This window comes from Glandiceps talaboti, chromosome 7 (genome assembly GCF_964340395.1).
Source record: "Glandiceps talaboti chromosome 7, keGlaTala1.1, whole genome shotgun sequence".
In the NCBI taxonomy this organism is placed as follows: domain Eukaryota; kingdom Metazoa; phylum Hemichordata; class Enteropneusta; family Spengelidae; genus Glandiceps; species Glandiceps talaboti.
This window is the reverse complement of record NC_135555.1, coordinates 15,604,659-15,743,456: the sequence shown is the minus strand read 5'-3', so window position 1 is coordinate 15,743,456 and position 138,798 is coordinate 15,604,659. Positions and strand designations below refer to the sequence as shown.

General features: G+C 35.0%; 5 protein-coding genes and 1 long non-coding RNA gene across 6 annotated transcripts; 3 read left to right on the top strand and 3 right to left on the bottom strand.

The window, feature by feature from the left end:
- Positions 1-4,304: 4,304 nt before the first annotated feature.
- LOC144438008 (toll-like receptor 4) lies at positions 4,305-6,845 on the bottom strand. Its single transcript, XM_078127039.1, has one exon. The coding sequence runs from the start codon at positions 6,843-6,845 to the stop codon at positions 4,305-4,307; it is 2,541 nt and encodes an 846-aa protein (XP_077983165.1).
- A 6,472-nt stretch (positions 6,846-13,317) lies between these two features.
- LOC144438006 (toll-like receptor 4) lies at positions 13,318-15,852 on the bottom strand. Its single transcript, XM_078127038.1, has one exon. The coding sequence runs from the start codon at positions 15,850-15,852 to the stop codon at positions 13,318-13,320; it is 2,535 nt and encodes an 844-aa protein (XP_077983164.1).
- Positions 15,853-23,913: 8,061 nt separating this feature from the next.
- Positions 23,914-25,093, top strand: LOC144437507 (uncharacterized). Its single transcript, XR_013481015.1, has 3 exons — positions 23,914-23,947; positions 24,498-24,558; positions 25,050-25,093. It is a non-coding gene; the product is annotated as an uncharacterized LOC144437507 (long non-coding RNA).
- Positions 25,094-33,386: 8,293 nt separating this feature from the next.
- On the top strand, positions 33,387-36,748 carry LOC144437126 (uncharacterized). Its single transcript, XM_078125983.1, has 6 exons — positions 33,387-33,419; positions 34,122-34,368; positions 34,790-34,925; positions 35,439-35,514; positions 36,004-36,169; positions 36,561-36,748. Exons 2-6 carry the CDS (start codon positions 34,255-34,257, stop codon positions 36,711-36,713), a joined length of 645 nt encoding a protein of 214 aa, XP_077982109.1. The 5' UTR covers positions 33,387-33,419; positions 34,122-34,254; the 3' UTR covers positions 36,714-36,748.
- Positions 36,749-54,099: 17,351 nt separating this feature from the next.
- Positions 54,100-55,200, bottom strand: LOC144438005 (3 beta-hydroxysteroid dehydrogenase type 7-like). The gene has a single exon (XM_078127037.1). It carries the CDS (start codon positions 55,198-55,200, stop codon positions 54,100-54,102), a length of 1,101 nt encoding a protein of 366 aa, XP_077983163.1.
- A 311-nt stretch (positions 55,201-55,511) lies between these two features.
- LOC144437694 (importin-4-like) lies at positions 55,512-110,503 on the top strand. The gene is made up of 23 exons (XM_078126698.1): positions 55,512-55,574; positions 59,488-59,574; positions 60,078-60,199; positions 61,393-61,525; positions 61,713-61,849; positions 63,156-63,198; positions 63,777-63,944; positions 64,766-64,849; positions 65,231-65,380; positions 65,705-65,868; positions 66,896-67,149; positions 70,630-70,863; positions 71,689-71,812; positions 72,524-72,635; positions 73,599-73,708; positions 74,244-74,321; positions 76,143-76,306; positions 87,773-87,966; positions 99,064-99,243; positions 103,501-103,709; positions 106,052-106,184; positions 108,908-109,082; positions 109,491-110,503. The coding sequence occupies exons 5-23, from the start codon at positions 61,719-61,721 to the stop codon at positions 109,616-109,618; spliced, it is 2,835 nt and encodes a 944-aa protein (XP_077982824.1). The 5' UTR covers positions 55,512-55,574; positions 59,488-59,574; positions 60,078-60,199; positions 61,393-61,525; positions 61,713-61,718; the 3' UTR covers positions 109,619-110,503.
- Positions 110,504-138,798: the final 28,295 nt, after the last annotated feature.

The window sequence follows — 138,798 nt, the reverse complement described above, 5'->3', positions numbered from 1 at the left end:
TTAAAGTGACAGTGACAGTAAAATATTAGAGACCCACTTTGGATTAGGATTAACATTTAGGTGTGAAAAATAGTTGTCTAGTAGAGATATAGAAAAAAGTTGGTCCAGAACAAAAGAATGATCCCACGTAATCATTATGGTTTCACTGAAAGTACAGATGTGAGAACTGAAATTGAAACCTGGGTAAGTCTGGATGCACATGAGTGACAGTCACATAATTAAAAGAGGAACTTGATTGATTTTGATAAAAAATGTGCTAAGAGTAAGACCTACCTGATTTACAGATAGAGTAAAATTATGTAGATTCCTGTGTATTCAACTTTTTGCCCAGCGTGATTGGTATGTCATGAACCAACAATATAACTTGGAAATCCAGTAAATTTAAGTAATACAACCAGTGATATTCTGTCAGTATCATGTAGCTGTAATGTTCGTGTAGACTGTTTACAGACTATCATGATTGCTTCCTCCTCCTGTAGCATATCTGTGCAAAGTATATTTTCGTCTTTTGTTATGGAAAGTGTCCCTCTCCTTCTTTTACAGGTAGAGGGCAGTGATCCTTTCAGGAAATATATTTCTACACTACAAATTAAATATCTTCCTTGTATTTCTGTCCTTCAGCGCAAATGATATCAAAACATTTGTTCAGTATTTTTTCTTCCTTTTGAAGTTATTATACATGACTTTCTGAGGGTTAGTCAATAATTATTACTGATAGATTAAAAAAAAGAAAAACATTTTACCCATGTACCAGTTGTAGACCAAGAAGGCACTGTTGTATAGGATATTGTCATATGGTATTGGTTATAGTAAGCAGTATTTTACATTTCTAGACACATCATGTGTAAATGTTTGCCAATATACTGACCAGGTCCAAATAGGATGAAATTAATGAAATCAATGATGGAATACATTTTAAAAAAAAAATCTTGCTTTAGTAAAATATGGAGAGAAACTTCGGAAACCAATATACCACTAATCTCAATATCTTTGTAAACGGTCTCACTCCTTCTTTTGAAAAGACTACCATATAGCTTAGAATTGTGTTGTGTGGAAAAATGCAAACACTATGGTGCAGATAATTCACACCAGCAGATAGCCTGGAATCCATGTGAATAGGAGTTTTGAATTCATTATTTCCCCATCACAAAATACCCATTTGCCTGGATTCTAGTCTTATCAGCAAAAGGACAAATATCATAAGCAACCTTGTTTAGAACATTGGATTTCTCATATACATACCTGATGTAGTACAGTTCGTCAAACTTGCAGAAATGTAGCAGAAATTAATTATTGCAGTGACTGTGGATATCTCAGTGACAACAATCCTGTTATACAGGACTGGTATGTCGGTCCTACCTCTACAACTTTCCATTTTTTTTCCATACCTTGATGATCAAGAGTTCAAAATATACAGACTTAGGACTTGTATAATGTACAAAATGTATTGAGCTTTTCAGATGTAAATCCATCTCTTTTTTCCCAAAATTGAAAAGCATATTGTGAAGCCCAGTTACTTCCTTATTTGTATAGCACACCTTTAAGTTTAAGGAAATGAAAGCAGTTAAAATTTCTGCATCACAGATTTTAAATTTCCCCATGTATTCTTCCTTACTAACATTTCAATACAACATTTTTAGTTGCTTGCAAGGGATTCAAATCACAATTTGGTTTCACATGAAATGGAAATTAATGAAGGTCTGAAACCCTGGTGGAGTGTGACCCAAATATGGAAATATTTATAAGTTAAACTCAACAGTGTATGTTGGCGAAGTTTCTGTCATTTCTTCATGACAAGAAAGATACCGCAGTGTAGAGTTTGATCAGTCCTATGTGCTTTATAAAGACTACTTGTATTATGGAAGTTTGAATTCGATATTGATTAAAGGACAGGCAACACGGGCAACTCAACAAGCAGCGCACTAGGTACGATCATCACTGTCGGATTATCTCCCGGGATTATCTGCAATAATGTTGCGCCTCACGATACTTGTATCACGTCGCAGGCAGTAACCCACTGATTATAGTCTGTAAAATCTGATGTGTGTGACAGCGGTTAGATGTCTGTATTTACATGTATCTCCATTTTGTCGTTTGTTTTGTTGCAATGAGTGATTTCAATGATTTTATTCCAAACACGAATACAAATACTGTCGTCAGAAAGATAAACATCGCCGTAAATGAACTTTGAATTCAATATAGTTTTACTATCGATACGTCTACAAGTTTTCAGTCATTGTATTGGTAAAAAATCAATTCGATTTTCTAACTTTTCTTGTAAATTCCCACTGATAGAATTCGTGAAGACCTGGCCTTTATTCTTGATTTGTAACTTTTTATGTAACTTTATATGTCTATACATGCGCAACAATATTTGGCCTTGTCACTCTCCGATTGCTTCTATTTATTACGCAACAAGGTAATGGTCCGATACGAAGTACAAAAGCCTAGCCTCTTTACGATATAGGCGGTGCTTTTTACAGACTACAGTCAAAATAAAAAATACCCTAACAACTGAATTACGATTTTACCGGCTTTACAAAATCCCTTGCCCACCATCATTTTACACAAAATTAGTTATAAACGATAACATAGTGACAAAACCAGTCGGGTAATGATATAATTTCAGTCTGGGATTTAGGAATACTATAATAGCAATCACACAGTGCATGTACAGTGTGTGTGTGTGTGTGTGTGTGTGTGTGCATGATTGAGGTGGAGTAGGATGGAAGTATGTAGAGGACTTGAAATTAACTTTGAAATTCTCCTTTCGTAGTTCCAGTGTACCAGTAGCACATTGTCAAGGATAATGACCAGCAGTCCATTCATACATGAATTTCTGAACTGACAAAAGAATCCCCATTGGAAATATAAGTGTGTGTGTGTCAACACGGTAAATGCTATAAATTGTCACACAATCAGTGGTAGCCTCTGTATGCTAGCCTCATAAGTAGCCCCATGACAAGCATTGGGATGTGGGACTACCATTAATTTCAAGCCTGCAGGGTTGAGGTTGGGGGTTGAATGGGGGCAATGGTAGAGTGGAGTGATCATACCTTTTAATATGCATTTTGATAGAATCTGACATTTTCTATATTATAAACAACATTTTACCATTAACTGTTAAGATTGTAATAAGATCTTTATTGCAGGAGAATATTAAACAGTGAACACAGCATGCAAACAACTCATCACTGGTATATTTCAATGTGCTCTCAATCATGAAAACAAATAATGATTTCTGAAGAGTCCAAATGCTGAGGTGCAGTGTGCCCTCTAAGCCAAATTGACGCACCACTGACGCACACAATTTCTAGTGATGCACCAAAATTTGGTGTTCCATATCTCTTACTATGTGGTGACTCACAAGAAATACCAGTTTTTCTCATTTTGACTTAACACAACAAAATTTGGCTATCATTAGAGGACACACTGCTGAGGTGTTATAGTTAAATTTTAAGAATGTATCATAAACTGGTGATAATTATTGTATTCAGTACATCACATAACTAACTATATAGTGTGTTTTGATAATGAACAAGACACAGGTTTCATGTAGGATTAAGTAGTATCTTTTAGTCAACGTTTCGGCTTTACACTGAAAGCCTTCTTCAGGAATCTAAAAATGGACAGAAAATTATTGGACAAAAATGACATACAGTTTAAAAAGGAACCGTAATGGTATTTGTGGTGGGTAAAGGCTGAAAAAACCACATAGTAAACTAGAACTAGGAAGACTAAATACTATAGGGGGTAAAAGACATATTCTACTAGATTAAAAACGAAACAGAAAATAAGCAAAACATGATATAACTAATATACATCATAACATCACAATTTCATTTTAAATTTGAAACAGAAATGTTTCAATCAATGATATGAACAATTGAAGATAAAAAGTAGCTGTTTATTTGAATACATTATGCAATTTCATCTTTCACAGTAATTTTTCTGTACTACTGAAATGTTTCAATTTATTTGTAGGAACAGTAATTTCAATATCGTTTTTTTAGCCTTTTTTAGATTAAAATCCCTGGCCTTTAACAGTACAAAAAGTTTACTTTCAATTGTCATTATATGAACTAGTACTTGCTATGAACTTTTAACTTCTTTGTTGCTGAGTATTCTATGTCTAAGAACACAACAAGTTTAGCTAGACATTGGCTACTCTATTGACTCTGTTGTCAGATCTTAATTCAACTTTTAATTTCTCCCAGAAAAGTCTCCTACCCATTGCATTGTTTGTCCACTTAATGTATGTTTTAGTCAGGAAGAGTGTACGTAAAACTCTAGGCATCACATCATCAGGGATTTAAAACTAAAACAAGAACATCTCTGTTGCCTGTAAATAGATGATCTTGAGCCATTCTCATTTCAAAGTAACACCACTCACTTTCTGCAAAGTTAGGTGACAGTATCAACATAGTTTTATGACTGTTCTTGATACTATCTAGAATATTTTCAAAAATATCAACACCTGGCATGAAATCACGATCATGTAAACAGAGTTTGAAATTAGGTGGATCAATATTTTCTAAGTTCGGAACTAATTGTTCCATGACCCAAGGTCTGTCATGTTCATTAAAACAAACAAAAGCATCGTATTTCTTGTTTAGTGGTTCTTCTTCTTCATCATCGTTGACTTGAAGTTGATATCTTCCACATTTCAGTTTTATCAAGAAGATAGCATGTCGGATGTACCAGCGAAATTTAACACAAAGGGTTATACAGATTGTAAAAAAGGCAAAAATACATGCGATTGTCACACCAACAATCAGTAACACATTACATTCCCACCCAAACTCTAATTCATAAAGACGTGTTCCTGCTCTTTTTTTTGGTGTTGCACAGGACAATAAGTAAGGTTTTTTCAAACTTACAACTTTATCAGTTTTCATCCAATTAACAAATGTTTCCATATTGCATTTTGAGCAGTCAAATGGGCTGTTCTGTATATTTAAATATTGCAGGTTTGGGATCAATTGTGGATTTATATTTGATACTTTATTGCCTGCCAATTCAAGTGTACGGAGGTGAGTCAGCTCACCGTGATGAATGTCAAAATTTTGTAAGTTTCCATCGAGGACAGAAAGCTCTTCTAAATTTGGAAAAAAACTGAGAAATTGAGAATCTCTCAATTTGTCTTGAAAATACAATGAGATTCGAAACATTCCTATGAATGTAATGTTAAGAAAGGTCACATCTGTGATGTCAAAATCAACACAATGAAAGAAAAAAGCAAGTTTGGTCAGTGAGGGTGGATGACGTTCTACTAACTGACTCATTTCAAGGCACAGAAAGTTGCCATCTCCAATTATATATAATTCCTGTAGAGATGGTAATTCATCTCTATGTAAATAGGTCATACCACTTAAGGGCAAATTCAGTGTCTTAAGGTTGTTTAGGTTACTCAGAAGATGTGTATTTTCAATTTCAGATGAGTAGACATCAGAACCACTTAGTTCGAGGAACTCTAATGACACTAAATCTGAAAATACATTTTGTGGAAACGACCGAATAGAATTATAAGAAATATCTAAATGTTGAAGCTGAGACAGGTTACAGAAACTGTCAGAATTCAAACTAAGTCTGTTTCTTGCAAGATCCAAATATTTCAGAGAACTAAGCTTAGCAAATGCATGCGAAGGAATTTCACCTGTAAGTTTGATTTTCCAAAGAGTGAGATTCTCTAAAGCTGATAAGCCACTTATGGCTTCTAAGAGGTTAGCAACATCAACGGACTCGGTCTCCCAATTATACCTTATATTCAAAGTGACTAAGTTGTGAAGGCCTTCAAAAGCTTTCATTGAAAGACTGACTAGTTTGTTTTCACTAATGTCCAGTAACTTCAAGTGTGGTAACCATCGGAATCCTCCATCAGGCAGACTTGTCAAGTTATTCTTACTAAGATATAGTTCTTCCAATGAAGTGTTCCTAAAACCTCTGAAAGTGTTGTTAGTTATGAAGTTGAGTGGTAGGTGTTGGTCGTGTAACTTTAGGGTTTTGATGCTAGAATTTTTGAAGACATAAAAAACACCAAGACTCTCAATCAATCTAGTTGTAAGTAAATTATTTGAGAGATCGAGCAACAAAACATGATTTAGATTTGTGAAAACCTCTGGTCTGAGAGCCACTATGCTGTTTGAATTTAAATTGAGTGTGGCGAGTTCTGTATCACCAAATTGAATTCTGCTTAAAATGTAATCATCAATACCACAATTATGAAGTGACAAACTTTGGAGTTTCCTGAAACTTTGGAAGTTGATATCAGTACAGTTTCCAGATATTTTGTTGGAATCAAAGTAAATAACCTCAACGTTGATGAGCTGTTGAAGAGGTACAAGTGTGAAACATAAGAATTTGTTACTTGATAAGCTAATCTTTCGTAACTTTGTGAGATCTACTAATATATCATTTGGTAGTTCAGATAAGTTATTTTCAAACAAATACAGTTCTTGTAAATTGTGTAGTCCAGAGAAAGTTGACGATGATAATGTTGTCAGTTGATTTGAAGATAAATCCAGTACTTCTAACTTCACCAGAGAAGAGAAAACATGTTCAGCAAGAGTTGAAATGCTGCTATGGTTGAGTCTCAGATCTACCAAATTTCCAAGGCCCTGGAAACTGTCTGGTGATAGATTTGAGATGGTGTTGTAGGATAGTTCCAAGTGAGTTGTAGATGGTGGTAGATCATTAGGTAGATGGTACAGCTCCCTGTGTGTACAGTCAATGTATGTATAGTTGTAGATTTTACATGGTAATGATCCTGATGTAGACACTATGAATCCAGATACCAGGAATACATACAGCATGGATAGGTAACAGAATTCCATTTGTGCAGGCATAATCCTGGTCAGAATAAATATATTTTACTGTTATTTTTTGCAGTCATATCAATAAATTAACATTTGAAAAACAAGGCCAGTGCCTTTAATTTCTCATGTATGTGTGCATGTGTGTGCAAGTGTGTGTGTGTGTATGTATGTATGTATGTATGTATGTATGTATGTATGTATGTATTTGAAAAATGATGGCGATTTTTGTTAAGAATGTTAAGAATGTCCTAAAAAATTGTAATTTGGTAAAAAAAAATACTGTCAATGACGTTGTAGCACAACTGTACAGTTTTTTAAAAATGTTTATCATATGCTAGTCCATGCTAACAATAGGTGTTCATTTGCTGAATGACTATCCAGTTGCCTATCCAACCATGTTGCTATCTTTGCGATATATGCAATCATTTGGCTGTTGGTATATATTTGCATACATTTTTGAATGTTTTTGTTCACTTGTGTATGAATTCCTGATGATATCTTTGCAATATATATTTGGCTGTTGCTATGGGCTTGATCTTGTTGCTAGGCTTATTTGCATACATTTTAAAATGTCTATTCATTTGTCTATTAATCCTCTTGTTATCTTTGTGATATACATGATTTTTTTTTCTCTTTCTTTTTTAAAATAATTTTTTGTGCTGGGAATTCCTCCCAGCGATTTTCTGTTACAATACACTGTCAAATACACAAACAAACAAACACAAATGCTACAGAGATCCATTCGGGTTTGGGACTACGTGACAGGGCTATGTAGCACGCTCTATATCACGTTGCTGTGGAACTGTCAAGGCTTTCCCAGTCAGTCCACAGGCTATCCCAGAGTCACCCAGGCCCGGCAAACATAGCACCTGCGGGCTCTTTGTGAGTAATCATCCCCGACTTTTCGAGTCATTACTCCAGGAGTCCCCCCAAATTCGCACTTGTCTTGTGAGTGAGACACGGCTGAGTGATACAGCCTACCCATTGAGTCTGTAGAACACTCACCCTGGGTTTGGGTCGGTCAGAGAAAAATCCTCTGTTTCTAGTGGGATTCGAACATGTGACCTCCCGACTGCTAATCCTGTGCGCTAACCACTACGCTACAGGGAGCCGGTTAATATACATGATGATTTGGCTGTTGCAATGGGCGTGGTGTTGTTGCTAGGCACATTTGCATACATTTTTTTGAATGTTTATTCATTTGTCTTTCAATTCCAATTATCTTTGCAGTATATGTGACTATTTGGCTGTTGCTATGGGCGTGGTCTTGTTGCTAGGCAAATTTACATACATTTTTAAAATATTTATTCAATTGTGTATTAATCCCTGCTGTTATCATGGTTATCTTTGTAAAATACACGAACGTTTGGCTGTTGCTATGGGCGTGGTCATGGTTGCTAGGGATATTTGCATACATTTTTTGAATGTTTACTCACTTGCCTACCAGATGATGTTATTTGACTAAAATATACTGCCATTTGGCTGTTGCTAAGGGCGTGGTCATGGTTGCTAGGGCCAGTTGTGTGAAAATATTTTGAACATCTGCAGAATAACACTTCTAGAAACATCTCTCCAAGTTTCAGTCTTATTGACCGAGAATTTTTTGAGATATAAATTTTGGGCCAAAATTCACATTTGTACACTTAATTTGCATATTGCTGATGAGATCATTATATGCTTAATATTTCTTCATCTATACACCCACAGATGCATACCTGTTAAATTTCAGCCCAATCTGCTAAGTAGTTTTGGAATTTTAGGTTTTTGACCAAAAAGACACATTTTTAGCCATAATTTGCATATTACTAAGGTAATCATGTCATGAACAAATCTTAATTTACTCACCCCTAAGAACGTTCCCACCAAAATTCATGCCAATCTGCCCAGTACTTTTGGAGTTTAAGTTTTTTGACCCAAATGATGCAATCATTTTCATTTGAACAGTTTCTCAACAAGACACGAAAAGTAACATGACCACTAAATATCAAAGCAATCGGTCCAGCAGTTTTTGACTTTAAGTAGTTTATGCACACACACACACACACACACACACACACACACTTATACATACACATCCAGACAGACACTGAGCGATCCCTGTAGCACTACTGAACCTCAGTTCAATTGTGCTAAAAACGGCCTGCAAAGATGTACATGTACATGTATATACACTAATTCTTGTAATGTGTGCTTCTGAATAAACACCCTACGGATGGATTCAACGTTAATGGAATGTAAAGGTAAAAGTTGTATTGATATTCAAATCAGGCGTAAAAACCCACTTTGAAGGTTAGATGTCATACAATAGACCCAGTGTATAGTGTTTCTGTAATGTATCTGACCATGTAGTACAATGGTATAATAGTGGTCTGAGGTGACATGGAAGTCAAAAAGCAGAGTACAAAGTTACAATTTTTTCACCTTCTTGTGATATTATACAATTGTATCTTGATTAAGTTCATGGATATAAAGTGTTCGGTGGAAGTTAAAGTGACAGTGACAGTAAAATATTAGAGACCCACTTTGGATAAGGAGTAACAGTTAGGTGTGAAAAACAGCTGTTTGGTAGAGATATAGAAAAAACTTGGTCCAGAACAAAAGAATGATCCCATGTAATAATTATGGTTTCACTAAAAGTACAGATGTGAGAACTGGAATTGAAACCTGGATGGTGCACATGAGTGACAGTCACATAATTAAAAGAGGGACTTGATTGATTTTGATAAAAAATGAACTAAGAGTAAGATGTAAAACCTACCTTTACAGATGTAATAAAATTATGTAGATTCCTGAGTATTCAACTTTTTACCCCGCGGATTGGTATATCATGCATATACCATGGAAGTCCAGTAAATTTAAGTGATATTCTGTCAGTGTCATGTAGCTGTAATGTTTGTGTAGACTGAATCGTGATTGCTTCCTCCTCCTGTAGCATATCTGTACACGTGATTGCTTCCTCCTCCTGTAGCATATCTGTGCAAAGTATATTTTCGTCTTTTGTTATGGAAAGTGTCCCTCTCCTTCTTTTACAGGTAGAGGGCAGTGAACCTTTCAGGAAATATATTTCTACACTACAAATTAAATATCTTCCTTGTATTTCTGTCCTTCAGTGCAAATGATATCAAAACATTTGTTCAGTATTTTTTCTTCCTTTTGAAGTTATTATACATGACTTTCTGAGGGTTAGTCAATAATTATTACTGATAGATTAAAAAAAAGAAAAACATTTTACCCATGTACCAGTTGTAGACCAAGAAGGCACTGTTGTATAAGATATTGTCATATGGTATTGATAGTAAGCAGCATTTTACATTTCTAGACACGTCATGTGTAAATGTTTGCCAATATACTGACCAGGTCCAAATAGGATGAAATTAATGAAATCAATGAAGGAATACAATTAGAAACAATCTTGCTTTAGTAAAATATGGAGAGAAACTTTGGAAACCAATATACCACTAATCTATCAATATCTTTGTAAACAGTCTCACTCCTTCTTTTGAAAAGATTACCATATAACTTAGGATTGTGTTGTGTGGAAAAATGCAAACACTGTGGTGCAGATAATTCACACCAGCAGATAGCCTGGAATCCATGTGAATAGGAGTTTTGAATTCATTATTTCCCCATCACAAAATACCCATTTGCCTGGTTTCTAGTCTTATCAGCAAAAGGACAAATATCATAAGCAACCTTGTTTAGAACATTGGATTTCTCATATACATACCTGATGTAGTACAGTTCGTCAAACTTGCAGAAATGTAGCAGAAATTAATTATTGCAGTGGATATCTCAGTGACAACAATCCTGTTATACAGGACTGGTATGTCGGTCCTACCTCTACAACTTTCCATTTTTTTTCCATACCTTGATGATCAAGAGTTCAAAATATACAGACTTAGGACTTGTATAATGTACAAAATGTATTGAGCTTTTCAGATGTAAATCCATCTCTTTTTTCCCAAAATTGAAAAGCATATTGTGAAGCCCAGTTACTTCCTTATTTGTATAGCACACCTTTATAAGTTTAAGGAAATGAAAGCAGTTAAATTTCTGCATGACAGATTTTAAATTTCCTCATGTATTCTTCTGTACTAACATTTCAATACAACATTTTTAGTTGCTTGCAAGGGATTCAAATCACAGTTTGGTTTCACATGAAATGGAAATCTATGAAGGTCTGAAACCCTGGTGGAGTGTGACCCAAATATGGAAATATTTATAAGTTAAACTGAACACTCGTTTAGGAATACTATTATAGCAATCACACAGTGCATGTACAGTGTGTGTGTGTGTGTGTGTGTGTGTGTGCATGATTGAGGTGGAGTAGGATGGAAGTATGTAGAGGGCTTGAAATTAACTTTGAAATTCTCCTTTCATAGTTCCAGTGTACCAGCAGCACATTGTCAAGGATAATGACCAGCAGTCCATTCATACATGAATTTCTGAACTGACAAAAGAATCCCCATTGGAAATATAAGTGTGTGTGTCAACACGGTAAATGCTATAAATTGTCACACAATCAGTGGTAGCCTCTGTATGCTAGCCTCATAAGTAGCCCCATGACAAGCATTGGGATGTGGGACTACCATTAATTTCAAGCCTGCAGGGTTGAGGTTGGGGGTTGAATGGGGGCAATGGTAGAGTGGAGTGATCACACCTTTTAATATGCATTTTGATAGAATCTGACATTTTCTATATTATAAACAACATTTTACCATTAACTGTTAAGATTGTAATAAGATCTTTATTGCAGGAGACTATTAAACAGTGAACACAGCATGCAAACAACTAATCATTGGTATATTTCAATGTGCTCTCAATCATGAAAACAAATTATGATTTCTGAGTAAACAAATCTGAAAAGTCCAAATGCTGAAGTGTTATAGTTAATGATAAGAAAGTATCATAAACTGGTGATAAGTTATTGTATTCAGTACATCACATAACTATAACTATATAGTGTGTTTGATAATGAACATGACACAGGTTTCATGTAGGATTTAGTATCATTTATTCAACGTTTCGGCTTTACACAGAAAGCCTTCTTCAGGAATCTAAAAATGAACAGAAAATTATGGACAAAAATGACATACAGTTTTAAAAGGAACCGTAATGGCATGTGATTTGGATAAAGGCTAAAAAAACACATAGTAAACTAAAACTGGGAAAACTAAATACTATAGTAGGTAAAAGACATATTCTACTAGATTAAAAAACGTAACAGAAAATAAGCAAAACATGATATAACTATAATTATACATCATAACATCACAATTTCATTTTAAATTTGAAACAGAAATGTTTCAATGATATGAACAAGTGAAAACAAAAAGAAGCTGTTTAATGAATACATTATGTAATTTTATAATTCACAGTAATTTTTCTGTACATAGTGAATTGTTTCAATTTATTTGTAGGAACAGCAATTTCAATATCTTTTTTAGCCTTAAGAAGAGTATAATAAGTTGTAAAAAAAAAATGTGTGGTTTCGATTACATTCAATTTTAAGATAGGTGGGGCAGGTAGATTTTTTATTTTATTTTATTATATATTTTTTTTTCATGTTTGAGTGTCTAGAGTTCATGTTTTCCATTGTTTTCCAAATGGTCTCTGTGTTTTTTTTTTCTTCCTATCAGATGTACAGCCATTACAGATTGGAAGAATAGTTTTATATTGTCTTTTTAAGTTGATGTCAGTTTCACTATTTCTTGTGAGACTTCACAATTTTTGCGATTTTATTATTATTTTCTCGAATATGTAAAAAAAAGTTTAGGGTCTGCGTTAAATATTAGGTGGGGTTGGGTAACCGGAACCAAACAACTTTTTTTATTTGGCCTTAAGTTAGAATGTGGGAGCAATTTTAAAAATCAAAGGTCTTAAAGGTCTTGCCATATGAAAACTAGTTCCTGTACCTTTAAAAATATTAAAGAAATAATAAAAGAACGTTCTACGTAAGGAAGAAAATTGTGAATCATGAAATCATATTTAATGTCTTGATTTGAATAATGTTGTCAATTTTATTGCATCTCAGTTGACCAATTTGCTGATACTACAGTCACAAAATTAAAAACCCAACTTGATTAAGTTGAGGCAAGAGAAACATTTGTGTGGTAGAACTTTAGAAAAAGTTGGTCCTGACTAAAATAATGATCCTATATGGTTCCTCTGATAAGATAGCATTAATGTGAGAACCTGGGATTAAATCCCTGGCCTTTAACAGTACAAAAAGTTTAATTTCAATTGTCATTATATGAACTTGAACTTGCTATGAACTTTTAACTTCTCTGTTGCTGAGTATTCTGTGTCTAAGAACACAACAAGTTTAGCTAAACATTGGCTACTCTGTTGACTCTGTTGTCAGATCTTAATTCAACTTTTAATTTCTCCCAGAAAAGTCTCCTACCCATTGCATCGTTTGTCCACTTAATGTATTTTTTAGTCAGGAAGAGTGTACGTAAAACTCTAGGCATCACATCATCAGGGATTTCTTTCAATAAAACTAAAACAAGAACATCTCTGTTGCCGTAAATAGATGATCTTGAGCCATTCTCATTTCAAAGTAACACCACTCACTTTCTGCAAAGTTAGGTGACAGTATCAACATAGTTTTGTGACTGTTCTCGATACTATCTAGAATATTTTCAAAAATATCAACACCTGGCATGAAATCCCGATCATGTAAACAGAGTTTGAAATTAGGTGGATCAATATTTTCTAAGTTCGGAACTAATTGTTCCATGACCCAGGGTCTGTCATGTTCATTAAAACAAACAAAAGCATCGTATTTCTTATTCTTGTTCAGTGGTTCTTCTGCTTCATCATCGTTGACTTGATGTTGATAACCTCCACATTTCAGTTTTATCAAGAATATAACATGTCGGATGTACCAGCGAAATTTAACACAAAGGGATATACAGATTGATAAAAAGGTAAAAATGCAAGTGAATATCACACCAACAGTCAGTAACACATTACAAGCCCATCCAAAATCTAAATCGTAAAGACGTGTTCCTGCTTTGTCTTTTGGTGTTGCACAGGCAAATAAGTAAGGATATTTCAAACTTACAACTTTATCAGTTTTCATCCAGTTAACAAATGTTTCCATGTTGCATTTTGAGCAGTCAAATGGGCTCTCCTGTATATTCAAATATTGCAGGTTTGGAATCAGTTGTGGATTTATATTTGATACTTTGATACCTGTCAATTCAAGTGTACGAAGGTGAGTCAGCTCACTGGGGTGAAAGTCAAAATGTTGTAAGTTTCCCCAGAGGATAGAAAGCTCTTCTAAATTTGGGAAAAAACTTAGAAATTGAGAATCTCTCAATTTGTCTTGAAAATACAATGAGGTTTGAAACATTCCTATGAATGTAATGTTAAGAAAGGTCACATCTGTGATGTCAAAATCAACACAGTGAGAGAAAAAAGCAAGTTTGGTCAGTGAGGGTGGATGACGTTCTACTAACTGACTCATTTCAAGGCACAGTAAGGTGTCATCTCCAATTATATATAATTCCTGTAGAGAAGGTAATTCATCTGTATGTAAATAGGTCATACAACTTAAGGGCAAATTCAAAGTCTTAAGGTTTTTTAGGTTACTCAGAAGATGTGTATTTTCAATTTCAAATGGGTCTACATCAGAACCACTTAGTTCGAGGAACTCTAATGACACTAAATCTGAAAATACATTTTGTGGAAACGACCGAATAGAGTTATAAGAAATATCTAAATGTTGAAGCTGAGACAGGTTACTGAAGCTGTCGGTATTCAAACTAAGTCTGTTACTTGCAAGATCCAAATATTTCAGAGAGCTAAATTTAGCAAATGCATGTGAAGGAATTTCACCTGTAAGTTTGATGTCCCGAAGAGAGAGATTCTCTAAAGCTGACAATCCACTTATGGCTTCTAAGAGGAGAGCAACATCAACTGACTCAGCCTCGCGATTGTTGAACTTCATATTCAAAGTGTCTAAGTTGTGAAGGCCTTCAAACGCTTTCATTGAAAGACTGACTAGTTTGTTTGCACCGATGTCCAGTAACTTCAGGTGTGGTAACCATTGGAAACCTCCATCAGGAAGACTCGTCAAGTTATTCTTATTAAGATATAGTTCTTCCAATGAAGTGTCCCTAAGACCTCTGAAGGTGTTGTTAGTTATGAAGTTGAGTGGTGGGCGTTGGTTGTTTAACTTTAAGGTTTTGATGCTAGAATTTTTGAAGACATAAAGAACATCAAGACTCTCAATCAATCTAGTTGTAAGTAAATTATTTGAGAGATCGAGCGACATAACATGATTTAGATTTGTGAAAACTTCTGGTCTGAGAGCCACTATGCCGTTTGAATTTAAATTGAGTGTGGTGAGTTCTATATCACCAAATTGAATTCTGCTTAAAATATCATCATCAACACCACAATTATGAAGTGACACACTTTGGAGTTTCCTGAAACTTTGGAAGTTGATATCAGTACAGTTTCCAGATATTATGTTGGAATCAAAGTAAATAACCTCAACGTTGATGAGCTGTTGAAGAGGTACAAGTGGGAAGCATAAGAATTTGTTACTTGATAAGCTAATCTTTTGTAACTTTGTGAGATCTACTAATATATCATTTGGTAGTTCAGATAAGTTATTTTGAAACAAATACAGTTCTTTTAAGTTGTGTAGTCCAGTGAAAGTTGACGATGATAACGTTGTCAGTTGATTTGAAGATAAATCCAGTACTTCTAACTTCACCAGAGAAGAGAAAACATGTTCAGCAAGAGTTGAAATACTGCTATGGTTGAGTCTCAGATCTACCAAATTTCCAAGGCCTCGGAAACTGTCTGGTGGTAGATTTGAGATGGTGTTGTAGGATAGTTCCAAGTGAGTTGTAGATGGTGGCAGATCATTGGGTAGATGGTACAGCTCCCTATGTGTACAGTCAATGTATGTGTAATTGTAGATTTTACATGGTAATGATCCTGATGTAGACACTATGAATACAGATACCAGGAATACATACAGCACGGATAGGTACCGCAACTCCTCTTGTGCAGGCATAATCCTATTGTCAGAATTAAAATACACATTATTTCACTGTTATTTTTTGGTATGAGTAATTTATTATAATCCACAGCTGAAAACATGATCTAACAGTTTCCTGATATGTATTACCTGGAAGTTGATTAAGGTGTGTGTATGTGTGTGTGTGTGCATATGTTGGTCTGCAGATTAGTAATGAATATTTGTGAGAAATGACATAATGACAAACCATATGTTCTGGAGTGCAAGCATGCATGTTCACCATAACACTGATTATTCATATAGTCTGACTTATACGTGACTAGTCACTGTGAACGGATGTCAATGTGACTAAATATGCCTGCCTGTAGGGCCATTCCCACGAAGCAACTGTATTTTCTGACCGCATCAAGTGAGTCCAACAGGCAGACATAGCTTGAACAGCAAGCATTAAACAGATGCATATACTGTGTGAATGTGAATGAGTGATTCAAAAGACCCGTGTAAAAGTTACTAATTTCATTTGAAACCACTTTTTGGATAGCCAACATTTGAAGGAGTTAAACATTATAGAGTAAAAATTGGGACAGATACATTGAAAATTAACATTTAGGGCTGATAAATGGGCAACTGCACTGAGTACTAGTACAATAAGGGTTGCCATGAAGGCAGTCTCAGAGTTCCGGAATCCTGCACCCGGAGAACACTGTGCTAAAAAGTCATACCTACCGTACATGTATATTGTGTTCAGCCCAGGTTCAGTTCCTTGTATTTTACAAGTTGCAAAATCAAGAAAAGTATCGTAAACAACACTTCATTAACTACAGGTCGTCAATGAAATTATGTTTATCTCGAGTGAAGTCTGGATGCACATGGTTGACAGTCACAATGTATATTAAAAGAGGAAGTTGATTGATTTTGATAAAAAATGTACTAAGAGTAAGATGTAAATTTTAGCCTACCTTTACAGATAGAGTAATATTATGTCGATTCCTGTGTATTCAACTGTTTGCCAAGTATGATTGATAATGATATATCATGTACCGAAGATATTACTTGGAAGTCCAGTAACAATCAGTGCTATGTTGTCATCAGTTTGCTGTAGTTGAATTTTTTTGCGGCCTGTTTACAGACTATCATGATAGCATTTGTGTACAAAGTATTACGTGTATGTATTTTGTTATGTAATAATGTGTACCTCTTCTCTTACTGCTAGAGGGCAGTGAACCTTTCAGGAAACATATTTCTACACTGCAAATGCATCTTCCTTGTATTTCAGTCCTTCCATGCAAATATCAAAACTTTTTTGTATATTTTTCTTGCTTTTGAAGTTCTTTTACAATTATTTTCTGAGGGTTAGTGTCAACAAATACTAAATTGATAGTTTAAAAAAAAATATTTTTAGCACAACTGAACTGATAAGGGTTAATAGTGCTATAGTCATGGCAAAGTGTGTGTGTGTGATGTGGACAACTTAAACTCAAAAACACAAGACTGATTGCCTTGGTATCTGGTGGGGACATTACTTGTGGTGTCTAGGTGGGAACTTGTTGAAATCAAAATGATTGCTTAAAGTAATGCTAATTTATAGTTATCATGTTTAGCCTGGCAGGGGGATCCTTATCATCCACACAGTGGAAGCCGTTAGTGGGCACCCAGCCAGGCTGCAATCTGTCTTTGTATTATATCAGTCACGTGTATTTGATCTTGAGGCAGACGTTGGACTTTGAAGGACATGACACCATGTGTGTATGGGTGTAGATCCAGATAATTAGCACAACTGAACTGATATCTTAGGTTCAATAGTGCTTTAGGCATATGGCAAAGTGTGTGTGTGTGTGTGTGTGTGTGTGTGTGCGTGTGCGTGCATGTGGATATGTGTGTGTATGTAAACAAATTAAAGTGATATGCAAATTAGGGCTAAAAATGTGTCTTTTTGGTCAAAAATCTGTAACTCCAAAAGTAATTGTATGGTTTCCCATACAATAATCTACCATAATTTTGTTTGGTAACCCTGGTAAAATGACTGGGGAACCCCGGTAGATTTTACCTGCCTACCGCCCTTAACAAAAACACTGTATCGTGAATTTGCTTGCACTTGTAAATGTCAATGCTAGCATAATTCTATGAAATTTTATTCATTTAATTATCAATTTAGTTACAAGTTTTTCACTGCATTTAGCCTCATGACTACATCACATGATATGTGACTCTGCTACACTTGTTCATGAGGGTGAGTGAGTGCAGTGCAGTCACAGATCCAGTCATAGCAGATAGGCTGTATACTCTGCAGTGAAATATTTATAATTCATTTAATATCTATTACATTTTTTGTAGGCCTGCTCTGTTATCCTTGATTCAGCTGTGAACAGTAAGTCTGACAGACAAATCTTTTGTTTTTCCCTCCAAGAAATTACTGTAAACGGTTATTATTGACTTGATGATGGTATTGCGAACTGTAAAGTGGCCATATGGATAACATTTAAGTAATATAATAAGTCCTTGTTTGTAACTCAAGAAAATGTAAAAGATTGATAAATGTGTAAACTGTTGTTTGTTGTGTGTACAATACATTGTTTTTTGTTTTTTTTTAATAGCTCTTACTAGAGTCTTAGCACTATTAGATTTGCACTTGGTCAGTGTTGCTCCACAATGATTTTGCAAGTAGGAAGTCATGATAAAATTGTTTTATAAATGAAAAATCCAAAATAAATACTCACTCCTCATCCATATGGCCACTTTAAATAAAGTAAGGTTTGCAACAGAACAAGGTAGTCATACTTGCTTCTTGTAATGATAGTATAACTGGCGGGGGTGGGGGTAGGGGGGATGGGGGGGGGGTGTGAGAGCATGATGTGTGTGTACATGATTTCTTTGTAAATAAAAAGAATACTTTCTTCAGCAAATGATTTTAGTGGTGTTAAAAAAATTGCCGACCATTGCTGACTATGCTCTAAACACTTTATTCTCATTTAGAGATTGTCAACAAGTATCAGAAGCAGTTAGCCATTGATGGAGCTCCACACAGTTTCATAGATTTGTTTCAAGTAACAAGATTACATACTGGTATATCACAGTCTGTCTTACACAGATTCATCAATCATCAAATTACTCAGATTCTGACCAGTAATTCTACAATTAAAGGTTTGTGTTTTTAACGATTAAACAAATCATCGATATATGTTTGTATGAAAGTGTTTTTTTTATGTTTCCTGTTTAAGATGTGTTTTTGTCAAACAATCCAGATACCCACTTTGAGCTCCCAAAGTAAGAGAGATCTTTAAGAGATACCATTAATTGAAAACATTTTGATTTATCAGCAAAAATAGTGTATTTGAGCTTGATTGGTATTTAGTGAGTAAATGAATGTATACATACTAATATCAAATTGTAAATTTTTCAGTAACATGTTGTTTTTTGACGTTTTGTTAATGCTTGCGAGCCTTAAAAAACAGGTTTTTTTTAAATGTACACTATTTACTGATATAATCCTGTTAGACCTAAAGTAAGCCTTATATTTAGAAACAAACTGAAGGGAGCACTTTCAGTTTACAGCTGTTTCACTATTGATGTAGTAGGATAAACTGGCCGCAAATATTATTTGGTTCCTTCATTCAATTGAAATTATATGTACATGTAAGTCTCATGCCAATGATCAGGCAGCGGTTTCATCTTTACTTCAGTTGAGGGAAGGTGTACGCAATAGAAATGTTTTAAAAATCATTATTCTAAGGACACAAAATTTGAATACCCCCTTGGGGCCCCCTCAAAAAAAAAAAAAAAAAAAATTCATGAATATATATTTATTATTTAATGTTGTTTTGTTTCCTAGCCATAGATGCAATTAGTATGCAGTGTAAATGGACATATGCACAGACACCACAGAGAGTGACGTCTATGTACAGAGAAATTCTCCTTGTCATGGACTCTGAAGATACAGTTATGCAGATACTACAAAGAGTTGTAGATAGACCAGATGTGAGTCAATCTTGACAAGTGATGATTTAGCATAGAGTAGTAAAAATGACAACATTACAATCATGGCACTGAGCATATGTTAAAGAAGATCAAAGTGAGGCTAGTTTCATCCTGGCTATGTTTCTTATGATACGAAAGCTGACACCTCAAAAAAACCCAACAAACTTACAAACAAACAGGCAGACAGACAGACAGACAGACAGACAAACAAACAAACAGACAGACAGACAGACAGACAGACAGTCAGACACAAACACCCCAAAAAATAAACGAAAAATGAAGACTGAAATAAAACATTTCAGAACCACAGACACTACCACATTCTAGTTACTTTCTCTCTGAAATTGGATTTGTTCTATATAAAAATTATCAATTGAAATCTTTCTCAACAGAGCTGTGCATTACATTTAATAATCTTTCTGTTGGTTTCTTTCCTAGGTAAATTGGCAGTCCATGTTATCATTTACAGCTACTTTCCTTGTCTACTTCAAGGAGGCGGCAAGTAAACTTAAAGGTGAGACATAATTTGTGAGTTGTTGCATTTGATAGTTACATTTATGGTCAGACATATAACATTTGAAATGTCACAGGTTCTGAGACACAAATGTGTTGGTATCTAACATGTATATAAATTAATCTGTCTCATTGTCATATTCCTTGCGAGGGTTTTGTTGTTGTTTTTAGGTGCGTGTAAAATGTTCAGTGGTCACTGTAGGGTTCTTCGTAAAACACCAGTGTGACTTGATATTAAAACTTGAGTTATGCCACTTTTATGCCCAGCAAAATTGTATTTTTTTAAATCCAATCTTGTATTCATTAATTAATTAATTAATTATTATTAATTAATTAATTCATTCATTCATTCATTCATTCATTCATTCATTCATTCAGCTAGCTCTTCATCAGTCCACCCAACTTGTGTGTGTGTGTTTGTGTATGTATGTATGTATGTATGTATGTATGTATGTATGTATGTATGTATATATGTATGTATGTATGTATGTATGTGTGTATGTATGTATGTATGTGTGTGTGTATGTATGTGTATGTGTGTCTGTCTGTCTGTCTAGTATAGAAGTGTAGTCAACTTTGATACAATACAAAGGCAATGACAGTTGACTGCCTATGAAAGTAAATTGATTCAATTTTCAGCTATTAAGAAATATAAAATAAGTCTAATGAATTCAGATGTTGATATGTTACAATTTTATTTATAGATTGGATCCAGTGTCTCCTACAGGAAGCCTTTGAAGACAATGACCAGGAGAAGTTTACCACAGCTTTCCTTCTAGTCAGACAAGCATCTCTAGAGGGCGCTCATGTCTTTCAATCATACAGCCAATGGTTTCAGGTTAGCTTAGATTTCATAATTATTATCTTTCCCTTAGGATAAATTATGTAACTTTGTTTTTACAAATTGATTTCATCAGTTTGTTTTCTGTAAGGAAATTGATGGGTTATCTTGTGGCAGGTCTAATTATGCTAATTAGTCAGATTTGAAAAGCTCAAAGTTGACATGTTGGCATCTCTTCTTTCTCACCCTCCTTCTCATCCCAGGTACTCTAGATGCTCTTGATCCTGACCATCACATAGACTAAATTATAGAGTGTACATTAGGATGACTCTGTTTTTTTTATGTTTCTCATTACATTTTCATGGCAACTATGGGTCGGTCAGGCGATTTAAATAAAAAGTAAAAAAATATAAAATCATCATCTTCATGTTTCTCTGCATCACCTTTTCCTCCTCTCTATCTTCTTTTTATTGGATTCCAAACCCTTTTCCAGCTTCTCAACACAAATTGTCATGTTCTCAGCCCCCTAATTGAATAACTTCCATCATGAAAGAAATGCTCTGTTCATGAACAAATGTCATCGTCGCCACCATGACTGTAGATGATGAACAGTCCTGACACTTACTTGCTTATTCTTGTCAGAGAAGGCACTGTTCTGCAAAATGTTAACAAGGGAGGGCAAATATGATAATACTTTTGTATTTTGATGTTGGAGCTGAAAATTTGGGTCGGTCATGTAACTTGAGGAACAGAAAAGGAGTTTCAAACATGCAGAATAAATTCATGAAGGTGGGCATGGATCTCAGGACTCACCAGGACCAATCAGTGCATGTTGTAATCCAGAGAGTTCAGAATGTGTTGTGTTCATAGAGATGTCAAATCCTAGTATTGAAAACAATGACATATTTTTTGTTTTTACACAGACATGTTTCAAGGACAGTACTTCAAGTCTTGCCAATAATAAGAAGAGTTTTACGTTTTTCATCAAATGTTTAACTGACATGGTACCCTATGAATCAGCTCAGTGGATAAAGGTATACACATTACATGTATATTTATTTAAAACATTATTTTTATTTAATACCACAGTCAAATTATTTCATTACGACAACACTTTGCATGTGATAATTTTATGAGATTCTGAATGCAATTTTTATAAACTAATTGGAAAAAATATTGAAAATGACTGTTAACCTAAAGAATTGTTCTCAATGAACATTTTATGTTAAATATTTTATTTTATAAGTTTAATGTGCAATTTGAAGAATTGTGCAGAAAATTGTCATGTCAAACACATAGTGGAACAAATGTTGTTACATTATTAGCAATACCTTGGTTAATATACACTCAATGTACAATGTACTTTGAATCAATGAAGATACTTGCATGTGGGTTTATGCATAGATCCTGGGCCCATGGTTTAAAGTATACACAATAGAAATGTCATCAGATTCTTAAGCTTGTGTCACTGTCATTGTCTAAGCTTCTCTCTACAGTACTGTTAGTAACAGTGTATTTTCTATTTCACCCTGTAGACACATATTGTGAATCCACCTTATATTTTACCAAAGTGCAGATCTTTGTATGTGGACTACATAGCACTGGCAAAGACTAGACTTGCAGACCTTAAGGTGAGTCCCACCATCATTGCAGAAGCTTCAGATGTACTCTTTACTTGCTCCTACACTTCATGTTAAGTAAAACATGTTTTTTTTAGAGTGGGTCCTCATTTAAGCAAAAGTGACTTTTAACTAAGAATTGGCCACATAGAGTTGGTGTCTTGTAGACTTGCGGTAAAAGAGCTAAAAAAATTGACTGCATTTTGCACCTAAGAAGGATTTTTAAATAAATAAATAAATGTCTTATTAATTTATCCTCATATATATTCAGATTTGTTTTAGTAACATTTTACAGAATGTATTTTGTTACCATGGGAACATCCTCTTTTTAAGTCAGTGTATTTTTTAAAATAAATTTGTCAATTGATTCTGTAGCCATCAGCAAGAACTTTTCTAGGCAAAATTTACTGTACAAAAATATAACACTTAGTGCAATCTCTTGATGACTACGGTACCAAAAGTTGTTAAAGGTACACTAAACCATCAGAGTCTTGATAAAAAAGTCATGCCCTGTGAATAAACTGATATCAAATGATAATATTATATACTTACTAATTAATGATTCAGAATTTATCGTAATGTCCTCTTTGTTAACAGGAACCAGAAAGTGAAGTGTTTACTGATGACAGTCATGGCACAGAGAAGCAAAATAAAAGACTGGTAAGTTGTACATTTACAGGACTGGTAAGTTATACCATACATATATTGTTACAAGATAGTCTGTAACAGTGTAAGAGATGTAACAACACTTTGGCCATGAACAGAGTACGTAAGATATGCACTCATTGTGTCATTCCGCCCTCAATTGCCTACCCCTATTAAGAAAAGAACCAGCTAGCGGTGGCTTACTCTCAAAGTTACAAACATAAAGGTGTAAGTCTTGTTCACTCTAAGATAGATGGCGCTGTTTACATGTATTATATGATCACATCACTTTGTGACATCATCACGGACAATACTCCTGGACAAATAGATCTAACGGACAAGCATGGTCTTAATATCTGTGTCCAAGTTAATGGGGCAACTCTTAATGTTGATGCCTCCTTTTATGCTGATGATCTTACCTTATGCCCAAGTCTTGTTTGTCTTAATGATCAACAATCTTGATGTTATCCAAACAGATTTGATGGTTTTTTATTTTATTTTTTTTTTAGAGGGTTGAGAAAGCCATGCATGATGTGGAACAAGCAGTGGCAGCATTTGATAGAAATGGTAAAATACCATCAAGTGTTATGGAAGCTAGGTACGGTATAATTATCAATCTTACATCAACAACACTTTTGCTTCAAAAGTAAAATATCAATTAATTTGCAAATTGTTAAAAAACAGATCAGTGTTCTGCTAATTGTAAATCATATCCAATTTACAAAATAATGTGACCTCTTTTAGAAACCATTGACAAGATTTTTGCTACAAAATATTAAAGGTAGAGCTTATAAAAACAAAATTGAGTGCTTGCTGAAAAATTGTGTGCCTTTGTCTGATCATAGTCTATGGTCATTATGCATTAAAATATAATCAATTATCTTTTGCCTGTTATTCTGATGTCCTCATAGAAGATAGAAATTGCAATGATCCACATTGCTTGTATTGCAGTGTGCTATTTAACTCAAAAATCTTTTCCTCAACAAGACATGAATTATTGCATGGGGGTGGGGGGGGGGGCAAGTAAAAACACAAAATGTTTGAAATAAATGACAACGAGATTTCTATCTTCTTGCCACACTTGATGTTTGTAAGAATCATTTCATCAAAGTAACTTAATAATGTGGTTTTTTTTTTTGAGTTTACAGTATCTTCAGGAAACCGTACTATCTTGGTCAATTCTTACCAGCCCTTCTTAAACCTAGAATGGTGAGTATACACTCTAGATTTTAAGTTTTAACCTCAGGGTGATTTTTACCATCACTTCGTACATGCAACGGTAAGTCTATACTGGTATAGGTGTACATAGTAAAAGATTTGGTATAGGGTCTAAAGTGTCAATGTAAACTGGTTATACCTTAACTAGTTGAGCCGAAAAGTACTAAAATTTTAACCAATACACACAACATAGTTTTGATAAGCTGAGAACTTTCAACTGCAAACTGTCAGTCTTGTTCACTCCATGATAGAGGGCGCTGTTGATAAGCTGAGAACTTTTGACTGCAAACTGTCAGTCTTGTTCTCTCCATGATAGAGGGTGCTGTTGATAAGCTGAGAGCTTTTGACTGCAAACTGTCCAAACTGTCAGTCTTGTGCACTCCATGATAAAGGGCGCTGTTGATGATGACATCACAAAGTAAATAGTACAAAATAAATAATGTAGCTGAAAAACAAAATTTTGAACATTTATTTATTTCTAGCTTCCAGACGTCCCAGATGCCAAAATGAAATTTATTGAAGCTCTTAAAAGGTAGGAAGGTTCATAAATCTGAATTTCTGGTATCTTTATAGTTACTATTTTATTGTAATATCAGGGTGTTTAGGATGAATATAAATAATTGATTTTAAAACCAAATGGACTATCAAAAGTTCCAATATGATATAAACATTAAAGAAACAAGATTTTTGAAAAGGTAATGATAGGTATAAACTACACATCCAAGCGTTTAAAACAGTCTAGTTTTACATCTAAGATGGGTTGGGTTTTTTTTTTTTTGAGGAAACAAATTAAAATTTCTTAAATAGTGAATTTATTTATACATCATTGTTGAGAATTTTTTTATATTAGTTATCATATATTTTCTACCTTCACAGGACTGAGAAAATTCCCGCTTCAATGGTACAAAACTATAGCAAAGCTTGTGAGAAAGAAATTAATTCTTTACTAGAAGGTAAACCAATCTTATGTTTTTGTATTTCTAGAAATAACAGTATTTTGTAAAAAAAATATCCAGAAAAGTTTGTAATCAGTTGGGAAATATATAATGTGAAGCAGAAAAAAAACCCAGAATGTGCGTCTGTTGTAGTTCATTAGTCTGAGAACCTTTGAGCAGTTATTGCAAATTCTCCTTACAAGCATGCTTTACCAGACAGACCGTTAACTCATCTTACATTATCTGACTCTAAGCAGACAGTCTACATTTATAAGTGGCTTAGAATATATATGACAAGTGACTAGTATTTCATCGTGGATCAATATTTCACTGAAAACTGTTTTTGCTCTCCCCCTTTTTTGCAATGCACAAGGGTTAATTTTGACATCCTATTATATTTCCAGGTGCATTTTCTGATGACTCCATGGAAGAAGACTTAGAACCATTGGATCAGTTAAAATACAGTCTTGATAAACTACCAGAGATTGTCCTCAAATCTATGAAGTCACCTCACAATAGGCATTCTGGTATGCACGTAATATATTTACAGTCATGACCTGATTGAGATTTTTGCCTATAGAGCATCCCTTAACCAGGGTAAATCAAGAACTCGTTTGCACGTTACTAGTTTGCATTTAGAAGTAAAATTCATGCTTGAAAAACAGGTATCTGATCATTACAGAAAAGGTGGTCCTCAACAATAGAATGGCCCTAATAAATGATTAAGGCTCCGCTAATAATACAGAAGACTGAACTATGAAAACCTAGGATTGAATCATGGGCCTTTAAATTGCTTGTTATGAATATTTTTCTAACATATGTAGTTTACCATGTGATTTCTGGTCAGTTTTTCATTATCTTCACAGTCAGATTTCTATTTCATGAAGTGAGAAGTGAGAGAGTGAGTACAGCTCCAACAATTGTATAGTCTTTTTATATAATTACAAGTATTATTTGATATATGATCACACCACTACATCTCATGTTATTTTCCAAAATGATCCCCACCCCACCAAAACACCAACACCCACCCCCACCCAGCCTGTGTTTAATGACTGACCCCCCTAATTCTATTGTCATATTTCTTACAGACTTGACTGCCCATATTTCTATCCTGTCGGACAGACTACAGAGTGCGATAGCTCTAAACAAACCAACTACAGTAGCTGTAAATGTGTTTGAACTTGACATCAATTACCCCAGTATGACATCACCACATCTACAGGTATGTTTAACACATAACTGATAACTTTTAATTTCAGATTGAAGTGAAAGAATACACAAAAGATTAGAAGGTCTATCCTAAGTAAGTAACCTTTTGGGCCCCAGTACAGCACAGCTGTAACACCAGTGCATTTATATACAACAATGTAGTACAGAAACAAGTTTATGATATCATGGCCGTAAACAGTAGAGAGTCTGTAATGTATACGTTTGTGCTGCATATGATTGATAGAACATTTTAACACCATACATTGTTAGCAACATTAGCAATGGCTAGCATGTAAAGCAAGACAGTACAAATGACATGCTGACATGTCGTACAATCAAATTTCTGTGTACAATGTAGGTGTTATTAGTTTATAATTTTCACATACTTTGCCTTATTTACTATACACAATGGGATTAAAGCACAAATGACTTGACAGTCAAGTGCTACATCTAGTTTTTTCAGTGAAAGACAAATGTTCATTCCAGTATATCAGACTATATCATACCCTTCTACAGACCTATTGTAACTTAAAGCAATGGATGAAAGAATACCATGAAAACCCAAGTTTTGAAATAAGAACCCCCCACCCCCATGGAAGACAGCTGATTCCGAATTTATAGATAAGCTGATTACAGTTATTTATAATTATTATAATAGTGATTTTTAGACTTATTACCATATTGTACATTTGTATATAAAAATTATGTAGACAACATATTTCAGGTAGATTTTGTACTTGACATTCACATTGCATACTAGGGAAACTTTATTATTATTTTGAATGTAATTGACTTTAATATTGTTTCGTCTTTCTTTTTAGTTAGTAGATATTCTACTGAATGGTTTTGGTAAAACTCTGGGTACACTGAGTTGTCATGAAGTAACAGATACAAGTACATCATGGTGTATACAGTTCATTACTATGTTGAGTTCACATAGGACTATACATCCTGTACTCTATACAAGACTTTGGTTTCTAATATGTAAACAGGTATTGTATGTTAGTGTGTAATAGGTCTTCTGTTGAGTTATCAAGTGCACCTGCCTGCTCACTGACAAATGGATTGACTGACTGACTGACTGACTGACTGACTGACTGTCTCACTCTCTCACTCGTTGCTTTTCTTCACTCATAATAGATTCAGATCTGACTGTGATGCAATGCACATGATAACAGAGAAACAGTGAGTTTGTCTTTGATTATGGGTCACAGAGTCACTTGACATACAATACATTATAACAGAATAATGACATATATGGCTTAATTATTCGTGACTCTTCACAATCGCGTTATTATCACCAATACATGTAATATACCCCAGTAGATGTAAAATGATGAAATGACTCTCCAGAAAATGCCTCTATTTCAGACAATGACATTCCACTTTAAAGTTGCAAATGTACATTGTTTAGAGTGACATAAATTAAAGATTTTGTGAGGGAGTCAATATTTGAGCAACTGTGCTTTCTCATTAAAGTTTTGGTCTTGGTTCAAATGATATCATAAAATGTTGTTTTTTTGATGAAGTTGCAACATACTAATAATTATACATCATGATCACTTTGTTTTACTTAATGGCTGTCAGCCCAGAATACAAAGAAAATTCATTCATAATCTGATAAAAGTTGCAACATAGTAAAATACTTTGAATCACAAAATTTTGATGTGTCACAAGAAACTGCTGACTTCTACAAAATGGGACAACTTTGATAAAATAAAATGCATTTTCTTGTAAGTCACAATATAGTAAATGATATGAGGATACTAAATGTTGGCGTGTTACAAGAAATGTATGTGGATCACTTGTACATTAAATTAACTTAGAGGGCGCACTATCCCATACTGCCTTTCAACACAGGGTCCACAGTTAACAGACTGTCAAGTTACCTGCCTAGCTGTGTTTCTACTACACCTTGGACAAGTTGAAGACAAGTTTCTACCAGTGAGATTGAAATACAGTACTATGTGTACTACATCTGACAAAGTGAGTTCCTTGTATTTGTAAAACTATTTTAGCACACACAATTCTATTTTCTGTTCTTGACAACAACTCATGTCTTGGTCTTACTAGTATTACTCACTTTGTCTTTGCATGAATTGATTAAACTATATATAAAAGCAAGCTAAGATTGAAAACTATCATTTATTGCATGTGTTAAAGGGTAGAGTGCATGACTGAATGCAATATTCTGTTATGCCCCCCCCCCAAAAAAAAAACCAACAACAACACAACAACAACAACAACAACAACAACAAAAAACCAACAACAACAACAACAACAACAACCATATCTATCCTCCATTGCATGTTATCAAATCATCCTATATTTTTATCTATTTATGAGCATTTACAAAAAGAATTATGAGCATTTATACAATTCTTGATTGAGTATATTTGGAAACAGAGTAAGACTTGTGGTTGGATGTAGTGGTTTATTCCTAAACTCAAGTCTATGGAATTCCTCTCATGTTTTTTTTTCCATTGGCATTGATGTGTCAAGCTTATTCCCACTCTTGACCTTTCCCTGCAATGTATTAATCATCTTTGATTCCAGGATCAAGTGAGGCTATTTTTTCCAATGATCTGCAAGTATCTTCCATTGCACAACAAGAATTGGATGACATTCTCAACAAAGTAAGTAAAAAGGCAGTTGTATAAAGATTGACAGCAATCAACATCAAATGAAATTAAGGAAACTTGTAGAATAATTAATTCAACCCAAATAAGATGAAATTCATAAATGATTTATTTATTGATAGCTGTTTGTGTCCAACATATTCTGCACTATTTTAGAATAATTTCTTCTTTTTTTAAAAGGTTTTTCTCCAGCATACTACAACATGTGTTTGTATCCTTTGATGAGAGTGTAATATCTACTTTACAGCGTCCCATGGATAATAAAGTTTATATTCCAAGTGAACTTGTAAAAAGGGTGAGTTATAACTTCAAGCAATGTAATTTATATAATTATATTCCTATCTTATATATAAGAAATCATGATGTACTCCAAAACCCATGAACTTCCAAACTCATTAAAATGTGGTTGCATTGAACCCATTTTAGAATTCAAAATGGCTGCCACATGCTGTGTTTAATAACTCTATTGGAAAATAAAGGATTGTCAATTTCCGTGAAAACAAGATGCTGAACTCAAAATTCTGTTAAGCATTCAAAAGGACTAGGAACAAAGTTTAACACAGTTTCATTTAGGGGCAAAGTTTGGAGATTGAGATTTGAACAACTTTGATGATATGGAAATTTGTCTCACAGGTGCAGTATTCTACCGTAAATAATCACTCATCAGCATTGACATGTCAACTTGGCATGAAAACTGTATCGACAATTGTGAATATATACAACCCTGTATTTTTTTTTACGTGATATTCATCATGACTTGTCATGCCATCTTCTCTTTCAGTTTTGTTACCTTGTTCCCAGACTTTACCCTAGTGCAAGATGGGACTTCCAACCAGATTTTTTGCAATCTCCAGAAAGTACTCATTTTGGTAAGGACAACTTCCAAATGTTTCCATTTTTGATGAAAAGTTAGTATGCATTCCAAAAATGACACTCCAAAAAAATGCAATTATCACACTGACAAAATTTTGATATCAAAATGTGAATCCAAAATGGTTGCCGTTTCTACAAAATAACCACCATATTTTGTGATTGTTATTTTACAACTTATGTCGTTATCAGGTGATACTGATCAGATGACTGTGTTGATGATATACAAATCAAGCAAATTTCAACAGCTGTATGAAACAATGGAGAAAGTAGGTACCAATTTAATTGTTCAGTTTTATCTTTGCTTTTACTTGTATCATAATTTGTTTTACATGTTCATATTTTCACCTTGATTGATTATTCAATATATACTCATTATTCTATAAAACAGATGACTCATGTTTGGTGGCAAATGAGCAGTCTATTACTGGCTTGTTATGTATCAAACATGTGCAAATCCTAAAGAAAAGGTACCTATAATAGTACCTATGAATAGTACCTATCTATATGTAATTATACTATGTTCTATAAACTCACAGATGTCCTTGACAGAGTGGCTCAGTTTGGAACTCCAAGTACAACCTCACCAGGATATATTAAGTGATGTAGATCGGTAAGGAACACTTGATGTATGAGATAATTGTATGAGTTTAATGCTAATTTAGTCCGAAGATAACTATCTCCAGCTTGGAAATAAAACTGTCCTATGGACATTTATGAGGTCCCACCTTCAGGTTGACTTTTATTGTTAGATATAAAAGTGAAATAAATCGATCAATAAACAAAATGTATTGTTACGGTGATACAGCCCTCCATCCTTTATCAACCCATTATCTATAATTATTTCAATTAAATTCTTTATTTTGAAATCTGATATCTTGCCAACAGACACAATTACCAACACTGGGCCATTCACAGAGTATATCTACCTCAAGACATTGACAATGGAGGTTGCAGTGGTTCCTATAGACATGCATGCAGTGTTCTCTTAGAAACCTTACTAAAATATGACTTGGACTCTAAATCACCAATGGTGACGAGTAGTCATGGCAACCAGTCATGTGACTTCACCCAAAATGTGGGAATGCAAAGTATTCATGGTAGTCGTGCTGATATTGTCTGTTGTTTGCAGGTAAGATTTATTTCGATGCTAACAATGTACATGTACTTGTATATGATATATTCATCATCGTTGTTGTTGTTGTTGTTGTTGTTGTTGTTGTTGTTGTTTAGGAGTCATTAGCATAACAGTTAACATCACAAATCAGCCTTGTCAAAAAAGCAGATATTATAATTATAATGAAATAAAAATGAAATACAATATCTGTGCCTCAGAAAGCAGTGACCAAGAGCAATATAAAATACACTTTGTTCCTGTTTCTTTACTAGTAATTGGTGAATTTATGATTACAAAAGAATCTTTACTATATATATTGATCGTAAATCATTTTACTCCAATAGGAACTCATACCATACCTTGGAATAGAGACACCATCTACCATGGCAACTGATTCACAGCCTTGGCTTATATCATTGCTACAGTCCAGATTTGATAATACAGACAGCGTCATATTTGATAATACAGATAGTGGTAGCATGGATTTATCAACCAAGATCAAATATACTGAACACATTAATTGTCTCACAAGGTATTTATGAGTTTTCTTAATTTTTCCCAGAGTAATTGTAAATGTATGTATGATGTAATATTCTACACAGTGTATCTGTAGTAATAACCTTTATTTGCATAGGTTTGTTTCTTAGTTCTTACTTCAAATTACATATACAGGAAATAATCTGTGTGTATTGCTATATCCAGGTTAATGCAATGTTTACCTATCTATCTGGTGTACACTGACTGTCCATATCAGCAAGTAACTGGAGACTCGGTGAAGAAAGTAGCTGACTTTGTCAACACCTATCTGGTAAGTCTGCTGACTTCTCTGATAAATGATATGAATGCATGCCATCTGTCTGTCTGTCCTTCTGTCTGTCAGTCTGTCTGTCTCTGTCTGTCTGTCTGTCTGACTGCATGTGTGTCTTTCTTAGTCTCTGTCTCACCATCTCTATCAGTGGCTTATTATCTATCGGTCTGCCTCTTTATTTGTCTATCCGTTTCGCTGAGTCTCTCTATCTGTCTCTGTCTGCCAATCTGTTTCTATTACCCACCCCTCTCTCTATTCCTACAAAACTATCCATAAATCTTGTTATACTACTGGTCTTTCTTCCTTTCTTAGACTTGAGTTATGAATTCCCACCTTTCAATTTTTAATTTTATCATTGCTGTTGACAAAAATCATAAATTTTTGTTTGCTATGTAAACTATGTTGAAGATTGGTTTTATATTTGTATAACAGGGAGATGTATTGATAGATGAACAATTTCCTGCTGTCTTGCCTTATTCAGTGACAGAGTACTTCATTACTGTAAGTAAATACTATGACAGAAAGAACCCCATGACGTGAGTGCAAGTGGTGTTTGCACGAGTGCTTAGAGTGTCCTCTGTGGCCGTACTTTAACAAGCATAGTGAGGGAAGGTACCGCAGAAAACACTGCAAACATGTGCAAATATTCCCAGCATACCACACTGACACTTATGCATAATGGTGTTCTGTTATTATTACTGTATGTTTTACCAAACAACAAAATTTCATAAAAATCATACTGCTATCACTTGATTTCATGGACGAGTCTGATTGTGTACTCATTTGCATATAATTTACATACATGTATACAATGATATATTTGGTCTTCCACTGCAGTGTAAATTATACCACTAGTATGCACATACCAGTGCAATTAATCACATGGTTCATATGTAATAATATTTTTAATCTTGAACAAATATGGAATGTAAATTGAAGGACTGTTTCCTCAGGTACTAGCTGTAACACTGTAGTTGATGGAGATAGCGATGGTGATGATGTTGGTGGTGGTGGTGATGGTGTTTGTCGTGTTGGTGGTGGTGATGGTGTTTGTCGTGTTGGTGGTGGTGGTGGTGGTGGTGGTGGTGTTGGTGGTAGTGGTGATGGTGGCACTGATGATGGTAGTGCTTATAACAGTTATTTCATTGTTTCCCTTACTGATATTACTTTCACAGGGTTACTTATCAGCTGTCCAATTCCAAAGAGAACCCAACCCATCCATGGTCCCTTTGTTGTTACAACAAAGTTCAATTCTACTACATTCAGTTATGGTAAGTAATTAAAGTTGGTAGTTTTCAACACAGCTGTATCATCCAAAACAGTTTGTTATCAGCACATTCACTTCAATAGTTACTGACAATAATATCTAGAAATATTTCTGAGGAGTAAACAAATATTAGCAAGTCCTCACAATGCTGATTGCATAAATGACATGAGTATATTTTAATTACATGTATGTCAGTACAGAAGATAGAGGGCGTTGTGACCAAAATTACGTCTTTGTGAAAGGTAACGTCTCAGTACTACATGCAACCCTTCAAGTTAGATATATAAGTCTAAAGACCCTGCCATGACAGCGCCCTCACTGGTGTAAATGTTTCTATTTCCAGTCACTTTCCTCTTAAATTGTTTGACATTAGGTGGACAATGTTGATGCCATGTAAAATGATATGTAAAAACAAAGGAAATTTTGATTTGCAGAAAGTGGGCAATGTATACCATGAACTATATAGATTACATTGATACTTCAAGGATTAAAAAAAAAACTGGAGAAAATATCCTTGACAAGTTACAGGGAAAAATATAGCTAATTTTCATAGCATGGTTATAGGGAGAGAAAATTTTTTTGAAATCATATTAATATGCATTATTATTGAAGTTGCAAATATATTTATAACATGGCTTTCTAATTTGTTTTGATTACAGTTTCATTGGCATAGACTAAAGCCAATTATATCCAATCTTTACCATAGAGTATTTACACAACAGTCGTCAGGTTTACAAGAAGTTGACCAACTGCATCGATGGTCTCAAAATCTTCTAAGTTCAGATATCAATATTACCCTACCCTGTACAACTTCAAGCAATATTGTATCTCCGTTGGTAATGTCAGTATCTATCTACCAAGCCATAGTGCATAGCAAGGATGCCAAGTCACCGAAAGATGTTTGTCAGAGACTTCAAGCCTTTGTTAAGGAGAGTCCAACAGTGGGAAATGAAGTATGTATTGTTACTGTATTACCTGGTAACTGTGTTACATATGTGTACTCCCTATGTAGGTTCTCAGAATTCGCAGAAAATGTTAACACCCACTGAAGTTTCCAGTACGAGACTGGTGTGGAAAATCTGTGATGTGGTGTTTGTTGTGATACAGTTTTATGTTTAAAATGAAGTGGTTTGGAGTATGATTTTAATTTCTTCCAGAAATTACAAGAGGTCCTAGTGTCCTTGTTATGTTGTTCAAAGAAAAGAAAAGTGTGCAAAAAAGAAAAAAATGGCTGATAGGAAACATTTCTAGTATTTTGTGATTTCTAAAATCTAAAATATGCTTAAATATGGTTTCATGTTCTATCAAAATGTTCATGTTACTGCAATTTGAAAAAACAAAGAATTTCATGAATTATCTAAATCTATTTTTCAGGTCTGTTTGTGTCTGTGTGAGTGTCTGTTGGCATCAGCAGCTAGTAGGAGTTATCTAGAATATCAGAGAGATAACCATCTGTCACTACTCACTGAAATGCTAACACTAAACCCAAACTATTTACAAGTATTTGATGGTAAGTCAAAACTGTGAATTTAACACAATAATGAACACCGCTGCAGGACATCTAAGGCATTTTCATGAACTTTGGGTACTCAAGTGTTATTTCAAGATTTTACATCACTTAAATTATGTGCAATAGGGAGCTTGCAATCCAGACTGAGCATGCTCAGACGCAAAGGACGGTGGTTATCGTAATACCTAATCTGGAGCTACTGATAAAATAAACCTCTCACAATGGTCAGTGCAACTATGAATTGATCATTTGTGGTTAAAAACAATGTAACATTATTGTTTACAACACTATTTGATTAATATTTATTATCAAATTTCCCATGATGCAACATTCAACTTGGCGGGTTTGCAAGTTCCCTATTGCTGAGGAGCACTGAGTTGAAACTTGTTTGAATCCTCATTTACTGTTAAATGGAGGTTGAGTATATGAAGTATACAAACTCATAATGACTGACAGTGTATACTATAATTTAGACATTTGTGGTAAAACATTTCTGTACTACACACTTTACAGCAGACTCTATCGTCCAGAGGAAGAAACTAGATGCGCCATCTCATATTAGTAGGCTATATCCAACAGTGTTTTTCAGGTGTGTGAATCAGTATTTATATCATTCAGTGTGAATTAAGAATAGCAATGCTTATCAGTGTTCAGTGTGATTGGGCAAAGGATCCTGCTGTGTTGTGCTGTGTCTCTGGTATTTTCAGTCTAGAGTTGAAATGTGTCTATCTTTGTGTCAAAAACATAATGTCCCATGAGTCAACCACCCAAGCCTACATCATTTTAGCTATAAGGTTGAATTCAACATTGTATTTATATACTGAGATGCACATTTAACTAAAATATCCACGAAGTCCACTTGCTCCCACAATTTTTGAGTTGCTTCTGTAAATATCAGAACTGCCTCTATTGTCAGTATTCCAATATTTTAGTATTTACATATTAACTTGTGATAATTTCAATAATTCAGGTTGATGAAAATGCTGTAAAATATTGTATTGAGAAGTAATATAATTATTAAAAATTAGAAATTTAACTTTTTTTTTTTTACATTAAACATGTTTAATTTAACTTTCAGAGTAATGGAACTTGTAAACAAAGAAGTCCACCATAAGTTACTTAAGTTACCACAGTTTATTGGTGTTGTGGTACAAATGTACAACAAATGTGTTCATCTTCACACAAGTTCAGACCAGAGATGTGATCCATTGCCAGTCAATGTAAGGACTATCTTTCCAAACCAGGTAAATTTAATACATAGAGCCATGTCAAAAGGTGACAAGGTTTCTTTGTACAGAAATATTAATTTTGTCACATGGATGAATATATAATGGTTTAATTTTGAATTTTCTTGACACATGTCTGAGTACGCCTGGAGGCCTTGCCTCTGACTGTGTCTGTGTGTCTGTCTGTCTCTGATTTTCTGTCCTCTCTCTCTCTCTCTCTCTCTCTCTCTCTCTCTCTCTCTCTCTCTCGCTCTCGCTCGCTCTCGCTCGCTCTCTCTCTCTCTCTCTCTCTCTCTCTCTCTCTCTCTCTCTCTCTCTCTCTCTCGTAATTATTCGTGTTAGTTCATATACTATATAGAGATATATGCCCATAAAATTTCAGTTTTTCTTCCCTTTTTGTATTTTTCAGATTCTGTCACTGCAGTTTATGACACAGGGTCATGACTTTGTACATTGGTGTATAAACCGTGTACCAAAGACTGTCCTTCATACATTACCACATGATCACATTGAGACATGTGACATTGAACTGAAAAATGCAATTATGAGAAGAATGAGGTAGCAACTTGATGAAATGAACTTTTTGAAAGTGTTTATGAGAGAATGATAAAGAAATCTTTTTTATTGAAGAAAGATTAAAATTGAGTTGTTTTTAGCCAATTAATTCCTGTGTATAATGGTATACATGCAAATATCAAACAGGAATGGCATTATTTTTTTGTTTTAACAAAGATTGTTAAACAAAAGCACTGTGTCATTACCTGTGTGATGGCGCTGATGCATACGGTATTTACATTATAATTATTTAAAGTATATTTTGAGATGTATGTACAGAACACTACGAATCATCAAACTATAGCACTCATTTCCCTTTTACGGGAATAATAATATTTTAAAAATTACAATATCATTTCTCGAGTATTATATAAGGTGAATTTGATTTTAATGTCAATATTTTATAGAGTCGGTCGGCTGTTCTATGTTACTGCCAGCCAAGCTGTACCCATCACCAAGTATAGTAATATAGGAAAACACAGAAGATAGCCCTGTCACGCAGAAACTAACCTTTCAGATCAAGGACAATTTAGAACGAGTGTACCTAAGATTGCCAATAGGGCAATGAGTTAGGGCACTGTTGAATTTATGTGAAATCTTAAGATAAGAGAAAAACAGAAAAAACAAAAAATTAAGGGGGCATTGAAACAAGCTGGTCATTCATAGACATGCTACACCAAGAGCTTAGATGCCCTTAAATATTTTTACCAGTGAAAGAAATACTGTAGATTGTATGCTCTGCTGAAAATTTCTTTATCAATGTTTTGCATGAACATTTATTATAGATATCTACAGAAGTCAAATTACATAGAATTTTGATTGGCATAATGAATGGAATTTCATCTCATCACAGTATAAATTTGAAAGTATCTGTGCAAGATTACAGTCTTATACGGGTTTTCTCTATAGCACTGTTTTGATGCAAATTTTGAATCAGCAACAAACATATGTATTTAGACAAGGCTGATTGTAAAATGCAAGGGAGTACAATGGAAAACTTGTGTACAAAGTAAGCTATGAAAAGATTCCAAAAAGTACTGAAATGATGTGATGTGTGAACATGACCCATCCCATCAGATATAGGCTAACAAAGAGCAGTATGGCTAATCAAGTAACATAATCCTCTTTTAATGCCCGTTCATCAACTCAACACACAACTGTTAAACACAAACAGCATTCACCACATCGAACAATTTAGAAAAAATGAATAGATGAGTTTTAAAACAAAGTATGAGTCAGTGTTTCAAATGAACAGCATGCTGCATGCATTTATTTGAAAGCAGGAAAACATAATGTAGTATAAGACTTGTCACTCTTGTAAGCAAAAATACAAAAAGCATAGCGTAAATGGCACTGAAGCATGACTGGGTTGCATTGACTGTCAAAATAAAGGCTTTGGTTTCAAAGTGCAGAATTTGTGGAAGATGACTTGAGTTATACAAAGAATAATAACCCTGCAAGCAGCATTGACAACTTTACAGCATAACAGCTAGACCACAGGGGGGCTTGGACTCAACTAGTGATCTAATCATTCAAACAAACAAACAAACAACATATGACGTTGAAAATTATAGGATGAAGTAACAATGTAAATAAAGGTAACTATCTCAAGAAATTGACAGTCATATTACTAACACACTATATATATATAAGAGTTGAGGAGTAGTACTGGTCCCTACCTGTAGACTTGTAAACTTATAGGTGGGGACCAGAACTACTCCTCTGTTCTTATAAAGTTATATGTAGTGTGATGGCAATATGACTGTCAATTTCTATGGATAAATACCTTTATTTACATTATTTCATCCCATACGTTTTACCTTCATATGTTGTTTGTTTCAACGATTAGATCACTCATTGAGCCCAAGCCCCATGTGAAGAGAATGTAAACATTAACTGCATGTCTAAGATCTGCAGGGTTCACCTAGTTATATGAGAGTACAAGTATTTGCTTCTATTTACATCCATTTATGCAGGATTCAATTGTAAGATAGGTCAGTTTTTTTGTGTAATTTATGCAATGAAAATGACTAACCAGAAAGAACTTTTCTTCTCTTGGCAGTACCATCCAAGATTCAAAACGCTAACATTTCAAAAACTATCTTCTTAAAAATAAAAACCATTTTTTCATCCCAAAGCCTACATGCCTCACACGTTTGCGAACTTTCAACTACACCTCTATTATGAACCAATCTGGGAAAGTGGTGTTGCTGGTTGATGCTCAGTTCCACAGTAATGATAGTGATGATGTCCACAGGCACAATGAAACACACACACACACATCCTGATTGACACATCCATAAGCATGACCGAACTCTGAGGTTGTGTAAACAGATTACAAACCAAAATATGGATGCACATACATGACCCTAGGGAGTAAGGTATTTAGATTATTGAAATAAAGTGACATGCATATGTATGCACAAAATGTATGCCAGGACTGACTGAACTTGAATTATGCAGGTCAAGAATAGGACTGATAACAGATAGTCATTCCTATAGTCCTCTCCTGGCTCTATCTAGTGGGAATAAATACGAATGGAAACTGTGACAATAGTATAATAATGCTTTATTGAATTCTATAAAAATGTATCACCTTTCAAAAAATATAAGAGTTGAAACATTTTATTGATATTAATAATTAACATACATGTATACTAGTATATAATGTACACATATAAACTCATTATACGTAAAATGTCTATACTGGAATAAACAGTGCTCAATACATATGTATGTAGAATTGTGTAAATAACACAGTATCAAGCAACATTCACAATAACAGTTGTTTCTTGCTGTTGTGCGATCATCACTGTGTGTGTGTTATATATATTCATAAAAGTTATTGAAAATTGGGTTGCCATGGAAACCAGGCAAAAATATTTACAAAAAGAAATACATTGGGAAATTACTAAAAGAAGTTTTATTTTACAAATAATTGTTTGTACAAAAAATCTCCATACATGCGAGATGATCATGTTTCACATCATATGACGTAATCTACTCAAATGTTGCTCAGTTACCATGGTAGCAAGTATAGTGTAGTAATAATACACTGCTAAAACCCCTTTGGTTTGTTTGGCACAAAATTAACATTTATTCAAAGGTAATATATAGTGCTCATTCAAAGTACATCAGGAGCAATTATGGACAATGCAATGGAGAAAAGTATAAAAAATTGCCGTATTGCCATTTCACACACAAGTTTTAAAAGTAATGTACAGCTTTTCCCTTGTGAAAATAGAGTGTAAAGGCTCGCAATCAAAGTAAAGTATAAGTGATCTCAGAGCAAAGTAAATTGTAACTCTTCCCGCATCAAAATAAAGCATGACTTTTACCAATCAAATTACAGAGTAACTGTTCCTCTATCAAAGTAAAATGTAACTGTTCCAAAAGCAAAGTAAAGTGCAACTGTTCCCTGGTTAGTCTAGTTCCTATACAGAATCGTTACTATTTACATCTCCACTCACAGTATAGTCAAAGTTGTTACACTACAACAAGTAAATTGTAAATGTTCTCCAATCAAAGTAAAGTGTAACTGTTCCCCAATCAAAGTAAAGTGTAACAGTTCCCCAATCAAAGTAAAGTGTAACTGTTCCCCAATCAAAGTAAAGTGTAACTGTTCCTTAATCAAAGTAAAGTGTAACTGTTCCCCAATCAAAGTAAAGTGTAACAGTTCCCCAATCAAAGTAAAGTGTAACTGTTCCCCAATCAAAGTAAAGTGTAACTGTTCCCCAATCAAAGTAAAGTGTAACTGTTCCTCAATCAAAGTAAATTGTAAATGTTCCCCAATCAAAGTAAAGTGCAACTATTCTCAATCAAAGTCAAGTGTAACTGTTCTTCAATCAAAGTAAAGTGTAACTGTTCCTCAACCAAACTTTGTACAGTGTAGCTGTTTCCCAAAGTGTAACTGTTCCTATTCAAACCAAAGTGAAAATGTAAATGTTCCCAAACCAAAGTTTAACTGTTCCTTAATTAAAGTAAAAGTGTACCTGTTCCTCAACCAAAGTAAGATGTAACTGTTTCCCTATCAAAGTAAAGTATAACTGGTCCTCAATCAAATTAAAGTGTAACTGTTCCCCATTCAAAGTAAAGTGTAACTGTTCCTTAATCATGCAAAGTAAAGTGTAACTGTTTCTCAATCAAAGTAAAGTGTAACTGTCCCTTAAAGTAAAGCAAAGTGTAACTGTTCCTCAATCAACGTAAAGTGTAAATGTTCATAAAGAAAGTGTAAATGTTCCCAAACCAAAGTAAAGTATAACTGGTCCTCAATCAAAGTAAATTGTAACTGTTTCCCAATCGAAGTGTAAATGTTTCCCTATCAAAGTAAAGTGTATCTATTCTCCAATCAAAAGTAAAGTGTAACTGTTCCCCAAAGTGTAACTGTTCCCATTTAAAGTAAAGTGTAAATGTTCCCCATTAAAAGTAAAGTGTAACTATTCCCAATGAAAGAAAAGTGTAACTGTTCCTCAATCAAAGTAAAGTGTAGCTGTTCCTCAATCAAAGTAAAGTGTAACTGTTCCTCAATCAAAGTAAAGGTGTAACTGTTCTCCAATCAAAAGTAAAGTGTAACTGTTCCCCAAAGTGTAACTGTTCCAATTCAAAGTATAGTGTAAGTGTTCCCATTCAAAGTAAAAGTGTAAATGTTCCCCATTAAAAGTAAAGTGTAACTATTCCCAATGAAAGAAAAGTGTAACTATTCCCATTAAAAGTAAAGTGTAACTATTCCCAATCAAAGTAAAGTGTAACTGTTCCTCAATCAAAGTAAAGTGTAAATGTTCCCCATTAAAAGTAAAGTGTAACTATTCCCAATGAAAGTAAAGTGTAACTGTTCCCCATTCAAAGTAAAGTGTAACTATTCCCAATGAAAGTAAAGTGTAACTGTTCCTCAATCAAAGTAAAGTGTAACTGTTCCCCATTCAAAGTAAAGTGTAACTATTCCCAATCAAAGTAAAGTGTAACTGTTCCTCAATCAAGGTAAAGTGTAACAGTTCCCCAATCAAAGTAAAGTGTAACTGTTCCTCAATCAAAGTAAATTGTAAATGTTCCCCAATCAAAGTAAAGTGCAACTATTCTCAATCAAAGTCAAGTGTAACTGTTCTTCAATCAAAGTAAAGTGTAACTGTTCCTCAACCAAACTTTGTACAGTGTAGCTGTTTCCCAAAGTGTAACTGTTCCTATTCAAACCAAAGTGAAAATGTAAATGTTCCCAAACCAAAGTAAAGTTTAACTGTTCCTTAATTAAAGTAAAAGTGTACCTGTTCCTCAACCAAAGTAAGATGTAACTGGTCCTCAATCAAATTAAAGTGTAACTGTTCCCCATTCAAAGTAAAGTGTAACTGTTCCTTAATCATGCAAAGTAAAGTGTAACTGTTTCTCAATCAAAGTAAAGTGTAACTGTCCCTTAAAGTAAAGTGTAACTGTTCCTCAATCAACGTAAAGTGTAAATGTTCATAAAGAAAGTGTAAATGTTCCCAAACCAAAGTAAAGTATAACTGGTCCTCAATCAAAGTAAATTGTAACTGTTTCCCAATCGAAGTGTAAATGTTTCCCTATCAAATTAAAGGTGTAACTGTTCTCCAATCAAAAGTAAAGTGTAACTGTTCCCCAAAGTGTAACTGTTCCCATTCAAAGTAAAGTGTAACTTTTCCTATTCAAAGTAAAAGTGTAACTGTTTCCCAATCAAAGTAAAGTGTAAATGTTCCCCATTAAAAGTAAATTGTAACTATTCCCAATGAAAGAAAAGTGTAGCTGTTCCTCAATCAAAGTAAAGTGTAACTGTTCCTCAATCAAAGTAAAGGTGTAACTGTTCTCCAATCAAAAGTAAAGTGTAACTGTTCCCCAAAGTGTAACTGTTCCAATTCAAAGTATAGTGTAAGTGTTCCCATTCAAAGTAAAAGTGTAACTGTTTCCCATTCAAAGTCAAGTGTAACTGTTCCTCAATCAAAGTAAAGTGTAAATGTTCCCCATTAAAAGTAAAGTGTAACTATTCCCAATGAAAGTAAAGTGTAACTGTTCCTCAATCAAAGTAAAGTGTAAATGTTCCCCATTAAAAGTAAAGTGTAACTATTCCCAATGAAAGTAAAGTGTAACTGTCCCTCAACCAAAGTAAAGTGTAACTATTCCCAATGAAAGTAAAGTGTAACTGTTCCTCAACCAAACTTTGTACAGTGTAGCTGTTTCCCAAAGTGTAACTGTTCCTCAATCAAGGTAAAGTGTAACAGTTCCCCAATCAAAGTAAAGTGTAACTGTTCCCCAATCAAAGTGAAGTGTAACTGTTCCCCAATCAAAGTAAAGTGTAACTGTTCCCCAATCAAAGTAAAGTGTAACTGTTCCTCAATCAAAGTAAATTGTAAATGTTCCCCAATCAAAGTAAAGTGCAACTATTCTCAATCAAAGTCAAGTGTAACTGTTCTTCAATCAAAGTAAAGTGTAACTGTTCCTCAACCAAACTTTGTACAGTGTAGCTGTTTCCCAAAGTGTAACTGTTCCTATTCAAACCAAAGTGAAAATGTACGTGTTCCCATTCAAAGTAAAAGTGTAACTGTTTCCCATTCAAAGTCAAAGTGTAACTGTTTCCCAATCAAAGTAAAGTGTAACTGTTCCTCAATCAAAGTAAAGTGTAAATGTTCCCCATTAAAAGTAAAGTGTAACTATTCCCAATGAAAGTAAAGTGTAACTGTTCCTCAATCAAAGTAAAGTGTAAATGTTCCCCATTAAAAGTAAAGTGTAACTATTCCCAATGAAAGTAAAGTGTAACTGTCCCTCAACCAAAGTAAAGTGTAACTATTCCCAATGAAAGTAAAGTGTAACTGTTCCTCAACCAAACTTTGTACAGTGTAGCTGTTTCCCAAAGTGTAACTGTTCCTCAGTCAAGGTAAAGTGTAACAGTTCCCCAATCAAAGTAAAGTGTAACTGTTCCCCAATCAAAGTAAAGTGTAACTGTTCCTTAATCAAAGTGTAACTATTCCCAATGAAAGTAAAGTGTAACTGTTCCTCAATCAAAGTAAAGTGTAACTGTTCCCCATTCAAAATAAAGTGTAACTATTCCCAATGAAAGTAAAGTGTAACTGTTCCCCATTAAAAGTAAAGTGTAACTATTCCCAATGAAAGTAAAGTGTAACTGTTCCTCAATCAAAGTAAAGTGTAAATGTTCCCCATTAAAAGTAAAGTGTAACTATTCCCAATGAAAGTAAAGTGTAACTGTCCCTCAACCAAAGTAAAGTGTAACTATTCCCAATGAAAGTAAAGTGTAACTGTTCCTCAACCAAACTTTGTACAGTGTAGCTGTTTCCCAAAGTGTAACTGTTCCTCAGTCAAGGTAAAGTGTAACAGTTCCCCAATCAAAGTAAAGTGTAACTGTTCCCCAATCAAAGTAAAGTGTAACTGTTCCTTAATCAAAGTGTAACTATTCCCAATGAAAGTAAAGTGTAACTGTTCCTCAATCAAAGTAAAGTGTAACTGTTCCCCATTCAAAGTAAAGTGTAACTATTCCCAATGAAAGTAAAGTGTAACTGTTCCTCAATCAAAGTAAAGTGTAACTATTCCCAATGAAAGTAAAGTGTAACTGCTCCTCAATCAAAGTAAAGTGTAACTGTTCCTCAAAGTAAAATGTAGCTGTTCCTTAATTAAAGTAAAGTGTAACTGTTCCTTAATTAAAGTAAAGTGTAACTGTCCCCCAATCAAAGTGTAACTGTTCCTCAATCAAAGTAAAGTGTAACTGTTCCTCAAAGTAAAATGTAGCTGTTCCTCAAAGTAAAGTGTAACTGTCCCCCAATCAAAGTGTAACTGTTCCTTAATTAAAGTAAAGTGTAACTGTCCCCCAATCAAAGTGTAACTGTTCCTCAATCAAAGTAAAGTGTAACTGTTCCTCAAAGTAAAATGTAGCTGTTCCTCAAAGTAAAGTGTAACTGTCCCCCAATCAAAGTGTAACTGTTCCTTAATTAAAGTAAAGTGTAACTGTTCCTCAAAGTAAAATGTAGCTGTTCCTCAAAGTAAAGTGTAACTGTCCCCCAATCAAAGTGTAACTGTTCCTTAATTAAAGTAAAGTGTAACTGTTCCCCAATCAAAGTAAAATGTTGTCATCTCCTTATAAAAATATACATGTTCTATATTGTAGTTGTATAGTTATTGACCCTCGCCTCATGAAAGTACAATGTAGTAGAAGTATTTCCTCAGAAAAGTCAAGTATAGCTGTTCTCCTACTTAATATAATGTATAACTGTCCCCAATAAAAGATGTATAGAGGAGGTATAACAATTCGGGTACCCATATGGATTCTAATCTATATCAAAGCTTTCGGTACAATTAAAAATAACATGATACAAAACGTATAATAGCATTAATTATATCCCAAAAATCATCATTATATTAAAAATGGAAGAACAAGTTGTGTTTTCTCTTTGCGTAAGCTTAACAATCACTCAAAGATGGTTTGTGTTAGTCTTTACAGATAGGATTAACATTATGGTTAATTTGCTAGTTTGGTTAATGGTGAAGGGTTAGGGTTATGGTTAGGTGCCTAGACTAGAGGTGACCAAAGCATACGCAAAGAGACTGAGCAACAGAGTCTACCAAATAAATACACTGAAGATTTGTATGGGTTAGGTATTCTTCAATTGTAATGGTATGATAATAATGAATTTCAAATTCTCGATAATTATGACTAGTAATTCTAATTCAAATTTTATGTGAAAATGCTCAGCAAGTATTCTCCATAATCAAACAAGTGAGAAGACATTTTTTTTAGTTTTAGAACATAACAAGATGGCACTTATTAAGTACACTGTAACATTGTATCACAATTGCTGGCCTGAAATTAATTTTATATGTCAGTTGATATAATAGCAGAGTTTAAAGTTGCATGTGCTATATCATTATTATTGTTGCTGGGGTTTACATACATTAGAATAATAATAAATAGCGCACTTGCAATCCAGACTGACCATGTTCAGATGCAAAGGCCTGTGGGATATGTGTGGTTATCGTAATACCTAATCTGGAGCTACCAATAAAATAAACCTTCCATAAAGGTCAGGGTGACTATGAATTGACTATTTGTGGTTACAAACAATGTAACAGTATTGTTTACAATACTAATTTATTTAGCATTATCCCATTCCCCATGATGCAACATTCAACATGGCGGGTTTGCAAGTTCCCTATTAATCTCGCTTCTTTTGACTCCAACATCAATTAGTTAACATATTGCTAGGAGTGTGGTGGTTACATGTATGTTTCCCTCGTCCCCATTTTGTAATATAGCCATTAATGTGCACTTTAAGTCTCGCTGGACACCCATGGCAATAAATACACAAATCTCGTCAGCCATTTTAGGGTGCAAGTTTCAAATTTTTCCACTAAATTTGCACTCATCCTTCACTGAACAGGTTTTCATCTTTATTATACCAAATGGATTATCAGTCTAGTAGTACCAGACATTCCAACTAAGCTGTGTCTAGGGTTAACTTTAAGTTGTTCTGTTACCTTATCAACATCTATGGTACAGTCACTTTGTCTTTAACAAGTTCCCCAAAGTTGACACCCTCGTAACACTTAAACAAATGCATCAACTTTAGCAGTAGGTCCAGTGATTTCAAGCTTTAAGTTATTCACAAACACAAACACATGTATGCACTATGAGTGTACGCAGGTCCCTCGTCTTCAGGTCAATTCAATGTAAAAGACAGTGGCCATAGCAGGGGATTAGGGCTTTGCTAAATAACCCCAAGAATAATCTAGAGACCGATTGTTCTTGTTTAAGGATACAGTTATTTATAAAATTTCTCAGAATTTACAATCAATAATTCCTCAACACCCATGTTTCCCATAACATCATATACCAGGTAACCCGTCAAATCTTCTAGTAGTATGGCTTTTAAAAGAGATCTCAAATATTCAAACCCAGGAGCTGTAATCAGTTTTCATTCTTCTTTTTGTCAAATACACTCTACATGTCAACGGAAACAGTTTAATTATTCCTTTCAATGGCTGAATTGTTTACTAACTATTGTTGATATTGTATTTGATATTTGACAAAACAATCATGAATGAGTTATGGATTTGTTGAAAAATAATAAATACATACTTCACATGACAGTTGATAATGTGAGCAATAGTCTTGTTCATTTTACAACTTCTGTTTCTCATAAAGACCACCTCTATGCTATAGGTAACTCATTTAATACATGTCGTTGTTGGCGCAAATGCTGCATAGTTCTTCCAAATGACTTGGAGATGTTACAGACTATTAATTCTTACCATGACAAGCTGACCAACCCTGGTAGTAACTGTAGACTTCTTCCTCTTCCTGTACAACATTAATACTGTGGTGGATTGCAAAGAGTGTTCTTGGTGATGTAACTGGTAGTCTTAACGTCTTCCTCTTTCTGCAACAATTGTTCATCTTGTGGTGGATTGCGACAAGTGTTCTTGATATAATGGTGCATTGTAGTCTCGACTCCTTCTACCTGTAAAATATTTACTCTGCTGTGGTCTGTGACATGTTCTTGGTGATGGATCCGAGTCTATGATTGTATTTCTGCAGCAACTGTAGCTAATATTAATGGGCATACATGTAGTTCACAATTGTGGTGCCTCTGGTCAGTGGGATGCTGATGCCTACAATTCAACAATCATTAACACCTATATATTAGTGAATGCAGTAGACACCAATTTTGGCAACTGTGTGCCATTGAGGATGCATGACAAAAAGGTAATGGCAACCTATTGTATGCATTTTTATTTTGATGGCTGGTTGGTCATTGACAGCTCATTTTATTTTATTTTATTTACTATCTGACAATAATCAAAATCAACTGTGGTAGAGAGCATAACAGATGTTTCTAATAGAAATAATGTGTGTTGATCACGAAAAACTAGACCAAGATTAGCACAGGTTTTGAAACTAAGAAATATCAGCTCTACATACCTTTTCATATAGTTTGCAGCATATTTGAATCCTGGCAGGTGTCTATTGCACATTCTGATTTTGTTGAGTTATCTGAGTAGAAAGAGAGAGACTTATAGGTAAGCCATGTCATGGTCATGCTAAAACAATAAATTGATTATAATCAATACATTGATTATCTCCAGATTATCATTCTGTCTTGGACGTTAGTTTATAACTGATGAACATGATAGAGATCTTGTGAATGAAAGCTGGACAGAGAGTGAAATCAACTCACCTTGCAGACAGCATTTTGCAACTCATGAACAAAGAATGTCACAGTGATTGGTGAATAAAAAAACAATAGTATGCAAATTATGATTAATACTTTGAGATTGATCATTAACTGTGGCTGGACAATGGGAAACAGTTAATGAAATACTTGTTTCACTTCACATGGAGCAACACATGGATGACTGCATTACTAAATGAAACAAGGAAATCACTACAAAATGTTGCAGATATATCCATACTCCATCCTTTGCATTGTGACCAATACTTTTCACTTTTTGATGTAAAATCTAATTGCATTGACAAAAAATAAACATGAAATTGGCATTAAAAGATACAATGAAATAAATATGAATTTCACCGATCATGGAGCCTGCTATCTTGGGTGTGTCAGATGAAAATTCATGCCATCAACATTGAGACAGATATATATAGGAAATATGACATTATTGTTTCAATACAGTGACAGTTGGCATTGACGACATATTGGAAAGAGATGGCAATGTGACAAACTCTTTCACACTGAATCGGGCACATCATCTCATTTAACTCTTCTATAACTTCACCAGTATCGTTACCCATTCAATTTGTATGGCCTGGCCTGTTTGACAACATATCTGGATATCAAAGGCATTAGAATTCGATCAGTTTGAATAAACATTTTTTTCATTGAAGATGGTAGAAGTGAACAAAAAGACCACACATCACAGAGACCAAAAAAGAAAATGCAATTGTACATTGTGTGTTATCGGTGAGTTTTGACCAACCCATGGTGTACATAGTCACAGCATCCTCTAATCCAATTCAATGCATCATTGATGTACAACAATATTTGTGACCCACAAAACCAACCAACAAATAAATGAACTTGACAAGCAAACCAACTAACCGGCTAACCAGCAAACCAACCAACAAACTCAAAGGACCAACCAACTTACCAAACAACTATAAACAAGATAATAAATAACTTAAACAACAGACAACCAACTAACGCAAACAACAAACCAATCAAGATAAAAAAAAATATCAACCAACCAACCACCAACCAAATAACTGACAAACCAACCAACCAAATGATGACAAATCCAACTAATAAACGAAATAAACAACTCATCAACCAACCAACAATACAAACCAGAGGGTGATGTGTTTATATAAACTATTGGTCTGCCAGAACTTATTAATAAAACAGAATGTATTACAATTTCTTACTGGACTTCATGATGTTTGGTTCTCCTGTACACTTGCATCAAAAAAGGTTTACCCAATGTGATCAATATCTGATGCATTAAATAATATATGTTGTCATTCAGGCTGTGCCATAAAAACTGAGGGTTTGACCATACCAGTGAAGTTGTGGAAGGTTTTACAAGTGCTGTGCACGATTCAGTGTGAAAGAGTTGGTCATATGTCTTCTTATTCCAATATGTCTTCTATGGCAACTATCAAAGTATTGTCCCAATAATGCCCTACATCCAATGTATATCTGTCTCTATGTTCACGTCATTAACTTTCATCTGACACACTCAAAATAATATGCTACATGACTGGTGAAATTCATATTCATTTCACTGTGCCTTTCTAGCCAATTGCATGTTCATTTATTCTCAATGAATTCGATTTTGCAAGGAAAGGTAAAAGCTATCGGTCAAAATGCAAAGTACAGAGGATGGGTGAATCTACCACATGTTGTGGAAATTTCTTTGATTCTTTTATTGCATGCAGCCATCCAGGTGTTGCAACATGCAAACCGAACTGAATAATATATACATATCAACAATATCCAAATATGAAATTTAAACACTGTCTATTGGTTTTTAGTTTTCATAGATTTGTATGGACATATTTACCTTTGTTCCACTGTGTGCTTTTATAGCAAATTATTGTAAGAGAATTTGAAAAATACTGTACAACTTAAGAGCTGTCAGCTTCCATATTTAAACTTGAAAGTTACTAGTATCTGACCTGAACAGGCATAACTCCAGTTGCTAAACATTATCATCAGATAATTCTAACATCTAGTGAGCTTAAATCAATTTTGTGTATGTGCAATCTGACAACAGCAAAGCTTTAATGGTTGAGAAATCCAAATATAACAATTAGTTGAACTTATCTTGGTTGTCTCAAATCTTCATCAGCTTACAGGTTACTGAAATTTCTTGATGAATGATTTTCATTCATTGACCAGTGCATCCATGTCCTTTTACCTGAAAGGACAAAAAATTTAAAGATTAACATTAAAAGTGGAATATTAAGTAATCAATGAGAAATTCTTATATATATATATAGAAATTATTGACATATACAATTATCACTGCTTGATACTCAACAACTGTTGGGGCTTTTGCATTCCTAAATCCTTTATTTCTTGATGAAGAATAATATGCAGTTTGGAGTGATTTGGGTCAGACATTTCAAACTGAACGACACTCTCATTACTTACAGCATGGTAAATTTAATCAAACACAGCCGTCACCTGGCGGGTTCGAACCCAGACTGCAGAGGTATTAGAGGCATACGAGCTAACCGCTCAGCCAACGACAACCCTAAAACCCCACTGATATACATGGTTAAGGGCGCCATCAGTAAATGGGGGGGGGGGGGGAATCGGGCCCAGGTTGTTATGTAAAATATGACCCTTCCCCCCATCCCTTCTATTACTATTGACCTTTGACCTGTTAAAATATTTCAAAAACATGGTTTACGTGCTGACACTAGTCCCAGAATCAAAAGGACTTAATCCCACCGCTGCCACCATGTTGACATTTTGAATGGTATTGGATATTTCCCAACTGTATAGAATGTGTTAAATCTGCAGTGCATTAATCAATACCAGTGTTTGGATCTCACTGACTGAGTTTACACAACAGCAAGAACTTTAACACCTAAACACTAGATGGACACACTCCCATGTTGTCGGGAATGAGATCAACATCTCAACAACAGCATTACAATATATCTTACCCAACTGTTCCTGTTCTACATGTACTCCTGTGAGACCCACTTTGACTTCTCTCCTCACATCACACCTGACAATTAATTCAGTACATGGTTGTCAGCAGTGACTTGATTGACATGGCCTGATATTATTGTACCTACCCTAACCTTCCTTCGCACTCTCACTATCCGATGTGGCAGCAGTAGGATGCCAAATTCCCCCAAAATACAAAATAATGAGTCAAAGTAAAATGTGACCACCTGGTATACTATTTTCTAGAATTGAATAAATTTACTAATTATTTTTTGAGAAGGGAAAATATTTTTATTTAGTAATTTACCAGTATTTGGTTTCAAAATGTAAGTAAACACAGGCAAATAATTGTAATAGGTAAACTTGGGGATAATAATGAATTTTGGGCAAGCGAATGAGCAAAAATGCTATTCAAAGCTGCATCAACTGGGAACTGAGTATTTAACTTATTCACTCTGTGCTAATTTATTCAAAGAATGTTCTGTGCTGAACAAAGGAAAGCCTCTGAATTTGCTTTAGCACAGTCAAAATTACAATGAATTTTGCTGTAATTGCAGAAAATACCATAAATAAAATTTCAAATTTAATTAAACAGGTGAAAGGGTGAATTGGGCGAGTTGGAGTAAGTAGCAGCTAGGAGCACTATCGAAAGTTAGCAAAGATCGCCATGGCCTTTTGTTCACACCACATGGGCGGGAAATTTAAAAGATGGGCAACTGCTCAATGAAGTCCGTGAATTTCTTTTCAAAACCTACTAGTTTGGGCGGGGACTTTTGGTTCGAAACAAGTGGGGAGTTTATCAAAATTTAGTAATACTTCATTGGGCTATAACACTAATTGTAATTTTTAGCGCGAAATTCCGGTAGTATTCGGTGGTCTCGCAACTACGCTACCAAAATAACAGAATTTTTCTGTGAAACACTTTGCAACAACCAGTAGGAGTTTTATACTCAAGCACAAATTCAAACAGTGCACTTGAAACTAAATAACATATTAACTAGCCGACCCATCTTCAAAACTCGCTACAAGTCAAACAAACTTTCGCCTGTCATTGTCACGTCCAGTAGTTCGACGACTACAGGGGAAAAATTCACACCGGCTCGGACGCGGACATCACTTCAGTTTTGTATTTTCCTTTAATAACATTACAACAACGAAAGTAGTCTTACCTGAAAGTAATTATTGCTGTTAGTATGGTTAGGTAGGTACAATCCTGATAATATCTTCGTCCAGATGTAGAAGATATATACGGCTATGAGCCCCAACTCATAGGTGGTCGCTAAGTCAAGACCATGAGGGACGTCTAAAGACGTACTTCTATTGACCGATCGCCGAGATTGATTGACAATTGTATTAATAGCTGCTTGTTCGTTCTGACCACGTTGTATTTTTTTGTATTTCAGTCCTTGGTCATCGTTGAGGGCGTCAGTCATATGTTCAGTCACCAGCACAACACTGTCAGCACAGCTCACAGTAGTCTATCAGCTAGCCCTCGGATGTTCTTCCGATAAAATACGACACACAGCCGAACAACGCTATCGAGGATGGATGTTCAGGCAAGCCCACACATGCGAACTTCATTCGCTTATAGATATAACATCCAAAGAAAGCCCGAACGTCTAGCAGCAAGACTAGAGTTCCCTATGATCTGAAGTGAACTCCAAAAATACGTCTGTACCAATATTCTTTCGTCTCTCTCTCTCTCTCTCTCTCTCTCTCTCTCTCTCTCTCTCTCTCTCTCTCTCTCTCTCTCTCTCTCTCTCTCTCTCTCTCTCTCTCTCTCTCTCTCTCTCTCTCTCTCTCTCTCTCTCTCCCTCCCAACTCTCTCTGTCTGTCTGTCTGTCTGTCTCTCTTTCTGTCTGTCTCTGTCTCTCTCTATCCCTCCCTCCCCCTCTCTGTCTGTCTGTCTGTCTGTCTCTCTCTCTCTCTCTCTCTCGCTCGCTCTCTCTCTCTCTCTCTCTCTCTCTCTCTCTCTCTCTCTCTCTCTCTCTCTCTCTCTCTCTCTCTCTCTCTTAATTATTCATGTTAGTTCATATACTACAGGTATATAGAGATACATGCCATAAAATTTGTTTTTCTTCCCTTTTTGTATTTTTCAGATTCTGTCACTGCAGTTTATGACACAGAGTCATGACTTTGTACATTGGTGTATAAACCGTGTACCACAGACTGTCCACGATGATATTGAGCGAATTTTTGTGACATTGAACTGAAAAATGTAATTATGAGAAGGATGAGATAGCAACTTGACGGAATGACCTTTTGAAATTGCAACGTTTATGAAAGATCGACAAAGAAATGGGGTTTTTTTTGAAGAAAGATTAAAATTGAATTGTTTTTTAGTCGTTTAATTCCTTTGTATAGTGGTATACATGAAGATATCAAACAAGAATGGCATTATTTAAGCTTCAAGTTGATAAAACAGAAGCACTACTCGTATGTCTTTGCCTGTGCGAGGGTGCTAATGCATACGGTATTTAAATGTTTTGTTCTGGATGTTCTGGCGGTGTTATTTGGCGGTTATTGTTGAAAACATTATGACACAATTTGTCCTAGCAACCATATCATGACCACGCCCTTAGCAACAGTGAAATGGTACATATTACAAAGATAACAAATGGGTAGGTAAGTCAATACAGATTCAACACATATATGCAAATATGCCTAGCAACAGGACCATGCCCATAACAACAGCCTAATGATCGTTTATATTGCAAAGCTGAAAAGTGAGAAGGGGAGGCAGCTAAAAAAAACTTCCCAAAATGTATATGCAAATATGTCTAGCAACCAGACCACGTTCATAGCAGTTCATCCAAATACAGCCGTGCTACAACGCCATTGGTGCTATTTTTATTATTACTTTGACTATGCTACTTTAGTGGAAGTGTCATTGAAAGTATTTATAACATGTATTAGTAGCAAATGGTAATATTAAATTTGGTACAGACAGCGCATTACTATGTAACACAAACAGATGCTGTGTATTCAGTGAAGACATTATTTTGAATAAATAAGTAAAGTGTTGTGACAGTTAACCTTGATTGATCATTACCTACTAGAACTATTTTGTAGTACATTCACACAAATACTACTGACTCATAGACAGCCTCCAGGCTCTCAATGATTGGCATTTTAAGAGGGAATAAAATGATGGTTATAAAGTCAATTAATTATAAATGATATTATTGGCGACAACTGTACTTCAAACAAACGAGTAACCTTGGTTACATAACTAAAGTAATCTCAGTCATCAAGATTAATGTTGCTGTAATATTTCAAACTTCTTTCTATTGCCTCCTGGGGTGTGAAAATTGGTTTATAATCCAACAGTTGCTTTGCAAGCCTGGAGTTAAAGGAATGTCCAGCCCCAAACGTGCAATATAGTACATCTGTAGTGGTATTCATGTTGATCCGCTTCATTGGTTTCAGTAGCAAACAAAACATTCCCATAATCCAATAGATGCAGTAAATCAACCAATAAGGTATTCTCAGTTTGGACACACGGTAACCCCTGGCAACAATGAAAGGCTTCATGAAATCTGAGAAGGGTTGCAGAGGTGTGTCATCGGTTGCAAAAAATACTCTACCAGCAATGTTATTCAAGGTCAAACTGCCCAATTCGTTTAACTTTTGCAGTGCTTTGATATGCAGCCATGCAACATTGCCAATGTATGCCATCTGGTATTGGACAGCCCCAGATCCAATCTTATAAAATACGCCGCCCTGGTTTTGTGTAACTTGGATTGTGGTTTTGACAGCATGGGAGTCGCCTTCACCATACATTGCCACGGGTCGAATTACAACAGTCTTCAACACTTCACCATTTCTACAGACTCTATTATTAGCATCAAGCATCAACTTCTCCCCCATATACTTCGTCTCTGTGTACACAAAGAGAAACTTTTCTGGTATCTCCAAGTTTTCATCACCATCGTGAATCGGTTCCTCACCTTCAAAGATGCCATGACTACTTGTACCAACCAAGAATTGAACATTGTTTTCAATGCAGGCAAGTATAACATTACGAGTTCCAACAACATTCACTTCAGTCAGCTTCTCGATATCAGGCATCAGTGTGACGTCAACTACTGCAGCAGTATGGAAAACAGCATCAACACCTTCACATGCCTTTGCAATATGCTCTACATTGGTTATATCTCCATGGATATGATGAAACTGTACCATAGAATTCCTGATAACCAACTCTGGGTTCCATTTCAGAGGCCCAATATCAAACGACTTGATTTCTTGCACCATAGTTTTCTCTATCAATAACTTAATGATGTGTTGACCAAGAAAGCCTGCCCCTCCTGTAACAAGAACAGTAAGTTTGTCAAGGGCCATGATGTCTCTTTGTATAGGGATATTCACTATCTTGCATGAGACGTTATATTTGCCAGGCTCTGTGACACAGTTGCATAATTATGACCACCCTTGACCTTGTAGTGGTATTGTCTTAATATTCATTCAAATAAACAACTCTGTCCATTGGTACTACTCCACTCGTAGCCCCTGTAACTGAAAAGTATGCCAACAGTTCATGAACGTGATAAAAACAATAGTTATTATGTAACACTAACTTAAGAAATTGGTGGCGCTGTTCTCTTAACTGAGCGAGTTCAGAGGTCAACGCATGACAAGACCAATGCAATATGGCAGCCTCCCTTGAAGCAATCTTGGAGCAGCTGCTTGTTCCAGATAATGCGGTGATACAACAGGTAGGATTATTATTGATGCTGAAAGAGAATATTCAGTAAGTAATTTACTCACAAAATCAGCCAAGAGAAGCTGAAAATGATGTAATAAGAACATCACAATTCGCCTTTAAACGGCCACATGGACGTGAAATGCGAATGCTGAAATATCACACGTGAGTGAGGTGTAACTTGATAGCCTTGAGGGTATGATCTGAGTCCTAAGGCCTGGTAGATACAGTGGCAACATGTTGGTGGCATGAAGTGTAGCGATCAGAACGAGTTATCTCACTTTTGTGACTCTATTTTCGATTTTATAGGCACCTGTCGTCGCACATATTAAGTAAGTGACTTGGTGTCAGCGCTAATATTATTTACTTTTGCAGGCCAGCTGGCCGGCCATCATATGCCATTGAAAGTTATGTCCCTTAGCCCCGAATTATGATCCGTGTAAAGTTAATAGAGTGAATATGAAAGGGTTGTCTTAGATTATCATGAACGTGTATGTAGTAGTCTGCATTTATGATATAATTCACTAATGGAAACACTAACAAGAATAAACTTTAAAGTACTGCCTACAAAAAATCTACAACAAATATTTGTTTTCCTTCAATTCATCATTCAATTTGTTTTTCTTGTTTCTGCCACATGCATGTACTCGATACTACTGTACACAGTGATTCTTCTACTTTTAGGCTTTCAGAATTTTGCAGTTACGAATTTTCATCATAGTTTTAGACATTTGTACCTTTAAAAATTGTCAGAAAACTACTGTAAATTTTAGTGAAAAGCTTAATTCTTTGTTACTACCAAATCAGAGGGACTATAGAGTTTCGATTAGGTGCCACAATGTTTTTGACATTTCACACAACATTTTTTGTTTGAGTTACACAAAGAAAATACAGGCACTGATAGGGCACAAGCTAAGGAAATGTTCTATTTTATCTCACTTTCAACACAAACAAACAGTTTTATGTTTGTATGTTTCTTGTTTCATCTGACCATGATGTTGACTTATGTTCACAGTGAGATAATATATTCTTGTGTGCTGTCAGTGTCTGTATTATATTTTATGTCAGGCCAAATGAAAAAAGTTGTTTGGTTCCGGTTATCCGACCCCACCTAGTTTTTCACGCCGACCCTAAACTTTTTTTTTTTTACATAATCGAGAAAAAATATAAGTAAATCACTAAATTGGGAAGTCTCGCAGGAAAGAGTGGATGCGGAAACTGACATCAACTGAAAAAGACAACTGTTCTTCCAAGCTGTAATGGCTGTACATCTGATGAGAAGAAGCCAATAACACAGAGACCGTATGAAAACAACAGAAAAACATAACTACTTGAACTAGACACTGTGAAAAAAAAAAAAAAAAAAAATATAAAATCTACCAAGGCAACCCCACCTATTTTATAATTGAATGTAATCGGAACCACACAATTTTTTTTTTACGTGTAATTAGTAACAATATATGTGTGAGATGTATTTTTTTTAAAAACATCATGTCACCTAATTGAAACTCTATAGTCACTTTGGTTTGGTAGTAATACGGCGTATTCCGGTTATCGAACTTCCGGTTGTTTCGCAGGAAAGTATCGCGAGAGGGCGCACCATATCTGACAAAGTGAGGGCCAGAATTTTCGTCATGGCATCTAATAGTATGGCGATGTATGAAGCTGTCAACAAAATGGGCGTAAAAGAACTCCGTGCATTCATAAAAGAGTGGAAAATTACTACTTCTAAATCTACTAGATATCGCCAGAAATGCTGTCAACCTTGGTCTTGAATCACTAGAAAATGATAATTTTCTGAGAGAACGGAAGAGGAGACGAATGGTGGATGGATGTCAAGCATCAAAAGATAGAACTAATCGACAGCGGAAACATTGAAAGTTGGACGGAGGACCTTCGAAATATACCCGATGTAGACATGATAAACATATTTCTTTACCTTACTGGTGTCTGTTGCTTGACAAAAGAACGATTAGAAAATTACAAATCTGACAACAGCTTCCAATCTGATTAAAATCCGATGTAGATGTTGGCTGATCGTTCATTGCTATTTTACCTTGATTTTGCCTGAATTGACCTTCTTGGTACATGTTTACATTTTTTAGCTTGCCTGATCGCCTCCTCTACGATCAGGCTAAAAAATGTAAACATGTACCAAGAAAAATAATATCAGGCAAAATAACGAAGGTAAAATAGCAATGAACGATTAGCCGACATCTACATCGGATTTTAATCAGATTGAACAGCTTCCAGCTACAGTCATTGCAATATTGAGAGTTCGGTCGACAATTACCAAGCCACATGTTTATATTGTAACTGATGTCGCCGCATACTTAGGCCTTTCTTGTTTATTAGAACAGTGGTGTAGCACCACGGGTGAAATCATAAAACTTTGTCCGGAAAAAAACATTTCATGTACTGGTTATAAGTTGGCATAAACATATTTGTATTGATATACTCATCTTTACTATCACACTTTGATTAGCTTGCTATTCTTTATTCAGGACCATCAGTGTATAAAAAACCCCATTGAAGTCGGCAACGAATCATAAATATTGTTATTATGATTGATGTACCACACCGCCCACCCCTTCAATGAATCGGCCTTCCATGTAACGTTTACGTGGTTCACTCATCATACCATGTCTTATACCGATCTGATTAAAATCCGATGTACATGTCGGCTGATCGTTCATTGCTATTTTACCTTCGTTATTTTGCCTGAATTGACCTTCGTACGTGGTACATGTTTACGTTTTTGTCCTGATCGGTAGAGGAGGCGATCAAACATGTACCACGAAGGTCAATTCAGGCACAATAACGAAAGTAAAATAGCAATGAACGATTAGCCGACATCTACATCGGATTTTAATCAGATTGGTTTTATACAAGCTGCAATAACTGTAGCGTATATTGTGATTTTGAGGGTTCTTTCCTCTGTTTTTGTACCTTTTTCCGTTCCGATGTTTGACTGGAAGCAATCGCTACAATTTCTCCAACGGTAACGCAAATGGACGAGGTCACACTGAAAACGTGAGTGAGATGTCAGTGTACTACCCGTTTCAAAATGTTGCTACTTTTGGGTTTTCCTCACGGTCGAATTGCAGAGCCAAACTTACGCGAAATATTAGGAGAACAAGAGGTTAATTTGCTATTTCGTTATTTGATGGGCGATAATGCAATATTATAGCGTAAAGTTACGGGGAATGACAGAAAATCTTTAGTCAGTGGTTACGATGCCTATAGACTCTATGCTTTACAATTCTGGCCCTCACTTCCGGTTCTAAAACAGCGCCCCTAGTGGCCAAACAATCATATCTTTTATCTTTTCGGGGCTTCTTCGATAACCGGAATACGGCGTATTGAAACTTTATAGTCACTCTGGTTTGGTAGTAATACTATTTCAATTACTGTAAACCTTGGAATTTTCACTAAAAGATGCAAAAATAAAAAGTGACTAAAATGCCTTCTTGTACATGAAAACAATGTACTAGTTTGGTAATTAGTAAAAATTAGCATTTAAGAACTAGCTCAAGACGGTAAAATTGCAAAATTTCCTAGTAGTGAAAATATCATATGGTCCGAATTTTTTTTTGTCAATGGCATTAGTACATGTTGTAAGTAAATTTACCTTCATTCCCAATAATTTTACCAGTTTTCCCCAGCAAATGATGTAGACTGGATTGGAAACTAGTCTGATTATTTGCTTACCCCCCCCCCCCCCCCCCTCTGTTACCATCGTTCCCAGCATTGCCAGAACACTACAGAACCAAAAATTGTCAAACTACTATGGAAAAAGCAGTAATGCTGATATTTTTACTTTGACACAGACACACTGTAGCAAAACCATATCAGAATAATTCAATCTATTGATGTATTATCACTGTATTAAACTGATAATGAAGACGTTATCTTTTTGTTTCCAGGCAACAAATGAATTAAGGAAAGCATTTCGTGATCCTGGCATAGCTGCAGCATTGTGTCATGTGTTATGTACAGCACAAAATCCACAGGTAAGTGTACAGTATAGGCAATTGTGAGTCCATTGCTTAGTGACAGATAGCTATCCAGTAAAGAAATCATGTATAAATATAAATACATTCACCCAAAGGTCAAAGGTCAAAGGGAAGATGGCTATTGAAAATTACTGTAAACTTGGGATTGGCAGAATAACAAATAACACATTCAAGAACTACAATATTTTCATGAAAGGAAGTAAGACAGAGAAACTCTAGCAGTCAGTATTAAAAATCTCAATCAACAAAGTGTATAAGTAAACTGGTTTGTCCTGGTTTATAGAAACTACAGCCTGCGTAAAAACACTGATGCGCTTGCTTGCTCATGGTAAGCAGAGAAGCAGAAATGTGACAAGTTTCATGCAAAGACATACAATCAGTGTTTTTTCATGGGTTGTATTAAACACATGTACAATTGCTATTTGAGCAATTTGTTTTCTTAGAACTTATTCAGTCAGGCCAAAATTTTGTTAACAATTTTGCTTCTTTGTATTTTCCAGATACGACAGTTTGCTGCAGTTCTGCTAAGGAAGCGAATTGTCAAACAATGGAAGAAACTTGCTCCTGATGGACAGCAACAAATACGACAAACTTTTCTTCAAGTTTTAATCCAGGAACCACAGTATGTAAAGTCCTGACAATTAATCAGTGTATGTGTGTGTGTGGTGGTGGTGGTGGTGGTGGTGGTGGTGGGGGGGGGTATGTGTACCTATCTGTTTGCTCTTATGTATATGTGACATGCGCATGTGTGTGTGTGTGTGTGTGTGTGTGTGTGTGTGTGTGTTTGTATGTATGTATGTATGTATGTATGTATGTATGTATGGTATCCAGTCAAAACGTCCCCGGGTCAAAACGTCCCCGGTTTCCATAAGTCAAAACGTCCCCGGGTCAAAACGTCCCCAGGTCAAAACGTCCCCGTCTTTCCATTTTCCTCGACCCAAACTAATTGTGTGTGAGTGCGAGCACGGATTGTTTGGTGTAAGTTACGAAACGGTGTTTAGGTCAGGGGAAATGTGCTACATGGGCAAAAATAATCATTGTCTTGGGCAACCATCACTTTATTTACGGGAAATCAGACAGATTTGAGGTCATAAAAGTCTTGCGTGTCAATATCAATGGTCGGTGAAAATGAGCATGTAAATCACGAACAGAAATAGTCCTGCTTGCATACGGAGGAATTTGGGACTCGATTCTGACAATTGTCCCTCAGTAATACAGACTCGTGCACCGTCATGTAAGCAGGACTAGAACAGAAAATGGTTCGGAATATGGGCATCGATACTTGACCGTGTTTTAGGGAAGGAACGGAAACTGTTACACAGTCAAGTCTCTTGGTTAAATTTTGGTCATACCCGAGGACGTTTTGACCCGGGGACGTTTTGACCCGGGGACGTTTTGGTCATACCCGGGGACGTTTTGACCCGGGGACGTTTTGACCCGGGGACGTTTTGACTGGTAAGCGTATGTATGTATGTATGTATGTATGTATGTATGTATGTATGTATGTATGTATGTATGTGTGTGTGTGTGTGTGTGTGTGTGTGTGTGTGTGTGTGTGTGTGTGTGTGTGTGTGTGTGTGTGTGTGTGTGTGTGTGTGTGTGTGTGTGTGTGTGTGTGTGTGTGTGTGTGTGTGTGGATGGGAGGGTATAGATTTGGGGTATAGCATAGTGGAGGGTCTATGGGTATAGTAAGCTATATATACAAAAACATTCCCCAAATTTATTTCCTATTAAAATGCAATGTATTCTGAGAAGATTTGGAAACACAATTTTATTGTCTTAAAAAACTAATATGTAAACTTTCACTTGTTACAGACATATAGTAAGGCATGCAGTATCTGAATCTGTAAGTTCAATTGCTAAACATGACCTAGGAGAGGGAAAATGGCCAGAACTGTTACAGTTCCTGACAGAATATACTAGAAGTTCAGTACCAGCACAAAGAGAGGTAAGATGTGATGTATGTATGGTATCCCTTCAACAGAGATATTTTAGTGAAATGTATAAAAACACCTGGTTGCATTTTATAAAAGTATGTACACTGGAATACTTTGACTACAAACTGGTGAAGAAAAGTATTGTTTTTTTTAGTAACATTGTTGCAGCCAATAAATTGTTATGATTTTATTACACAGGTTGGTATGTTAGTGATGAGTGCCGTTGCACATACTGCTGGTGAAAGTTTACAACCTCATCTCAGATCTTTACTGTCGCTGTTTTCTACATTACTTGAAGACAAAGAAAGCAGGACAGTGCCTTTCCACACTATCAAGTGAGTTGTTTTTTTTATCCTGCTGTTGCTGCCTTTTTAAAAATTTGATTAACCTCTTCTACCCAAGTAGTAATTACTTGTGTACAAACAACTACCCCTTGGGATAATGGGGATTAACAACAAAATGCCCCTCCCCACCCCCACCTCACACAGACACACACAGCAAAAAAGGAAATCCATGACAACAGTTAATCTTAATTTCAGCTGAACATTGATATGTAGAATCTACAGATTTTCACAAAATATATTATGAGAGTGAATGGTGAATACAAAGTTATGAAGTATAATGTATTCTGGTAGATGTGTCTGTCATACTTGTCTGCATTAGCGCCCTCACACAAGCAAAGGTCCAGTACTTTCGTTTTAGTAAGCTTTGTTTTTGGTTAATACTCAAGACACTGCCAAGGCACACCCTCTCCATTATGTATTTTGGCATGAAAGGAAATGTAACAATGGTTAATGAAAACTAACGACACTAACAATCAGAGAGACCCTTTGAGAGACTAAATGAATGTATGAAGTGAGTGTCGTAATTAACTGGGTAGTTGTCAACACTACATTAGCTATGTGGTAAGGTCATAACAATGTAGGAATATTACTTGGTAACTTGGTACATTTCTTACTTGCCTATACAATTGCATAGCAGATACGACCGTACTGCACTGACGCAATGACTTGTTCTTACGGAAAACTATAATACTATTGAAACACAAATGGTATTACTTCCATGCCATACTATCAGAATTGCAGTTTTCAAATGATATTTATGGTATTCATTTTAACGATTTTAATCCAGTTTCACAAATTTATAATGACTTGTATAAGAAATGCTTGCATGCACAGGCAAACAGAAGCTCCAGACCTACATACATACGCACGCACGCACGCACACACGCACACACACACACACACACACACACACACACACACACACACACTCACACACACACACACACACACTCACACATGTGCACATATACACACTCATACATACATACATACATACTTACATACATACATACATACTTACATACATACATACATACATACATACATACATACATACATACATACATACATACATACAAACACTCATACACTCATACACTCATTCTTGTCTACACTCTAGACTCATGCATATAAACGCACGCATGCACACACACATAAACACACAAATAAACAAACAACAAGCAAAGAAACAAACACACACTGGCACATTGACACATGCATGTGCACAAACACGGAAAATTTAAAAACATATTTTCTCAAATTTATTCAAAATTTGTGAACGAACTTTATTTTTCAGAACAATGACTGCCCTAGTAGAGTATGTAGGCTCTGATGATGTGGTAAGTTGAACAATTACTATGGTAACTGAATCTGGGTAGAGTTCTTTTTAAACAGAGTGTATGTCACGTTGTCACCTTACTTTTGTAAGTTGTATTATTTGCGTATATACTTGGTCCCGGTATACACAGAGATTGCAAACTTTCTTATACATGTATTATCCATGTGTGAAGAGAAAATGTAAATTATGTTGTACATGATAATTGATTATCTAATGATCTAATTTACTAAGTGAAATAATTGAGAACAAAAAAGACTGGAATGTCAAGGCAATTTTGAATTAACTACTTATCAAATTTTACATAATCATGATAATAAATAATGACATATTATAGACAATATATTATGATGCCAATAAATGTACATATTGTCTCGAAGTACAAAGCTAGTTGGTGAAGTAGACCATGTTAGGGCGCCCTCACACATCAGTCGACCCCTTTCACAAGAGCAGACCTGGAAAGTCGGTGTGGCGCAAAAATGGCTTACAATCTAGTACAAAGCCTGATGTTAATATAATTTGATGTAAACCAGATTTTAATGTAAACTATAATAGCGATCTAATGTTTCTTTTTATTAACAGCCTGTGGTACGACCACTGATTCCTAAAGTTCTACCAGTTGTCAGAGATTTAATCTTACAAGATGAAGACCAGGCCTGTGAAGCTCTAGAGTTATTTGATGAGCTTGTAGAATGTGAAGTTACAATTGTTGTACCTCACATTAAAGTTTTAGTAGAGTTTTGTCTTGAGGTAAGCTTTAACATTTTTTTATCTCATATTTTTTTTAACCATTTATCAGTGAGAAGTTTTAGATTCTTCACAAAATTATAATATTTGTAATAAGTTATTGACTTACTTTATGTGAAAGTTTTAGTGGCATCCAAAAAATAAATGCTTTATAATTGTAGACCTGGTAGGATAGAGGTTACAATGTGAATGCTTTAATCCTATGCACTTATAGAGGCTGCAATGGATTGTATGCTCCCCAGGGAGTTGAGGAAGTATAAAGTGCTGTTGTGCTGCTATAGGTCCATGCCGGGAGTAATAATGGTAAAGTGCTTTGAGCACAAAATGGGAAAGCGCTATATAAAAACTAACATGAAAACTAACATTAAAATAATAATAATAATAATAATTTATTTCTTATAAAAGAGCGCACTACACTGCGTCTCAGTGCGCTTTCCATAACAATACACAGACTGGAATTTTAAAATACAGATGTAACTTGAAACTATACAAAATATGTGTAATACGCTAGTAAAATAGATAAATGTTTGAATAAGAAAATATTGCTAATAAAAACAATGCTTACTTAAAATTTGACTTAAATTTTGATTGAAATGAAAATGAAAATGAAATTTGAAAGTTGAGTGTGCATGAAGTATATGAGTCATACATATGGTAATGTTGGAATTCGGTCGTCCCACAAAGAAACTCCAAGTTACTCCATGTTACTCCAGGTTACTTCAAATTACTCCAGGTTACTCCATGTTACTCCTGGCTACTTCAGGTTACTCCAGGTACAATCCTTAGCCAATTTCAAAACCATCGTTCCATCTTTTTTATTTCAGATTGGTGCTAATTCTAATCTAGGTGATAATATCAGAGTCAAAGCATTATCATTCATTAGTTGGTTGACAAGACTCAAAAAGAAGGTGTGTATTGTAGTTTGTACATGTACCTCATAGACTAATGTGTTTGAAAATCAAAATGAACTTGAATCAATCAATGCTTAGCCATGTAAAAGCTTGGTTTGGTACATTTGAAGTAATAAAATAAAATTTAGGGTCACCATCTTGTTTTCAACTTTTCACCACAGTACATGTATTCAGTATATACAGTAGCCATATTGGATTCTAAAATGACCTGATTTTGAAATCACTTTTAACCTCCCTTTCCAAAATTTGCATGGTGACCCCCTGATTTTTTGCTAATTTTTAACTGAGAATTGGGGTTAGGGTGTTCTTGAACAAAGTAAAAGCAAAAATCTTGACTCATTTATTTGAGAGGCTAATTTTGTTGTTGTTCATTTGCAGACAATTCTGAAACATAAACTAGTACATCCAATCATCAGTGTAGTATTTCCTATTATGACATCACCACCAGAAGAAGAGGATGAAGATGATGAAGAAGATGAGTTTACAGATGAAGCTGAAGTCAGCAGACCATCAGCATTTGCTTCACAGGTATTTGAAGTGTACACTGCCCTCACAGTTTTTAGTATCATTTTCTTTTGTTTGTTTTATTTTGTGTAGGCGGTATACACCAATGCTTCTCAGGGATTTCACATGTATACTGACTTCACAGTTGTTATTGTCAATTACTTCTGTTTTTGTGCTCACTGTATTACCAAAATGGTCTGTTTGTACACTATTTATTGCTTTCTTTCAAATAAATTACCTTGAAGTAATGGTTCCTTTCCATACCCTTTGTGCAATGAAGTGTAGCTAAAAAAAAGAATTTCAATCGTGAATTAGAAGTTAAATTTACGTCTTTTTTTTCCTGTAAAGGTTATAGATACTTTGGCCCTACATCTACCACCAGAGAAGTTACTGCAGCCATTGATGCAGTATGTAGAACCAGCTCTACAAAGTGAAAACCCTTACCACAGGAAGGCAGCATTGATTTGTTTAGCCGTTTTAGTGGAAGGCTGTTCAGACCACATCAGACATAAGTAAGTTAGAACTTGTAATGACATGTGACAGAGCTTCTGTGACCTTTGACCTTAAGGATATTCAGACCACATCAGTCGGCTATTCAAACTATTTGCTAATTTATTGTTCATTGTACAACTAGAGGGCAGTATTTACTGACAAGGTCTGTTATAACTATGTTTGCTGATTTACTGTTGATTGTACCACTAGAGGGCAGTATTTACTGACAAGGTCTATTGTAACTACATTATATTTGCAGATGTACTGTTCATTGTACTGCTAGATGGCAGTATTTACTGACAAGGTCTATATTTGCTGATATACTATTCATTGTATCACTAGAGGGCAGTATTTACTGACAAGGTCTATCCAACCCATATTTACTGATTGTGTCACTAGATGGCAGTATTTACTGACAAGGTCTATATTTGCTGATATACTATTCATTGTATCACTAGAGGGCAGTATTTACTGACAAGGTCTATCCAACCCATATTTACTGATTGTGTCACTAGGTGGCAGTATTTACTGACAAGGTCTATATTTGCTGATATACTATTCATTGTATCACTAGAGGGCAGTATTTACTGACAAGGTCTATCCAACCCATATTTACTGATTGTGTCGCTAGAGGGCAGTATTTACTGACAAGGTCTATCCACACCATATTTGCTGATTGTGTAGCTAGAGGGCAGTATTTACTGACAAGGTCTATCCACACCATATTTGCTGATTGTGTAGCTAGAGGGCAGTATTTACTGACAAGGTCTATCCACACCATATTTGCTGATTGTGTCGCTAGATGGCAGTATTTACTGACAAGGTCTATCCAAACCATATTTGCTGATTGTGTCGCTAGAGGGCAGTATTTTAGCAAGGTTTATTTTAACCTAATTTCCTTATTTACTGTCCATTCTACCACTTAAGTTAAGGGAACTGCTTAGTGACAAGGTCCTATTAAACCATAGTTGCTGATCTCACCACTAGAGGGCACTGTTTACCGACAAGGTGTATTGTAACACAATGATTTATTATCTATCCAAACAGGTATTTGCAGGGTTTACTCCAAGTGGTGTGTAAAGGTATACAAGACAGTCATCAAGTTGTACGCCACGCAGCACTCTTCACCCTAGGTCAGTTCTCGGAGCACCTCCAACCAGACATCAGTAAATACCATGCAGATATCCTTCCATTGCTGTTTGACTACATGGGTCAGGTCAGATCACAACGTGACCAGCATAAAAGTCTCGTCGGTGTCACCAAAATGTACTATGCACTGGAAATGTTCTGCGAAAATCTAAGTAAGTACAGACTGTTGAATTTATTATAATCATATGTATACCAGTGACTACTTGCATCATTGCGTGCACATACTCGTGGTATATGCACTGCAGTACAATTCTGAAAACGTGACTGTAAAACTGAATGCAAATGATATGCAAATGATCATTCCTTGCATACACAATAGCATGCTCGCACAGTTTGAATTTTGCGGAAATTTGCTGTTTCAGATATGTAATAATTACAGAACTCCATGCTGCGTGAGTTCCAGTATGGGTACTCGGAGGTATATGCACTCATTCTTGCAGTGTTTTCTGCAGCTGCTGTATTTTCACACACATACGTTCATAAAAGTACGACCGAAGAGAACGCTGTAAGCACGAGTTCAAATACCCAGATTATGTGAGGGTAATACACTCCTGTCATGGGGTTCTGTCATCGTAGTGTTTGCACGCACAACTTTAATCATAGTGCATGTCAACACCACAGAAAATCTAATCATTCACAGTTCTTATCTGGAGTATTTCTGTAATTACTGAATTCAGTGATTATTTTTTTAAAGGACATTTAGATGAGTAGGTGAAGTCTAACACTACAGGAGTTCCTGTGGTGTTTTTCAAATTTATCGCAACATCTACAGAACACTTTAGATTTGAAGTGTTTCTTCATCTCTATTACTTCTAGTTCAGTTGCATAGATTCATCTACTATAACCGTGAGATGCATGCTAAATTCTACAACATTCCCAGCTTGTATTTTTGTGAAAAAAAAATATCAAAATTGATAATCCAGCCAATCACCAACATCTTTACAGTATCAGACTGTCTTATACCGGTAAATTAGCATGGTTTTGACTCAATATATTGCAAATAGCTGAATAATGAGTAAAAAACATTTAACACATGTATCAGTCTTTTGCCATTTATTGAGTTACAAACAAGAACTTGTTTCATGTTGATTTTTCAAGTAGGAAGCCATGATAACATTGTTTTATAAATTAAAAATCCAAAATAAATACCCAGTGCTCATCCATATGACCACTTTAATTTACACCTTTTTACTCCATAGCTATTTAACCTGCCAAAAATATTTTTTCTACAAAATTTGTTTTGTCACATTTCAACTTTATTTCCAGCCATAAAATATGTGAAGTAAATTCTTACTTTCCTGAAACTGTACACTTTTCAGCGTAAAATCCGGCTGAAAATTGTTAACTTCCTGAAACTATTTGTCGAAATTTCAAATTTACTTCATTTGTAAATTGTGAAATACTCTTCTCTTTTGACTTATAATCAATGTAATTTATAAAAAGATATAAAAAAAATTGTCTTTTATTTTTTAATTTACCTGTAGTTGGTTTATGAAAAGGTAAAAATCACCCTGTCTGACCTTTTGACCCTTGACCCTCTGACCTCCTGACTGTAATCAGGAGTGATTTGCACTGCTTATATGCAAATCAGCTCAGGTCATGAAAGGTCAGCGTTATTTGAATCAGACTGAACTGTTATTTATCACTCATTGAGAAGAGTCGTTTTTTCACAAATTACAGAGACAATAAAGTAATAACAAGTGTCAGACATCATTAACTGTGTTCAATTCTTGACGAGTCGGGGTATTCACAAATAAGACAACCTAGTACTCTCAATACTGTCATGAATTCTATCGGCCAAAACTAACTTAATTTGTTACATGTAAGCTTCTAAATGTGTATTCATTGTCTGACCTATGTGAACTTATTACGTTTCCAGAACTCTGGAACATTTTTCACTCTACCGTCAGCCAGTTGCAAAGCTTTCTTCTGAGCTGTACGATTAGATTATATATCATTTATTGCCAGTCAGCTTTGGGGTCTCAATTCTAAACCTAAGGCATGTCAAGCAAATTCTGTTTATTTTGGGGGTGGGGGTTGAGGTGGTAAGAGTAATAGTATGTATTTAGTTCTTATTATAAATTGCCCCTTAGCTTGTCTCACAGGATCTCAGCATCAACTGAGCTTTAGATTGTAGAAACCTCAAACATATCTCATTTTGAAGTCAGAGCACTGTAAGCCTATTTTCTAAACTGCTAGATTTGAAGGGTTTGTAATTAATCGCTAGACAGCTTAGTTTCTTGTGAGGATATCAGACTCAAGTGAACTTTGGTTACCAGAAACCACACACACACACACATTTCATCGCATCAGTGCAGTAAGGTTGCATCTGCTATAGAACTCTATAACAGACACAACCTTATATACTGCACTGACGTGATGATTTGTCACAGATAGATGCAACCTAATTTTAGTTTGTAATTTGACACATCATGTAATTGAAGACCATACAGCATTCCTTTTGTACATCAGTATTTTAGATTCAAATGAATTTTGGTATCCTGTAGTGTATTATCAAACATTTTTCACTTGGAAGCCAGACATATTCAAAGTATTTTTTGTCACGCTAAGACTTGAAGCATAACACTGGATAATTAAAGACTACATCGTATACCTTTTAGACTCAAACGAACTGTAATTTACAAAGCCTCAAATATTTTTCACGTAGAAAATGGCCAAATGAAAAGTGTTTTTCCAAGCTAAGGCTTTTAGTATATAACATTCACTAAATGAAGACCAGCTTAGCTGTTGTCTACATGTAGCAGCAACTCTAGTGATTTCAATTTTTAGTGAACACAAACACTCTTAGACTAGTGAACTGAATCTCTAACATTTTCCAATTTCAAAGCTATGAAAATTAAAAAAGTTTTTCTCAGAATGATATTTTGTTACCAAAGGCCATACATACATCATCATTGTGTCATCAAGGTTTTAGCCTCGGGTAGATTTCAATTTGTAGAAACCGAATGAATCATTAATCAACATTTTTTCAATTTCTGCCACTGTATGAAAATAAAGTGCTTTGTAAAGCCTACATGTTATGAAATATTAGATTGCTGTACTAACAGCTAATAATAATGTATTCTTGAGAATCTTGAATTCTAGAATCAAGTAAACACGTTTCACTTTTGTTTCTTGTCTGACTCAGTTAGTACCTGGAATGACGCCCGTTATTACACAGTCATATGTACCAGAGATTACTTGCACCGGTGCATGTGCATACTGGTGGTATTTTCACTGCAGTGCGATTCTGAAAACGTTATTGCATACCTGCATGCAAATGATATGCAAATGAGGATGCGATCATTTGCTACACCCAATATCGTGTGATCACGCTATAATATGATTTTTATGGAAATTTGCCGTTTCAGATAAATGTAATATATAATGATAACAGAACCAATGCCACGCGAGTTCCAGTGTGGGTACTCAGGGGTATTTGCATTCATGCTTGCAGTGTTTTGTACTGCACTTTCACTCTAAGAACAGGCACAGAAAACACTTCTTGCACCAATAAGGGTATATCATTTTGATGCATTGCTCCTGATCAGATATTAGATAAAGAATTGACAGATACACAATTTTGTAATAATTTTAATGTTTTTCAATTTGTATTTTTTTTTTCACTACAGGTACAGAAATGTTATTGCCGTATCTGCCAACGTTGATGGAGACCGTTTTATCCACGTTACAAACATCGCAGTCTACCCATGTCAAGGAGTTGGCCATCAGTGCGATCGGTGCCACCGCCAATGCTGCTAAGCAACACATGTTACCATATTTTACACAGGTTATAGAACATCTCAAAGTTTATCTAGTCAATGCACAGCTCGAAGATGATAGGATACTACAAATACAAGCAATAGGTATGAGTATTGGTAATTGTACTGAGTTTTAATATTGTTCTACATAACTACAGTCACCTTTTTTTTAGGGGGGGGGGGTTTATTTCAGCTGAGTTTAGCTGCAAAATTTTTTTCCACTGAAATAAGTCACGCTATTTAACATACTTTACGAGTTGTCACATTTCTATATTTAGCTATATTTAGCTATATTTTGTTGTTCTACATAACTGCAGTCACATTTTTTTTAGGGGAGGGGGGATTTATTTCAGCTGAGTTTAGATGCAAAAATTTTTTCCACTGAAAGTCACGCTATTTAACATACTTTACGAGTTGTCACATTTCTATATTTAGCTATCATGTGCTGAAATAAATACATTTACAGTATATATAGTACACATACAGTCATATTTTCAGAATTTGACCCCTTAGTCTAGAACCCCACTACTAGACTAAGTGTATACAATGTCATGGTGTTAGAGTGTGGGAGCAGTTCCTTAACAAAATGAGGACCCCAAGGGGGCTATTACAGTGGGTTCTGTACATTCATCCTTGTGGGTCAAAATTGATCACTTCAACCATTTAGACACATAGAAGTAAAGTAATTAATGGGGGGGGGGGGGGTTCTCTTCTACAATGACTAGTTTTGGCTACCCTGGCTACACTACACTACATGTATGTTGAAGACTATACCCTAAGCCTAATCTTATCCATATCAGTTTTCCCATTAGACATGTACTCTCTCTCTAATCCAAAGGTGATTTTAGCAGATTGACAGAATGACCGTGCATTTATTACGAAGGGATCAGATTCACCATGCAAACCATCATCATTTTGTTCTTTTCACAGATTCCTTAGGAGTTCTAGCGAGACAGATTGGAGTTGAGAATTTCCTGCCATTAGCTGAAGAGTGTCTTCAGTTAGGATTGAAACTAATCCAGGATAACGACGACCCAGATCTTAGAAGATGCACGTAAGTACCAATTTTACGTTAAAAGAGATGGAAGATTCAAGTCTAGGTGGCTTTCACCATGATTGCATCATAAGGCTCTGTATACAAACTTTCAGTACATGTCTGTTGTGGTTGTTGTTGTCACTGAAGCAGGAAGTGAAGATTAGACATATGGATGAATAAGTGACTCATTTTGTAATCAAGGTGATTATTTGTGTCTGTTTTCCTTGGTTTATGTAAAGGAAATCACATGGCAATGTTGCAAATTACGGCCGTCATGTTGTCATCCGAAATGAAAAGACGGGATATTGGAACACATAATTGTACTCCTTGAGTTGTCAAGCTTTGTTGTGGGCTGATTACATGTCAGCTAGTGTCTTGTCATTAGGGGTCTCTTTCAGTTGACGTCTTGTCATCTTGAAGAATCAACTTTGAAGGCATTCTTACCCATACTAGTGTTCAGAGCTTTAAGTCTTGTGAGCACTGCTACCTTAATGTCCATGCACTAATTTCTTTTCATGGCCTGGCCTGGTTGTGGAGAGTAGGGTTATACCTGGGGTGGACATGGTGGTGTCTGTGAACTTTTGTACCAGCTAGGTATGGAAGCAGATCAATGGCACATCCAGTCAGGTTTAGTTTCTCTAGGTAGAATTTAGCCTTTAACGGTGAAATCGAAATATTATTCATGACGGTCATATGTATGTGGTATCTTTCTGTCTGTCCGTCTTGTAGGTACGGCTTGTTTTCATCTATATCCATCGTACTGAAAGCCAACATGGAGCCGTACCTTGCAACGATCACCAAACTAATGGTGGACTCGGTGAAATCAGCTGAAGGAGTTGTGGTAAGACCTCATATGTGATGAAAAGAGGGGTTTTTTTTAAATAATAGAAAACATGACATATAATGAACAAAAGTAGAAAAGTCTGTTTACAGTAATAAATGATGGAAAAAGTCAACCCTGTCATGTATCGTGTGTTGCAGATCTTCTAGTTCTTGTAATTTAAAAAATAAATCACCCCGCCCCCCCTTTTCAGTTCAGAGCTTAAAGTCTTTGGAAGAATGATCTATGGAAGAAATATGATTGAAAGAAGGAATAAATAAGAAACCCTTAATTTTTTAATATTTTCATGAAATCGAAGATGTTCTATCCGAAAGATGACCGAAGATGCACACTTTTGTGAAACTTTTTTCTTTCAAGTTTCTCAAATTGCAACTACTAATTGCCTATAGAGGGCGCTGTATATGATTGACTGATATTGAAATTGCTTTTGCTTACACCTTTAGTCTACAATTCTTTCCCATTTTGATAAAAATTTAAATCAACTATTAAGGTCCATCACTTAAATATTTTGTTTGCCATCCTTAGATTTCCCTAAAAAACCTACCAGGGAAACATACAGAGAAAAAATAAACACAGAAAAAAAACAAAAAACACTAGCTTGTCATATAAAATTCACTTTTCTGTTGATCCATTTTCTGTTTATACCTAAATCAACTATTCTGGTGAAATATTAATATCAAAATCCAAAAGTTTTATTGTCTAAACAACGATTTAGAAATAGTGCAATTAGTTCTGATAATACCAGAATACAGTTGTGATGTCATAGAAGGCAGGCAGGCACGGACACTAGCATTATACTAGAACAGTTCAATTGAAGTTTTATACACATATATTCACTTGAGTAAAAAGCTTATCAACTCAGCTTGTGCCACTTTGTAAATCGTCTTTCTGAATATCTTAATTGTTAAATCAAATAAATGTGTACATAATTTTGGACGTGTGTCTCATTCATTGTGTACCTAGGCCCACTACAAAGAAGATGAAAACAGTGTCTTCCAAGTATTTGATGAAGAAGATCTCTCTGCCAGTGGAGAGGAAGGAGAAAATGGGATGGATGATGATGAGATAGAAGGGTAAGGTCAAAGGTCATGATAAACAAAATTAGTTTTTGTTTATTTCTGGTTTTTTTTTTTTCCAGTTTATTTTAGTCTGTCTTAACTGAATTCAGTGTGTTTATACATTTCAAGCACCTGCATACTAAACAGGGGTGTGTAGATAAGGGGTTGCAGTCGGCAAAAACAACCGATTAACCTTGGCAACTACTTTTCCAAAAATTTGTTTTTTAAATTCTTTGGTTCAACCACTATATACCATTGATGCATGGGTGATTAGATTCATGTGTCTCCCCCATAGGCATTACCTCCTACCTTTCCAATTTCACCTTCTACATTTAGAATAAGCTACATCCCTGTCTAACTGCTTTTCTGACTTTAATAAAGGTGTGCGTGTAAAGATGTTTGGATAGACAGTTTTGATGGATTGATTGATGTATTACTTGTAACTTGTCATCAGTACTATTGTACAGTATAATTTGGTGAGTTTACTGAAGTTGAAGTGGCAGAGATATCTACCAAATGAGATGTTTTTTTCATTTTTTTGTCTCAACAGGTTCAGTGTAGAGAATGCATATTTAGAGGAGAAAGAGGACAGCTGTAACGCCTTGGGAGAAATTGCATCAAATACTGGGTAAGTATAATTTGATGAATACTAATCACTTTGATTCTAAATCTTTGGTGTCAACTCATTTCCTTATATTTTTTCCGCCACTTTTTTAAGATCAAGGCAATTTTTTAAATTATCTTTCACTTCCCAGAGTAGATCTTCACAAGTATTGAAAAGAAAATGGTTGATTTTTTATAGACAATGGCAACCAGTTGACTTGAAACAAAAATGTCATTTAAGCTCATCAAAATCTTAGACACATTTTGCTACATTTTATCATCTTAGTCAATATGTTACTAATATTCTGCTTCTCTTTAGCACCTGGCCAATCTGTAGTGTACACATCACCAAAATGTAGCAGTGTAGGCAACATTTTTGTCAACCTAAACAAAATGTGTTTCAATGTAACTGAATTCTGTCGTACTCTGGGAAAAACAGTTGAAGTGCCATAGTTGACGTGATTATGGATATTTTGAAAAAAAAATTGTGGCAAATGAAGTTGATAAAAATTATTGACGTGAGTTTTGAGAAATAGTGACCTAGAAAAAGCAGATGATATTAAAAATGGTGTGAAAGATGCAATATGCTGCACCTTGTATTCATAATAGCGTCTCTATTTAAACATAGCAACATACCACAGTTCGATGCTTGAGTCAACACATCACAGATGTTACACATGTAAATTTCTACTTTTTGAGTTTAACCATGGTTTGAACTTCACATCAATGCAAGGATTTTCAACCACAAAAAACCTCAGTCATACATAATTTTGAAGTTAGATTTATATTGCCAACAAGCCTATATATATGAAATTAATTTGACACTATTTTTCATATGAAGTGTATATTATATGACGACCGTCTGATCCACATTTTCATTTTCTGGCATATTGCGATGATAATTAATTTTCTCAGGTCACGTTGTTTGTACCTTTGATATTTAATGGGTTCTGTTTGCCTGTGGGTGTAAAAAAAAAGTAATTTATCGACCCTAAACCCACTATGTTGTAATGAGTATCAGGATTACCTACTAAGAGAGTATACTGATAAAAATACCTAATGACATTATATTATACACTAAAAAACTAACCACAAGTAGGTAGTTTGGAGAAACCATAAAGGAGAGAGGTTATTTCAAAACATTGCTAAAGTGCAAAAAAAAAAACGTGTTGTTTTATCGACAGCAGTAACACAACTTTAAAGGGACACAAGGTTGAGTTTATATCTTCAGAATGGAGGGGGGGGGGGGAGGGGGAGTGTAATCTTTGCCATATACCAGTATTTACATTTGTTAAGGCTTTGCTGTATATTTATGTAAAGTAAAATACTGAACTAACCCATCACTTGCTATGTACAGAACTTGATCAAACATCGTTACACAGTGTTTACATATTGCATACATACATACATACATGTACATACATACATACATACATACATACATACATACATACATACAATGATACATACATACATACATACAATGATACATACATACATACATATATACATACATATATATATATACATACATACATACATACATACATACATACATACATACATACATACATACATACATACATACATACATACATACATGCATGCATACATGCATACAGTCACACATACATACATACATACATACATACATACATACATACATACATACATACATACATACATGTACTGTTTCATCATTTTGACTTCATATAGTATGATAGGTACATGTATTAAACCAATCAACTTGGGAGGCCACATTGAAGTTATCCTATACACTGTATGTTTCATTACAAAATGTTTCATTTTGTAAATTTTTTTGCTGGTATCATATTTTTTTCTGCAGTGTGGCATTTATACCGTATTTAGAGCAGTGTTTTAGTGAAGTGCATAAGATTGTAGACCATCCAGCCAGCAATGTTCGTAAAGCTGCCATTACATCAGTCGGACTGTTTTGTTGTTCTTTACATAAAGCATTTACAGATACCAACACACCAGATCAAACTGGGGGTAAGTAGGCAACTATTTTATATTATCAAATAGGGGTGGTGGGGAGGGTGAGGATGAGGGGGGGGGGGCTTGAGGGGTGGGGGTGGAATAGGCAACGGTTGTATGTTGATGAAATTCAAGGTATTGTCAGAAAAAGTCAACAGAAATGCCAGGATCTGCCATGGCAAATTTATAAGATGAACAGTGTATTTCAAACCAGAAAATGTGGTTAGCACATTACAAAGTTTGAATGAATTTGCATCAGATGAGTTTTATCAGTAGAGCCATAAGGATTAAATAAAATATGTGTGTGTGGATGTGTATGTGTATGTATGTATATATGTATGTATGTATGTATGTATGTATGTATGTATGTATGTATGTGTGTGTGTGTGTGTGTGTGTGTGTATGTATGTATGTATGTGTGTGTGTGTGTATGTATGTATGTATGTATGTATGTATGTATGTATGTATGAATGTATGTATGTATGTATGTATGTATGTATGTATGTATGTGTGTGTGTATGTATGTATGTATGTATGTATGTATGTATGTATGTAGCTCTGACAGCCTATTATGTGTCACACCTCTAAATAATACCCTGTCCAATGTCTACCTTTAATTACAAAATGTTTGTTACCAAGGTTACATGAGAATTGTGTGTTATCTGTTGTCTTTTTATCATTTTACTGTCACCAGTCATTGTAATTTTTATGGCCTTGTAACTTAAAACATTTAAAATAACTGCTCAAAGGTGACAAACTACACTGTGCTTAATAATAGCTATCATTTTATTAATAGTATGCCTGCAACTAATAGAAGACTTGTGCTGGTAGTATGCATGGTGAAAAATAACATTTTACACCAAATTTTCTCTTTTAAAAATAGTAATTTGTTATTATAATGGCACTTATTTTTAAATTGCCCATCTGACAACGAATGTCGTGATCATAGAGTTGCTCAGTTATTTCCTCTGGCACAGACCTGCATGTATATACATTAAATGGAACAATAGCCCTGTAGGCTTCCTCTACTTCATTGGAAGCATACAACTCATTACACGATGCACAAGCCAAGTTGAACAAAAAATATGGAATCTATACTCTGATTTTTCATTTTTTTAAAATATAGCTATTAGATTATACATACTATTAACTCGTTCTATTCAATTTGAATTTCAGTTATAGAATTTTGCTTGAATTGTCTAAAATCCAATATTATTTCAGTATTACCAGATTCATAGTATTACTAGAGACATCATTCTGTAAATCACTTGTATTTGACTTTCTAAAGCCCAACATGTACTCGTTACTAGAAAAAAATTCAGTCATGGCATAGTTTTCAACTTGATGTACATGCAGATGTTGTGTTTAATCAGATGTTAACCTTCAAGGTGCGGTCGAGGAAAATGCCAAGATGAAGCCTTCCAAATATAGGAGATGTTGCTCATTTCGGAATTAATAGTGGTGATATGTTTACGATAGAAAATTCATTATTTTATTAGATCAATAGGGTGAGAGTTGCACTTGTTTGCTGTTGGCATTCTCCGTGCGTCAATTCAAACATGATGTAGGTTTATTCATGACAACCAAGTGTCATTACAAATCCAGGTGGCAGGTGTAAGTGTTTGCAGTACTGTATTCAGGTTGATAGATTCTACTCTGTACTGTGACAAGGTAGTTATTTAGTCAGATTGAAGTGTACAGTTAGTTGTACCATGGCAGCTTTCATCCTTGGAAATGTCCACACCAAGGCTGCTCAATCAGTCAATTGATTGATCGATTAATCAGTCAGCCAATCAATCAATCAATCAATCAATCAATCAATCAATATATTAATCAATCAATAAACAATCAATAAATTAATCAGTCAATCAGTTAATCAATTGATTAATCAGTTAGTTAATCAATTTATTAATCATCAATCAATAAATCAGTCAATCAATTAATCAATCACTTGATTGATCAATCAGTCAAGATATTAATAACTCAGTCAATCAATCTGTCTGTCTGTCTGTCTGTCTGTTTGTCTGTCTGTCAGTCTGTCTGTTTGTCTGTCTGTCTGTCTCTGTCTGTCTCTGTCTGTCTGCCAGTCATTCAGTCAATCAATCAATCAATCAATCAATCAATCAATCAATCAATCAATCAATCAATCAATCAATCAATCAGTCTATCAATAAATCAACAAATCACTCAATGAACCAATCAATCAATCAATCAATCAATGAAGTGATCAATCTATCAATCAATTGCATGACAAAAGGGCTTGTACAGAATAATTGATAGTTGAAAGTTGCAGTTTCCTTCTGAATCCCATCATTAATTTTGTGCAGTTAGGGGGATGTCCTCATCAAAAAGATACAACAAAAGCCATTAGACTTGAAATGAAATATTGTATGGCTCTATACAATTCTTATTCAACACTGCTCCTTTTTCATTACCTGGACAAGAATCTTACAGACATTGTTACATTTTCCCATTTTGCAAGAACTATCGTTATCTCAGCAGCTCATCACTAAATCATATTACATTTTGTTATATTGGAACAATAAAAATTATTGAGCCATTGTTTAGCCAGATTTAACAATGTTAAAATACAAAATTAATAAGTCAAATGATAAAAATGTAGCAATGTTTAAAAGTAAGAGTTCTGTCAATCAAGACAGTAAACTAGATAGAAATTTTAAGGTATTTGTTGAGCCACACAATGAAATGTAGCAATGTTAGTAAGATTACTGTTCAGCCAGACCAGACGATAAAATGTAGCAATTTTGAAATTTTTGTTGAGCCAGATGATAAAATGTGGCAATGTTCTTGAGATTTCTGTCAGGCCAGACAATAAAATGTAGCGAGTTCAGTAGATCTTTGTCCTGCTGTGTTATAAATTGCATCAATTTTAAGATATTTGTTGAGCATGACAAGAAAATGTAGCAATTTCAGTAGGAACTTTGTCAAGTCAGAAAATAATTTGTTTCAACACAACTGACTGCCACAGTAAAAACAGTTTAGCATGTATCTGTAGACGGTCTATGATATTCTCTTATAAACATTCATTAATAAGGTAAAGAAGAAAAATATGCCCTCCAACAATTTAGGCAAGTTGAGTTTTCGCCATATGTTATGAAAGTTAATGAATTTTGAAAAATTAATGAAATACGTACAAAAAAGAATTAACCTGAATAACCAGATATATGAATCAGCTGAAATACATCCCTGGAGTATAAAATACCTGATAGTATAAATCAGAAATGATGAATATGTTTTCACTGTTTTTTTTATTTGAAAACGATGTTTACAGTTTGAAACTTGGAGTTGAATTCCCTAAGGACGGTAAGACTGAACTATATATATTACATGTACTCTGGGAATTGAGTCTTCAGTTTACTAACTTAAAGATAGACACAAACTAAAACTATTGTCTGCTACATGTTGATAAAGCTGTTGAATGGTTGTTGGTTTACCGGTAATTATAGTCTCAGTATGGAGGCATCTCTGAAAACTAGTTTATTTAGAGTTCCATGAACTTGCAGTGTTGTTTCTGGACTTCCAATGTTTACACTATCTTGATCACAGGGTGATTAGAATCACACAACAGAGGAATCACTATGCAGTGACATTGCTGTTGTATATTTTGTCACAGTGACTATAGTTCAGTATTTGAGTCATGGTTTTAACTTGTTAGAGTTCATAGGTCATAGATCATAAGGTCAGAAGTGAAAGTTCATGAATTCATTTGACAGTGGGTAAACTTTTGAACATTACTTTTTATGTGTTTCCAATATTCCAAAGACATTGATTCTTGTATTTTCTTTTGTCACTATGTACTATGTACATCTACTTTACGTATTTATGGCATACTGGTTTTAGGTTAAGAGTTCATAGGTCAGAGTTCATATAGTCAGAAGTGAGAGTTCATTGCTTTCTTTGATAATGTAAAATTTTGAAAAACAACATTTTATACGTTTGCATTATTGCATGACATTTGTTTTGATTATTTCTTTTCACTACATTGCGGTTTATTTCATGATTTTTGTTAAGTTCATTGGTAGGTCAGAGTTGATGAGTTCAAAGGTCAGAGTTCACGAGTTCATTTGACAGTTTGTGTAAACTTTTGAACACAACTGTTTATGTTGTTCATTCTTCATTACTTTTTCATAAGATTTGAGATATTCATAATTCTGTAGATGAGTTCACAGGTCAGTCAGAGTTCATCAGTTCAGAGGTCAAGAGTTCATGGATTCATTTGAATATTTGTATACACATTGTTGAAAGAATCTCTCCTTTTTCCACAGCTACTGTGGTAACCAAGGTAACATATCCTAGGTAAAAATAACCAACTTAACACTCGCAAAGAAAATATCATTCATTATCATGATCATGTTTTATTAAAATCATTGACAAAATTACATTAAGTTAATAACTTTCAATGAAATATGACAATTCAATTTCAAAATCAGATATTTTAATATTTCCATAAATTTCCATAAAAATCATACAGCCCAATCAAGTGATTTCATGTATAGCAAACAATTGTGTCCTCATTTGCATATCATTTGCATGTAGATATGCAATAATGTTTTTAGTATTGCACTGCAAATACCACTACCGTAGTATGCGGATGCACCAGTGCAAGTAATCTCGGGTACATAATAATAACAAGTACTTAATGTTTGGTATCCTCAAAACATAGGATTAATGGTAAAAGAAATACAATTCTTACGTCAAAATTCTCTGAGACTCCTTATTGGTTTGTCAAAATAGATTCACATTATTACGTGTTTCCTCAAATGTCTTTTGTGGTACAAAATAAAAGCATTTCTAATCCTAGTCTACTTCAATCTATCGTTATGCTAATTCTCGTCAAAGCCCGTTCAGCCACGTGACCGTATAATGGTCCTACCACCAATGCATTACACAATGTACTGTAAACCTAGAAGTTCTTGATAAAGTTTCATTTTCACTTTAATGAATATTTCACGAGACAACTTAGACCTGAAAATAAATTGTCCATAAAATGTTTATAGTATTTACGTAACTAGTACATGAGGCTTAGAAATTTGTAAAACATTACTCTTTGAGAGACGGCAAAAATATGTACATTTACATTATTCAACACTTGTACAATGGTGATACTGCGACTGCATCTATATTCTTATTCTGTACATATTTTTTCTTAAAATCTCTTATTAATATTATAGTTTATGGTTCAATATTACAATAAGAATAACACAAATGATGTTGCTTTGACTGTCTCCTTGAACTGTTCCAATACTTCCAGATCTATGTATGACATTATGGAAAATTCATTCCAGTCCTTTAGTATTCTACATGTAGGTAAGACAAAAACTGACACTGTATGAGTCACTGTTTAGTCTTGTATACCATTCACCATGATGATTATGTTGGCTTTTGGTTGATTTACTTCACAGTTTGATGTACAGTACTCGGTGTTATAATGGCAATGTGGTGATTTATTATCTAATGCTCACACAAGATTACTCTCATCTCTTTGGTAATGTCAGCTCAATGCAGTCTGTTGTCAAAATCACACTGTCTAGAAATCAGCTACTCTATTGACCCTTGCACCTGATCTCAGTGCAACTTTTAATTTCTTCCAAAACAGTCTCTGACCCATTGCATTGTTTGACCATTTGATGTAGCCCTTTGTTGTCAACATTTTCCGCAGAACTCTGGGCATTACATCATCAGGGATTTCTTCCAATAAAACTAAAATAAGAAGATCTTTCTTCTGTCGAAATAAATGATCTTGAGCCATTCTCATCTCAAAATAACACCACTCACTTTGTGCAAAGCCAGGTGACAATATCAACATGGTTTTTTGACTAGTCTCTATGCTGTCTAGAATGTTGTCAAAAATGTCATTCCCGCCAAGAAAGTCACGCTCATGAATACAGAGTTTGAAATTAGGTGGATCGACGTTTTCTAAATTCTGAACTAATTGTTGCATAACCCAAGGTCTGTCGTGTTGATTGTAGACAACAAATGCATCATATTTCTTGTTGAGTGGCTGTTCCTCGTCTTCATTGACTTGGAGCTGATAACCACCCAGTTTGAGTTTAACTAGAAACACTCCGTAACGTGTATACCAACGGAAACGGACGCAGAGTATTATAACTATAGCTACAAAAATGAAGAAACTGGTAATAGGTAGTGCGACAATGAGGGCCATGTTCTTGCATTCCCATCCAAAGTTCAAAGTTAGTAGAGATGTTCTCTCCACTTCTATAGGTGTCACACAAGTATACTCCTGAAAATATACTGAGTTCATAGCTAATTTGACCATTTTGTCATTTTCTAGCCAGTCAACAAATTTCTCCATAGTACATTTTAAGCAGTCAAACGGATTTTTTCCCAAGTCTAAAACTCTCAGCTTCGGAAGTGAATATAAAATGTCTACATCTATGTGCTGTATTTGATGTGATCGGAGTACTAATGACTTCAGATTCTTTAAGTTTTTGAGTACATCCACAGATTTCAAACCATCAGATGAGGAAGTAATTTTTATTGTTAGTGTTTCAAGATTAGGAAATGATTTCAAAAGGGAAGTCATGTCTTCTGTAGTACCATTCCAATTGTCTGTATCTAAATATAGATCAGTGACTGACTGAAATGGTTGTGTGCTTGATCCAGAATATTGGAGACCAAAAACAGTAATATTAAGTATTTTCAAATTTGATAAATTTGCTTTTTGTATAAGACCAATATCTAAAACTGTATGGTTGTGAAGTCTGTTGGTTATCACAAGGTTTTGTAGGAGGGGAGTGTCTTCTGAAGAAAGGTGGTGTACACTTTCAGGACTGAGAAACAATTCTGTGAGCTTTTTCAAATTTTTGAAGGGTGATGTACTGGTATTTGAAATATTGACTTGCCCTTCAACATGCATGTAAATATTTTCAATGTGCAAAACTTTCAGTGATTTCAAACTGGAAAAGACTGAATTAGGAAGATTTCGTAAGCTGTTGAAGGAGAGGTCTAAGTTTTCTAGTGTTGACAAAGAACTGAATGTGTCTTGATGAATTGACGTTAGTGAATTGTGTGAGAGGTTCAGTGCTATCAAAGACAGAGAACTAAAAGTATCTGGATGAACTGAAAGCATAACATTGTTAGAGAGGTCCAACACTCTTAGAGAGTCAAGTGTTGTTAATAGGTGTTGGGGCGGCGTTCCTATAAATGCACCCTCTGTCACACGAAGATGTGTCAAACGTGATAAATTTCTGATAAAAAACATGAAATCCTCCCACCCCGTTGGGAAAACATGATTTCCATATATTGAAAGTGAAGTTAGATTTGTTAATAGTAGTGAGTATGCAGGATAAACGTTTGATGGAATATCCACAGTAGCTGATGTATTAGGCAGGCATGTCTGATAGTAGATATTAGAAAATAAGGCTAGTGTAGTTTCATGTACTAAAGATGCAAGCTTTGCTATGTCCAATTCTTCAAGTTCAATGATATCTGAAGTTCGAGGTGTCAACAGTTCTTGGGAATCGTCAACTATTATACTGCAATTTCTCAAGTATGTGCGCCATTTCAATCCATCCCAAGCAACCCCTACCAGATCAAGTTTACGTACATATCTCAACTTGCGTAAAATAGGAGGGGTAAGCTCAAATCTCTGAATTCCCGAGAGGCGCAGCTCCTGTAGAAAAGTAAAACTTTCAAGCTCTGTATTCTCCATTGTATTAACACCAATATAACAGTTTGCTAGTGACAGCTTCCTAAGATTTGGAAAGCTTCGTAAATTGATGGTACAATTGTTGTTAAACTCGTTACCCTCAATGTTTATTGTCTCAATTTTCATCAGTGGTTGCAGAGCTTCACTTGGAAAGCAAGACAGTTCATTGAATTCTATGTGTAATTCTTGTAAATTGGTCAGTCCAATGAACCAGGAAGAAGACAATCTAGTAAACTTGTTATTAGAAATGTCCAACAATTTCAAACTGTTCAGATTCAAAAATGTTCCCTCTTGAAATTTTTCTAGCCTATTGCCACTCAGGTCCAGTATTTGAAGTTTTGATAGCCCTCTGAAAGCTGTAGCATCAATTTCTACAATGGCATTGTCATGAAAATCAGCAAGTTTCAATGAATGCATGCCATTCAGGGAGTCAGAACCAATGCTGTTGATATGGTTTTCTGAGATTGTTAGTTCCTGCAGTGTCTTAAGATATCCCATTGCATTTGGTGTTAGTTGGGAAATAGAGTTATGTGACAGATCTAGATGGGTTGCAAAGTGTGGCAACTTATCCGGTATTTGTTCCAAGTCTCTCCATACACAGTCTACATGAGTGTTATTAAATACCTTACATCTTGGATGTACTGCAGTCACTGGAAGCTGACAAGTTAACAGGAGACAAATAGACATGTGAACACATCCCAACAGACCCTTCACCTTCATATTGGAGTACACCATCATTCTTTCTTTAACTGGTAGTTTGGTAAATGTGTAGAATTTGTTAACAGTTGATTCTTGATCCAAACTTGTTGGTTTATGACTTTTTCTTCGTTAGTGTCTGTGTTACACCTTGTTGTGCCTTTCTCACTGCAAGTCTAAGAATGACTGTACAAATAAACACACCAGTATATTCAAGTAGGTATTTGCACTCTTTCAAAGGCACTAAAATTGGATTATTTGCATATCAATGTTGTCTTGACATTATTGTGACTTTCACTTCTGCTTCTCGCTGAACACCTAGACTATTTTCATTGTAAAGTACTTCCCTTTTTATTGTACTTCCGTCTTACCTTATGGAAAATCCAGAACTTTAAATCACAGACACAATGTAAGTTAATTGAGGTCATTATTTGTATTACAATGGCATGATTTCTTTATCTATGTACAGTATTTTCCCTCAACTTTGTCATGATTTTCGTCAAATTGAATGTATCTCAAAGACCTGTAACACCTTCTGTACTTGCATATTAAGGACAAAGAATGGAGAATTTTTGGGGACCCCTTTTTTTTCTCTGACAGTTATTTTCATTACAGATGACAGTTGATATGTAAAGAAAACATTGCCTGGATCAACAAAATTCATACTAATCTTGTAATATATTGTTTTGCATGAGCTAAGATTAGCTTATCAGAATGCCCCCAAATCATATACATTGTAACAAAGTATACATTTTCAGGCATGTCAGTGGATTAAAATGGAGAACATAATTGTACAATTTTTGTCAAGCCAGATAATAAAATGTAGCAATATTAGTGAGATATTTGTATAGCCAGAGGATAAAATGTAGCAATATTAGTATGATTTTTGTTTAGCCAGATGATAAAATGTAGCAATGCTATTAAGATATTTGTCTGGCCAGACAATAATATATGGCAGTGGCACCATTTGAGATTTCTGTTAAGCTAGACAATAAAATGTAACAGGCGAGTGTTCATAAGATTTTTTGTCAAGCCAGACATTTTCTTTCGAGCTTATCTGGCTTATATCGTATATCAAGAGGATACTCCCAATTACTTGTAGGAATGAGGCCTTGGTGCCCTTGATACTTTGTTTAACAAGAACACTGATCCACAACAAACTGATACACTAGCTTTATTGATCAGCTGGTCAAATTCATGTGGGTATGTTGTATGTTTACAGCTCATGTAAAATAAATGACCCAGTTGTATTGAAGTCAGTGAACTGTGTATAGTTTTTTGAACAGCTGCATTGTTAAAGGTTATCACTGTCTATCGCACTCAGAGTTTCACTGGATGATACAAAACATTACTGTCTGACAAATATGACACCGCTTAAATCCATCAATTTATGACAGCTCAGTACGATCTGGGGTCATTGTAAGGTCGTCGTTTAATTACTCATATTATATTAGTAGACTGGAAATGTCAAGGTCGAAATGTTGAGAAGTTTTTATAATAGAATAGTGAGCTAGTGTTCAGACTAATATAGGAAGTAATAGGGTATTTTTATAGTCCTTGCATGAAAATAATAATAATACTAATAAAGCAAATTTTATAATGTGCCTGTTCTCTGAAGAGCTTCAGGTGCAAAAAAATCAAGTTATTACAAACACTTGTATCCTCAATGTAAAGGCTACGGTATATCAGCATTGGAATTACGAGAAGCAAATAGCAGTGCTCAGGCTATACTGTTTATTCAACATGTTTTCTTTTTTCGCAAACATTTATTCACAAATTTTCCTTCCTGCAAAATGAAATGTAAGTGAAAAGTTGAAAACATGCATAATTGTAAAAAAAAAAAAAATCAATTTCACATTTTATGTTTTTTATATATATATTTTACATCTTCCTATTTCCTGTTGTACAAGTTCTTCCTGGTTCTTTGACATGGATATTTACACAAAAGACTTATGTTACAATGACATAGAAAAAAAAGAAGAACTTCTTGTTTGGATTTTCTGCGTGCGTGCATGTATCTATTCATAGATGTGAAATTTACATAGAACAGGTAAATTCATTTCGCATCAAAAATTTGATTTTTATTGCAACTTAAGTCCACAAAACCAATATTATACATATTTTACCTCAATATTTTCTTTCAAATTCGTCTTTTTGTTTTATTCCCATATTTAAAAAAAAAAATACAAAAAATTAAGAAAAAACACTCGGAAATGATGATTTAATTACAAAGACAACATATTTGTAATTTTTCATATTAAGTATACATACCCCAGTCTATACAATGCGTTATCGCCATCATTTCAAACATACAGGGTCTTATTACCTGATGAAATTGTCAAACAAATTAAGCTTAAAGGGGCAGACGCTCAGTTTATACATTGTATGTATTTTTGCTGCATCTTTTAAAAGGTGCTCGGAGTAGCGCACTTATTGAAGCACACTTACAGCTAAAATGGTGTAGGCTTGGTGTTTCACTCAGACATGTAACATGACATTTATTATACACACCCTCAGATAACCTGTAATGCAAAATAAACAATTAACATAAATAGGTTGCGTACACAGTGGGGATGTAGAAGTAGTCAAATTGAAATGTTGATTTTCAGTTTTTATTGCGTCAGACTATCTGTTGTTAGTTACTATTTCAGTCTAGAGTTGAAATATGTCTATCTTTGTGTTATGTCCCATGAGGTAATCACCATGCCAACATCATTTTAGCTGTAATCACCATTTCTAATTGAGTCAACTAAAAGCTATAAACAAACTGATAAAGGATGATAAAAATGGTTCTCTAAGCCTCACATACATACTTGCTCTAAAGTACTAATTTAAAAATACTAAAATAAAAAGAACAGTAACTGCCATAAATAGTAGCCTGAGTGACAGATTTGTTGAGAATTAAAAAAAAAAATTGCTTTTGTCACACCATTTTAGACAAACTGTCCTAACCAGAAACAATTATTTTTTTTTCCTTTTTGGCCTAACTCAGAATTTTAAATACAGTCACTTTTCCCTGCATGCAAACAATTTTTATTTATTCAGCAATTCCATCCTTAGCTTGATGCCACACATCCATTTCATTTTATTTTCAGCTCTCAACAAACTCATCCTCGACACCATGCCGAGCTTTATTGAAATCATCAACACGGATGCAGACAGAACAGTTGTCATGGCAACCTTGGAGACAACAAATGAGATGCTGAAAGTGATAGGAGGATTAGTGGTTGCGGATGAAAATCATTTAAATGCCTTGACAACCAGCGTCAGGAACGTTCTACAGAGAAAGGTATGCTGTTATTTTTCTGATATTAAATTCATTGTTTTCATGCCAGCGAGCGTCTGCAGTTTATCTTACGAGTCAAATGACGTCGGCATCAAAATAAGAACAGACGTGTGCATATCACTGGAAGGGATAAACGTTGATAAGTAAAGTATTCATATTTCACAACATGTCAAAATAAAGATAAGAGTGGAAAATACAAATCATTCTTATCCGAGACTCCCTGTCACTTTGCCAATTCAAGTTTATACCTATCTAGAAAATGGATGGCGGAGTAGCAAAATGTGAACCGACAACACAATTTGCTCTGCATAACACCGTAATTGCATCGAAACCGTTGCCTATAATTTGCCTTATCTGTTATGTATGAATGAATAGCTTTCTATTTGCCTTTATTAGAGTTTCGGTTTTGCCGATGTCCTTTATATGTACTTTATATGCAAATCACTCACTGAGTGATGTCATACACTGAATGGCTGTCTGCCGCAAATCCATTCCATCAAGTCTGGTAAATGTAGAATATATAAAAAAAACACTCAGAATAATTTCAAATTGAGACAAGAATCGGAAAGGGATTTATGATAAACTTTAAAAAGAAATTATCGAAAAGTGGAAGCCATCAAGGTTGTGGTATGTTGAGTGTAAAGTACTAGTATTCATTTTATGTCAATATTTCCATTTCCTGTCCAATTTACTAATGGCACTGTGTTGATTTTAACAACAATTTACACTTTTTGTATAATAGCTTTCCCATGTGCTCGAGCTGATATTACTGTGTAGTTATTATCACTAGCACTGACCTAACGTGTTGAGGGTTATACTTCTAATCTCCATAGTGGATGCAGTTCTTGCTGTGGCACACTGATCTCAGAACACCATGTAACAATGTACACTTTTGTATAGCTTTCCTATATGCTCAAACTGAAAGTACTTGGTTATAACTCAATAAATTGCAGAAGATTAATAAATGTGTAAATGTATTAACAATAACAAACTTGTACACATTTTTTTTTTTGGCTTTTTGGCTTTTTGCTATGTCTTGGTCTCTATTGTTTCACATTGATTTCCCAAGTAGGAAGCCATTTTTTTTCTTCTTTTATTTATAAACGAAAAATCCAAAAATAAATAGCAAACCCTATGTCCATATGGCCATTTTTAGTGAAATGCAATATTTATAATATTATACAGTTCCACACAACCAGGCTCATAATATTTGCCCAAGTACAGTATTATCGTAACATATGCTACTTGTTCTTATAGCAGATTGTGAGGTTATGGATTTCCATGTACATAATTATTAATATTATTTAACCCTTTCAGGACTAGAAACTTTCCCACCAAAATTTTTGAACAAAAATTCTTGTTTCTCTGTAATTTTTGGAAAAAGATCAACTTTATTTTAGATCAGAATTCAAGAAATATTACTTCCCAATGAAGTAATATTCTTAAATTTTAGAAAATGTTCTTACAATCAAGTTTCTATTTATTCCAATGTCGTCTCTAGGAATGAAAGGTTTTACGAGCTGACATCTCAGTACCATGGTCGCATTTTAAAACAATATTTCATGTATTCATTGAAATGTACATACATTTGTATATGTAGTACAGTTGTGGTTTATGTTGATTTGTGCATTGATATTAATATCACATCTTCATAATGCGTTCAATTTGGTAGGTTTATGCAATGTGCAATCACAATCATGGCAACAGCAAGTTTTTGGTCTACTCGTAAACTGTGTTACAACATCATATATTTTGTGAGAATGAATGTTCATGGACCCTGGTAATGAAATTTCTACTCACAGAGTGAAAAAATTTTCTTGGAAGCCCACATTTTTACTGACATCTCCTCGGCATCATCAGGGGTGTACTACAATGGGTTGTTTGTCACGTGTCTCAGAAGATACACATGAAATGAGATTGATGAGTGAAACAGCTGGGATCTCCATCCCTGCATCCCGGTTTATGGGTGGGCTTCCTTTGATGAATACATATGGGATGCAGGAATGGAGATCTCAGTTGTTTCTCTCAAGCTCATTTCATGTGTCTCTTCTAAAGACACATGACAAAAGAGCCCATTGTAGTTCACCCCTGATGACGCTGACAAGATGTTGGTGAACATTTGGGTTTCGTTCTCAAGAAACATTTTGACTCTATGAGTAGAAATTTCATTACTAATGATTTATTTGTTTACCTCACTGCTATATCTATCTATCAAATAATACCAGCTAATCTCCATACGGATATCACAGCTGGGGGCAGGGATACACATAAAACCTAGTATAATATTTATGGAGTTTAGCCTTGAAAGTATCAGTGTCCTGAATGGCTTTCATATCATGGTTTAGGGAGTTCTAATCCCTAATAGTTTTAGGTAAGATACTGTGTTGATAGACTTGGTGTCTAAACTCAAGGTGCTTGAAATGGCCTCTTCTACCCAGTGCTAGAAGATCAGTATCTCTAGTGAATGCCATCTTATTTACAATTTGGAACAGTAGTATCCGCCTTACATTTAGACGCCTATCTGCTAATGGTTCCCAATTCAAACTCTGTAACATATTTGTGACACTGGATCTCCTACACAAAACACAAAATGAGCACCCCATCACTGGATCTCTTTAATTCTTGCAATATCCTTTACTATTAAAGTATGGATATCAAAATGGGGGCAGAATATTCTAAGATAGAACAACACATTGATATGTACATGTATGCTGTTTCACGTAACTTTGGTGGACAGTTACGACGGTTTCTCATAAATAAGCCCAGGGTATGACTTGCTTTGTCATAGATGTCACAGTTAAATAGTGTATCAGTTTGTAGAATAACACTGCAATATCTAATTCTTCAGATGAAATCACATTGTTATGATAAAGGAAAATGTTCAGATCTGGTCATGTCCCTGTAAAGATAAAATACAATGTATAATCAGCGCATTGCATACGTTAGGTGACTAGTCACTTTCTCCCTCACACCATACTGTATACCTCACAGTTATTGTCATAATCCTTACACCCACCTGAATTAATACAATACAGAATCAATCCGAATTGATTCAGTTAAAATCAGTTCAAAATCAGTTTCTGTCCCCACAATATAAGCAATGGATTGAAATCAATTCACATTTTCTTTGGATCAGTTTTAAACCAATTTACTTTGAATCAATTCAAAAACAATGCCCTGAGTTCGTTTCAAACTGCTTGAACCTGAAGTGGTTCAAACTCATTTTAGTGCATGTGGGGACAGGAGAACTAAATTCATTTTCGAACCGGTTCAAAATTTCACACGGGGGACAAGATCTTACAACCTAGTCTCATAATTAATATAAAACATATCTAAGAGAAATCCTATAGCTTGCAGCACCTTGCTTAAAGAGTGCATGCTTTTTGATTCCACATTGAAATATTAATAATGCAATGTACTTTTTCATACATGGAGAAGAGATAATGGTTTGATTACCAAAAGGGAATTCAAGAATGCCTGGAAAACAGTCTTGCTTGACAGAGCAAGGATTTCTCTTAACTCGATATGAGACAAGATTGCGTGGGCTGCAAGTGCATTGAAAATTTCATCAAAGGGTTTTTATCATACAAGAAGTCTTAGAGATATCTTATTCAACGAGATTTAGTGCTTTTGGCTGTATGGCAGATAATGGTATATCCCCCAGGGCAGAATTCTAGTGCTTACCATTAATATATATAAGATAGTCATCTGTTACTTACACTTAGCCGGGTTTCAATAAGATATTCGACAATAATTATTTGTGCTGGTTTCTTTTTTTCCAAATTGTCATCCATTGAAAAACGACAATAATCATGTAGGTAATCTTGTGTAAATAAGATATTCGAAAGGAATAGTTTATACTAGATTCTTTTGACAAAAATATAATTGATTATCAGTTATTTTGTTCACAGTAATATCACCAACTGTTGTTTGCATTTAGTGTTATTCTGTACAGTCATGTGTATTGTTCTTACCCTCTGGTACAAAAAGACATTTTTATGTCTAAAATCTATAAAATCGAGAAATCAAAAGCCTAAGGAAATTTAATGTATGATTGCGTGAATAAACATTGTGTGTAATAAGTATTAGGACTTAAATACAATTTTTTTATTCGGTAACCTGACCCACCTAGTTTTTCACTGCCGACTCTAAATATTTTTTTTAATGTATTTGAGAAAGAATAAAATCACGAAAAATTGTGAAGTCTTGCGAGAATTAGTGAATGCGAAAACTGACATCAACTTAAAAAGACAATATAAAACTGTTCTTCCAATCTGTAATGGCTGTACATCTGATGAGAAGAAACCAATAACACAAAGACCAAATGGAAAACAACGGAAAACATAACTACTTGAACTAGACACTTACACTTGAAAAAAAAAACTTAAAAAAAATAAAATAAGATATAAAATCTACCTTTCCCACCTATTTGAAAATTGCACGTTATCGGAACCTCGCAATATTTTTTTTAGTTTGTAACAAGAATGAAAACCTGCGGTGAGACGGTCAGTTATTTGAAAGATAAAAGTCTGTCATTTATAGTCAAATAAAGGTAGTTTTGATCTAACTCAGTGTAGGCTAAAAAGAGGGACAAAGGAGATATGACAAGACTCATGTTTTTCCAACCATTATTCACTTACAGTAAAAAAAGTAAAAGCACATGTACTTATTTCTCTGTTTCTAATTGTAACACCTTAGAATTTCTAAATGATGGGTTTGTCAGTTAAAAATTAAAAAACAAAAACAAAAAAAAACAACGTATTATATGTATAAGTATATGTGTACTTTCAATCCATAATCAGTCTTTTAACTTTCTGAATGACTTATTTGAAATGACAATTGCAACAAAGTTCATAAACTGTTAAACAAAACATTGCCTGCCTCAACAAAAATTTCATAAACATTGCTACATTTTATCGTGTGACGAGACAAAAATCTAACCATCAGCATTTCGTCAATCGTCTAGCATGACAAACATCTTTACCAATATTGTTGCACTTTCTTTGCATGAGCTACCATTATCTTAGGAGATAATTGCCAAATTTATACGTCCCTGGTAAACCTAAGGTTGGCACATTCTTTGATAATTTTGAGACAGTCAATTGACTAAAATGTATCAATTGTAATTCAGTTCTTGTCGTGCCAGACAAGAACGTGTGAGAAATAATGATTAGATTTTTGTCGAGCCAGACGAGAAGATTTACAACATCAAAGAGATATTTTGTCTAGCCAGACAAAATCTGTTCCAATGTTAGTGAGATTTTTGTCCAGCCAGGCAACATTTTGTTTCAGGGTTTATGATTTTCATTGTATTAAGGAATCTCTGAGCAATTTGTTTAATATTAAAATTCGAAAAGTTCAGCAATAAACGATATTTCGCTCAGCTATGTGCTTGTGGGGTCGCCATTGTATAATCAGTTACACTGTGATATTTTTCTAATCCATGGTGTAGAGAGCGTCATTTTTTAAAAGTTTTTTTTGACGAGATAGGGTGAGTTGGCTCATGAGAAACATACATGTAGCATTAAATATAGCGGCCTAATCCCAGACATATATAGGTGCTTTCAACTTTGTTTAAAAATCGAAAGTTAGGGAGTCTTATTCACGATATTAAAGAAAGTGTATATGTGAGAATGTGCACATTTCAAGCGTTTGTATTTCATTCCATAGTAACTCACATGCTGATCAATTACTACATGCCACGGAGGAAAGCATAAAAGACTAGCTATAATTGTTCTATAGAAAGGACATTGCACCATGGGACAATATAAACTTACAGCATTTCACAGACATTTGTCTGTGAGCATTTATAGCAACTGATGTCTCCTGTAGACAAAATACTGGTCGAGTTGCTTTTTTTCTCCAAAATTGTCATGTTGTGAATCTGTAAGTAAAAGCATAGAGTAGGGGGACAGTACTTTGATTTTAATGGTTTATCAAACACTTGATTTTGAAACAGTGGTGGACCAAAATATTAAGCGAGTCACAGCCATATTCATGAAATTATAAACAGACACAAGAATCTAAAACAGCATTGATTGCAACTGATGTCACCAGTAAACAAAATACTGGTCATGATTACACTTTTCTTTAATAGTGTAGTGTGGGGAATCTGTTACGAAACCCATGGGTTTAGTTCTTTGACTTGAATATAATTTGGTAAACACATACACACATATGAACATTTTGTATGTGTGCATGACATTTGGTATTCGTTCACATCATTCTGTATGTGTGCATTACACTGTGTACTCATACATTATACTCGGTCACAGGTGTATGTTTGCATGATATAAGGTAACAATAGCAATTATGAGAATTCCGAGTACTAAATGTACATGTATGATGCCAAGAAATTCCTCTTAAAGGAGAAAACACCTCAGAAATAAACTGTTTACACTTTTTCTGTTACTTTTGTTCAGGAAAACGACAATCCATTCTCAGTCCAAATCTAGGGGGAAAAATGAGGTGTCACCCTGCAAATGTTTTAAACAGAGGGCCAAATGATATCATCATTTTTAGAGCCAAGACACAGGTGCACTAAACACCTTTTTTGTAATTCTTTAGTACCCGCTTGACAAAATCAAAATTGTACTCTAAATCATTTATGCAGAATTGATATCAAAATAATCACCATGCCAATCCAACATTTTCCCTTCCTGTCTCAAACTGGGAACAGAGAACTACAGAAGGTGTTCCTTGTCTGTGAGCCCTCTTGTGAAAACATTCCTTGGAGAACACAACTTGTATGTTGTATTATTCCAATACTCATAATATGGAACATATTCAACCTTGTACACTATAATAGTTTACCTGTAATTGTGTGTTCTTGACCTTTATCATGAAACAGTACCATATATTAAGCAATCACTCCAATCATTACAAAAGATGGTATATCCCCCCCCCCCCCCTGTGTCTTTACTGATGGTGGAATATTCCATCACCGCTATCTTTAATTATGATATGTTCCATCCCCTATCTTTAGTCGTGATGGAATATTCTGTCACGCTTATCTCCTTATTGAAAAATGGAATATTCCATGCCCCTTATCTTTATTCCAATGCCACAAACTCTTCCATGGATATGTTTACAGGTGGAAATATGGCCTTGATAATATCCATTACGGGTACTTAGTAAGTAATCTGTTTTCAAGTTTAATGAAAAAACTCTAGTAGTATGGTCATGGGCTTTATTAAAATTATAATCAGTTGAACTTGTTTACAGAATATCATGCAGTGTGCATTTCCATTGCTCTAAAAAAAGAAAACCATAATCGTTAATCAAAGAAGTCCATTAACCAAAAGATGAAAAGGTTAAATGACAATATTGAGAATACTTGTACATATAATTGATGTTATGGCATTATAATTAGTCTGGTAGTAGTAGTAGTACCAATCTGATTAAACTCCAATGTAGTGTACATGACATGATGTCTTTTTGGCTGTTACGTTTACTGTCGTTTGTTCTTTTGTGAGAGCTTGTTACATACATCTGATACAATCCCATAGGTTTTTCCGAACCCAATCTCATACTTACGAGTAACCAATTAGAATCTGTCTTACAATATACCACTCAACATACAAATTTGAAAGAAAGAGAACCACCAAACAATAACGATAACATTGTTGTCTGCGCTCTGTGCTCATGCTCTTTTTGATCAGAGCACTCTACTGTACTGTACCCGCATGTTTTGGCTTATTACGTTTTCATTTGTTGAGTGAATGCACTCGTTGCTCTCGTGTGGCACAGGAAAACCTATGGTGTTGTGTCAGATGTATGTAACAAGCGCTCACAAACGAACAAGCGACAGTAAATGTAACAGCCAAGAAAAATTGTGATGTGTACACTACATCCAATTTTCATCAGATTGTAGTAGTACATGACTGTATTACATCAAAGCTGTCTTGTCCTTGTCTATGTGCAAGTATTTACGGCTCATTTCATATTACCGTTCACTGGCTCTGTTCGATACAACCACACAGAAACCATTAAGCGTGAACATGCACCTTCTACACATAAAGCGCAAGATAGCAATTTCCTGTTACATTTTGTCTAAATGAAATAAACCAATTAAAAACATATTGCAACTAGACACAGACATGCAGGTGCCAATGTTTTGATGTCTGCATTTGCTGTTTACTCGGTGGCAAATTTAGTTCATCTCATTTTAGACAAAACGTTGCAAGATACTGTATTCATACAGTTTTGCTATCTTTTTTGTATTTTCTTACTGGTTTAGGCGTGACTGTATCAAACAGAGCTAGTAACTGCGAAAATTTTACAGTAGACGCAAGTTAAAGTAGAATGCGCATTAGAAATAAACTCTAAAACAAATTTTGCTATTACTTTGTTCAAGAAAAAAATCAACCTATTCTCAGTTAAAATCAAATTTAAAAAATCTAGAGTCACCATACAAATGGCTGATATAGAGGTCAAAAAATTATCAGAATAATGATAAATTAGACAGTGCAATTAAGAATGTGCAAGTCTTGATGTTAATCTTTTTTTTTTAAATTACTAGAAAGTAGATTTTTTTATGTATCCTCATTTTAACAAACCCGATTAAAGAGACTAAAGTCTCTCATCAATTTTTAAAGGTCATAAAATTACTACGCTCTATACATTTAATGTCAAAGTTGAGAGATAACACTGGTCAAATTAAAGATTTTTAAGAGAAATAGAAGGTCATGAATGTAAGTAGAAATAAGGAGGACAGTTAAAAAGATGACTTGTGCAATGGATGATGGCATCAATACGTTTTATTAACTAAAAATTGTTTTTGACATTTATTGTGTGTCATAAATAAATGAAATAAAATAAAAGTAAGAAGAGAGGTTACAGCAATATGTTTTCCATGTCAATTTTGTTTCATTTCTATCTCTGATGTACGGCTGAGACATTCCTCTACATGTAATACTATACACATATATACCACGTTTTAACTCCCACACAACTTGGCAACAAGCCCTGGTACATCACTGATGTAGGCTGGGGGTGGGGTGGGGGTGGGGTGGGGGGGGGTATTAGGCTTGTGTCTTCCCGAAACGCAGTATTTGGAAGACTACATCTCTAGGACCAGTCAACAAACTTCTATTCAAGTTTAAAGGCCCTACTTAGAAAAAAGGGATTAAAATTTAGGTCTGAAATAAGTGTCTGGCAGAGCTGTAGAAAAATTTGGTCCATAAAACAAAAGAATAATCAATTTGTAATCATGATTCCAGTGATAACATTACATGAACGCAAGAACCTGGGATTGAAACCCTGGCCTTTGACAAGTTAAACTACAAATCCACCTTTATTAGCAGACAAATTATTCACAATATACTATACACGCCATATTCAAATGTATAGTCAAAAGCTGCAGAGGACATCAAGAGATGAAAATAGATTATTCATTTTCAATTCACAGTGGGTTCACATTGTTTATATGCAAAGATAAATGGAAATCAAGTATGACATTAAATACATATCCTTGGTAATTCCTTCTTTTGACAAACCAACGTCTTGTAAGCAGTGAATATGTCTCTTGTCACTGTAAATCCCATCCATGGAAATTATGTCCGGAAGAAAGGGTCTAGAAAAACATCCTTCCAATTACAGAATTACGGGGATCATATCATTCTGGGAATATGTCTTGCGTCAGGAAATATACAAGTTACTGCTGTGTAACCATACCAATTAAATCACTGTATACGACATGAAAAATAGTGTTTCAAGGAAGATTAATGTAAAACCTGGAGGCAAGATTTATTGGGATGTAATATTACAAATCCTTGCCAAAGGATGGTCGTATGAGTTAAATACAATGTACTGCCAGGAGATAGTATTAACTGGAATTACTTTTCTTGTCCGCCATTAGGTTCTACATAGATAGCTACTAAGTTACAAAATGATTGGTAGATCTTATTTCAATAATTTCAAAGGGGTGGTCAGGTCTCATGGGCACAGTGTCAAAGGGGTTGGTAAGACCTGTACGTGTACTTTTTCAAGAGAAAGTTGGATTGCATTGATTTTGTGTAGTTACAAAGTGAATAGAATTTAATATAGTTGCTTATAAGGGATTTCTCAATCCTATTTGTAAAGTTTCAAGGGAGTGGGTGTGCTCTGTTTGGATAGTTATAAAGGGGATGGCTTGATACCATTTGTACTGATTCAGGGGAAAGATTGAACTCGGTTTCCGACAAAGTGAATGGATGTGTCCAATTTGGATAGCTGCAAATGGGAGTGGTGTGTGTCCCATTTGAAATGTACAAAGGGATAGCTTGAGCCTATTTGAAAAGTTTCACAAGGGCATGTGAAATGTGGTCGCAATTGTACAATATCAGTTCCTTATCATGTCAGTGATTCCCTCCCTCACCATCAGTGAAGAATTTATTTTACTCTCTGTGCTAAGGAATACCTAAAACTCAAATACTTACACAAGTGCAGCCACTGTTAACACAACAAGAACTATTGGCACTAATATAGTGCAAATCCCCTGATTAGAATAGTCTGGTTTGTTATGGGCTTGTGTTGTTAGTTGTTTTAATTATCCCTAATTTCTGTGCTCATAGACCATGTGCCTATATACAGTGCAAGTCAGTAGATTATGTCAATTTACCTTACAGCTGCAATAAATGTGTTCAAAAATGACTTACTGGTAAATAGAATATACGACCTGATTTCAATTTGAAAAATCAAATAAGGTAAAATGAACAGGCTAGTTGAATAAAAACTATAGTAATGGTATAATAAGGATATGAACAGCATCTGATAAAAATGGTGATACATGCTGATATCATCCCTCAGGCTCAGAGTATGACACTTGTTGACTAAAAGTTGAAAAATCCAGCAGCTTTCCTGTTTTGCTCCAATGAAGTGAGAAAGGTACCAATGATGATCAGATCCCTGTGTCAGTCATAAGTCAGTACAGAAAACATATTCTCGCAAACATGAGCTGATATTTCTTTTGCAACACTTAGAGATATCACCTATATCTAGACGATGTGTCTTGGACGGTGCCATAAAAGAGACTGGTTTACGATAATGAAAAAAAGCAACTGGAATCTTCTATCAATTCTTGGATTAATTCCATACATGTCAAATTTTCTGTATTCACAGACAATGTGTCAGGGTGAAGATGAAGATGATGATGATATAGATGATGAACAACAAGCCGAGTATGATGCTATGCTGATAGAATGTGCTGGAGATCTTATCCCATCATTAGCCACTGCCATAGGGGGACAGAACTGTGCTCCATACTTTGCCGGATTTCTGCCGCTGTTACTTCCGAAAACTGTGAGTATGATCCAGAGTGTGTATTTCTCACAAATAATTTGTAGCAGCAGTATATAAGATATACATGAATAAGGGGCACCTGTACTCAATTTTAAGTTTCCTATTGTAACACCTTAAAAATGATAGCCAGTTAAAAAAAAATAAAAATAAAAACTAAGTGTGCATGAATTAAAATACTGATGATTCTTACAATTATCATACTTTAATAGTCTGAAAGGGTTGCAAATAGAATTAAGTAAGCCTGCCCATACAGTCTTCTAGCATGATTAGCATGATTGGAAAATATATTGTGTGCATGGTTCCACGAATCAATACAGCAGTAGAAATTAGTAACTGTTATTTTGGCATGGTAAATTTAAAACGAATGTGAAGTTTTAATCCATGTATACCGCAGATCTTGATCACACAATGATCTACTAATTCAGCTTTATTCTCTCTCAGATGTTGCATTCGCTTCAAATTTACCATTCCAAAGTAATTGTATTTTATCGTCTCGTTCCTTTTAGTAATTCAACTTGAGTTCTCTGTTTCAAATATTTTTTTTTAAATGTTCATGTCAGAGCAAAAATAATGAGGGTGGCTTAAGTACTGAATGAGAAACATATGAAAACAATTCAGTACCTAAACCACCCAGATTATTTTTGCTCTGACATGAACATTTAAAAAAAAAAAATAATAATTATATTCATCGCTATCCTATAATTTCTCTTTATGCACTGAATGAAAACATACTAGGTTATAATGTAAATGAGTGCCTCGTTGTACACCGAAAGTATACATTAGCTCTAGATATAGTCAATTCAGACAGCAATTACTCAGAGGAGATTCGTTACTTCTAAATGAGAGAGCATATTGAGTTTCAATGAGGACACATCATATCTTTTACATCCCACACAATATTGTTTGCTACAAATTTCATAAAACAAAATATCATTTTTTACATCCCACACATTTTTTTAATGAATTGCATATAACAAAATAAAGACACTGATAGTACATACACACAGATACACACACACACACACACACACACACACTGTGACACACACACACACACACACACACGCACATACGCACATACTGTAACATTGTTTTCACAGTGAACAAAAAATGGACATCACTGTAGGATGAAACAAGGAAGATTCAAACACAAAACTGTTTATTTTGTGTTCACAGTGAGATAATATATACATTAAATATATTATGTGTGCATGCTATCAGTGTCTATATTTTGTGTGTGTAATTTGTAACAAAAATGTTATGCAAGATGTAAAAAACAACATCGTTCTGCATAATTGAAACAATATACTCTGTCTAGTTTGTTAATAATGATGGGAGTGATTCTCAAAGCTAATCCAAAACTAATTAGTTGCATAAAGCCCACACTGTAAAAATATAGATTCTAGAATGATAAATGCATATTTATCAATGTAATACAAGGACATGTTTGCCCACCCACTGTGGAAAAAACTACACTTCGAGGTTATTTTGAAATTGTAATCATTTTGATGAGTACTTGTAGAAATCCTAACAAATCTTGGTTTATAGAACAGTAATCCTATCAAGTACGGTTGTTTGTATTCTCTGATATACCTTATAAAGGTCGCTGTATTTAAACTAGATGCTATTCCTCAATATTTTTCCTTGTTCAGCCAAGGAAAATACGAGTGACCTAAGGGGTCTTTGTAACTAGAGGAAAATGGGACAAGATTCCAAACAAATGAACAGTGGCCCCCTTGATAGTGCATAAATGGATACATTGTTGAATGTATTTCTTAATGCAGTGCACATATATGCTAATTAAAATTAGCTGTTCGTTCATTTTTGTATATTTAAGGTTTGTATTTTTTGGCTAGTGGCCAACAGGACTGAATAAACGATTGATAACAACAATTAAAATCAGCTGGGTTTTTTAAGGAACATTATAAGATTAGTTTTGGTTACCCAGACTCCATCACTTTAATGGCTACTGCCTCCAAGTAAAAGTCTGGGGACAGACAGAAGAAATCCGAGCGTCAAATGTGATGCACCTTTGGAGATATACTTTAATACCTGTATTCCATTCTCTATACCACCACTTCATTACCACATCTACAGAGAATGGAACACAGCTATTGAGGCTCTCAATTTTTTATTGTCATACTAATTATAATAATTACAAAAACAATGACTGTAAAATAGTGCAATTGTGGAAGGGAATCTCTCAGGATGCATCATTCTTGTCACTCGGAGCTTTTTGTGTGATGTGTCCCCCAGATTTTCACTTGGGATGGTAGTCATTAAAGTGATGCACGGAGTCTGGATAAGTTGAGACTAGGATCAGATGTGAACATTTCTCAGTGTTGGTTTACTATATGATGATGCTAAGACGCTCAGATAGATAAACTTTGCTACTGGCCATAACATATCAGATGATCTTTCTCGTTTATTATTTCAATGAAAATTATCTCAAAGGCCAGAAAGGTCAATATTATCAAATGTCAATCATTTGTGTCGTGTGCGAATCTGCTTCATTGACGCAAATCTTTCATATTGCTGACAAATGGAACCCGATTAATTTCTCATCTTACAATGCCTCAGGTGTCAAAACAGAGAAGGAATTTAATATCACATACTTGTTTCTTTTTTCTACACTGAGCGTAAAATCATAATTTTTGATAGTCTTGCTTTGTCACCATGGATACAGCTTATGGCTACAGAGGCAGTCAAGGTTTCAGTTTTACTGTGGTAGACACAAACTAAAACTATAATTGTTGTTTGCAAACCAAACTTTCAGCTAACTGTGATAGACACAAACTAAATCTATTACTGTTCAATGTGGGAAATTACACAAGTGGGTGTGTGGGATACTACATATTCAGACACTCCACAATAATTGTGAATATTATTATTCCCCAGTATTTTTCTTCATTCAGCCAAGGAAAACAGACAAGTGTCCTAAGGGGCATTGTCATGAGTATTTTGTGGCTGAAAGATGAAATAGAACGACCAGGGTATATAATCCATATTTTTCATTCAAAGACAATAATTTGGCTCATGCTTATCTCCTCCCGTCAAAAAGTAATATTTCTTTCACTCTGTATATGTCTATGAAATGTTAGTTTGTCTGTTGTGGTATATGGCCAAATTTGTTTAAATTTCTTTTTGTCAATTCTCAACAAACCTGTGACTCAGTCTACTATTTATGGCAGTTACTGTTCTTTTATTTAGTACTTTAGAGCAAGTGTGTATGTGGGGCAGATGTCATTTGCTTGTTCATGATTGGCTCTGCAGTTGTTTTCACTGAAGTAGCAATTAATGTTGGAAGGGGGTTATGTTTGTGTTTGTGTTTTCCCCCCAGATCTGCAGACTGCATGGTCTAGACAAACACACACACACACACACACACACACACAAATCAATGTGGAGGTATTTATTAAGTGATGCGCCTGCTGACCAGAAACAATCCTTCTTTTTTTTTGCAATATCAACCTTGTGTTCATATGTCCATTTGACAGAGAATAAGTATGTTATAAATTTTCATTACTCTCTTCATATTATTTATTATCAAAGCATTCTATATTTATGTCTAAGCTCAATATACAGACAATAAAAACCAGTCATAAACAGGAAATTGTCATAAAAATATAGTGAACATAGAAAAAGAAACGATTTCATTGAAAGCAATTATATTACATGTAAGTATATTAAAAAGATTGATTGGCTTTTGCTGCATAACAGTCATTGATTGACATTGAAGCTATACACATGTACATGTTCTGTGTTCACACTTGTTACATATTTTAACACTTTTTTCACTGTCTAGGGAAAGATTAGACTCTGAGTAAGATCCGGATCTTAGACTCGGAAGGTTGTTGTACAAAAGCTGTGCAGCTCAGGGCAAGCGCTTGACAGCACCTTTGATACTATGTAATCTTTAGTCGCATTTAACGTTAGCAGAATTAGGTGTAGCAGCTAGATGAGAGAAAGTTTTGTGTGTGTTTTGTGGCTGCCTTTTGTACATTGATTTAAAGGCTCAGTTTGTTTTAAGAATAAGCTTGAAATGTAGGACTGGTGTAAAAACAGTCTGGCAGAGCTAGGGAAAAAGTTGGTGCAGAACAGTCTTAAATTAGCTTAATAGTCATGGCTCCACTGATGGAATAATGCTAATACAAGAACCTGGGATTGAAACACTGGCCTTTAAACTAAAAATAGGGCCCATTTAACACACCATTTTTAGTAAAATCTCTGAAGTATTGATTGTTTTCTCTATTACAGAAGAGGAGCAGTCCAGTATCTGATAAGTCATTTGCCATTGGTATACTGTCAGAAACAATTAAAAACATGGGTCCAGCCATCATACCCTTCATTCAGCATCTTTACCCAGTCCTAGTTAGTGGTTCAAGGGATGAAGATGATGAAGTGAGAAACAATGCCATATATGGTATGGGAACCTTGGCTGAGAGCAGTGGGGAAGCACTCTTTCCGTATCCTTGGTGACTTGATTCATTCAGACGTTTTCAAAAGGCAATTTCCCTGATTAAATTCGTTTTGTATCTTACTTCATGTTTTTTTCAATAGCTTTTGTAATGTTTGCAGTTTTGTAGGGAACGAAGTGCAGTTTCCTAGCAACATGTTCGAATATACATGATTGTATTAATTTGTCATCTCGTAGTTGTGATCTGAGAAGGGCTCACTTGTCAAGGTATTGAATGCCAGTTGAGTTACCATGGTAGTATTGTACCAACTACACTGGTATTTGAAGGCTAGAACTAAAGTAGTTTAGTGTGTAGTTACTGGCCAGATGTAACCAGCTAATGCATGGGAATAATCATGCAATACATGACTTTTGTTTATAAAAAGCATAGAAATAATGAAAAGTGAAAATGGTGATAGAGACTTGTCCACGTTGAAACTTTTTTTGAATTCCACTTTTTCACGATAGTTATATGCTCCCAGTAGTGTACCTTCTTATAAGGCCTTTAAAAAAGTTGTGTGGTTCCGGTTACCTGACTCCATCTAGGTTTTCAGTACCAACCCTAACTTATTTTTTAAGGAATTTAGAAAAAATAATAAAATCGCGGAAGTTGTAAAGTCTTGTGAAATAGTGATATTTAATTATGTTTGGGACGCCATCGCTGTCAGACCAGACCTAAACTGTGCCATGCCAGTAGAACTGCCCTATTATGGTGGTGGCATTGGACGTAAGGCCATTTGTGCGGCACTGGTATTGAAGTGCAGAAACTGACATCAATTTTAAAAAGACAATATAAAACTGTTCTTCCAATCTGTAATGGCTGTACATCTGATGGGAAGAAACCAATAACACAGAGACCATATGGAAAACAAAGGCAAACATAACTACCTGAACTAGATACCCGTACCTCCATCTACCCCACCTATTCTAAAATTAAGCGTAATCAGAACCATATAATTTGTTTTGTTTGGCCTAAGTTTAACAATTTTGTTGCCAGTCAAAATGATTTTTTTTTTAAAACTGCTTTCTTGTGATTCATTGCATTGTATAAAGAAATAAAGACACATCAAATTCTGATGAGTCATTAAGTACTGCGCATCAGATGGCATGTCAAATTGGTTTCGATTTCACATTGTCTTTCAAACTGATTGTTTCAAATTGAAGTGGATGCAGATGGCATGGATAAAATTAGTAAATAATTAATACAGTACTATAAATGTCACATGGAGTCATGCCAATTGTGCTATATCACTATTTCAGTAGAGTTAGTTTGATGTCTTGCCCAACCAGCTCTCTAGATTTGCACCATCTATATACTGGTTTAATTAAATGTTATTCCCCAATATATTTCTTTGTTCAGCAAGGGAAATATATGAGTGACCTAAGGGGCCTTTGTCACTACGAGTCGCTAGACAAGTAGCGACAACCCTCAGGTCATGATTATTTTCCAGCTGAATGAGGAAAAATATTGGGGAATAGCGTAATTATACCAGTGCCAGTAATATCGAAGAAAGTAATGATGGCAATTTTGAATGTTTTGACTCATATTTCAAACACAGCAGAACCAGTGATGTATATTTTTGTAGACACGCATTTTATTGTCGTGATGTAGAACGACTAGACTATAAATTCCCATATTTTTGTTCATCTTGGCTTGTGCATTCTATAATGCATATTTTAAGCATTTGTCATAATAATATACAGGCTATGCCATACATCACAATATTATATCACTGTATTGTCTGATCTTATTTCTCATTATTTTCAGCTTTAATGTATACATTGTACTAATGGATTTGTAGATATATTTAGCTCTTTTGTAACATATGGGGAATAAGTACAACAGCTTGTGCACCATATTTAATCGCTTATAATCAGGTTATATCGCATCATGTTTGAATGATTTCATGATCAGTCATGGACGATGTCGTCAACATTACAAATCGGTGTATATCACTTGGTATAACTATAAAGGCCAATTAAGAAAAAATATGTGGTTCTGATAACAGCAAATATCAAAAGAGGGGGATGGGTGGGTAGGAATTTTTTTTTATTTTTATTTTTTTTTTGGTTCATGTTGTTATAATGTATGTAGCTAGCTGTCAACAGAAATTCTCAATTTATTTATTTTTCAAATTACCTAAAAAAAATAAGGGTTGGCAGTGAAAAGCTAGGTTGGGTCAGGTTACCAGAACCAAACAATTTTCTTGGGGGGGGGGGGGGCTAGAATAAAATCAATGATTCAATCAAGCCACAGTCAGCCAGTCATCATTCTACTGGTACTAAGCTCAGTAGACAATGTTTAGCTTGTTAATTGTTGTTGTGTTTTCCTTAACTTGTGTTCTCTTGTAGTAAATACCATGAGATGCTGAATATTTTATTTAGTTTGGTTTCCAAAGAACAGAAGAGTGGAGTTGTGGACAATATCTGTGGCGCAGTGTGTCGACTTATTATGACAAATGTTAATGGCATACCGATGGAACAGGTAGGTGGTGGTTAATATTGTATCCATGGAAACATCGGGACTGTCGGCTACATTGTATTTATCATTTTTGCACAGTTAGATACCTGCAACACTTGAGGAAACTAATTATCAGTTGTAATTTAGTACAAAAATGGCTTGAATCTTTCAACTAATTTCATACCTGGCTTTTTCAAAACATTATTTATAAAACTTTTCAGCTCATTCTCCCCCTTGAAACTTTAGCCAGATTATTAAAAGAGTACACACATGTGTCTATTAGGTCACAAGGATGCTGCACCATGGCAACCATTCATCATATTTCTGAATTTATGTGGACAAATAAAGATCATTATTCACAAATTTATTTGTACCGAATTCAATTTCCTATCAGGTTGTACAAATGTAACTATTACTAGAGTTTAATGCATTGATATGAAAGGCCAATAACCTCCAGTACTAGTACTTTTGAAAGACATTAATTCTGCTCAGGTGCGTCGTAATGGTGCAACACAGATGTTTACTCCTACTATTTAGTTCTGTTGGCTGCCTGTAATCCCAGAGAGATTGTACATTCCCACTACTTAGTTTTTCTTACTAAATTTGAAGGGCCACATGCTGAGTTTATATGTTATTTTATTCCACATTTTAAAATGTACTATAATATGCTACTTATTACAGTATATATGTACTTTAATGATCATTTCCTATTGGCAGTCTTTAAACCCGATATATATGCACACATGTACATGTACTGTATTTGTATAACCTAATTTTAATAGTATATACGTATACACTAGAATGTTGAGGAAACCCCTGCTATGCCATCATCAACTGCGCAAAGAATACTGGAAGACAATTTGTAATGCCATTGAAGGCTTGCTTTGACTTTAACATTACAGTTGAATAGTTAAATCAATGTTTCATGTCTGTACATGTGATTTCACCCATGAAAAAAAGCTTATAAACTCATCGTGTGAAACTATCAAAATAAGGAGTTTCATTCCTTAGACCTAATTAAAAGGAAATGATGTGTTTCCGGTAACACAATTGACTGTATTATTTACCTGTTGACCTGCTTAAACACTTAAGAAAAAAGATGAGCACTTCTTTGTCTTCTTAACCTTCATGTATATCTTTCTCCTGTGATGCCTGTACACAGTTCATCAAACTATCACAGAAGGGATATTCTGACCAACAATTTCTTTGTCTTTGGGTCAAAGCAATATTTTACAAAAAATAAAAAGAATTTTAGAAAAATAAAAAAAATCCCCAACCTACCTACCGTATTTGCTTAGGGCATGTTATAGGAAACACAGTCAATTATTTTGTTTGCCTTAGTTTTAAGTATGCATACTCATATTGGTAATATCTTAATTGGAAAGTTTTAACATTTAGTTTCCTGCCAACAAGACTGCTAATTCCCTACCAAGATATACTTGAATGTATTTTTTTTTAACAAATTGGTTCTTAGATGATTTAAGTTCTTTACAAAATATTCAATCTCACGGTTACTAGTTCCACAATTCTCTTGACTCTCACGTTGTATCAGCACTTGTTGTCATTGAGCTGGCTCTATATATATAACTCACAAAGATGAAGATTTGTGTAAATTGAGGCTGTTTGATGATGGCAAGGAGATGAAAGAAACAAAACTAATGACTACATTGATGAGTGCCCTTCCTGCCCATTAACCTTGCCACAGTCATGTTTGCATTGCGTACAACCACAGGACAATTAGGCAAAACAAAAATTGTTTCTGGTCAGGGCATTTTGTCAAAAGTGGTGCGACGATGCAAATTCTTTTTTTTCTTTTTTCTTTCTTTTTTTCTCGACAAACCTGTCATTAAATCTACTATTTATGACAGTTACGGTACTGTTCTTTTTATTTAGTACTTAAGAGCAAGAGTGTATGTGGGGCAGGTGTCATATGCTTGTTCTTGATTGGCTATGCAGTTGTCTTCTCTGAAGTAGGGAGGGTTATTTTTGTGTTTCCCCTGGATGTGTAGACTGCATGGGCTGGAAAAACATGAAAAAAGACCGTATTTAAGTGTTAAGCAAGGGTATTTATTGTGATGTGCTTACTGACCAGAAACAATTCTTCTCTTTTTTGGGCCTTATATCTTGACTTCAATGATATCACTAATATATCTTGGCTTTGATTGCCCTAATATTATACACAGGATGTAAAGCATTATTGCTTTAACTATGATGTCACAGGCCTTTCATAATGTATGTTTCCTGGAGAGGCATCATCCTCTCAAGTAAAAATGCCAAAAGATATACTCTATTTGAATAATAGCACACTTCCTTTGATGTGACAATTACAGTAATTCAAGCTGTCACAGAGAGTTTATAATAAGAATATGTGTCTATGAATGTTGTCAATTAACAAGGTGTTAAGACAATAATGGAGTAATTACAATCTGAGCTTGCTTTCGTTTTGAATGGCAACAATTTCATATCCTATCTGGGACTCACCTTTAGGCCAATTGATGATTTAGTGACAGGTGGTTGGTGTCACACGATGGAGTTGAATTGTCATGTGATAATAATTACCATCGTGCCACTCAAAACCACGTTTAGTAGAATAGATGGTAATTGCTAAATCACTTATAAAAAGAATATTGAAAGAACAAAACCCAGTAAAGTAATAAGGTGAGAATATCCTATAGAATATGAAAATTACTGAAATAGAACACAACAGATTTCCTTAATTTTTGTTCATTGTTTGCTTTATCCACAAGGTCTTGCCAATACTCATGCAGTGTCTTCCATTGAAGCAAGATTTTGAAGAGAATGTCACAGTGTTTTCCTGTATAGTCAGTCTATTTAACAACAGACACCCACTTATTATTCAGCAAATTCCTGTCCTGCTTGGTGTGTTTGCGCAGGTATTAGGTACAGAACAAATTAAATCAGGTAAGATTGAAAACGTTTCATATGTAATATGTGTCTCATAGTCTTGATTTATTTTGTAGGTCAGTTGTTCAAACTGCATGTGTCAAAATACAACTTATTTAATAAGCTTGAAAGGAATAGACTAAAAAGCCCCTTATGCCATGGATTTTCCATCAAGGTTACTTATGTCATAGATAGTTTCCATCGAGGCACCTTACGTCATGGATATTTTCCATCAAGGTCCCTTATGTCATTGTGCAGTAATTGTATGAAAAAATATTTCTACTTGCGTGTTTTGCATGGCTAGGTATTGGAAAAATTTACATACCAGCATAAATTATATTGAACTGCTGTTTGTCGGTTCACCTAAGACTTGGTACAAATGTTATTCTTTGTGTATTGACTTGTTTATTTGTTTATCATTTACAGAAACACAAATCCTGTTGGTAGGAATGGTAAAAGAAATACACCAGCAATCACCAGAAAACTTCCAAAAAATAATCAGCACCCTTCCACCAGAACTTGTTACAAAATTGAATATGGTTGTAACCAGCTAGTATAAAACACACAATAATTTGTCAAAAGTGAACAATGATTGTATTACTAGGCTTGTAATGCACCTGCATTTGCTCATATACCATCATCAGAAACCAAAATTATATGTACATGCTAGTAGCTAGCTTGGTATACCATACAGAATAAATCATGCAAGTCTCACTTTTTAGTTTTAATTTGAAACATGGGCCTTACAATTTCTGACATGCTAATACTTACAGTTTTATAGATCCATGAAAGGTGAACCATATACATGTAGACAACATAGAATCATCAATTTTTATATTACCTTTCAGCTAAAAGCAATTGGAACCTTCAATACTTTTACAATTAGTTTACACTAGCTGATGACAGCTGTCACAGCCAACACCTTTCTCATACCTTGTATGGATTTTAGACTCGCAAGCTCAAGGTGATAGATTTCTGTAACAGAATCTAAGTTAGTTTTTATTAAAGAGCCAACTAGTGTGGTTTTTACAACATCACAATGCAAGGGTGTAGTACAAGGAAATAAATAGATCCTGTCCAGCTGAAGTTAGATTCATAACCAGCTGTACTGCAGGCAACAATGTTTCATCAAATCTTAATTTAAAAATTTAGAGTTAGGATTTTTTACAAGATAATCACGATATATTAATTTGTATGATTATGATTATTATGTCAATTAATTGATATTGTTATCATTACTTTGTAACATAGAGCCCAATCGGACCCTCAGAAGGCACAAAACAATTTGTGGAAATACAGAAGAAAACATTTCCTGGCTGTAGTAATGAAAGGAAATGTTTTGAATGGGTGGTAGTTACTAGTTGTAATAAAAGGTTTTATTATTTTAAGTTTGAAGCTTTGTATTCCTATTTGAAAGTTAGAGATATTTTCAAGTACAACATTAGTGACTAAATAAAAATGTGTTTTAAATTGTAGTGATATGCTGTTTGATTCCAGTTGGTGCAACTTTTGGTTATCAAACTTTTGTAAGCTGTATGAGCAAACCTACCGTCGATTTCATGTTCACAGCTGTTTGATAAAACCATGCAGAAACTAAAAGAAACTTCAGATTGTACACTTTAGGATAGCAAGAATACATTTCTCCTTAATGAAATAAGCCATCTAAACAAATTATGACTAAATGCAGACACAATGACTCCGATGTTTTGATGCCTGTATTTGATGTCTGTATGTTGGCGCTTTAGTTCATTTCATTTAGACAAAATGTTACAAGAAACTGCATTCTTTCTATCTTAATATCTTGAAGACTGTAGAATGTGCAGTTTCTTATTTTTTTTCTTCGTGGTTATATCAAACAGAACCAGTGAACACTAACATGAAATGGGCTGTATCTATCTCTAGATCAGCTCTTGTAACAATTCTAACTATTATACCACATTCAAAGAGAGTTGGTATATTAGTCTGCAGTGACATGTTTAATGTGACACATGTTTATAGCCCCAAATAGGCACAAACCAGAAGGGCTATATAGGAATATGTGGACAGCAATATCTCTGAAATCAACAACTCAATTTCAACCAAATCTGGCACAAATGTCGGACATTGAGAGGTACATATTCAACTTGAATCAAGATGTACAGACCGAACTTATTCAAATTGTAATGGCTGTTTTTTTCAGTTTTGATGTTTGTTGACCAATTTCTATGATCTGATTAAGTTAATTACTAACTTGTGTAAAAATCCATGAGAAATGTACAACTGAAAAAACAGTTTCATCATTTCTTCCTTACACTTCAACAGTTTGTTTTCCTAAACATTGCTGAAGCTGTCAACCAAGGTTTATTGTAAGAACACATGAACAAAATGTATCAAATTTCAAGATTTAAGAAAGTATTGCACATTTTTTCTCCTTTATTCTGTTGGAAATATAGTTTAAAAATTCAACTCTGCTTTGAAACTATTCTTTCAAATGTATGTGTAGTCACGAGCGTTGATTTCCTGTTTGACCATCCATGGAATGCAATTCTTAAAATGTAAAGCTTTCACAGAATCGGGACAATTGATGATGATGACGTGATTCAGGTGTGCATGTACATGTGTTCTTGAAGGAAGGATGAAAGATTCAACACCATCATTACCTTGGAATTTGAAACGTAAATCCATTCACAGAGTAGGGAAACCGGGTAAATAGAAGGCAAAGGCGCTCAGAAATTTGTTTTTGATTGAGTTCAGATAGTCATTATCGCATACATTCTTGTGTTGGTCAGGAGCTACTTCATTTAACTACCCTCATAAAAAAGCTAATGAAGCTATTCATGGGGATGTGACTGTTGCCAAGAATGGACACTCTACATATGCGCCGATGTTACTCGCAACAATTCAATCAAAATCCAAGTAGTAGTGATTTATGGCTCATTGATGAAGCAAAGAAGGGTCTGTTGTCTGCATAGCTATTTGTGGAGAGGTGACTGGGATACTGATGAAGCTGAAGGGGGAATTGTTATATTACCAAGGTTATTTATGAAAAAGTGGTCAGGATGTTGATGAAGCTGAGATGAGTTTTGTTATCAGCAAGGCTTCCTTTGGATAGGTGACTGTGATAGTCTCAAATTAGTCTCAAATGTCACTGTACAATCAACGTAGAAAATAAACCCATGATTACGAGAAAGGTCATCTGTTCAACATTTATATGCTGGATTTATTGTCAATTGTCAGATAAATTGCGTTGAGTAGTTTTTACCTTGCAGTTTAAATAGTTCATCTCGTGACACCTGCCACACGCAGACACAGGCATTATACTTACTTGAGCCAAAGTTTGCGACGGCTTCACTTCAAAAACACACTCGGAGTAACTAGCAATGACAGAGATAGCGATCATCAGAGGAAAGGCAAATATAAGAAATGGGTCACTTCGTTATCAACGAGTCTTACAGTTATTTTATCACGTTACTTCGCTGGATATGTCAAGCGCTATCGAAGAAAAATTTCATTGGCAGCTGAAACTTTTAATAATTCTCTTGTATACACTTCAAGTAGCAGCGGCCATAAGAACGCAAGTTGCCTCCTGGGTGTCACCATATGATTGGGAAATTTGTATGTTAACATTCATAGAATGCATGTAGTCGAAATTTCTAAAATCCGAATGTTGTATTAAATACATATTTATCTCTATTTCCCGAAGCTGTAGACAGAGTAGAATGTTTGGTGTACATTTTTTGATGTCAGGCTAGCTTGTTAAATCTCAGAATTTGGACCCCGCTGTACTCGTCAAGTGCAGACAACAGGCTAGTGTAAAGCTAGCTGCTGATCACGAAAATGGCCTTATGACCGCCACCGGCACTTCGATTTAAGTATGGACTTTGACACTATGTAGGATAGTGGAAAGGTTTTTAAAGAGATAAGGAAACATCTGTGCATCCATGTACACAAACAGAATGATTGGTCTGTATTTTGTGTAGTGAAAAGAATCATTTCTCAAGGCTTATAGCAACATTGATTTACACCGTGTCAAAGAGGCAGTCACGTTTACTAGTAATTCACCATAGGAACAAGAATTCCACCACATATAGGTTCATATGCCGCGCTTTAATCTTCGTTTGACAAAGAGTCTGTCAATTTTTTACAAAAATAAACTGAAATTTGAGTGCAGCAACCACGCCATGTACACAGTACATAATCCGTACTTTTATGAATTCAATATTGCAACATTCAGAGCATATGTTATGGCACCTCTTAATAAGGATTTTAACCAGTCTTACATGCAACATGCGTGCATGTGTCCAATGTACAGTAGTCATATAGTACATTAATTCGAACATTCGTCTGTAAATTAACTTGTTTACTGTGTTCTTGACAGACAACAGCTGCGAGAAGGTTGATAAAATTGCCTTAAGGTGGGGTTCCTACCATTCATAGATTGGACATAGTACAGGCAAAATGAATAAAAATAGACTAGGGTTTTTCGATAACTCGACCTATCTTAAGTATAAGCCACCGACCCTAAACATTTTTAACATGCAAAAAGGTACAATTATGACAATTTACTTCTATTTCCCTGTAGATTTTCTTGCCAAAGTATCTTTGTTTACTTTTTAAAAAATCACATTCCAGAGAGAAACGATGTCATTTCAGCCTGTAACATCACAGTCTGCATATTGTGTTCATCTACTTCTGAATCACATAATTGTCTTCGAATTCATTTACTTCTTTTACATCTCATCAACTGTTATCTTTGGGTCGAAGTAGTGAAAAAAAGTAAAAGAAAATACAATCCCGACCTACCTACCCTATTTTCTGAAGTCATGTATAACTTATCGGACATTTTTTGTGTGCCTAATCAGACAGAGGTAGAGATTGCAGCAAATAATGTAAGAAGCGATCATGACAACTTAGTTATACACACGTATACATACACATACATACATACATACATACATACATACATACATACACACACACGCACGCACACAATTCACGCATCGTAGATTTCACCACATTTGAAGCAAAATTCCTAGAAGAATGCATTAATAAACACATTATCTTTGCGTCCAGTGTAATAGTAGATGGCGTTGTACTAAAATGTACCGCAGAACAACAATTTTGTTTGTGTTTTATAGTTGATACTTATTAGAAAATATTCGGTCTTCTGGGATCTGAGGACAGGTTAGTGACCCCAAGCTTTCCAACACAGCATATCTGTATAGCTTTTCCATTCATCGTGATTCTGATTGTAAGATACTCTTGCAAACGAAACAGACCTCTAAGATCACTTTTAGAGAATAGCTCGTGAAAATCCCTAGAGCACAGTATTAGGTATATGACGTTGTCACACATGACATACAGCGTCTTTCCTGAACTGAAAACCATTATCTCTTAATTAAAAATATCAATGCAGCACGATATTACCTCCCTAGTGGCAAAATGTCAGCCAGCGTCACAACATCATGCCTTGCTCTCTGTGTGGAAACAAGTCAGTCGTGAAATATTCAAAACATGGTCGACTTCAAATAACGTTTATATCAATACTGAGAGGCAACTATTGAAGACTAAAATTAGAGCTAATGGAAAAAACTGCACCAGTAGTGCTTTTGGCAGATCAGATTTGATGTTTTGCCTCCTCCGGCAGCGAACAAGTGTCAGATATTCCTGTGATATATCAAACGCCTATAGCTGAGCTTTAACCGTATAAAGTCGTGTGTAGGGGTTTCTCAGCCGTACGTTGTGAATATATATATATATATATATATATATATATATATATATATATATATATATATATATATATATATATATATATATATATATATATATATATACATATATTTATTCACAACGTACGGCTGAGAAACTCCTACACACGACTTTGCTTATATATATATATATATATATATATATATATATATATATATATATATATATATATATATGTGTATATATATATATATATATATATATATATATGTATATATATATATATATATATATATATATATATATATATATATATATATATATATATATATATATATAAGATACTGTCTGGAGGTTTTGCTTATTTTCCCGTTATTTTTGTTTTAAAATAAGTCACTTACATAATTCCCTACCTCATGCCTAAGCATCAGTAGTGGCAGTGACCGGCTCTTACATCATGGCTTGTACCGTATTTATATATGAAATCTTAACTCATACACCTTTTTTTGTGTGTAGCACTTGATCCAAAAGGTTCAGGGAACATCACAGGCATATGAACCATCACCTCTATCAACGAAAGTTCGTGATGTCACGCTCATTTCTCTTTCTCACAAGCAAATGACAAATACTTTTAAGATGCAAACCACCTCTTGTACAAAGTTATGTTTACTCGCTCGTTTATGGCATGTATTCCTAGAAAACCAGCAAGATATTACTAGATTAATTACCAGCATATGTAACGTTAATTATTGAGATTCACACCGAATGGTTAAAATATGTTAGAATATCCGGAACCGGTAAAAGGAAAAAGACAAAAATAATGTTTTAAAAACTAATATAATATTAATCAATTTTCCTAATCCATTCTTGTGGAACTATAGTTCATTATAACGTCACAATGCATCTATTTCTATTTCGGAGTATTTTGATTAATGCGATTGTGATTTTTATGCAGGCACATTTTATTCTAAAGAAACGTTTGCAAAAACAGCCGCGAAAGATTGGTTGAGCATTCTTACATCCCAGAATCATTATTTTTTTATGACAAACACAGCTTGCGGGATGTAATTGTATGCTTATCGATCTTACGGTTTTCTGACAGTGAAGACGGCACATGGCCTTTACGATATATTTTATTTATAAGTACAGGAAGAGTGATATATAAACCTCACAGTTGTCCGAGTACATGTACAACCAAGCATATTCTTATTTAAATCGTACGGTATAAGGCCTATAAAGAAACTTGCGTGGTTCCGATTACACTCAATTTTAGAATAGGTGGGGTAGGTAGATTTTTTTATTATTATTATTTTTTTTTCTGTGAGTGTCTAGTTCAAGTTTTCCAATGTTTTCCAAATCGGGTTTGTGTTGTTTATTTCTTCCTATCAGATGTACAGCCATTATAAATTGGAAAAACAGTTTTAAGTTGATGTCAGTTTCCGCATCCACTATTTCTCGTGAGACTTCATACAATTTTTGCGATTTTATTATTTTTTCTCGAATAGGGAAAAAAACGTTAAGGGCCGGCAGTGAAAAGCTAGGTGGGGGTCGGGCAACCTGAACCAAACAACAATTTTTTAGGCGTAAACTGACTTTAAAATCAGGCCTAAAAATTGTTTGGTTTCGCTTACCCGACCACACCTAGTTTTTCACTGCCGACCCTAAATCGGCGAAAATTGTGACGTCTCCTTAGAAATAGTGGGCGAACTGCCATTAGAGACAAATTGATATAAAACTGTTCTTCCAATCTACAATGGCTGTATATCTGATGATGGAATGTAACCAATCACACAGAGACCATATGGAAAACAACTGAAAACATAACTACCTGTACTAGACACTCGTGCATGTAAAAAAATAAAAATAAAATAAAAAGTCTACCTACCTCACTTATTCTAAAATCGATTACGCTGAATTTTTTTTATAGGCTTCAGCAAATCTTCGCATATATTCCGCGCGGGCAAAACCACATTTACATGTAGCCTTACGCGGCCTTCATATAATTATGGTGAATTGTGAATAACACCAAAGGCTAACTGACCACTGTTGGGGATACCAACTTGTATCGAATTGGTCAGACAATCGGTCACTGACCCCAGTTTTTTTTGTGTGTGTGGGGTGTGTGTGTGTGTGTGTGTGTGTGTGTGTGTGTGTTTGATTTTAGAACGGTACCAACTCAAAGTTTCCGACTAGCAAATGAAGTACGACAGATAAATACCTAACGACACCTTTCATTTTCAAGTCAGGTAAACTTGGCCATGGATAAGAATGATACGCATTTTAAGTTGCAATATGGACGAGAAATGGATGTTTATTTTAGTTTGTGTACAACAGACTCAGAGTACTTACAATAACAAGCGCTTTACATTTATTTATTTTATTATCATTTATTTGCAATTTATGGAGTTACAAACATGGACTTTTGTTTGAATTTTCTTACACATTAAGCTTATATTTCAGGAGAACTCGTGAGATATAACAGGTGTCATCTTCCCACTTCGTCCTCCTTCGTATACGATAATTAGGATATTACATCAGGTACTACGTGCCCTTTCAAAATCTAGACAATTATTTAAGTTAAATATAATATGCTAATTCGCAATTAGCTCTTTGAAGAGTAATAAACGCGAGTTGACATTTAATATATACGATTGAATTAGGCCAGGAAAGAATGCCTAGCCTATTCATTGCATACATTAATTTACCCACATTTTATCCGAGTAGGTCAACAAACTTGTCTTAACAATATTGTGTGGTGCTAGACTGTCTACGAGAGTGTCTGTTGGTACGAACGAGATCTAGACACTGGCAGTTGATTGATTAGTGCCATGGGGATCAGCAGAAGCAGATTTGTGTTGTATCTATATCCTAAGTACGAATTAATGTAACTGTTTTTTCTTTCTTTTCACGGTCAGTTGTTTAGCAGGGGAAAAGAAAAAACACCGTACAGTGCCTAATGCAGAGGTCAATATGAGCACAGAAGTACTAGTTTGGAGGAAAATTCGCTATCGTTGAAGCAGGTGTATTTTTTCATTTTGAGTCGTAGCAATAAGCGGCTCCATAGTGTGATGAGAAACATAACAAAAATAACGTCGCCCAGTGCAAGTGTGAAAATCTGAGATTTGTCAGCTCCTACCCTCAGAATTTTCGCATATGAATATTACCCTCACTTATTCAAATTTCTTTTGAATTCAATATACTTTTCATGTGTACACTATCAGGATATCAGGATAGGCAGATTTATGAGGTTTGTGAAGCAAGTATTATATGTTTATTAATCAAGAAATGTTATCACCTCAAGTATTCTTATAGTCGGCTTAAAAACTGTTGTAGCTGAAACTGGAGCATTATATATTTTTTTTCGAAATATATTTTTAATAGATGTAACTCATATTATGATACACCATGAACAGGATGAACCACATAGGTGTAAACGTGTTTGTGTAGCTGTGCACATAACATTACAATATATCCAATCATGTTGACATTTGGGTCCGCACCCTAAATTTAGCGCCCTCAATGCAATCAAGATTTCAACCTGTCTCCGAGTACTTCTGGATAAAATCGACCTTTAATTAAGATGTACAATGTCTGATTTAATGGTGGTACATGTTTATCTGATCGAAAAAAACCCACAATACTCCAGTTACAACAGCTGGTACAGTTTTCAAACGTTTTATGGGTGATGGTTACGTAATTGCAACAGGGATTTCTTCGGGACTAAGTAGGACAAGTAATACCTAACCAATATGTTACAGTTATTTGACAGTCAAGTGTTTCTCCGCTCTTTAATTCTCAGGCCACAAATTTCTTAATCAGAGGAGTGTTACTTTTTATACATCGGCCTGAGTTCTTTGTCTAGTGGTCATAAATGTTGCGAGTATTCACGAATGTATTGACAAAGTGGCAATCGTATGAAGTTTATGAGTTTCACCCTTCGCTGGATTTTATTATGCTCTTAGGAGGTTTCATAGGTATGTGAATGCTTTTAACTCTTATTTGTGATGTCATTGGATAGGTGATATATATTTTTATTTTGTAAGACTAAACTATGTAACGACTATAATAATTAGTCAGTCAAAGGTGGAAAAATGGCGGGAAAGTACCTCCTTCACTGGAAGATTCATAAAAAAATAATAGTAACGCTTTTGGGAGGAATCCTATCTATGTTTCTATGCCAAAATATTGCATAACTATGCTATATATATTTTTTTATAAATGTTCAGAAGTTTAAAATAAAAGAAAAAATGGCGGGAAAGTACTTGATACGCAAATAAGTTAATACATCTAGTTAACTTAGCCGTAAATATCGTTCACCTCAACCTACGGATCGATGAACACCTGAACTCAGTTGATCGCTAAAAAGGGACGTTGCAATTAAGATGATCACGAAACAGTATTAGCTTTCAGAACGAAGTAAAACAGTAACGAGCGGGTCAGTGAGACGAGACAATCAGACGGGTCATGTCACGGCCATTATATGATTGGATCTCAACGCAGCCGACAAGTGATTTCGCATCCAGCATATTAGGCAGGCTACTCTTTTTTTATTGTTCGCTTCTTTAAAAAACAACAACTGCGACGTACTTTCACAAACGTATCGTATATGTATGAGATTGAAGACCGATGGATGGAGACATATTTTTGCAATTTAACCACAACTTTGACAGTTTTGACCAAAATATGTTATGACTTGCCGATGTAGCTTACTTTGAAACTGTATATGGTAATATATATATATATATATATATATATATATATATATATATATATATATATATATATATATATATTTGTGTGTGTGTGTGTGTGTGTGTGTGTGTGTGTGTATGTATGTGTGTGTACTAACTTCACATACTAACACAGTCATACTAACTTCAAGTTTGACATGCAGCTGTTGCATATTGCAGATCCACGCAGATCAATAGCTGACAAGGAGAATAGGCGTAAATTGATCGGTACATTGCGGCAAAGTTTCAGTGAAAAGATAATCTAAATTGCTCAACTTCTAAGAAAAATTAAACAATAGACTTTACATGAATACACCTCCTTGTCATGGATCTGTATCAAGGTCATTTGGTTATCTGTCTTCCAAATGTTACATTTAAGCAGCGAAAAACAAACGACAGGCTTGCGGAGAAAAATTACGACCGGCAAGACGTCGAGATTCACATCAGAATAGGCATATATTCTGGACTCGGGGGAAAACATAAAAAACCCTCAATTTTGCAATCGGGAACTCAATCATGCGTATACCACGAGAGAAAACATACAGGACTGAATCCTTTGGGAACACATAATTACGAGGTAACATTGCATTTTAACCATTTGAATTCTGACCGCTACACGCATATTTCACTCTCAAGTCTACTTTGCTAGGTAAAATGATTTTTGTGAGTGAATTAAAAGTGACCAAAAATGACATGAAAAGCTCTACTTGAATAAACGAATGAAATCACTATTTATTGAATTTTTTTTTTTTTAAAGCCAGATTTGCCTAGATGATTAAGAAAATGAAAACTTTCGTTGGCAATATTCTGACGGTTATTTGTCAATCATACAGTATAGAACGATACAGGGTTTCTGGTATAAATGCAGTATGTGTAAACAGATCACTTGTTCACGTTGACCTTTGTCACTAGTGTATTAAACGCATTCCGAATGAATGTGTTGCTATTTTTAATGGTATGAAGCTTTGAAGCATGACAAATGCCACAGTGACTGCACTTTTATATTGCATTGAGAAGCTGAATGTCCATTTACGTTGTATTAAACCTTGGACTTAAACGAAAATTGTCTGATTCCAATTATATGCTCAATTTGAGAATAGGTGGGGTAGGTAGCGTTTTTTATTATTTTTATTTTTTCACGTGTGAGTGTCTAGTTCAGGTAGTTATGTCTTCTGTTGTTTTCCACATGGTCTATCAGTTATTGGTTTTCTAATTCTTCCCATCCGATGTACAGCCATTGCAGATTGGAAGAACAGTTTTATATTGACTTTTCAAATAGATGTCAGTGTCCACATCCAATATTTCTCGCGAGACTTCACAATTTTCGCGATTTTGTTGTATTTTTTCTCGAATACGTAAAAAGAAAAGTTTAGGGTCGAGTAACCGGAACCAACCAATTTTGTAGGCCTAAGGAACAATTCTAGTCGTAGCTGAAAAGCTACAAATACATGAAAGAGGATGAATTTGGTAGGACAGGAGAAAAGAAGAAGAAAAAGAAACCAATATTGCATAATGTTCAGACGCCATTTTGTTGGGAAGCACTGCGGGTAATCGTTTGCATTGTATATTAAAGACAAGGCTAATCCAAAACCATACAGGTTTTGGTCAATGTATGCCAATTTTTTTAATGTTGTGTGTCGATTGGAAATACGATATTTGAAAGAGGATCATGTTCAGGAATTAATTGAAGGAATGTAGAGATGTTTTTCTATAACTCAATTTGAATTTCCTATATCCATTACATATTATCATCCATGTACGTTATTCCTGTATCTGTTTCTGTATCTGTGTATTGTATAATGATTCTAATGAATTGCCAAATCTTCATTTAAGGCAAAGCGATCCTTGTCGACTAAATCGATCCCTTCCCATTTCTCCCCTGTCCTTTTGAAACGGCAGAAGATATTGAGGGTTTTGCCATCTTGTTTTCAAGGAAATTGGCAACCTTGTATTTTCCCATACCATTAACACAGTATTCAATGGCCATATTGGATTCTAAAATGGCTTAATGTTTTATGTCAATTGACAAATTTGAAGTTGACTTCTTGTTTGCTAAGAACTAAATGGAATTTGCTTGAACAATTAAAGTCAGAGCAAAATTAAATATATTACCGAGGCGTTAAAACTCCAGAAGCTGGAACTTTTCGCAGTTTTTCGGTTATTGATTTCCCTTTGGAAAATGGAATAACCTGTACACGGAACAGCTCAATCCTTTTAATCAACCTAATTATTAAAGCCTGATTACTACAGCCCATATCAAGTTACCGTTCATAGGATTGATACAGCAAAATGCAAAAAACCTGGGAAACTGCATGTTCTACACTGAACAAAATAACAATGTATTGCTTCATATTGTCTAATATTAGAAAATAAATCATACTGCAACTAGACGCACACGCACAAGTGACAATGTTTTGATGTCTGTACTTGGTGTCTGTCTTGCTTTCTTAAAGTGTGGCATGTGCAGCTTCTTACTTGGTTATATGTGGTTGTATCAAACAGAGCCAGTGAACGGTAACTTGAAACTGGCTGTTATTGTTGATGGTACTCTGTACGCTGGCGCGGCTTGATGGCCATAAGTAAACAGCCTTGCATCGGTTACAAGCTTGATTACCATTGTCGTAAACACATTCTACCAATGATATACACTCACATACGTTACGTTTGTCAATAAAGTGTAAATACTTGGGATGCTGACGTGGTTTGACCATTCTACTAGATTACCTCATTATATATGCATACTAAAACTTGCACATAAATAAGTCGAAATAACAAGAAAATTAGTTTAAAAAATATAGTTCCTTTTACACAAACATGAGATTTAATCTTGTAAAAACACCCTTAATACATTATAAGATGACTGTATAGGATTTGTATTGCATATGAAGTGCATTTGTCCTCTACCTGTCAGGCCATCAATCTCTCTAATGAAGTGATTCTCCATAATAGAAATGAAAATATGTGATGAAAAGATTGAGTCTTTCCGTTTCATAGGCATTTAATAATTGCCTCTGCTGACGTCCTTGCTACGAATCATTCTAAGAGGAATATCAAATATATAGGACGATTTTTTTTTCAACAGAAAATGTTCAAAGCTATGAAATACGATCCTCTCGTGTCTAGCGATTTACTGTCCCTCATTACATTAAAGTATGTCTGTGTACGTGTACGTGTGTGTGTGTGTGATGGACATTGTCGCTTCGTGACTTCAAATAGTCCTTGTATATGCCAGCGGCCAACTTTGAAATACTCCTGAGATTAATTTTATCCGAACGATTTTGATAAAATGACGTAAACGACAGAAAAAATAACAAAAGGTCAAATAAATAATTGAAAAATGAAAGATCACATGACACAACATGTACAACTGTGAAGAATATAGACTAGCTTAGAAGATGTCAGACGATTCTCAACCTATGTTTTACATGTTGCAAGAAGACATATACGTGTAACTTAACATTGCACAAATGGGTCCAAACCAAGAGTTAATCTGCAAGATAAGAAGCTCTTAATAATTTAGCTCGCCTCCCTTATCGATGTCGTACAGTATGGTTTAGGCAATACAGCAATGACTGAGGAGATAGTTGTGCTATTTGTAAAATTAAAGATCCAAAAAACCCATGCATTGCCATCACATACAGTCATCGAATGGCAGCTATATTATACTAGATGTGCAGAGGAAATGTTGAAAAATGTAACCGACATCCAGTTCACTGAAAAGGAATCAGAAACCGCAAAAATTGTTAATCGACAATTTCATAATCAAATCGTCTCACAATCAACAATAAATACTACAGGCGGACAATGGTTCAGTAATAACTTAGTAGTGTACACTGGAAAATGTCAAAATACATGAAAACAGACACAGCTTGAAAACCCGCCAGTGAGCCGTCATTGGAGTGCACGTAAGTACTCACGGATAGAATAAACAAGGTATCATACAGCTAAAATGATGTAGGCTTGGTGTTTCAGTCATGGGACATTACGTTTTTTAATACAAAAATACACACATTTCAACTCTAGCCTAACAATAACAGAGAACCAATAACCACGGCAGGATCATTTGCCCAATCACATTGAACAGTGATAAGCATTGTCATTCTTTCACAGTGCAGTAAAACAGATTTCTAATGAAAACATTACATATGGACATCGCGATTTTAATGGCTGCAATTGTTTATTTTCTAACAAACTGATAATCAATATTTCAACTTTACTTCTACATCCCCACTGTGCACAGCACCTATGTCATTGTTTTCCATTAAAAGTTGTCTGGGGGTGTGTAATAAATGTCATATGTTACATGAGTGTATCGTAAACACCAAGCCAACATCATTTTAGCTGTAATATAGACATTCATTTAGGAAAGGATGGTAAAGTATGTCGTCTACATGAGGGCTGACAATAAGAAGGAGAAAGCTTTCGGTTTTCACTGAATTATGCCGTAAGTCACGTACGCCGGATCGGACTGTTCTAAAGTGGTACACGTATGTTTATATATTATCTTACAAGTATGACATTCAAATTCTCCCCAAATCCAGCCTTAGGGGATGATGTGACTTAAAACTACTTCTAGTGGCTATTATGCCAACAAACGAGTGTATTCAAGAATAGAAACAAAATATATAAGATTGGATTTGATGCAACTATAGGTCCATTTACTTTACACACGTCATTCATACTTCACGTAATTATTCAAATTCGCATGGGTTCCACTTTCCCTTATAGAATTTGGACGACAAAATGCAGTCCATTTGATCGCAAGGACTGAAAAAACAATCAGACTGTAACACCTAAATAGAGTAATATACTTGTTTTACACAAATCCGTCACATGGAGAAATGACTTTGAAAGTACCTTTATCGCCGTTTCCGTTTAAATATTCATTTTTATCGGCTATAGTGATGAAACATTCATAGCACTGATCAATTTGTGCGCATAGCAACAGCACAGTGACATCATTTAAGAAAAATATCTTTGATATTACAGAGTTCATCTACATGAGATTTATATACAATATCTGAAGAATATACTAAATTATTTAGCACTTCCCACCGTGGCCAAAAGCGAAACGATGCCCAGGTTTCCGTTACCATCTCAGCTGTTTCCCTGACAATTATCTAATTCACCCGCGAGTATACGAGTTCGGTCACCTTGCATCATTTTTTGAGTGTTTACATTCACTCGGAAACTCTCTAACGAGACCGTCGAGAACGAGGTTTCAATACTTTTACTTCCTGTTAATATTCTATAATTCATGGCTATTCAAAATGAATCTCCAATCACAAGCATCTGATGACGAACTATAAAACTTGTCATGCATACCTTGTAGACGTGGGTGGAAATAATGAAAACTGTCGCTCGTACATACTTTTATATACTACAAGTGCCCCCATACTGTAGAATGCAATAATGTTAAAAGTTAATTGGAAGCTATGCTAGATTAGAGAGACTGGACAGAGCAATGCCATCAGCCCTTGTTTATGTAAAATTTCCGATAGGAAGTTTATCGAATCTATTCTAAAACAGCTAATCGATTGAGATAGACTAATTGCAAGTGTGATCAGACTAGAAGCACTTAAAATCCCAAGGAATCCCTTGCAGTGTGTCCGTTATCGTAATCGCAATAATTATTTGTTTTACCGAGTTATAAAGGAGTGCGCAATTCGAACATTTGTTGAAAAGTGTCGTCAAGTTTTGAGTGGCAGATTTGGTAAAGAGTAGTCTTCAAGTTTGAGAAACAAATTCCATAAATATTAGCATATTATTAAATGTATCAATAATATGGCAACTGATTCAAATGTGATGCCAACTGTATCAGCACGAGTTTGAATACACGAAAATATGTTTTTTAGATGTTGGTTTTCAAACGTGTGAGTCGCAAGATTAATTCAATTATGGTAGGTATTATTCAGGAGTCTTTGGTTGATATATGTAAATGAATTCAAATGAGTACCATATATGGCATTAACTCAATATATTCAAAATTGTATTATAGGAACAAAGCAAACAGGCTTTATAGAACATCCATTGCTTCAGTGTATATTTACTGACGCCCCTCTCATAAAATTCTTGTTTATCTCGAACAAATAATAACAGAGCGAACATAAACGTAGGCAAACATTTAGTTGATGTAACTAATATACGTTTATTTGGTTAATGAATCAAACAAACAAACAGCAAAGTAGGTCTCGGGCGGTCGAACTTTGTTGATCACTCTAGAAAGTAAGAAAGACTCGGCTATTCTATTTCAAGAGTAGACAAACCTAAGTGACGATGCACCATATCCAAATCGTGTATTCAGAAAGCATAATGTGTGTGTGTATTCGTTGACGTCACCCAGTAAGTGTTCTCCCTGACTACCAAACGACAAATCACGCGTTGTTTTCGATTAGCTTCAAATGTAGACGACATTAGACTACCCAAATACTTTCAGAGTTTTCTTTAGTAAGGATAGTTCTTTGCACTCTGTTGCTTGCCTTTCTCAACTGGCAATGTTCAGCTTCTTTATCGAACGGACTGGGTTTCTTTTATAAAGAAGAGCACATTTTGGGGAGTTTTCTTAAAGTATAGAGAGACCTTTTAAAGACCTATTAAAATCTTTCTTAAGGAATTACCAATATTCTTCTTTATACAATGTTTGGCGACCAAAAATTGAATAAAGAATTTGGATAAGGTAATCCATTTTTACAGGTGAATGTTACATTCCTTAATTCTTTGCACGCATTATTGAACTTTTATTCCTTAGAAGGATGTATTCCATAAACGAATAATAAGGCAACGAAGCGACACGAAACATGGAACATGTTGCTGATGAAATAGATAGCTTATTAGATCAACTTCAGTACGTGGCTCAGTTCGGGTAGATAGTCAGTTTAATGGACTGGGGGGGGGGAGAGGATTGAACATGGAGACGCGATAAAGAGATAACAGACAAATGAGCTTCGTGCGTAGCTTACATTAAATCCGATAAATACCATAAGCCAATTTCATATATTACCTACAAATCTCTCGTCTATGCAGTAGATCTAATCATTGATCACATGTGATTTCACGGCAAGACAGTACAATACTTGTGAATCTGAATCATGCAACTTAGGGGGCTGAAGTTGGATTAGGAATAGACATGAACCCCCTAGCATACACTTGGTTTGTAATCTCTGAAAAGAATGCATACTTTCCTGCATTTCTCCCAATGTCATTATGTGACTTGTTTCTTCCCATTGTCATGATTTGAGGTTTTCTTTTTTTGCCATGATATTAATCTACAAGAACCCATATAAAATCTAAGAACGTCATTTCTAAAAAAAAAAAGACAACAATAAATTGCTTTTGTCTATTGCGCTAAAAACCTGTTATCTATGTTGGCAACAATTATATTTATAGGCATTCGCGATTTTATGGATTCTAGCTCAAGAAATAGAAATATTTACACATGAAAGTGATGAAATTTTACGATTTCTTTTAAGAAATATCATAACCCGTTTTTGCTCGGATTGCAGCGTTTGATTGATTGATTGATTAATTAATTGATTGATTAAGCAAATGAAACATCAAAAGGACGTGATATATTACGCGATCGATCTTGTTTCACATTCTCATGTGGATGTTGGGCATATCACTTGTGAAACCTAACCCACACATTTCCTGAACGAAATAGTAGAATTCTATTTTTTTAAAAACCAAACCTGATTGTATAGTTGAAATGTACGTCACTTTAATGTATATCCCTGAATGATCATTTCAGTATATCCCCCAGTGCATATCCTTGCTATCGAGGTTGTACAAGGTAGCAAATTATGACTAGCCGTTGCAGAAACGTGATATCGTTGTGGCAGATGAGATGAGCCAAGAAGTATGCATATATTTATGGAGAACTATTGATATGTGCTTAGCACGGACACCCAATACTGCAAAAAGGTGTCCCTCGGCGTTGTAATGCCATAAGTGTCGGCGATGACAAAAGGGTAGTTCGTAGACTCATACATATCATAGCCTTAAACGCATTACTATCATGCTATATATACCATTTTACTTGATGTTTATGGCAGTGTGTGGGGGTTATGAAATAATAATAGCAAGGCTTCATTAAGGATTGGTAACACGAAGAAATTTGTGTATTGGTTTAAGACTTGTCAGTTTTTTTGTATTCATTTCATGTCACTGTATGCGGTAAACTACATATTATTCTTGTAACAAGTAAAAGTGGCGTGTATTAGAGAGGTAGTTTCTCACTTTATGCTATTTAAGTCTACCTGAATACGAATTAAAAAATTATATATATATATATATATATATATATATATATATATATATATATATATATATATATATATATATATATATATATATATATATATATATATATATATATTTAATCGAAGGTATAAGGATGTTGTAAGTCACGACTCTGAGTTACACACTCCTGCTGCGGTCTTCAGACGATATTCATTAGTCGTCTGAAGATCGCAGCAGAAGCATGACACTTCAAGGCACCTTGGATTAAGTCTATAATGCTCTCTTACTAATATTGCAACGAACACTGTTCTCTCCACTGAGACAATTATATATATCAGGATTGTGTATATTATTTAGTGTTAGCGAGCGATATGAAGAATCTCTTGGTATCCTTGTTTCTACCATTTAGACTAACACAATGTTACACTTGACTTAGCACGTGTCTGATTGTGACGACATCGTCCTGGGTAACTAATGACATCACGAACCATTAACGATGTATATGCATAGCATAGTATGAATTCGAGATGTAGGGTACAGCTGTATGTCACATAACATTTCAGGAAGCAATGTCATTGCATTTTGAATAAATTTATCGGTTTTTAGCTATAGGGAGAGACCTAATATAAATGAACTTCTACAGTACGTGGAAATGGGAAACCATGGATGATGAGATAAACTGACTGATTGACCGTCATACCATGAGTGGAAGCAGGGATGAAGTTGAACAGGTAGCAGTACGTGTTTGGCGTTTGACCTCAAACAAACTATGACATATTTGTTGCTGCGGTCCCAACTAGTACCTATCATCACAGACAAGGTGCTGTCACCGATCGTGATGATAAGATCGAAAGGTAACGGTTGAATACTAATAAACGAGAAATGGAATCCCATATATAGCCTAATGTCAGACGTACAACACAGATTGATTATAGAAATGACCACTAAACTAACAAGACTAACACCCTGTGCACCGAATAAACTTTAACGACCACAGCTCAACGTGTCATCATATGTATTCATCACTGTCGTTACGTCTGACCTATTCCACACACGTGTGAATGAGGCTTACCACGATTACATGGGAAATTGTTTCTCGTGTGACATATTTACTACCAACCAATTGTCTTTTAGGGAAATAGCACGAATAAGAATGTTTTTAGTTAATATGGAAAAGTGAATCTTGAATATCAATTTAGTAAGACATAGACCCCCCCCCAAAAAAAAAAAAAGAAGAAGATGAAGATGTATCTCCTAGAGCAGTTAAATCAAATGAAAGAACGCCTGCGGTCAAATAAATATAAGAGCCGATTTTCCGTTCAAATTACTGGAAAGGTTTCCATGTCACGTTTCCAAACGCGACTCGGTAGATAACCCGCCTATTATCTGTCTATCTGTCTGGATTTTAATAATTCAAAGGAAGAAGATTACCACGTGTCAATGGAAAACAAGTCTTGTATTGATTTGCTCTGGCAAAGATGGAGAACTATTATTAGTGTCCTTACATCTCGTACATAACAAACTTAGCTACAGACGAGAGTCCAATTAAGTTAGGATCTACCTTACAAATAAAGGACTTGGATTGCTTTGCCGATACAGCACACAGGAAAAGCTCACCCCATCACCTTTTGCGGTACACGGTAATTAGATGTCACAGTGCTAGGTTTTAGAAAAGAGAAAATAACACGACTTATTTCTATTCAACGTGGCAGACAAGATATCCTTTGAAATGAATAAAATCATTATTTATTTATCATTTCACATATTACCTGAAGATTTCACTTGCGTTTTGTATATACATATGTTTCTTGGATATTTCACCGACTTTTTAATCATGGAAACATATATTTCTGTTGACTCAGAGGTTCTCTCTCGGGTACTGTACAGTCTTTAATGAGAAAAATGCTATTCGATGGACGACGTCTCCTTGATTTGCAGAAGTGTACTGACAAATGTGTGATATGCATGGTGTCCTCAGCATTAAAGGCCTGTGTTTCAATCCCAGGTTCTCATATGGGTGTCACATTATCCGTGGAGCCATAATGATTGGGGATAGAGAAAGGTTTCCTTGGAATTTCATCGTCGCAAACCACGGCCTGTTCTTAACGAGCCTCCCGAAGTGTAACGGAAGAAATAAAAGCTCTGGTTTGCGAGAATATGGAATTTGGTAGGATATAATTTATTGGACAGAAGAGGGGTGGACTGAAATACTACCTATAGCTCGAAAGCAGACCGAGACACACATTTGACACGCATTTAATATTGAAAATTAAAAACAGCGAATGATTGTGTTCATCACGATGATTACAAATATGCATTGAAATACGCAAAAAAGAAAAAGAAGAAAATAGCAGATTTATATATACGTGTACGAAGTGAGGTTTGCAATGATCCAAATTCTTTTATGAATTAGTGGAGAGACGCCATGGTGATCAGTTTTTGTATTCCATGAAAAGGAGAATCACTTTGGATTCAAAAGGCTGCTAGTGTTATCAGAATGAGTTCGTAAGATACCTTCAAAAGAGACACCACAATGTGTATACATAAGCCAACTAAGCTAATTGTACTGGTACATTTTCTCGAGAAAAACATGCTCCGTCCTAAATTAGTGCCAAGGAACGATACAATTACCTTAATCTGCTGTTTATTGAGAAAGGATAAGTAGTGCAAAGTGTTACCTTGGCAACTGGTTGAAAAAGTCTTCCATCAACCCTTTAAATAGATACGATTTACCGATGAATTAATCTCCTGGGAGATATCATGATTTGGCTATTAAGAAAAGATGGCCGCCAAAGGTCAAAGGTGACAAAGATGGCGATTAGTGCATTTTACAACTGAGAAGGTATACATACAAAAATCAATAAAACCAATGACAATGTTATAAATCCGGATCCTAGAGGATACAATTTGTACTGCACTTAGGTATTTAGCAGTAAGTGAGTACAAAAAACTGCTTGAATGGTTAAAAATCCCTTTGCGCTAATTTGCCCCTGTTACTACATGTAGTATATGAATATTGTTAATAGACACATATTGAATATTGTATAAACGAAATTATTAAGCGACAAACGAGTCGTGACAATATATCATCTGTAACGTATAAAAAACACTTTCTACAACAGTAAAAGGTCAGTGACCCTTATAGTTGAATGGTGACGTCACGTGGAACACATTTCTTTGTGAAGCCCGTTGACTTATTGTGCAACACAATCATGGAATAATTATATACCTAATGGATGGTGTTTTTTTATGGTATTAACCTGGTCTGACATCTGAATGGCGGTCTTGCACTTTGATGACGTGAACATCGATCATTCGATACCAATCAATAATAGTCAGACTGTAAAGACATGTTCAGTACTCTTTACGTCATACGAGAAGAGGGGAGCACGACTATGGCAAGCCGTTCAGGCCAAAAGTATTGTTCTTACTCTGGCTGTAGTTTTTGTGTGTGTGCATTTTTCGGTGTTACAAAAAGTATATTTTTGGTTTTACAAAAAACTACAGGGAGAGTAAGAATAACACTTGTTGGCCTGAATGGCTTGTCATACACGACTTCGATTTTTTTTCACTATCAAATGTCAGACCCTTAGCGATTCAAACTACAAAATTGTTTTAACCACTTTTATGTTATTGCATTATGTTTTATTATATCATACATTTTATTGCAAATGAAAGTGAGTAAATACACTACAGTTATAATTGACATCGTAACGTTTACAATGGAGTAATTTAAAACTGAAATGTCAATACATTAGTGAAAACAGACTCGTAATGCGTGAAATGTACACGTGTTTTTGTAATATTGAATTAAGCGTAAAATTAAAGTCATTCTTTTTAATATGTTATAAATGTAATTGTATTTTTTTTATTGCCGTCTACTTCTCTCTGTTCAGTAATAGTCTCGAGAAAAAGTGAGACGCATTACTAGTGTAAGTATTTACAAGTTCTTTGCAGAACGTAGCCAAGGACATAACAACGGTAAAAAAACTCCGTACTTAGGGAGTCTGTTTAAAAAATGTTTGTGCCAGGGTGTTCACTTTTTCGTCGGCTTGCCTGGACTGACGCAGTGGAAGCAGCATAGCGAGTGGGTTGCACGTTGGTGAAAGTGGCAAGTTATGTTTTGCCGTGAGATAATAACAGGTTTTATTCGCCAACGACTCGCTTACTACTTGCTGGGTAATAGCAGTTAAAATGTGCCACAGTTAGCGCTTGGATTATCATACAGTTAATATCGGTACATCATCGAGCTTTCAACTGCGTGCAGTTCGTTGTGTTTTATCCGAGATAATTTCAGGAGCCTGACTACGTTTTGGTCGTCATGAAGCACGACTTAATATTCAAAGTGGTGCTAACTGGATTAAATGCACTAAATCACTTCAAAGTGTCACTCTTTCAGTGAATGGGGACATTTAATCCGTTGTGGGGTTTTCTATAGCGAATGTATATGGATTGAACCTGACGAATTTACAGAAATATTGTTCACGACTACACTACGTATACGTAGCTAGCTGTACGGTTGTATATGTTCCACCTATATATGGTATACGTGTTCGCTAGTAGTAGTACCAGCTACGTTGCGACTGTGTCAACACCAGTTTTTGAGTTTTTTTAACCATGGATTCACAACAAAAAGGGAAGTTACTTAAAAAACGGGAACACGTGGCAAATGCTGGTGCTTTTGCACAGAACGAAAATACGAAGAGAAAGACGGAAAATATCGGTACTAAGGGACGCGGTCGGAATACGGGTACGGCTCCTTTGGCGACTGCCGAAGTCGACTTCGAAGTAGATATAAGGGGCCTATCAATCGGCGATCAGTCAGCGAAAAAGGCGGGAAAATCATCAATATCGCCAATACCTTCACCAAGGAGAAGCGGGGATCGATTGACAGTCAAACGAGACATTGATAGCGGTGATGTCGGTTTACGTAGTCCGGTGATGCGATCGCGGTCCTTGCCAGTAAGAGAAATGTCAGCTTCGGTCGAATCTGATAAGTCAAGCAACTTTGAGGAACCTCAGTTTTCTGAACAAGACATAGCCGCTGAAGTCAATCAGGACTGGCCACTGACTGGCCCCGCTAAAAATCTGCACCCGTACCGAAGGTATTCTTTACCGATAACACCTGTTTGTGCTCGCGGTACCGAGGTATTCCCTGGTCCTCGTAGAAATAGTTTAGCCACGACGACTCTTCGAAGCATATCTCGACATTACGAGCTGTTTGACACGCAAAAGAAAATTGTTGAAGACGAAGGAGAGGAAGGCGAACTAACATCTCCCCAGGGACCATTTCACCTACCAAGCTTACTAGCACAAAGACGTGAAGAGACGGTAACACCTTTCGGCAGTCTTTGAAAGGTTTACAATAAAATGTCAAATTCCACATCCAAGGTATTACACAATTTTAATTGATGAGTTACATTACGCGCATGGCATTTGTGAAGTATTACCTATTTACTAAACGCAAATTAATCATTGTAAAAAAATGTGTTATTGCAGTTGTTTTTCCCCCCATTTAATATCATATGCTGTATGTCAGAGGTTAAAAGGTTAAAGGTCATGCTAGAACGAAGATTGACATTTTCAACGTTGAGTTATTGTTAACTACGATCGTTGTGCCGGAAGCTAACAAACACCTCCTGACTGGAGTTAATGCAATATCGATTTCGACGGTTTACAGAGAGTCTTTGAGGCAAGTAGTCCAAGAGGAAACGTCTGGCATAATTATGTACATTTCAGTGCATTTCTTTGTGGCTCTGTTAATGATGTTGCGGTGGCTGAAATGAACATATTCCGCCCGGATGCCCAAATATATATGTAGGCAGCTGGATCACGTATCGCTGAAGTATGCGCATGGACTCAGTTATCTGTTTGGCTGGGTTTTCATGCATATTTCAACACTTTCATGTACAAACCTAGTAATCGTATATGGAGACGACGTCCACTAAAATTAACATCATTTATTTTAAAAAGGACTATTTATATTTAGTATTTTCATTTTTTCCCCGTTTTCCTGTTTTTGTTTTCAAAAAGCATTACGTCTGTACGAATTACATGTAGTTATGCTAGATGCAAATATACGTGACTGTTCAATTACATACACTATAAAGTCTCTGTTGTCAAGATCATTGAAAGGGGAAAATATTATGTAATACAGAAAAAATAACGCATACTTGCTTCTTTCTCTCTCCCTCTCCCCCAACCCCCCCCTCTCTCTCTCTCTCTCTCTCTCTCTCTCTCTCTCTCTCTCTCTCTCTCTCTCTCTCTCTCTCTCTCTCTCTCTCTCTCTCTCTCTCTCTCTCTCTCTCTCAAAATAATTACGTTTACGGTTGAGGAACCAAACTTTATTTTATTACGCCTACGTGAGTGGAAAACAAAGCTAATTGCATTTTCACTTGGCAAATAGATGAATTAGTTCAATTCACATTACCTTAAAAACATATTAACGGCCATTTGATCGAGAAAAGCGCCATTTCCTAGCAATTTGCTTTGATTCTGACATTATTTACAAAAAAAACTATTCATGAGAATTAAGTGTCAATATATCACCCATTACAATGTTAGAATTGTGTATTTTTAAATTTCCATTTTAGTCAAATATGTTCATTTTGATGCATGTCCATATTACATTTACTCGAGTGGCATGGTTCTATTTCGAGATACAGTACTGTGGGTGATGTGATTACTGATCCGCTGTAATTAACTTTTTAAAAGGGGATCTTTCAAACAACGCGGAAGTGGTGTAACTCTGTCGGTATTTTTTTCATACACTTTGGGTTCTGGTGAGCCATTTTATGATTTCACATCACCTAATTTTCTTTCAGTTGCTAGGAAACACCAAATTGAAACTCTTTTTAATTTTATTATACTTTAGGTGGAACAACATTGCCTCATCACGGGTTTTAGCAAACATGAATATATTTAATTATATTTCTTAAATGCACACTGAATCCAAAAGAGCTTATTTAGATAAATAGTCATAAATAATCATAAATATTCAATGTTCCTCTGTCAAATGTTCATGTCTGCTAAAACCCCTAATTAGCCAATGACAATGGTGTTCTACGGAAAGAACAATAGACTGAGGTGGAAGGATTTTCAAAATGGTGTTCCTTGTTAACTGAGCAAAAATCATGTGATATGATGTGAAACCATGAAATAACTCTCCAGAATCCAACGTGCATACAAATTCTTTTATTTCCTGGAGTTGTGTTCCCGTTTAAGGTTTTACAAAGGTACATCGTTCAAAATTACACACACACACACACACACACACACACACACACACACACACACAATATATATATATATATATATATATATATATATATATATATATATATATATATATATATATATAAGATCTTAAAAGATCTTTTTATATGATCTGAGGTCCTTAAATTTCATATTCTCTGCGGCTTGAATATCGTTTTAATCAATTTTATTCTGGTCCAGACTCGAAGTGGTAACTCCTCCTTTAACGAATTCGGTTACTTTTTTTTCAAGGATGCTGAAATCCATGTAACTTTGAAATCAAGGGGGGGGGGGAAATCAGGGGTGACCGTACAACTTATTGACATAGAGGTCAACAACTGTATACTAGTAGTTGAAAAACCCCCAAACCATTTTATGGCGGCCGATTAACACTGTATTAACGCTATGGGAAAATAAAAGATTGAATATTTCCTTGACAACAAGACGGTGAACCCTCACATTTCTTTAATTATTTCAAAAGGGTCTGAAACAATTTGTAATATGGCAAAGTTTGGAGAGATTTTAAAGTGGTCATATGGATGAGGATTGGCTATTCATTTTGGATTTTTTTTTAAATTTAGACAATAATTGTATCATGGCTTTCTACTTGAAAAATCAAAGTAAAACAACATATGCCAACATGAATTACTTGTTGTAACAATACATTACAAAATATTAACAAATGTGTAAAATGTTTGTTATTGTACGTACACTTGTTTAATAAAATAAAAATCCAAAATAAATATCCAATCCCCATCCATACTTATAGATCTCTCTTGATTGTCAAGGAAATTGGTCATCTGTGAGCACAATATCTATTTTGAGTGCCCGGATGTGACCAGGTTTTGATAGCACGATCGAGATGAATGTTACATAGAAAACCCTGTCTCTGAATAAAATTGTGTATTTCAACTACATAAGCTATGTTGATTTCAGATGTTGGTTGCAAAGCCGAGAAATCGACACCGAAAACATTGCACATAAAATGTACACCTACACGGTACGGTGATAAAATATTCAAGATGTACAGCCGAATCCGCAACCCCACCATCACTGCTCGTATTATTGGTTCGTTGTTAGATGATTCAAGTGAGTGTAGATACGGTCAACAGCGATGATATCAAATTACAGCTAAAATGATGTTGGCGTGATGTTTCACTCATCTGACATAACATTTACTACACGCCCTCAGACAACTTCTAATGCAAAAGAAACAATTATATATAGGTGCAATGCACAATGGGGATGTAGAAGTAGTCAAGTTGATATGTTGATTATCAATTAGAAAATAGACAATTGCAGCCATTAAAACATTAGGTCCATGTGCAATGTTTTCATTAGAAGCCTGTTTCTACTGCATTGTGAAAGAATATCAATGCTTATCAGTGTTCAATATGATTGGGCAAAGGACTTTGCTGTGTTTGCTGTGTCTCTGTTATTGTTACTCTAGAGATGAAATATGTCTAGCTCTGTGTCAAAAACGTAATGCCCCAATGCATGAGTGACACTCCAAGCATACATTTTAGCCTACATCATTTTATAAGACTGTCTTGTTTGATTTTATTCTTAAAACAGTTTTTACTCCTTCACGTGTATATTTTAGCATTCCTGGCATCAGTTTGTCAAACGTCAGACGAGTATAGAAAATGTTCTCTTACAAGTGGTGTGAGTGATCGAAAACAAAGGCGTACTATACGCACTTGAAAGGAGGGATCGCACCTTAAGGATTAAATTTCACGAATATCGAACCACTTCATAGCTTTTAAAAACTTAAAAGCGTTGTGACGCCGGCCTATTCACAAAAAAATACACTGTTCAGTGTCAGTAAGTTTAAATTCGATGTATGTGTAATTGTTGAGGCCATTCTGTGGCCACAGCAGAGATATATTATATACCTAAAATGGTGACGTATGCTTTTACCTTTATTTTGAAAGAGATTACTGTTTTGAAGAAAGAAATGTGTCAATAAACTCTGAAGACGCTAAGACCGAAATATGTCCTGCGTGAATTACGACGGCGGCATCCTTAGTTTCGACAACCTATCACACACACGCACACACACGCACGCACGCACGCACACACACACACACACACACACACACACACACATTATATGGTTGTTGCGTGTAGTAGGGCATGGGTGAAAGTGATGTCTTGATGGTGTAACTACAATAACTCTGTAATCAAGGTAGCGTAAACAGGGGAAGTCCTCGAAATATGCTCTAGAAGTCTATACAACATACATACTGCATTGTATACTTCCCATAGAATTCTACTACATAATGATATCAATGTTCATTGACTGATTTAAGTCAACGTTATCCCAGTAATAGCGTTAGTGTCAGTCTAGTCCGTAGGATTTGAAAGTGATCTCGAGATATACTTAAAAATATCATACAAACATCATTGTTTGTGTGTATTGTCAACAGAATATTTTATTACTACGATATTAATTTCACAAAATTAACTGGACCTGTGGCGAATAAATAGACCATAGCAGGTGACAATACTTTACCCTATGTACTGGATTAAGAATCGGTTTCAAAAAACATTGTATGAGCTATATTTCAATAAGGGTGCTATAAATGAGACAGTATTAATGCGTCTGTCAAACTGATGACGTCATGATGAAATCCTCACTGGCGGGTAGACCGCCGGAACATCAAGTACATGTATTTCCAGTGCGTCAGACTACCATCGCGTGCCATGTAGATGTGTCGTGAGGTCTCACATGGTTTATAATATGCAATAATTTCGTTGCTTCTAATTACCATGTAGATAGAGTCCATGGCAAAGCACTGCATGACTTTTTAATGTACTTTTCTTGCAAAATGTGGACTACATTGAAATGAAATTATATTTCCAAATGTCATGGTTGTGCATGGTGTGTGTGTGTGTGTGTGTGTGTGTGTGTGTGTCTGTTTGTGTGTCGTACGTACGTATAATTAGTGTATGTATGTATGTATGTATGTATGTATGTATGAATGTATGTATGTATGTATGTATGTATGTATGTATGTGTATGTGTGTGTATGTGTGTGTGTATGTATGTATGTGTGTGTATGTATGTATGTATGTATGTATGTATGTATGTATGTATGTATGTATGTATGTATGTATGTATGTATGTATGTGTATGTATGTATGTATGTATGTATGTATGTATGTGTATGTGTGTATGTGTATGTATGTATGTATGTATGTATGTATGTATGTATGTGTATGTGTGTATGTATGTATGTATGTATGTATGTATGTATGTATGTATGTATGTGTATGTGTGTATGTGTATGTATGTATGTATGTATGTGTGTGTATGTGTGTATGCATGTATGCATGTATGCATGTATGTATGTATGTATGTATGTATGTATGTATGTATGTATGTATTATATATACTGTTCCCCCCTGTAATATTATCATCTTTTAAATGCTATCCCTACATATATAGATAATTCAAGAGTTCAAAATGTCTTCTTTTTTCGATGTTGTGATTGTAATTATAATAGTCCTGTAGGGCATTATTCATCTATTTTCAATATTTTGTCGACATACAATGTTGACGGCAGTAATACAATCACCGAGATGTCCTCAAGGGCACTGGATACTACTAATTGCGAATACAGATACGTTCGAGCTGCAGTCCAGATATCCGAAATTTTCACTATCATTAAATGAACCAGAAAAGAGGTTACGTTACATTTAGAAATGCTCCTATCCTTATCGGTCAGACCTTGTAAGGAAACCTGGACAAATTAAAAAAAAAACCCAAATCTTAAATACTGTCTACCTTTAGAAATAAGAAAAATGATGGCTTTCAT

Excerpts from the sequence above, each read along its gene's own strand:
- LOC144438005 (XM_078127037.1), bottom strand. The coding sequence starts at position 55,200 with ATGGCCCTTGACAAACTTACTGTTCTTGTTACAGGAGGGGCAGGCTTT.
- LOC144437694 (XM_078126698.1), top strand. The coding sequence starts at position 61,719 with ATGTTAGTGATGAGTGCCGTTGCACATACTGCTGGTGAAAGTTTACAA. Across the intron at positions 73,709-74,243 it reads GATGATGATGAGATAGAAGG|GTTCAGTGTAGAGAATGCAT; the intron begins GTAAGGTCAAAG and ends TTGTCTCAACAG. Across the intron at positions 109,083-109,490 it reads TACAGAACAAATTAAATCAG|AAACACAAATCCTGTTGGTA; the intron begins GTAAGATTGAAA and ends TATCATTTACAG.
- LOC144437126 (XM_078125983.1), top strand. The coding sequence starts at position 34,255 with ATGTCAGTATCTATCTACCAAGCCATAGTGCATAGCAAGGATGCCAAG. Across the intron at positions 35,515-36,003 it reads TATCCAACAGTGTTTTTCAG|AGTAATGGAACTTGTAAACA; the intron begins GTGTGTGAATCA and ends TTTAACTTTCAG. Across the intron at positions 36,170-36,560 it reads GGACTATCTTTCCAAACCAG|ATTCTGTCACTGCAGTTTAT; the intron begins GTAAATTTAATA and ends TGTATTTTTCAG.
- LOC144438006 (XM_078127038.1), bottom strand. The coding sequence starts at position 15,852 with ATGCCTGCACAAGAGGAGTTGCGGTACCTATCCGTGCTGTATGTATTC.
- LOC144438008 (XM_078127039.1), bottom strand. The coding sequence starts at position 6,845 with ATGCCTGCACAAATGGAATTCTGTTACCTATCCATGCTGTATGTATTC.